This window comes from Colius striatus, chromosome 16 (genome assembly GCF_028858725.1).
Source record: "Colius striatus isolate bColStr4 chromosome 16, bColStr4.1.hap1, whole genome shotgun sequence".
In the NCBI taxonomy this organism is placed as follows: Eukaryota; Metazoa; Chordata; class Aves; order Coliiformes; family Coliidae; genus Colius; species Colius striatus.
In genome coordinates, this window is record NC_084774.1 from 1,897,079 (window position 1) to 2,015,000 (window position 117,922).

Genomic DNA, 117,922 nt, shown 5'->3' on the forward strand with positions numbered 1-117,922 from the left:
ACGGACGACTGTAGGGTCACAGTCACAGATCAGAGTCTCAAGGGCTGGAAGGGACCTGCAAAGCTCATCCAGTGCAACCCCCCTGCCAGAGCAGCAGCACCTAGAGCAGGGCACACAGGAACTCATCCAGCTGGGGCTGAATGTGTCCAGAGAAGGAGCCTCCACAGCCCATCTGGGCAGCCCCTGCCAGTGCTCCCTCAGCTCAACAGGGAAGGAATTCTTCCTTGTGTCTCTTTGGAACCTCTTCTGTTGCAGCTTGTGCCCGTTGCCCCTTGTCCTGTCCCTGGCCATCCCTGAGCACAGCCTGGCTCCAGCCTCCTCACACCCACCCTTGATGGATTTGTGACATGAATGAGGTCACCCCTCAGTCTCCTCCAAGCTGCAGAGCCCCAGCTCCCTCAGCCTTTCATCACAAGGGAGCTGCTCCACTCCCTTCAGCATCTCGGTGTCCCTGTGAACTCTCTCCAGCAGCTCCCTGTGCTTCTGGAACTGAGGGGCCCAGAACTGGAGGCAATATCCCAGATGTGGCCTCACGAGGGCAATGGTGGGAGTGGGCAGGGCCCCGCAGAGCTGCTCCAGCCCAACCCCCTGCTCCAGCAGCTTCCCCTCGCTCAGGGGCACAGGAACGTGTCCAGGCGGGGCTGGAAACCCGCCGAGAAGGAACCTCGACACGCTCCCCGGGCAGCCTGGGCCAGGGCTCCCTCGCCTCACAGTAAGGAAGCTTCTCCTCGTGTTTCAGCGGGCCGTTTGGTGTGTTTCAGCGGGAGGTTTGGTGTGTTTCAGCGGGCCGTTTGGTGTGTTTCAGCGGGAGGTTTGGTGTGTTTCAGCGGGAGGTTTGGTGTGTTTCAGCGGGAGGTTTGGTGTGTTTCAGCGGGAGGTTTGGTGTGTTTCAGCGGGAGGTTTGGTGTGTTTCAGCGGGAGGTTTGGTGTGTTTCAGCGGGAGGTTTGGTGTGTTTCAGCGGGCCGTTTGGTGTGTTTCAGCGGGAGGTTTGGTGTGTGTTTCAGCGGGAGGTTTGGTGTGTTTCAGCGGGAGGTTTGGTGTGTTTCAGCGGGAGGTTTGGTGTGTTTCAGCGGGCCGTTTGGTGTGTTTCAGCGGGAGGTTTGGTGTGTTTCAGCGGGCCGTTTGGTGTGTTTCAGCGGGCCGTTTGGTGTGTTTCAGCGGGCCGTTCCGTGCCCAGCCCGTGTCCGTGGCGCGGGGCCGCGCTCTGGGGCTGTGCCGCGAGGCTGAGGCGGCTCCGCGCGCTCCCCTCGCAGCGCCCCGCCCCCGGCTTCCGGCGCAAGCCCCGCCCCCTCACGCGATTGGCTGACTGCGCTAGCCCCGCCCCCGGCTCGCCCGGAAGTGAGTTCAGCCGGTGGACGTGCCCTACCCACTCCATGCGCAGGGGGCAGCCATTTTGTTTCACCCACCATTTTATGGCAGGGGGCAGCCATTTTGTTAAACGTCACACCGGCCGGTGATTGGCCTCCCAGCACCGCGTGACGCCGCCGCGCCCACGTGGTCCCGCGCAGCGCCGCGATTGGCTGTGCCGCCGCCCACGGGGACGGGGGGTCCCGGGACATGGCGGCGGGTGCCCGGGGCGCAGCAGCGGGTGACCAGGGAATGGCGGCGAGCGCCCAGGGGAATGGCGTGTGCAGCTGTGCACGGACACAGGGATCCCACACACGCACCCCTGCCCTTGCACAGACCGTCAGCCACGGTGGGGGCCCGCCCGCGGCTCCCCTGCCCCACCGCACAGCCCGCGCTGCTGAGCGCACGGCAGAGCTGTAACTCGGCAGCTTCGGTCGGGTTGTGACGTGGTTTTACCTAAGCCAGCCAGCTATCCTTGCTGCTAAGTTCTCCTCCAAGGTGGGAGTGCACACCCAGCCCCGTCCCTGCCTGCCCTGGTGCCCACCGCGGCCGCCACACACACTCTGCTCCCTCTGTCCGGGTGACAGCCTGCAGCGCAGCCCGGGGTGACCCGCCCGGGGTGACCTCAGGCCTGGGGACTGAGGAGCCTTGGACAGCTCAGTGAGAGGAGCTGCTGCCAAGAGAATGCCAAACCCAGAAACAAAGCAGCTTCCGAGACCCGCTGCGCAGCAGCAGCCTCAACCGCCTTCCCCGAGAGTAAATAAACCCCCCAGCCATACACACCCCAAACCCCCCAAAGCCTTTCCCTGGTGCTGCCCATTTCAGTGCTAGAGAGCTCTAAAATACTTACAGTCCTCCCCCAAAACCTGTCAGAGCAACCCCACACATCAGCATCTCTACCCACAACCATCAATGCTGGATTCACATGAAACTACAGTCAAGCTTGGCTGGGAACTCATTTCCACATTCAGGAAACTTCTGCCCACCTGCCATACATTCTGGGAGCACCCACGTACAGACACCACCAGACAGCACACAATGGCCACTCAGACAGCTTTCAGGATTTCACTTTTATTTATTTTTTTGCTTCTGGATCACCAACACCCTTGCTGAAACTTCTCTGGGATTCTGCTCCCACCCCCGTGGCAGTGGCACACAGTCCCCCATGGAAGGGACACACAACCCCCCATGGCAGTGGCACACAACCCCCATGGAAGGGACACACAACCCCCCATGGCAATGGCATACAACCCCCATGGAAGGGACACACAACCCCCATGGAAGGGACACACAACCCCCCATGGCAGTGGCACACACCCCCCATGGAAGGGACACACAACCCCCCATGGCAGTGGCACACAACCCCCATGGAAGGGACACACAACCCCCCATGGCAATGGCATACAACCCCCATGGAAGGGACACACAACCCCCATGGAAGGGACACACAACCCCCCATGGCAGTGGCACACACCCCCCATGGAAGGGACACACAACCCCCATGGAAGGGACACACAACCCCCCATGGCAGTGGCACACAACCCCCATGGAAGGGGCACACAACCCCCCATGGCAATGGCATACAACCCCCATGGAAGGGACACACAACCCCCATGGAAGGGACACACAACCCCCCATGGCAGTGGCACACACCCCCCATGGAAGGGACACACAACCCCCATGACAGTGGCACACAACCCCCATGGAAGGGACACACAACCCCCATGGAAGGGACACACAACCCCCCATGGCAGTGGCACACAGTCCCCCATGGAAGGGACACACAACCCCCCATGGCAGTGGCACACAACCCCCATGGAAGGGGCACACAACCCCCATGGAAGGGACATACAACCCCCATGGCAGTGGCACACAACCCCCATGGAAGGGACACACAACCCCCATGGCAGTGACACACAACCCCCATGGAAGGGACACACAACTCCCATGGAAGGGGCACACAACTCCCATGGAAGGGACACACAACCCCCCATGGAAGGGACACACAACCCCCATGGAAGGGGCACACAAACCCCCATGGCAGTGGCACACAATCCCCATGGAAGGGACACACAACCCCCCATGGCAGTGGCACACAACCCCCATGGCAGTGGCACACAGTCCCCCATGGAAGGGACACACAACCCCCATGGCAGTGGCACACAACCCCCATGGAAGGGACACACAACCCCCCATGGCAGTGGCACACAACCCCCATGGAAAGGACACACAACCCCCATGGAAGGGGCACACAACCCCCATGGCAGTGGCACACAACCCCCATGGAAGGGACACACAACCCCCCATGGCAGTGGCACACAGTCCCCCATGGAAGGGACACACAACCCCCCATGGCAGTGGCACACAACCCCCATGGAAGGGACACACAACCCCCCATGGCAGTGGCACACAACCCCCATGGAAAGGACACACAACCCCCATGGAAGGGACACACAACTCCCATGGAAGGGACATACAACCCCCATGGAAGGGACACACAACCCCCCATGGCAGTGGCACACAACCCCCATGGAAAGGACACACAACCCCCATGGAAGGGGCACACAACTCCCATGGAAGGGACACACAACCCCCATGGAAGGGGCACACAACTCCCATGGAAGGGACACACAACCCCCATGGAAGGGGCACACAACCCCCATGGAAGGGACACACAACTCCCATGGAAGGGGCACACAACCCCCCATGGAAAGGGCACACAACCCCCATGGCAGTGGCACACAACCCCCATGGAAGGGACACACAACCCCCATGGCAGTGGCACACAACCCCCATGGAAGGGACACACAACCCCCATGGAAGGGGCACACAACTCCCATGGAAGGGGCACACAACCCCCATGGCAGTGACACACAACCCCCATGGAAGGGACACACAACCCCCATGGCAGTGGCACACAACCCCCATGGAAGGGACACACAACCCCCATGGAAGGGGCACACAACTCCCATGGAAGGGGCACACAACCCCCATGGCAGTGACACACAACCCCCATGGAAGGGACACACAACTCCCATGGAAGGGACATACAACCCCCATGGAAGGGACACACAACTCCCATGGAAGGGGCACACAAACCCCCATGGAAGGGACACACAACTCCCATGGAAGGGGCACACAAACCCCCATGGAAGGGACACACAACTCCCATGGAAGGGGCACACAAACCCCCATGGAAGGGACACACAACCCCCATGGCAGTGGCACACAACCCCCCCATGGAAGGGACACACAACCCCCATGGAAGGGACACACAACTCCCATGGAAGGGACACACAACCCCCATGGAAGGGACACACAACCCCCCATGGAAAGGACACACAACCCCCATGGAAGGGACACACAACCCCCATGGCAGTGGCACACAACCCCCATGGAAGGGACACACAACCCCCCATGGCAGTGGCACACAACCCCCATGGAAGGGACACACAACCCCCATGGCAGTGGCACACAACCCCCATGGAAGGGACACAACCTCCCAACTTGTTCAAGCAAGTGAAGGACAAAAAAATTAAAACCCCCCAGCAAGATCACTCAGGATGGGACCAAATGCTGATTCTGAGGGGGTGACAGAGAGTTCTGGCTGCAAGAACCCAGACTGGAAAGGAGACCTATGAAGGGGAAAATGGGCTAAAAAATCCTTAAGCAGTCCTTCCTCTACCCAGAGAGCGGGGAGATAAGGAAAAAAAATAGTCATCTGGTTACACACAGGGTATATATTTTTACACACACTTTAACACACATCTAGATATAGTACATGTAAAAATATATGCTATACATCTGCCCATCCTCACCCAGGTGCCTCAGTGTGCCGGTGCACCGTGCGTAGGGGCGTGTACACGTGTGTGTGAACTCATGTACAGGTACTGCTAAGTGTATATGTGCATATGTACACATACATACAGGCAGGCAGCCCACGGCCGGCTGCCCCCGCCTTCCTCTTTGTACAAAATCCACTCCTCCCACCTGCAACACCATCAAGCTCTTCCCCAGCCCTCCCCCGCTTCCCCAGCCCGCTGTGAAACGGCTCCCCCAGGTCAGCAGCTGCTTTCTCAACAAGCAAACTCAAGGGAAAGTGTTTTGGAAAGGGAAGAGGAGAAAAAAACCCAAGTGAAGCGTGTGTGGATCATGCTGGTGGTTGTTCTGTGGTCCTTCAGCTCCCCTCCCGGCTCTGGAGCAGGGTCCTGCTCTCTCGGGGTCAGCCGAGCACCATCCCTTCCCCCTCCGCCAGCTAATTGCGTGTTTGCTGCTGGGCTGCATCTCAACAGCTCTGCATCACATCCCACAGACCCTGTCACCCCTCACTTCAGTAACACAGATACAAACCCACTGCCCTGCCCCTGCCGTCCTCCCCCCACCCCGATGACCCCCGCAAAAGGGAAACAAACCAGACCCCCCAAGGCAGGCTGTGCTGAGCTGTCTGCCGGAGCTCTGGGGGAGGGAGGGAGGTCGTTCCTGCCACGTGAACCAAGCCGTGCAAAGGGTGGGAGAACAGGAGCGGAAGGAGGAAACAAACCAAAGGATGAGAAGGGTGAACAGAACGGAGGGGCAGGAGGAGAAACAGCGTGGCAAGTGCTCGAGGCTTCATGTTTTCTTGTCCTCTTCTTGTAAACAAGCTAATAATCCTCATTAGATACAAGTGAAAAGACTGAAGTTCCAAGTTGAGGGGGCTGCAGCTTCCAGGAGTGTCTTTAGTCCGTTCGGCATCGCCACAGCTGGGACACAGCCGGGGACACAGCCAGGACACAGCCAGGACACAGCCAGGACACAGCCGGTCACACACAGCCGGGGCCAGGTTCTTTTCCTCCTTTTTTTGTTTTGTTTGTTTGTTTTTTTTAAAATCTTCATTACTTAAAGCTGAGAGAAAAAAGCCAACTCAGGAGCCCTTTTCAAGGATGGCTCATCGTCTCTAGACTGAATAAATCACACTAGTTTAGAGAGAACCTTTTGTGTTTTTTTATCCTTTTTTAATGAGTTATAAAAACCCCGCAGTGCTTCGCTCTGGGCTCACGGCCGGGTCTGTGCCTCGCTCCGCGCCGGGCTCACAGCCGGGTCTGTGCCTCGGGGACGTAGATCTCGATGCTGTCCGCGCTCTCGGTGGCCGAGTTCTGCCGGACGGAGGCCGCGCGCTTGGCCGCCATCAGCCGCTTCCGCGCCTCCTGCCGCTGCTTCTCCGAGTCCGACGCCTTGTCCCGGGTCAGTTGGGATTTGGACTTGGCTGGCTTCTTTGGCACTGGAGGGGGTGGTTTTTTCTCTTCCTTTAGGGAGACAGTAAGGAAAAACCCAAACATAAAATAAAAATGCACAATTGGAGGCCAGCGCTATGGGATGGGCTGAGGGAGGGCTGAGGGAGGGCACGGGGCGGGCTGAGGGAGGGCTGAGGGAGGGCTCAGGACGGACATGGGGCGGGCTGAGGGAGGGCTGAGGATGGGCACGGGGCGGGCTGAGGGAGGGCTGAGGGAGGGCACGGGGCGGGCTGAGGGAGGGCTGAGGATGGGCATGGGGTGGGCTGAGGGAGAGCATAGGGTGGGCTGAGGGAGGGCTGAGGGAGGGCACGGGGCGGGCTGAGGGAGGGCATAGAGCGGGCTGAGGGAGAGCACGGAGCGGGCTGAGGGAGGGCACGGGGCGGGCTGAGGGAGGGCATAGGGCGGGCTGAGGGAGAGCACGGAGCGGGCTGAGGGAGGGCATAGGGCGGGCTGAGGGAGGGCTGAGGGAGAGCACGGAGCGGGCTGAGGGAGGGCTGAGGGAGGGCACGGGGTGGGCTGAGGGAGGGCACGGGGCGGGCTGAGGGAGGGCACGGGGCGGGCTGAGGGAGAGCACGGAGCGGGCTGAGGGAGGGCTGAGGGAGGGCTGAGGGAGAGCACGGAGCGGGCTGAGGGAGGGCTGAGGGTGGGCTGAGGGAGGGCTGAGGGAGAGCACGGAGCGGGCTGAGGGAGGGCTGAGGGAGGGCACGGGGTGGGCTGAGGGAGGGCACGGGGCGGGCTGAGGGAGGGCACGGGGCGGGCTGAGGGAGGGCACGGAGCGGGCTGAGGGAGGGCATAGGGCGGGCTGAGGGAGGGCTGAGGGAGAGCACGGAGCGGGCTGAGGGAGGGCACGGAGCGGGCTGAGGGAGGGCTGAGCGAGGGCACGGGGTGGGCTGAGGGAGAGCACGGAGCGGGCTGAGGGAGGGCACGGGGCGGGCTGAGGGAGGGCACGGAGCGGGCTGAGGGAGGGCATAGGGCGGGCTGAGGGAGGGCTGAGGGAGAGCACGGAGCGGGCTGAGGGAGGGCACGGAGCGGGCTGAGGGAGGGCTGAGCGAGGGCACGGGGTGGGCTGAGGGAGAGCACGGAGCGGGCTGAGGGAGGGCACGGGGCGGGCTGAGGGAGGGCACGGAGCGGGCTGAGGGAGGGCACGGGGCGGGCTGAGGGAGGGCACGGAGCGGGCTGAGGGAGGGCTGAGGGAGAGCACAGAGCGGGCTGAGGGAGAGCACGGAGCGGGCTGAGGGAGGGCACGGGGCGGGCTGAGGGAGGGCACGGAGCGGGCTGAGGGAGGGCTGAGGGAGAGCACAGAGCGGGCTGAGGGAGGGCTGAGGGAGAGCACAGAGCGGGCTGAGGGAGAGCACGGAGCGGGCTGAGGGAGGGCACGGGGCGGGCTGAGGGAGGGCACGGGGCGGGCTGAGGGAGGGCACGGAGCGGGCTGAGGGAGGGCTGAGGGAGAGCACAGAGCGGGCTGAGGGAGAGCACGGAGCGGGCTGAGGGAGGGCATGGGGCGGGCTGAGGGAGGGCACGGAGCGGGCTGAGGGAGGGCACGGAGCGGGCTGAGGGAGAGCACGGAGCGGGCTGAGGGAGGGCTGAGGGAGAGCACGGAGCGGGCTGAGGGAGGGCACGGGGCGGGCTGAGGGAGGGCACGGAGCGGGCTGAGGGAGGGCTGAGGGAGAGCACAGAGCGGGCTGAGGGAGAGCACGGAGCGGGCTGAGGGAGGGCATGGGGCGGGCTGAGGGAGAGCACGGAGCGGGCTGAGGGAGGGCTGAGGGAGGACTGAGGGAGGGCCCGGGGCGGGCGGGACCCAGCAGCAACGAGGCCGAGCGCCGGGTGGGAGAAGCGAGAGCCGTTCTTGGGCAAGACACTGGTCAAAATTAGCTTCCCCAGTTTTGGGAAGTTCTTCTACGGAAGAACTTTCTCACCGAGAGGGTTGTTCAGCATTGGAACGGGCTGCCAGGGAGGTGGGCGAGTCCCCATCCCTGGGCATGTTTAAAAGCCACACAGCTGGGGTGCTGAGGGCCAGGGGCTGGCGGTGGGCTGGGCAGCGTGAGGGGAGGGCTGGGACTGCAGCAGTTTACAGGGCTTCTCCAACCGAAACAGTGCTGTGATTCTGTATTGTTTGGAATGTGTCCCTTTGCATGTCACGGTCGAGCTGTGGACTAGAGCTTGCAGACCACGCCTGGCCCAGCACAGGCAGCATGAACACTGAACTTGGTCTGGGATGGCAAAATTTTAATGTGCTGCCCTGCCCAGAGCCATGGTCCTTCCTTCCTTCTTCCTTCCTTCCTTCCTTCCTTCCTTCCTTCCTAGCCAGGCAGCCTGGCCCAGGGACACAGCCTGTGCTGCACTGTCAAAAGGTTCCAGTAGGTGTTTTTTATACTACTGATAGACCAGGAATAGTTAAAACCTATCCATGCAGTGCTTGTAACACTAGAGGCCTCTGTACCACTGTTTTAGGCCTACACCACCACACTGGCATCTCTCCGTCTCAAGGCTCCTTCCCCTTGTAGGAAATCACTATTACTCAGGAGTGCACTGCAAGACTGGGAGGTTACACTGCACAAATGCAAGGTGGTAAAAGCCCTACAGATCTCCTAGTGGCAGACAGAAATAGGCCTCAGCCGAAATGCCTGTGAGGTGTTCTGGCCACTCTCAACTGCCCCACACTCACCTTTCTCTCCGGTGTCTCTGCCAATTGCCAGCTATTAGCCTTCAGGTGGTACAGCTCATCAAACTTCATGCTGATGTCTTCAATGGACAGCTGCAGGAGATCCCAAAACCCAGCCAGGTCCTGGGCTGTGGGTCTGGGATTGGCATTAGGGTTCTAAGAAGGAAAAGCATAAACAAATCTTTCAGAAAGAATATACTCTCCTGACAACTGAAACACAGGAGACACCAGCCCTAAAAATGCAGACACAACCCTCATCATTTACAGACAAAGCTGTTTCTGCTAAGATCAGGAAGTAGAGATCCTGACTTCATTTCTCCTGCAAGAACCACTCTGAAAAAGGCACTTGCTCTCTGTAGCAGGAAGCAATGGCTCGTTCCATTTTCCCCAAAGCTTCCCCAGCCAGTGGTAACCACGCAGCAGAAACCTCCAGCTGAAAGTCCCCAGCACACAACTCAGAGCTGGAACTGTGGCTTCCTACCCAGAGATCCTGATTTTGGGGTGGGTAAGAATGGAAACGGACACAACGTGCTGCAAAGCACAGCTCTGACACCTGCAGAACTTGCAGGCCAGCCTACAGCCATCCCAAGAAGCCAACATAGCTTTCATGAGCAAAATTAGCTACGTCTTCCCCCTGCAACAACCTGCAAGTATCAATATTTGTCAAGCTGGGCTGAAAACCATTAAGCAGTTTAAGTATCTTCCAAGAACAGAATCGTCTCAGTTCTGAGCCATTTGAAGCACCATCTCAGGCCTGTTTTGTCTCAGGAAAGCATGGGCTCAGCATAAAGTCCCAGGGAGACCTCAGCACAAAGCTCTGGTGAAGGCCTGGCAGCTCGTGGTGCTGCTGCAAATGTCTCAGCTGCAGTGGCCCAAGATGAGCAGGCAGATGCTCAGCACTTTCCCCTCCTCCTCCTCCTCCCCAAATGTGTTCATTTTTTTTTTCTTTGCAAGTAAAAGGGCATTCACCCCTGAGGAAGTTTGCAAAATCCATACCATGAGAAAGCTGAGGGGACAAAAATCCCCCCCAGCTTCCCACCCATCCCCACGCGAGCCCTGTTCGGCTCCCAGCAAGGCCAAGGCCTCGCCTTATGTCTGAGTTCAAACCCTGCTTTGTGACCACCGAGGGACAGTTTCACCACCCACATCGTCTACACACCCAGGAAACACGCTTGGAGAAAAACAGCAGGCTTCTCAAAGGCCTTCCCTTGGGAAAGCATCAGTGGTGCACCCGATGAAGCCCTTCAGAAGGATGGGAAGAGGCAGTTTCCAGGCCCACAGCAGCAGGGGCAGCCGACTGCTCAGCCTCAGTGTAAGCAGCACGGCCCGGTCAGCAGCGCAGGGAAGCTCCCCTGTGCTAACTGAAGCACCAAAAGGAACTGTAAACACTTACCCCTGAGCAGAGCACAGCCCAAGAGCTGCCTATTCAGAAGGGAGGTTGAGGCCCTCGGCCTCGCACTGCTCTGCTGCACTCACCCATCACGGCACAGTGCTCAGGCTGGAGGCCACAGCTGCCCTGGCTTTGTTTTACACTGCCAGTAGCCCGTTAATGAATGCATCCCCTGCTCAAAACACAGGAGAAACAGCTCCAGACTCACCAAGTTCTGTTCACAGAGGCCGTGGAACTGCTGGAACTTCTGTGACATGAGCAGCTGTGCGCTGCCCACTGCACTCCGGACTTTTCCCAACACTGTGGGGGAGAAAAGGGAAAAAGCCCTCAGTTGAACAGACTGAGAAAAGCAGCAACAATCTCAAGTGTTTCTGGAGCAAGGAAATACTCCTGGTTCACTAGAAAAGGGAGTTTCAGAGACTGCAGAAACTAACTGCTCTCAGAGAAAGATGCAGTCAAAGCACGATCTCTGTTTGTCTTTGCCACCTCTTACTGCTCCTGCTAGAGCAGGTCAAAAGGCCAGACTGAGCATTACATCAGAGTACCCTGAGGTGCCTTCAGACAAGCCACCAGCACAATCTCAGTGAGCAGATCTCCTGGCATCTGCTTGCAGATCACAACCCACTGCTCTTCCACTCGTGCTCTTCCACTCCCTGCCCCTCACCCTGCCCAGCCCACCACTAACCCCTGGCCCTCAGCACCTCAGCCCCACGGCTTTGGGATCCCTCCAGGGCTGGGCACTGCCCCAGCTCCCTGGGCAGCCTGGCACAGGGCTGACACCCCTCTCAGGGAACAGTTGTGCCTCAGCCCCAGCCTCAACCTCCCCTGGGGCAACTTGAGGCCATTTCCTCTTGTCCTATCTTTTGGTACCTGGGAAAAGAGACTGACTCCCACCTCAACCAGCACCCTCATCCCTCAGCCCCTCCCCAGCACCCTTGTGCTCCAGCCCCTTCCCCAGCTCTGTGCCCGGCTCTGGCCACGCTGCAGCCCCTCAGTGTCCCTGTGGCAGTGAGTGAGGGGCCCAGCACTGAGCACAGCCCTGGAGCTGCAGCCAACTTCCAGTTACCAGAAGGGATTAACACACTGGCAGGTTAGGACTTTTAACTCCCAGGACTTTCTGCTGCTGTCAGTGGGTTTTCCAGGAAGCCTCTGGGCATGACAACATTCTTCTGCTCATTAAGGGAACAACCATCTAGGCTGTTCCCTTCCAAAGGCACCATGACAGACCTCCAGTGCATGTGACTGTCCTACAGATAGGGATGAACCGATCCTCCTTCACCTCTCCAGACTGCCACTGCACTTACTGAATGTTTATGGATGTTGGTGGGACACGTGTGAGCCAGGCTCCCCCCATACCCAGCACATTCTGGGTTACAGAACCTGCTAGCAGATTGCTCTTAGGAGACACAGACGTAATGCCACTCTGGTCTTGGTGTCTTTTCTTGCTAGAACACTTGCCACAGGCAGAACAAGGGCACCCTGAGGTTGGGAGAGCCCTGGCAGGGCCTGTGCAGCTCGGCAGCCAGCGCAGCAGGATTAGAGGTTTAGCTCCCCACGCCTCAGCTGTGACACTGAGCTACAAACGAGGCTCAACGTGACTTCACCTTTCTCAGGCATTAAGAAAAATCACCCAGGCTCAAAGCAGACATCCTGCCCTCTGCAGCCCAGTCACCCACTTGTGACTCTGCAGGCACCACAGGCCTGACTTGCACTGGAAGAAGCACAGGTTCTGCCAGGCCACTTGAAGACAATGGAATAAGCTGCACTGGGACAAGACCCAATGAAATCAGGTGGCCTTGTGTTCCCTGTGCATGTGCTTTTGGTGTACTGAGCACAAGTTCAGTGAAGCTTTCCTAGATGAAGAAACCTCTTTGTTGTGAAGACAAGTCCATCAGTCCTACAGATGAAGCCAGCTCAGAAGTTTACCGTACCCTCTCCACAGAAAACGGGTGCCTTGCCCCACACTCACCTTCTGTCTCTGGCAGCTAATGGCAGAGAGCTGATCCAGCACTCAGTTACAGCTCTGTCTGGTGTCTGACAGCACCTACCTTCTTCAGAGAGGTTGTTCTCTTTGGTCTCCTGGTCCATCTGGCGGCACCAGCCTTCCAACCGCTCTGTCTCTGCCTGCAGCAGCTTCAGGAACCAGTAGCCGTCCCGCCGGCAGGCCCCGGGCTGCGGGGCTTCCGACGGCGACGTGGACGACGTCTCGAGCCAGGGGTCAGGAGGAGGAAGGGAGGAAGGCTCCAGGGCTGGGTCATTGTTTTCTCCATAGGAGAGGTTTCTCTTAATCTGTGAGGGCTTGGCTGGTTGCCTGGTAGTGGTATCAACACCGACAGAGTTGTTATGTTGGGGGCACTCAGCAAGGCTTCTCTCAGATGACTTACAGCTAGAGTTATTGGGTTCCTGTGTGTCAGAGTCTGTGTCCTGTTTGGAGGACATGCTGTGAGAGTGGCTGTTTCTAGAGAGATGAGAAACAAACATGAGATGGCAGAACTCAACCTGTCTGTCCTCACACGCATTTGTTTAACCTGCCTGCAGATGAGCCTCCCCCTGCCTGCCCTGACCTCACACACACACACACACACACAGGGGATTGCAAGGCTGCCTGCTCACTGCAACAGGCTGTTGAGCTGAGAGGACTGACACACAGCTACAGCTACACCTTGTTCCTTTGCCTTTAACAGTGTCCAACTCCTGCTGATTTGGCTGTTTACAGAAGAAGGGCTTTTTGCAGGGTGTGTGCTGTGGAGGAAGAGCTCTCCACGGGCCCCATTCAACCACCCACAGCAGAACAAAGAGAGGGGAAGGACTAAGCCAAAGTGGGGCAGCACAGTTTAAGGAAAAGGCAACTGGAGAAGTTGGTGTCTCACTCACCGCCACTCGTCCTCTACCTGCACCCCAATGGACTGGAACTTGGTGGCTGGTGGAAGAGGCTCCTCTTTAGTCACTGGCTGAAGGCAGTCAACCTATGGAACGAAACACAGTGCCAAAAACAGACACAAGAAGTTGCTGCTGGAATGCAGGGGAGTAGAGGAGGTGTGCTGCAGACACACAGAGCACCCTGACAGCACACACCAGCGGGGGCAGAGCATGCTGCTGGGGCTGCCTGCAGGGCTGCTGCCACCAGCCCCTCTCAGAGCACTCTGCTCTGCCAGGCTCTGCTGCTCACGAGGCTGTGGCACGTGGGGCAGGGCTGGGGGTGCCTGAGGGAGCAGCTCTGTGTGTGGCACCCAGCAAGGGCCAGCTGATTGAAGAGAGGGCAGCGACCTGACTGGATAAGAGGTTTTCAGAAGGAAATCCAGGCCATGGGGCAGGTGGCTTGAGAACCAGCTCAGAAATGGAAGAGAGGAGGAAGGCAGTTGGCCTCTCCAGTGTGAGTCCTCTTGCCTTGCTGCCATTTTCAGCACGTTTTGCTCCACTAGCCCAGCAGAAAAGCTTTCCCTATTGTGTACCTACTTGGCCTTAGTGCCATCAGCACACACACACAGGGGCTCAGAGCTCAGCTCCTGCATTTGGACTTGCCCAAGTACTCGAGTTCCTGTCTGCAAGTAACAGCCTGCAGCACTGAACCAGCATTTGGTACAGAAAAGTGCTGGCAGCAGTGAGCTCTCTGGTCCTGGGAAATCTATCCACAGGAAGAGGGTACAACTGCAGATGACTCAGGTTTTGCTGCACAGAGCATGGGCTTATGCTACTCAGTGGGTTCTCAGTGGACTATATCATCAACAGCTCACTCCCATTGACTTCTACAGAGTGAAATGCTTCCAGCAAGAGAAGCAGCAACCTGCTGCAAGGAACTGGTTAGTGCTGGGCAGGGTGAGGTTCCTCAATCATCTTTTTGAACCAAAATGACTGTGTGACTCTAATGAACACAGTCCTCCCTCCTCCCTGCAGCCCTGGGATGGTTTTGCACTGCAGCAGTCCCTACTGCATGGATGTCAAGTGGAACAGCCCATGTCTCAGAAGAAAGTTGTCCCTAGGCCCATGAGGGACAAGGAGCAGACTGCTGGAAATTACACAGGACAGAGCACAGCCTTGGCACAGGCACACAAGCAGCAAAAGGCCTCTTTAGAGGGACTCACTCAGTTAACATGGACCCTCTGCTTTAGGAAACAATTTAATTTGGTACCAAAAAAGCTTAAGTCCTGTCTGTTCTGTTATGGAAAGCTTCTACTTAGTTCCAGAAGCACAGGGAGCTGCTGGAGAGAGTTCACAGGGACACAGAGCTGCTGAAGGGAGTGGAGCAGCTCCCTTGTGATGAAAGGCTGAGGGAGCTGGGGCTCTGCAGCTTGGAGGAGACTGAGGGGTGAGCTCATTCATGTCACAAATCCATCAAGGGTGGGTGTGAGGAGGCTGGAGCCAGGCTGTGCTCAGGGATGGCCAGTGACAGGACAAGGGGCAACAGGCACAAGCTGGGACAGAAGAGGTTCCAAAGAGACACAAGGAAGAATTCCTTCCCTGTTGAGGTGAGGGAGCCCTGGCAGGGGCTGCCCAGATGGGCTGTGGAGGCTCCTTCTCTGGAGACATTCCAACCCAGCTGGATGAGTTCCTGTGTGCCCTGCTCTAGGTGGTGCTGCCCTAGCAGGGGGGTTGCACTGGATGAGCCTTCCAGGTCCCTTCCAGCCCTCGTGATTGTGTGGTTCACCCCTGGGAACAGAGGACACTGGTGTCTCTTGCTGGTGTGAGTGAGCTCAGATGCACCTGGCCAGGCACAGGCACAAGCCAAGTGGACGGGTGGAGGACGCTGCTTAGGACAAGGGAGAACAAGTGTTCCCCACCTGTATCCCTATGGACGACAGCTTTCTTTTGGGGATATTCTCCACCTTTGGCTCTTCACTAGTCAGAGTCCCTTTGTCACTCTTCAGAGTAGCATTTTTCTGGGGCAGCTCGGGGGTGTCCCTGGCGGGCGCCGCGCCGCTGCCCCGCGTCACGCTGGGTGTCCTGGTGCTGTCCAAGCTGTCCGAGGAGTTGCTGAGCCCCGACTGGCTGGTGACCTCGCTCTTGGGGTCCTGGCTGTCCAGGTAGGTGTCCTGCGCCGATTCGGTGCTGCTCTGCACAGTGACAGAGATGAACGGCTTGGATGTGGTCCGGGGTGGGACGGGAGGTGGGGTCTTTTTATATGCCACTAGGCATGATGAACCTGCAGCGATGGAGGTGGGAAGAATGGAGAAGGCAAAAGACAGATTGGGGAGAGAGACAGAGAGATACAGTAAAAGAGAAAGAAAAAGCAGGTCAGTCACAACGTCCAAGAGGAGCCTCCAGGTAGAAGCTGGAGGCAGAAACGCAGAAACAGCCTACAGCCAGCAGCTCACACTGGGCACCCCGAACCAAAGCGAAGGGGAAGCGGAAGGCAGAGCCAGAGCTAGCTTGCAAAAGAAGTCAAAAGGAATACCATGACATGTGAAAGGCTGGAAATGGAGAAGAGGTACAGAAAAGCCTCCCAAGAGTGCTACAGGGCTTGGCAGGTGTAAGCCTCCACGTTTGGCTAAACCCTATGTTTTAGTGTCCTAGTACAGCCAAGTGTCTCAGCTCTTTGTCCCATCAGTTGACAAGTTTCAGTGTCTGGATCGGGGTGCTGTTTATTCCTATAAAAATGGAAAGAAGCCATAAAGTCTGTTAGATGCTGATGGTAAGAACAAGCATTTATGAAGTGCCTTAAAAACCTGGCTGCTGTGCCCCAGAGGAAGATGCATGGCAGGGAGGCTGCTGCTGTCGCTCCACGGCTGCAGACGTGTTCCCAGCAGGCACACGGAGCACACAGACCCACTACACGTCCAGACACAGGTGTGGTTGGCCACCCAGGGCACAGAACACCCATGTGAGCACAGGCAGCAGTGATGGCCTCATCCTGGCTCCACAGGATGGGAGTCCATTAGTGAAAATACACGTACAAAGTGGATCCTGCAGCAGCTGTGTTTCAGCACAGAGTCTGCTCAGTTCCTGGCCCCTGGACATGCAAAAGCCTCTGAGGCCAGTATTTACCATACTAATGGCTAAAGTTCCACTTCAAAGAAGGACCATAAATGGGGGAGTTACAGATAAGGTGACCTATGTTTCCACAAGCATTTATGTGCCCAAAGATGCCAAGCACTGAAACAGTGCTACTGCTACAGGACAGCTAAGGAGCCTGCCATGGAGCTGCCAACCAAGCTGCTCTTCAGCGTGAATCTGGACAGCAGCTCAGGAAGCACAAACCCCACTCCAGCTCCCCTGAGGCCCCTCAGGACACCAAGCCCAGCACAAATCGTGCAGTGTCCCGATGGCTGGAGAGCGGGACCTGTCCTGAGCGCTCAGCCCTGCCCACACAGCACCTGCTGACACACAGCCCACGGGGCTGCCAGAGGGACCTGCAGGAGAGAACCACAGAGCTGAGAAGTAACTGGGACAAGCTGCTGTATCTGGGGGCTGGGTGATTTTTCAGCTTGATCAGTTCCCCGCGCTGGCACAGGCCACATGAAGTGCTTCAGGCAGTCCACAGCTCCAGCCAAGGACAGGATCCCCCTCACCTGCCCCATGCAGAGGAGGAGCTCCTGCACTCAGGGCGGCAGCAGGACCTGCTGCACACGCTCCAGCAGCACCAGCTCAGAAGCGTTTTGCATCTCCAGGCGAGTCAGGCTCACCATTGGGAAGCCTCCTCAGAGATACCAGATCAGATGGCACAACTCACACAAGCACAGGCCAAACTGGACCCCAGAGCTGACTTTTGCTCACTGATGCTGCTTCACAGGGTCTGGTTCCCTGTGCAAATGCACCAGCTGCCGTTGCAGCAGGAGGCATGGAGGTGCTAAAGCAACAGTCACTGCACCCTCCTTCCCCATGTTCTCTGCTGGACACCCCCAAAGCCCCCTCAGGTGTAGTATTTATCTGTTCTACACAGGAGGAATGGCCTCTTGGGTATGAGCTGTGACAGTTCATCTGCCACCACCACCTGCTTGTGCAGGACTCCACTGCTGAAGATGGGAGAAGCAGTTCAGCCACAGACATGCCCCAAAAAGCTGAGAGCAGCCCAGGTCCTCGGCTGCTCAGGCACCCAGCACTGCCCTCTGGGGAGAAGCTGCCAGAGCCCCTCCAGCCATGAGCACTCCACACATGAGAAGAGCCCCCACAGTCACTGCCAGCACCAGCTGCCCAGAGAGCACCATCTTACACAGCTGCAGCACTCTCCAGGCCGAGTCTTAGTCCCTGTTTGTGCGGCCCATCGCAACAGAGCAGCGCAGGAGCAGCCTGCAGAGCCACGGCAGACGCAGCCCTCGCTGAGCCCTGGCTGCACCACTGAAACACAGGATGCTTCTGCTGTACCAGGGGCTACAGCCATTATCTAGGACAAGGAACAGCCACCCAAACTGGCTGTGCAGGACCTTGTCTACATGACCCTCCAGTTGAATTCCATCTCTGTGCTGCAGAGGGCTCTGCCTGGACACGCCGCAGCGAGCCTGTGACCCCAGCTGTGGCAGGGGTGTGCTGCTTTTCCTGACAGCAAAAAACAGCCAAACACAAAAAGCTTTGCATGTTTACCAGGAGCACAGCTCAAGTTACCCAGCTGCTGCCTACACCCACAGGGCTGGAATGTGATTGGGAAAAGTAAATCAATTGCTGATATCGAATGCTGCAGCCGGGCTAGACAAGGGGAGGGCAGCACATCAGCACAGGAAGGCAGCAGTTTCCTGAGGTCAGTGGTGTTGGGGTCAGTAAGATAGACCCAAATTCATCCTCCCACCTACTAACAGTATGAATACTGTCTGTGCTGCTCTTATACAGGGGGAAACTGCAGCATTCCCTTGTCGTCTTCTCGGGGATCTCCTCACACCACCAGATCAGCTGAAGAGCATCACAGATGCCCTTGTTTATGTGTATGTGGTCAAAGGCCACATTTATGGCTCTAAGAAACACGGCAAATGAACAACACAAAAAGATCAGGAGGCTTGAAGAACTGGGGATGCTTTGATTAGTGTAATTGCAAATTAACCCCCTTGAAGCCCTCAGCAAGCACAGAACAGCAGCAAAGCCAGAAATCACACCTGACCTAACACAGGTTCCGAAAGCAGAAGCTGGGAGTAAACCCATCCAGAACACTCTGCCTTTCTCCCTCAGAACAACTCTGAACTAAGCTTCAGTGTTTCTTGAATCTGTGAGCAGAGACAAGATCAGAGGCAGCCAAGAGCATCCCTGTGTTTCTGTTCCTGTGCCAAGCCAGAGGCATCACACCCTTGGGGCTCCGAGAGCAGCTCCGGCAGTTTGGAACGTTGCAGCTGCTGACTCACCCCTCCAAAGGGCTACAGCCCAACAGAGGATGGATCTGCTCTTACAGCTGCTGCAGGTCACAGCCCATTATATTCTAAACTCAGCTCGTGCCATAATGTGGAGCTACAACCCCCATGGGCTCTGGAGCACAGACACATCTGACTCTACAGCGCCATCAGCTGCATTTGCTTGTGAACATCAGCCACGCTCTAAAACAGTGCAGAAGAACAAGCAAATGTGGAAACTCCACTTAAGCTTCAAGGCTTTGCAGCACTAGGTTCCTCCTGCTCATAGGATCTTCAAAGCCTCATCTAAGCAAGCTGTTTGAATTCACAACTGGGCCATGGATGATTGATCTCTGGGGGAGGGATGTCTGTTTATAGTCTTCCTTGTGCCATTATTTTTAGAAAGCAGCATGTTTCTAAATGAGCATCTTCCACATGACGTTACCTGCTGCTCTCTGAGGCTTGAGCAACACCCACTGATGCAGCCCTGGGCAGAAGAGCCTTGGCCTGCAGAGCCCTCCTGACCCCCAGCCCAGCTGGGCACGCTGTGATCCCCCCCTCCCCATCCAGGGGAGCAGGTATTTGCTGCTTGAACGACCAGATGTAGGAGTCCTCACAGCCTATAAAATGCAGCAGTGCCTGAGGCCCCGTTCACACCCCACCAGGCTGCCCTTACCTGCTGGGGGCCTGGCAGCACTGCCAAGGTATCTGGGCTTTGGTTTAAACGCTGTAATCGCCCTCAAGAGTGCGTCTGGCACCAAGTGCCCAGCGATTTTGTTGCTGTTGCTGATTCAACACAGCCTGGTGGTATTTCTAATCATTCCAGTGACTTCAAGGACCTACTCAAGCCTTTCTTATTTTTGTTAAATTACATCTCAAAGGCTCCAAGCCCCAGACAGTTGTCAAGGCAAGTCAGATTGCCTCGAACACATCAGCAGGCTCAGGCCGCTCTCACTTTCCTGCTCCTTCCTCCACAGGATGAGCTGGAGAAATGAATTTCCTCATGCATAAAGCAACATGCTCTGAAATAATCTCTCCTGCTACAAGACAAGCTCATTTGCCTTTAAAATGAAACAACCCCATAATCCTGCAGCAAATGAGAAGCACCATCAGCTGCATTATCCCCTGGGAGACTTTGGTTGCATGTTTTCGGTCCCACGTCTTGTGTCTGCCACAGGGTCTCACAGATGGAAGGAGTTTGCATTTGGAGGCAGTTTTCAATAGCAAAGGGAACTGGAACAGCCACATTCCAAGCAGCCTGACCTCTGATTTTCATCAGCACTTCAAGGTTGAAACGATAATGAGCTGCAGGATGTTTTATATGTAGAGAGCCCAAGTAGAACGATCCCCAGTTACAGCTGCTACAGAAGGCAATGCAGACCTTTATTGATTCTACTGTTCACAGCAATCACTTCAGACCTGATTTTTCTGCTAAACCAAGATGTTTCCAGCATTTACAGCCATGGCCACAGCACACAGGCCTCCTCCAGTCTGTATCTGGCCTGTATAGAAATACTGGCTGTTCTACAGGTCAAGACACCTGCACCAGTTAGAGGCACAGATGAGAAACCTGCCCAAACTTCACCAGTCAACGGGAAAATATTCCCCTCTGGATGAGATAGGGAACCCATGTGAAGATGGCATCTCTTGCTCTAAAAGATGCTGTCTTTAGAGTGCTGGAGAAGTTTTAAAAGAAGCCTTACAGTGTATAAACAGAACCACACTCCTGGAAAGAAAAGTGAAGTGACTGAACTCATTTAAAGAGACTGTTTATGGAAGTGCTATAAATACCTTCTCCCTCAGTGATTTCCCTTTGTACATCTCACTGGTACTGATCTTGGAAGGAAGAAGAAACTTCACCTTGATACAACAGAGAGGCAAACAGGCACTTAGCAGGGAAACAGTTGCTGACCAAGACCAAGCAGTCAGGAATGGGCTGTGGACTCTCCTGCCCTGTCCTCACCCAGCAAGCTGCAGCCTAACCCCAGCAGCAGCATCCCCACCATAGGCCCAGACCTCTGAACGTGCCCAGAGACCTGCAGTGACCAGCCCAGCCGAGCCCTCCTGATGCTCTGATAATCATGGTGAGCCTTGTCAGCACTTCAGCAGCTCCCACAGCCCGCAGGGTGCTCAGGGAGCCCACGCGCCAGGGCTGTGCCTGCAGGTCACACACACCACGCTTCTCCCAGGGACAGGCACAGCCACCTCTGTGCCACAGCCCTGCCACACCACCCCGAGTGGTTCTGATGGAGCTCAGGGGAGAAAGTCAGTCTTATGTTGCCCTTGTTACTCATCCTGTGCTTGGCCAAGGCGCAGCTCAGCAGGCAGCACGGCCAGGCTGCAGCCTGCTCAGGCTCAGCTGGAGCACAGCTGGGAGAAGGGGAGCACTGCTCCCCTCTGCCTGCAGGCTGCTGCTTCCCCACCAGCTGAAGACAGGCACTTGTCTCCAGCATGGACAATGAGGCCTTGGGCTCTCTGCCCCCATCCCTCTCCACACCATCCCCCTGGACTCCCAGCCAGGAGCAAGGGCATCACAGCAAGCTCAGGGAGCATGCCAGAGCTCACATAGAGGGAAGGCGAGTCTGCAGCAGGGACTAAAGGAGCAGCAGGCTGCTCTCTCCCATTGAAGCAGCTTGGGGACATACTCTGAAACTCCCAAGCTGCAGCTCTTCCTACCAGCAGCTATGGAAGACAACCAGACCTCACTTGCAGCTTTACCCAGGTCACTTCTCCTGACCCAAACACGATGGGAAGTGGCTACTTCCACCTGAAGCGAACAGCATCAGCTCATCTGTGAGACAAGCAGAGAGGGGGGAGATGCCCTTTCTAAGGAGCCACATGCACACCCAACCTTGACCCCTACCCCAGCTCCCCGCTGGCACAGCCTGTACCAGCTCTGTACACTACAGTTCAGCTATTTGGCATTTGAAGAAAGAAAAGAAATCACTGATAGCTTCAAGAGAAACACCTGCTGGCCCAAAGCCCCACAGCATCCCACCAGAGACGCTGACACAGCCAGCTCCTCCTCACCGCTCAGCAGCACGGGCTTCCCTGTTTGCAAGGGCCACAGTAGCAAACAAACACCTGTGCAAATAGGTCTTCACTTCTCAGCTGGGAAAACACTTGCAAGTGCTGGTCAAACAAGCACAGAACTGCTAAAGGTTTCACCTGCTGCTCCAGTTCAGGTTCAGGACACACTTTGGCTACAGCAGGTCTCTAAGGCAGGAAAGTACTTGTCACCTGTGCATTCACCTGCTGCCTGGTGCTAAGGGACAAGGGACTGCCCTGCACTTGCTTGACCACTGTCAAGCACAGAAAGCTCCTGCATAGTATTGAAACAAAAGAGCTGGATATATCTGCAGGAAAAGGACCTCAAACACACAGCGGCATCTCTCACATGTTACAGCCATGCAAATACAGAAGCAAAGGGCTCTCCTTGAACACATCAGCTCTGTGTTTTCAGACTAACAGTACAGCTTTCATCCAGCAATATGCCACAACATACTCAGTGCAGCTATTTGTGTTCTCTGGTTGCCCCTGACTGAGATGCCTTGGGATGAGGTGCAGCAGTGGTCACTCAGTGACTGCGCAGGGCAGGCCAGAGGGCACGGGCAGCAGAGCCACTGCAGACCTGCTCCCTGCACTGTGGGGAGGCAGAAATGTTTAACCAGGGAAGGACAGGCTAAGAGGGCTGGGATCCCTTCACACCAGGGACTCGGCGTTTTTGTATGTGCCAGAGGTTTGAGCCTCCTGGAGATGATCTGATTTGGGATTCAGAGCAGTGCTGGAGCGCAGGACGGTAATGAGCATTTACACACTGACAAGTGTCACACTGGGGAGGCAAGGCAGCGTGGGCTTTTTACAAAGCCACTTGTAGAAGGTCTCATTTACAAGCAGCACAAAGGGTCAGGTGACAGCAGTTAAACACCTCTGCCCTTTGGTTTGGTCATCTGCCCCTTTCAGCAGGGACTGCTCAGCAGGGCCGGCCTAACCCTAAGGAGACAACAGATGCTACAGGGAACACCAGCCACAGCCACTCCCAAACCCATCTGGAGCAACTATTACTGGGGCTTCTATTTGTATTGGAAGACACTGTGTAATCTCTCCACAGTAACTTGCAGCGTAGGTTTTAAGGCGAGTGGGAGCAGTGACGGGCAGCTCCACCCTGCTCCACGGACACAGCCAGCCCCCTGTCCACTGTGGGGCTTGGGCAGAACTGCAATCCAGCCTGCACAGGGCACAGGCTCAGGCAGCCTTCTCTTCCTCTCACTGTCCACCACGTGAATTCATTAACAAGCACCAAGATCTCCAAAACCAACTCTCCTGCTTCCAAAAGTCCCGAGAAAAGCCGTGAGCATGGTCCCAGGAGAAGCAGAGCTGCAACTGACACGGGGGCTGCCCAGGGACGGGACCCCTGGCCTCCTGGCTCGCTGCCCATTTAGTGGTGGCACACACATTTTCCCACCATGGGGATGGAGTGCAGGGAATGGTCTGTCAGTTCAGTCTGTGTTTGCTCTGCACTGCGAGTCAGGTTGTGCTCAGCCCCTCAACACCCTCACTAATGAGTGCTAGTGCTTAATGACCTTAATACACCAAGAGATGGGAGACAGCACAGCTAAAGGGAATTCAAGCCCACAGGGTCCTGGGATTTCTGCTCCCCACTCACACTCTGTCAGTCTCCACCGAGACCCAGCTCTGAGGGCAGGAATTTGCTCATCAGGGCAGTGGCCTCAGCACACCCCAGGCAGCAGCACATGGACTCCCAGCACCTGTCCTGCCAGTCTCTCTTACACAGGGTGGGCAACAACACACACCCCAACCGATTCCTTCCATGCCAGACCCTGCCTTGGCCCCAGTAGACCCTACTGATGCATCTCACCAGCACAACCTGAGCTGCAGAGCCAGCAGACTGGCCTCTGGAGACAGGCCTGAAGGCAGAGCTGCCTGCTCCCCATGGCCAGACTCAGCCATTCCCCAGCCAAACCCCTGGCCACGTGGGGTTTGGCCACTGAGGAGGAACCAGTGAGGTGCCAGCACCATCCTAACCCCACGGCAGGTTTTCAACATGCATGGAAAGCTCCAGTGCCAGCAGCCCAGCTTGGCTTTAAAGCCACTCAGATACATGTCCTCCTGTTTGCCCGTGTCCAGGAGCTGCAGAAATAGCTCATGAGCAAATCCAGTGAGTATCCACAGTGCCAAGGAGCCCCATCCCAGGCTGGTACAAGCATCATCCAGTAGCCTGGTTACTCCATGGCCACAGACAGCTCCCACTGTCCCCTCCTCACCTCGGGATCCTCTCACACCAGGCAGCTCTGCAGCGAGTCCCTGGCTGTGGCACAGCGAGGATTCCCAGGAGAGGGGTCTGGGAGGAGACTGAAGCTTTGCTGTGCATACAGCAACAGTGGCAGGGAACCTGTGCTGCTGCTTTTCCTGCCCCTGGAGAAGGCAGGGAGCCCTGCCAATAGCCTGCCTGCACACCTGGGCCACGAAGCAGCTAGTCCTTTCCACAGGGTCATCAGGAAGAGGCTGAGCTATGAACCATCTGTGCCACAGGGACAGAGGATTCCTAGACAGCAGACACTTCCATCAGACCCTGCCACTGGGACAGGCCACATGAACCTCCCTGCAGCCAGTATCAGGTCCCACATCTGGTAAGAGAAACTGAGACTCAATGGACTGGAGCACACAACAGCTGGCAGAGTCCAGGCAGGGCACAGCAGAGCTGGCCTGCAGCTCAGCACACCCCCGCTGGCAAGGCTCCAGGAGACACAAGGACCACTTGGGTGGTACATGGACCACAGCTTATAGTGACCACACATCAGCCAAAAGCTCCTCAGACGGTGGGTGAGTGGTGCTGAAAGATGCTGCCACAAGAGGAGAGCAACAGCCCTTTCTGCTAAAGCATCACCCATTCCACCTCCTGCACAGAGCTGTGCTGCAGAAGCCTCTCCCAGTGGGGCAGAGGAAGGTCCTGGCAGCAGCAGCAGCCCCAGCACAAGGCATTGTCTACTGGGCTTTGGCCATGTGCTGGTGGGCAGCCCAGCAGCACAAACACACAGTGCTCAGGGTAGCTCCAACACCACCAGCCAGTAGATGAGAGAGACTCACCTGCCAGGAGAGAGAAAAAGCAACTACAGATATTTAGAGATGCACTTTCCAGAGAGTACTTTTCAGGAATAGCACTTACTGCAGGCTCCATTCCTCTTTGCTTTTAAATACATACTGTGGTGGTCTCCAGATGCTGGTTCCTTCACTGAGGGGCTGGGCAGTCTGACACTGCTCACTGCAGCCTTTTGTCCAGGCCAGTTCTGGCTCTGCAGCCCCATGTGTCTGTGTTGGAAAGGCCTTGTGAAGAAGAACTGTGCAGGACATCCAAGACCATGAATAATATGCAGAGAGGCAGTGAAGGGAGCACTGGTCTGAACTGGCTGCCAGGGTCACAGAACAGGGACCAGTCTCTGGACTCTCCCCATTCAATGCTGCTTTTCCTGCTAATTTTGCTTGGGATTACAGTAGCACAGACACGAGTTTAGACCATAAATGAAAATCAGATGAATTATCCAGTGTCACTAGGTCCTGTCCAGCCAGGGATGATAAGCTGCTGCTGCTCTGCAGAGGGGCAAACGGCACAGAGCAGGGGCAGGTGTTTGGAGGAGACACTGGGTAAGGATCGGCCGAGAATCCTCTGTTTATCCTCTCGAAGGGCAGGGAGGGTGTTGGTGTTAATCTTCAAAGTGTTCAGCAAAGCTAGTTTAAGTAGGCAGGCCTTACTAATTTCTCTCCAAGCTATCAGTTTCTAGAATACCCTGCAAAAGGAAGTTCCAGCAGCACAAGCCACATCCTCTGCACGTGCCGGTGCTTTGCTTTATGCGACACCGCATCACTCGCAGGACGGCAGATGGGGATGACTGTAACTCACCCCTCTGCCACTGCACAAGTCCAGGGAGCCTCAACACACCTCCTCAAAGCCACACCCAGTCAAAAAGCACATGGCCAGAAACCATGCAGCACCACTTGCTAAACGAAGGCTGTTCCTGTCTGTGTCAAAGCTCAACAGCTCCAAGTCAGTGTTTTAGGGTGGGCTGACCGCTAAAACACAAATTCAAGTCATTCCCAAGCACTTGCTCACGTGGCAAAGGAGATACATTGCAAGCTGTCCATGTACAGGCAGCAAGCTGCATCTGGAGCACAAAATAGGTGCAACAACCCTCTCAGAAAGGGGAATGTGTCTAGGAGCTCCAGTGTATCAGAACCACACCTACATCTTTTGGGCAACCCAAGCTGCTGACGTGGGTTTGGTCCGTGGTGTTCAGGGAGCAGCAGGAAGGCTCTGCAGAGGCAGCACAGTTGCTGAGGCAGTGTTGGCACCTTCCCACAACAGACAGTAGCCCTGGAAGCAGTGTGGCTGGGTTACCATTATTTGAAGTGTACCATTTAAACGCTGTTCACAGAAGATCTGGCCAAGAGGGTGCTGAAAACACTGATGGCAGCCAGCACCTTGTCAACACAGGCTGTGATAACAGGAGCAGGGCTGCACTGGTGTCTGCAACAGCTGAGCTACCCCTGGTACAAACAGGGCTCCTGGAGGGCTGCTTCACCCCAAAGAGCAGAGCAGTCAGCATTTTTCTAGCCCCACCTAGAAGATCTAGAAATCGCCACCACTGTTGCCACAAAAAAACCCCCTCAAGGCAAGAGAAGAATTAATTTCCCCATCACTTTATTCAGCACCACAGTTTTTGATTCCTCTATCTCCAATTCCACCCGACCCAGACAGGGAAGTGCTGGCATCTGCCATTCTCACTGGCTCCCAGGAGCAGCCCCCCGCTGTCTGAGGCCAGGGCAGTGGTGCCACCAGGAGCCGCAGAGGTGGTTTTGCCACTATGAAAAACCCTCCCCACGCCCAGATGACTAGAAATTCTTTGCAAGCTGAAAACAAACCACACCCTGTACCCACAGGGCCAGAGAAAGCACATGTGTCAGCAGATGAGCAGACAACAATGCAACGCAGCCTCTGCACGGGGGAGATGGGGAAGGCACCGTGCTGAACATCCACTGCCCGTGCTCAGGCGGCCTCTGAAGGGCTCCAACCCTTGCTCAAGACTGGCTTTGCACTTGGACATTGGCTGTGAGGCAGCCAGCACCCAAGATTTACATCTTCAAAGCCACAATCATCAAGAGGTTTTAATAGTGAGATGCAATTGGAGCTATTTCCTCCCTTAAGCATGTACAAAGCGAGATGTGGCAACGTTATGCTAATGCTGGAGAATCAAAGTCGAAATTGCTGGGAAACTTCTGTTGGCTGAGGCACAGGAGCTTTGCATGTTAGAGAAAGCTACTCTACATTCAAATTCACAACCCAACAGTGGCATCAGTTAGAAGGTTACAAAAATGTCCCAGGAACACATAGAGAAAGGGCTGGAGCAGGCTGCTCCCTGTCTGCATTAGCATCCCATTTGAGAGTGGTCAGCTGATGCACCAAGCAGAACAGGCAGTGCTGCAAAGGTCTGATTTGCAGGCAAGGTAAGTCCTTAGAGCCAGAGCAGGTAATTAAGCACATATTACATCCCTGTAATCCTTTTGGGCAGGGAACTAGGCAGCTTTTGAAGGTGCAGCTGTTACCACTGCTTGGACTGCTGAATGCTCCCAGCCACCGAGGCGCATGGCAAAGCCCAGCTGAGTTTCTTCCTTCTCTCTAAGCTGAGCAGAGAGGTAAATAGAGAAAGAGGAGCCCACATCCCCAGGGATGCTGCTAACCCCATTTTCCCAGGTGCCAAAGGTCTTCAGCTTTGGTTTCTCCGGAATTTAAAGTGTGCCAGGCACTCCCAGGACAATGGTCCCTTCTCCCATCCCCCCGGGAGGGGCATCTGGAACAAACCCATCACTTTCTGGAATATTGCCTTTTGAGAATCGAGCAGCCCACTGACAAAGAAGCCACTGTGCCAGCTCCAACTCTGAAATGAAAGAGCACAACAAATCCCAAGCATGAACCAAGTCTTCTCCAAGCTCATCTGAGGCTCTAATCTGTGACCTAAATAGCTTCAAGCCACCGACAAGTCTTCAGCTTCACAGCTCAGTTTCCTTTTGCTGGTGACTCCAAAGCCCTGAGCTCCCAGTCCTGAAGAATCCCTGAAATCTTTCAAGTTAAGAGCCCAGACCAGCACTTTCCAGCCACAAATCAGGAGGCCCAGATGCATGTGTGCAGTACCTGTTCACACACACCCACGTCTGTCTGGTCCTCAGCTTGCAGAACCTGCCACAAAGCCACTTTGTAGATCTAAGACTATTAACTAGGAAAGGGACCCAAGGGAGAGGCTAGGGAACAGCCCTACCACATCCATTCAACAGATTCAGTTTCTAGGCAACAAAACTAACTAAATGCAGTGCCTTAGTGGCACTGTTTCTCAAGCTATTTTCCTGCCACAGCACTTGGGGCCTTCTCCTCTCTGTCCCGCTGTCTGGAAGGTGGCATTTGAAGCCATGACTCCCTGGCCTTTCCAAGGAGGGTTGACAGTAAAGCCCAGTCTCCAGCACAGGTATTAAATGTGACTGGAGCATCCCCTGCTGCTTTCAGGAACCTGCTCAACTGCAGAACAAACTACTTCATGCCTTGAAAGCTGTGTGCCAGGAGACCTCTTGGCTTGATTTCCCTCCTTGCTCATATTTACTCCTGCTTCCAACTGAGCAGCCTCCTCTCTCTCCATGCCTTTCCACTTGCCAGCTGTACAGCTACACAACAAACACCATCCAAATCAAACTCAGAAATCCTAAGGTTCTTCTGCAGGATATTCCAAAAAGCTTCCTGCCAGGACTCCACCTGTAAACACTAAACCCCAACAAGGGAGTGAAGCAGAGCTTTCAGCACTGGCACTTCTGCTTTTCCTGATCTACTGCACCACACTAAATGAAGGAGGGGGAAGAAGGTAACAACTGCTCATTTAGACTGGTTTGAGGAAGGTGATGAGAATGATCTTGAGTCAGTCCAAGTTATTCCAGCAGGGGAGTTTAGCAGAGATGATTCTGGAAGAAGGCACTCCTTGCTGAAGCACTGCTATCTGACCTGCCTGGAAACCAGCACTCACTTCATCTCCCAGAGCTGGAAGGGCCTCCAGGACAGACTGCTGCAAGGCACACCACCACAGCTATTCCTTAGTGCAAAGAGTTGTAAACATGTGTCATGGACAGGCTTTCTGGGTGGCTTGTTTAGCAGCAGAGAGTGACCTTGAAGGAAGCCTGTCCACAACTCTGCCTTTCCTGTTATCTCCAGCTTCCCCTTCCAGCACACACAGCACCTTCCCAGGGCTGCCTCGGGCACCTGCACTCCCTGCAGGCAGCACAAAGACCACCCCTGCTCCCGACAAGCACAGAAGCCTTTTGTCAGTTAGAGTAACCTAAACAGCATCTGAAGTGGTGCTACGGAAAAAAATGCAAGATCTGTGGACTATCTGACAGAAACACCAGGCAAGTCCCAAGCCTAAGGTACAGCAGGATACAGCCCTGCCTCTCCTACCAGGGGCTCACCATGTCTAAAGTCCCCCCAAGGAAATTATGGGGCTTGTTGCTGGAAGTCTTCAGAGCCACAAGCCCACCAAACAGTTGTGCTGCCAGTCCTTTGGAGAATGTGGTCAGAGGTTGCAGCAAGGTGGTGTTGAGACTGTTGTTAACCACGTCCATACCCCTGTCTCTTCCTTCTCCCCCCTCAGCCCTTGCCCAAAGTCTGAGCATTCAGGCAGCTGCTACAGCACAGAGCTAAAGACAATTCTAAAGCACACAGGCCAAGAACTTACAAGCCAAGTTTGATAAGAAAACTGCTCCTTGTGTGAGACTTCCTCACACAGCCAAGGACAAAATGGTTTTGGAGAGAACCAGCTTGGAGTTTCCAGACGGCCCGTGGGAGCAAGGAGCCGGGCTGGCAGCGGCGTCTGCGGCAGCCTGACCTCGCGCCCTCACACTCTGAGGCAAACACTCTCGTCAGCTCTTAGAGAAAAATCCCACCTCTGTGTTTCTCTGGAAATCCCAGCCAAACCAGACACGTTGAAGACTGCCCAAGGCTGGAGTTATTTCTCCCCTTGGCCATCTCCCCACACTTGGCCAGGGAAAAATGTTAGGCTCGGAATGAATTAGTGCATGGGAGCAGCCACTCCTTGACAGCCAGCTGTCCAGCACCGACACTGGCTACAGGATGAGATTCACAGTAACAGCAGCTCACCCTTCCAGATGGAATCTCCCCACACAGCACTTCCTGGGGCAGCCACCCACCCTGGCTGTGTTTAGCTCAGAGGGGCTGCTGAGAAGGTACCGACACCATGTCACGGGGTTAGGCCAAGTGCTTTCAACTTAAGTGGCCTTTTGCAAAACAAGAACCACTGCACAAAGGTAATGAACTGCAGAGACAAACAGAGCAGCCTTTAGCTTGTGGGGGGCAGCGAGTCTGGACTCAAGGAGAGCTTAGGCAGCAGCAGGTTTGCAGCTATCTGCTCCAGGGGTTAATTTGCCAGAGGAGCCTCCATCAGTTTGAGGAGGAGCATGGCAAGATACACCAGGAAGCCTCCAAGAGTGGGATGTGGCTGGGAGAGAGGTTGCTCTGCCCTTGTCACCTCAGCCTGAAGTGCAGAACTGCACCCAGCCCAGACCCAGCACACACACACTGCAGTCCCAGCATCCCTGCTACAGGGACGGTGCACTCGAGTGGCTCAGAGACATTCCTGAGGCCTGGGAAACACTTTCCTAGAAAGCACTTCCAAGCAGACATTGGGGTTATGTACCAGAGACATTTTCAGAGGGAGAGACACCAACTCAAGTTTCTTGGATCTAGGCCATGCCAGAAGAGTTAAGGTAGACATACCAGATATTGACTGAAGATCCCTCACAATTATAGCAAGCAACTAAACACCACAAAGGTCCATGCCTCAGGAGAAGAAACGTGCTCTGAAGTCTCAGCCAAAGTTTAGATGGCTGGGGGAATGGGATGACTACCAGAGGTCTCTTCTGTATGGCTGCTGGGAGGAGAAACTGTGAACTTGCTGTCAGCAGGAGAATGATTCAGAAGGGAGAAGTGCTGTCAAGAGGCTGAAAAAAAAAGAGGAGGAGTGCTGGAACTGCTCCTGTTACAGCACAGGTTAATGGAGAGCCAGAGAGCATGATGCAGAAATTAACTGTCCTCCTCCATATACCTGAAGAATCGACTGTGCTCTCACCTCTGTCACTACACGACAGCAAAAGCCTCCTTTATCCCCCAACAGCTTTTCAAAGGCCAAAACCAACCAGAAGTGCTTTTGAAGAGAGATTAATAGTCCTGCAGCAAGTCGAGAGGTGGAACAATACCCAGTAAGTGCCTTCAGTTTTCAAGCAACTGATTTCTCTTGTATTCCAATCACACAGAGCTGGTGAGGAGCTGGAAGCTCTGCTGCTTGCTCCAGCTCTGACTCCGTGTTAACCCCCAGTCAGAGGGGGCTGCTGTGTTCTCAGAAACAAACAGGGCCCAAGTGGCTGCTGCCTTGGAGTTGCACACAGGGCTGCTGCTCCACCTCCAACAGGCATCTGAGCAGATGAGGGCCTGGCTGGAGGCAGCTGCACAGGGATCATCATCTCCCTGGCTGCCAGGGAGCCCAGCCAGCAGCGGCCAGCACAGCCCTTCCTGCACAAGCGGCCATTCCTCACATGCCAGGGCTGGAGGCTTCAGCAGCACCATCACACCCAGAAGGGACCCAATCTTCAGGAAGAGCTGTAAGGCTGCTCTGTTTCTATTACTGTCCCAGACACCCAGAAGACACGGGATGCCAACGAGATGACAGCAGACAAGCTTCATACCAACAAGCCAAAGTCCCGAGATGGCCAAAACCAACTTTGCCTGAAAGCAGTGACAGGGAAAAGGCCAACTCCCTTTCAGCAACAGATTCCAGTTCCTCTATTTGCCAGCTGTAACCAAGGCGCAGGACAGAGCCCAGGAAACAGAAAAGTGAGGTTACTTTGGATACTGACTCGTAAACAGATGTGTGGCCAGTTATCTAACCCTGAGAACATGAGCATGGGCAGGCTTTGGGAGGAAGCAGCAGAGCACCCGTAGGGTTATTCAGCTGCAAGCTTGCAGCAGCTTGCATCACCTCCATCAGTACATTCCCAAGGGTCTGCAACTCAGCTGCTCATGCCACAAGGCACCTGGATGTATCTGTGAAGTGCCATCTCCCTTGGGTACCACAGGACTGTCCCCTCCTACTCTAGCCACTAACAGCCACAACCATGAGGACAGTTAGAGGAGGTATTTCTACAGCTGATAATTACATTAATTGAGAAGAGATGTGACTCAACTGCTACAGAGCCTGATGCAAGCTGAGCCTCCTACTCCCCATAGCAGGGTTGCCTTATCCTTGGGGAAAGGGTGTAACAAGAGGAGTGAGTCACCTCACACACACAGCAGGCCAGCACTCAGGCTTAATTTATGCCAGGACAACCTACTGATTTCAGAATGGTCTGTCTACTCTGGCAGGCTTCCTACCAGGCAGCACTTTAAAAAGCCGCATGCAGCTCCGAAAGACAAGACATAGAAACAAGGAATCTGAGCAACATTAAAGGCAGGGTCTTCTGTGCAAGTTAATGTAGTGTGTACAAGGTCCATGGACAGAAGAACACGACTGACACCTGTGAGATCAAAGGCAACATTGACTATAGAAGCAGAGCATCAGATAATATTAACCCAGCCAAACTATGGGCATGCTCCCCATTGCAACGAGTGTTACACAGCAGCAGAGGCAAGGGACAGCAGCAGAGCTGGGAAGAGGCAGAGTAGGGCTACAGCAGCAGGCCAGCGAGCCAAAGCCCTGCTCCTGCCACCTTCACCTCACAGCAGTGCCCTGTGCCCCAAGCCATGGCAGCTGCAGGGACCTGGGGGGCTCAGGCCCACAGCTGCAGGATCTGAGGTTTAACACCCAACTATGAAGTAGAGAACAGAAGATCCAGATAACTTGTGGTTTCTTTAGGTCAGGAAACCAAGCATGTGGCAATTTGCAGTACAAATATTAGTACCCTGTTAAATTAAGGCCCACCTAAGAGCCAGGGTGGTATCAGAAACAGAGCAACCCCCCCACAACTGCTGTCTGACCAGACACTGTCTCTGGGACACTGTCCCTCTCCCCCCAGGACTATTCAGTTTGAGAGACAGTTTTAGAAGTGCTTCCAGTTCAAAATGAAGGGAGAGCCTTCATAGGCTATGGCAGTGCAGAAGGAAAAGCCTAGATACAGCCACTGCAGGTGCTTTGTAGGGGCTGGCAAATTCTTCCCAAGAGCGTGGCCACACTGCAGCTCTGCAGCCGCTCCGGCGTGGACGCTCACACACAATCTCAGGAAGCAGTCCATGCACTGGGAAGCTGAGTACCACCATGCAAACTAAAACCACCCTTCAATTTATTGGCTTAAATGACTGCAGCCCGATTGTTCTCTTCGCTTGCTTGGGCAGTGACCTTGAGGGAAATGTTAACACAGCACAAATTCCCACGAGCTCGGTAAGCCCCTGACCACATTGTTACTGGTTTAATCAGTAAGTTACATTTTAGGATGTTCTGTCCTTTGCCTGCCCAGCCAGATTGCAGCAGCAGCCCTCCTCATTACTACAGCTAGCAAAAGCACCAACGCATTCTGAGGTGGGTCCTGGCAAGCAGGTATGAATGCATTCACATGGGTCCTGGTAGGCAGGTATGAATGCATTCAGATGGGTCCTGGCAAGCAGGTATGAATGCATTCAGATGGGTCCTGGTAAGCAGATGATCTTACAGTTCCCATGTTCAGGATGTTACCAGAGAATGCTCTGACGAATCTAAGGAGAGAATTGTTTTATGGCTTAGCTCAGCAGCCCATGCCAGCACAAACCTGCCTTAAACTTTGGCTCCTGAACATCAGATGCAAGCAGTTTCAAAACATTAGTGTGACACCCTCCATGTGTACAGTGTGCAGCCTCTGTGCATGACTCTCAGAACAGTCACTAGTTTCTATGAGGTCAGTTTGTGTGAGAGCAATACACATTGCAAAGAGCAACAGCACGGAGTAACAATTGCTTCTGAAGCTCTGAAGCAATCAGCCTGGCTGTGGTGGGTGACAGGTCAGACTTCACACTGCCCTGTGCCACTGCCATCCTGCCTCCTGGCCTTTGGCAGAATGGGAAGTTGACCTGTCAGCTCTCTGAAGGTGCCAGGAATGATAAACTGAACCCAAGAGCGAAACAGACAGCACAACCCAAAGCCCTGGAGGGAGATTACACTTCAGAAACCCCACACCGCAGCTAAGCATAAGCTTTGCTACATTAAAACAACCTGTGTGTCCCCCTTCCCATCCCTGTTCCACTTACTGCTACTGAGTGCTGCAGAGGACTGTGCAGCCTCAGCCTAACGAGGTGAGCAACAAGCACCTGCAGCCTCTCAAGGCAATAAACACAACCTCAACACTCAGTTAAGCAACTGCATTCCAAGGAGGATGTGCAGAGCTGGAATCACAGCACTTGAAGTTAGTAATTTCAAGTGTATTAGAGAACAGTGGCCCAGGTTTTCATGCCCTGGTACCTAACAGGCTCCCAAGTACCAACTCAGATGTGTCATTAGGCATCCTGGCTTCTGGGAAGTATTTACCAGTACTGGAAAGGTCAGACCTCCTAATCAGAGACTCCTTATTAAGAACATTCACTTGCTTATTTTATCAATGAGACTGAACCATAAAGACCAGCCAAGAAATGTATTCACAACTCTCATCCACAAGAGGAAAAGGGAACTCCTTATCTTTAGACACTGGAACATGCAGAAACTGTGAAGAGAGAGCAGGGTTTTCCTGTGCACAAGTTCCAGCACAGAACATGCAAAGTTCTCCCTTCAGCAGATCCTGCAGGACTACTTCCTTCCTGCATTTATGTCAAAACCCTAGCTCTGATCTTTGCCACCAAGAGATGCAGGGAAACAGCAACTAAAGATCATCCCAGAGCTGAGAAGTTCAGTCAGTGCTTCCCAGCAAGACAGGCTCCCCTGGCAGCCTACTGACCCTGCTCACTGGACCTCGACACGTTACACAAGACAAACTCCAAGCCAGTGCAGCCAAAAGCAGACAATCAATCAAGAGCAGTGCTGAGTTTGGCATGAATCAGCTGTGGTACGGATGAACTGGCTCAGAGAACCTCAGTACAAGAGGCCAACAACAGCACCCACTGCCCCTTCAAATAAGAAAGGCTGTTAGCAACTCTAAGCTGGCTGTGTGGAGAGAGCAGAGGGCACATCTGACCCTCAGTTTGCCCAGGTCACAGCACAGCGTGCACAGGCATTTCCTGACCCAGCACAGAGCAGCCTCCTCCTGCAGACACCCACTGTCCAGGAAAACCTCAAAGGACTGGGGAAACCTGGGCAAGGGCTAAAGCACAAGCTGTGGCTTCTGGAGACCCTCACTGCAGCAGCTTACACTGTCTCTGGGGCCAGGGGGGCTGGTTTTCAAACTTACAAACACTGACAAGCTTCTTGCAATCCTGCAGACAGGACTAAGCACCAGCCAACCTTGATACCACTGAAGTTAAACAGCCAGTTCAGCTCTCAGCACCAGGAGTTCAGATCAAGAAACCCATCTGACAGCATTACCCACTCCTGCTCCTCTTCTGCCAAGCTTCTGACTGGTGCACAAACCGCAGCAAGTCTGCCTAAAACACACAGATACCACTGACACAGAAGTGATTTCACATCCTTGAAGTGTGTCACTACTGGCTAGACAAGGAGATCTTTAAGACCAAAAGCAGCCAAGTGCAACCCTTGTCCCGTTCGTGTCTGCCCTGCATGACACCACGTCAGTGAGCAGCGCTCAGCCTGAGCGTGAGGAGCAGCAGACCTTGGCTCATAAAGGTGTTTTCCTTCTGCTGAGGGGTTAGAAAAGAACAGGCAAGACTTTAAGAGCAAAGGCATTTTTCTTTAAAGCAGGGGAAGGGCTCTGTTGTCTTTTGCCACTCACAGAACAGCAGTTACTGAGAGGTGAAGAGACACTGAGAAAACGGTCCTGCTCTACCACTGTGACGCTTGGCAGCTTGGCTACATGGGAACCTGAGGCTTCCAGACAGGCTGAAGTAACTTTGCTTTTAATCATCTACTTAAGAGCACCTGCCAGCTCTGCATCATCCACCTGTCTCTGTAAATCTGCTCTGAGCATAAATCTGTTTTGTTAGATGTCTCTGACATTTGCAGGAGCTCCATTTACCTTTGCACAGGCACCCACGGCCACCGCTGCTACAGGATCAGGCAGCTCTGGTTTCAAAGTCTTTATCAGAGATCACACAAGACAACCTGCTTTTCATCCCCAGGTCATGCCTTGCAGCACACAATCTGAACAAGCACTTGGTGCCACAGCCCTGAACCAAGTGCTGTTGAGAGAATGCCTGAAACCTCAGTGCTGGAAAGATGCCCACACCAGCAGCAATGTATTTACGTGCTGATTTCCCAGGCAGGAGTCCCTCAGTAGCTCAGATGCTTTTCTTCAGAGTTATTCTGCAAAAGCTGTCAGTGTCCACTCTTCCCTGTGAAGTTTGGGTACTGCTCATTCTGTAGGTGAGCTGCTTCTACAACAGCTTTCTTTTGACAGCTTGTGTGAATGACAGGTATGTGCCTTGTGTCTGAACTTCAGAAGCTCAGAAGAGGAACACGTCAAGCTGCAGGACATTTGGGTTTCTGTTCCTGTCCCTGACTACTCAGCCTGCCTTGGCTGGCACCTCAGTTCTTCCTTCTCCAAGTGCCTCATTACAGATGTCAGCCAAGCCAGTCCCAGGGATTCAAGAAGCCTGCTAGTCCTGAGGGAAGGGTATGGCACGGGGGGAGAGAATATCACAGAGCACAGCTGCACTGAAGCCTAAGGTCAGTGGAAGCAGGTAAGAGGCTCTAGACCAGGAGGAAGGAAACCTGGTGCACTGGCATTTGGATAGCTGTGACAGAGGAAGGAGGTTCTGCCTCTCCTGCTGGCCTCTTGCTCCCCAAAGCAGCACAATCTGACCTAGACTGCCTTTGTAGCAGCAGCCATGGAAGAGCCAAGCGACACCCAGAGACTGGTCCCTCAGAGCTGCTCCTGTTCCACCCATTCCAGAGCTGAGTGACTCCATTTCTCACCAGCAAGAGCTACCTGCTAGGAGCAAAGGGGAAAGGAAAAGAGCTTCTTGACTCCCACCTGAGAGGACCATGAATTCAGTGAGGTTCTTCACGTCTCTGAAAGACAGGGTACAAAGGCAGCTTGTGCAGCAGCACCTTAGAAACTCACCATTCAGCACGGATTATTCAGAACCCAGCAGTGGAGATTACATGGTGGTCAGATTATCTGATGTGTGCTTGGCATTCAAGCCTGCCAGAAGTCATCACTGGCATAAGAACAGAGCAACTGAGAATACCAGCTGATGGACTCACCCACAGAATTAACCCCAGTTAACCCCCTGGGGCACAAACAGGGTGGGGGATGAGGGTCCTATTCTGACAGAATAAACCATTTCACAGCAACTTGCTAACGTAGCACAGGAATTTGTTGGGGTTGACTATTTAGGCAAGCCCATGAGTAAGGACAGAAGGACTAGGTGCCTTCTAGGAAGCAATCTGTTCATAGCCTTTAATGGAAATCTCCAAATACGTTGGAATTGGCTGTTTTGCTGTATTAAGGGAAACGTCACCTTACCATTCCCATAAGTGAGGTGGTTTTCTACATGCAGTGAGAGCTGAAAGCACACTAAAAACACAGCTTAAACTGACAAGCCATGCATCATCTGTAGATGAGCTTTTAACTCTTTTCCTCAGCAACATCTGTCTGCAAACTCTAGTCCTAAACCATTTCAGTCTTAGACCTTTATGCATTCATTTTCTCCTCTACACTAACTATAGTGCTAGAAGCCTTAGAGTCAAATAGCCCTGGTGTGGGTTGCTCCACTGCCCTTGTAGCAATCAGAATTGGCCTGACCAGCATCAGGAGAGAACCAAAACATTTCCTACCCTCCACAGAGTTTAAACAATATTGGTTAGAAAGAAGATTTTAGCATATTTGGCCAGACAGTTGGCTATTTTAAGATCATCAGCACTACAAATTAATATGATTCAAGTGCAACTGGTCTTTCAGTCACATTTTCCTCCTAAGCAGGACACTCAAGGCTTCCAAGGGAACCAACAAGGTGAAAAACAGTCTTCATCCTCTGAGCAGCTCCAGCCTTTCATCTTAAAACCCCAGCATTTCAGAAGACAAATCAGACAAAGAAGACGTGTCTGTCAGCAGAACTGCTGGAAAACAGTTTTGATGCTTTCAGGAAAACAGCCAGAAATGTCTCTCACACTGAAAAAGTCAACTTGCTTCAGCTTCCATATGACATGAAATGCTATCCTTTTGTCTGAATACAGGGCTGCTTAAAACAAGCAAAGCACGAGGGAGAAGATGTACCACGGTGCTTGCCAAGCAAGTGCCAGCCCCGAGAGATTACAGCTCAGCACAGCCCAAGCCAGGCCCTGCAAGGCAGTGCAGAGGGTCCCTGTAGCAGGCCCAGTGCCCAGCACTGTGAGCACACCCTGACCTCACCCCAGAGCTCCAAATACACCACCTACAGGGGGAATATCTGCATGCTCTCTCCCTAGGATGAGACTAACACAGACAGAGAAGTTACAGGTACAGCATGCTTCTGTGAGAGCTGCAACAAAGCCTTTCTGCCAGAAGTGACCAACAACTGGAATGCATCACCTACCTGCTTGCCAGGTCAGGCACTGCAGGCCATCCTGCCTCCCAATAACCAGGAGGTTAGTTAATGTCAGAGTAGGCTGCTACAGCTCAAGACATGGCATTGTGGTTACACTGTGCCACTGGTCTCAGCCAGAGCCCCGACAACAAAATGGATCAAGCAGAGGACAAGTGCCCCGAAGAGACAGCTCAGAGCAGCACTCACCCTCACACACAGACTCTGCAGGGGCAAGTCAGGGTGTCTCACAGAATCAGAGGAAAGTTCCCAGCAACTTGGCAAAGAGCAGAATGAAACAGCCCAGCTCTCCCCTCATCACCACTGAGCTCATACATGAGGTCACACAAGTCAAATCCTGTTGGCTTTCATGATCTCATCGCAGAGCAGCCCAGCTACCCCATTATGTGCTTAAGCATGACCACAGTGGAAAGAGCTGTTTCAGAAGTGTTGGAAAGGCAGGAGACCTCAAAAAGTTCCTCAGACTGTCACCCTGGTGATACATCAGCTTTTCTGACGATGTCAGAACTGGCCAGGCACGCTCAGCACACCCATTATCCAGCCACAAGCAGCACCAAGCCGCTCACACCTCCACTGCAGCGAGTACCTGGGTTTTCAGCATCACAAACGTCTGTTAAAAGGGCTCAAGTCAAGGAGCACTGCAACAGCTGGAGATTTTGGACATCCTGACATTTATTTACTTATTTAAAGTGAGCTCAACAATAGACGTGGCAACAAAGACAGTCCAGAGAAAGTGGTTATGTTACACCTCTTCTGCCATGGCTGCAACAGCCTTCAGCTGCACGCACAGCAGCTATAATTTGGTCTCATTTATAAGCTTTTTATCCTCCCTGAAACCCATTGAGCTGTTCTGCTTTCTCCTCCCACCTATTGATTACTGGGGGGTGAGGGGGGATGTTAACAACTGCCTCCCAGCCACCTCTCAGTGATGCTGCAGCTCCTGACATCACCAGTGTCTCCATGGTGACACAGCAACACAACTGAACCTGAACAGGAGGAGGCCAATTAGAACAAGAAAGCTCTTTAGTGGTTGGAACCACAGTAATTGACAGAAATAAGAGATGTTGTTATAGAAAGTAAATCACTCAGACAATAAAAAACTTGGTTTTAGTTTGCCAGGTGAACCTAAAACCCCAAAACCGTGGCTAAGTATAACAAAGCCCTTCTAGCCTGGAAACCCCATGATATCATTAGCTTCCTTCTCAGCTCTAAAGAACACTGAGCACAGCCTGCATCAGAGAGATCCTTTTTTCTCTCCCTTCATGTCAAGCTCTCCTTTCCATTGTAGCCTGCTCACATGCCCAGGAGGCTTCCCAGCCCCTCACTCATGCACAGCCTCCCAAGTGCCTTTCAACTTGCTACAACTAGCATGCATGGATGTGTGTGGGGGAACACACAACAGAAACCAACCCAAGGCTGCCAATCCACAGTGACTCACGGCTGCTGAGACTCCACCTCCAAGGATGAAGCACACTCAGGATTTGAAATAGAGGATATGAAGGCCCAGACCCTCTGGGTATCTACACCACATTGTTTTCAACCTCCAAATCAGTTAATAGACATACAGGGACAATCTCTGATAAATTGAATTGTTACTGGGGGCACATTAAGCCAAATCCAACCCCTCGACTGATCTCCACTCTCCACTGGATGCTCATCAGGAAGCACTTGCTGCAACCCCAGAGATAAGGCAACTGCTGTTCTGCTCCAGAGTGGCCAGGACCAACACAAAGCCAACAGAAAGGCCCCAGGGCAGAGCAGCTGCCTTAGGCACCTCTACTTTGTCTATAGATTCAGGCCTTTAAATACCGCCTAGACGAGGAGCACATTTACAGCATTTGTCTTTTCTCAAGCAAGCCTAAAAGCTGCAGCAGTCTGAATGAGCTTAAGGTACAGTTCCCAATACAGCAAGCCTGAAGGTGTAAGCCACAGCACAAAGTCTGCCCACCTGGAGCAGAGAGCTGCACCCAACACAGCAGTGCCAAACACGCTCATGGCTGGGGAAGAAACCCCTAAGGGTAACTTAACCCCTAAGGGTAACGTGGCTTCCCACAGACACAGCCACCAGACCCACCCAGCTCCTGCCCTGCGATTCCAGGGGAAGCAGAGGCAGGCAGCTCCTGGCAGGGGAGGCAGAGCACACAGGCCCCTCATACCAGCGAGCTCATGGCATGTGGAGGCTGGGGAGCAATCAGGTTAGCAGCTGGTTTGCGATGAGGGGGCACAGCTGGGTAATACTCCCACTGAGCCAGCTTACAAAAAGTGATGCTGAAAAGCATCACCCCGTAAGAATGACCATGAAACGAGATTTAACAGGTACCCTTGGCAACATCTGCAGCAGATGCAGTTCTGTGTCACAATCCATCCCTGCACACAACAGTTCCACCAGCTCCTGCTGCCTGCTGGCAAAGGTCCTGCACGCAACAGCGGGCCGTGAGCTGGGGTGCTGACAGTGAGCAGGGCTCCTGCCAGGATCCCCCGGCCATGAACAGCGAGCCACTCCCTGGCACAGCTGGGACCTCCTAAAGCCACTGTCACCCACGGTTCACACGGCTCTGGTTTTCACAGGATAGAGTTCCACCCCTCAATAAAGGTTGTGATTCACTCATTCCTTAGTTCATTCTGGCCTGAGTGTCCCTGGTACGTGAACTCTTTCACTCAGAACTGCAAACACATCCACCCACTGCCCGGACACAGCCCCCAGCTATACCCAGAGCACGTTTGTTACCAGAGCAGGGCAGAAAACGTGGCTTTCTGACCGAGCCAGGCCTTACGGCACTAGAAAGAGACGTTAGCTACAGAGAGGAAAGAAACCTGACAGAAGCAGAAATGATGGCTTTGGAAATAACCAGCCTCTGTGGTTATTTTTAGTGCTGCCTCCCAGCACCCGAGACGTTCAGAGCCCTCGGAAAAAAATAAATCAAAGGTAAGCGCACAAATAGCGGCGGCAGAGAGCAGCCACCGCTTCAGAGCCCCTGCAGCCACAGCAGCCGCGCCGAGACGGCTGCCCCCGCTCCGCCCTCTGACCCGAGGGGCTCCTCACCCCGGGCTCGGCCTCGCCCGGCACAGCGGGCTCCCGGGGCCGCACCACGCCGGGAACAGCGGGCCGGGCCCGGCGCTGCCGAGGGGGAACGGACGGCGCGGGCGGGCGGCAGCCGCGGGGCGGGCGCGCACTGCCACCTTCGCTTTGCGAAGCTCGCCTCATTTAACGCCCGGGACGAGGCTCAGGGAGCCGCCCCCGCCGCTCGGCCGGGCGAGAGCGGACACGGCAGCACCGGCTGCGGCCCGGGGCCGCGACACCCGGCAAGGGCCGGCGCTCGCCTCGCCCGACGGCCTGACGCAAAGCGCCGCAAAGCGCGACGGAGCGGCGCGGCCCCGATCCGCCCCGGGCAGCCGCCACAGAGCCGCCCCGGCCCGGCCCCGCTCGCAGCCGGCACCCCGGCGCACCGCCTGCTCTGCCTCGGAAGCTCGCAGGTTTCGCCAGTCCCCGTGTCACGCCGACACCGTCCCCTGACGCCCCGCGGGCAGGAGCGAAGCCGTGAGGAACGGGCCGACGGCGGTCGGGGACAGCCGCAGCGCGGTGGGGCGGGCGAGGGGAGACGGGGCCGTCGGCCAAGCACGGCCTGTGGCGGCAGCGTGCGCAGCCCGCACGACTGAGAACGGATATCCACGCAAGCTTTTTGTTTCTCTTCCCCCAAAGAGCCGGGTTCCCCCCATCGGCCCGATTCGATGTTTGACTCCTGCGAGAGAGCAGGGCCGTAAGAGCTGCTTTGGCAGCCTCTCCGTAGCAAGCCCGAGCGTTCTGCAGCACTCATCCCCAGCCAGCCCGTTAACAGCGTGCTGATAAAAGCTAATGCGTGATGTAATACGCCCATTAGCAGCCACAGCCTCCGGAGTGCCCTGAAGATTGCAGGGCGACAGCGAGCTGCAGACAACCCAGCCCCGTGCCAAGGGCAGAGGCCAACAGCAGCGGTACCGTGGCCAAGGCAACAGGCTGCTGGTGAGCAGATCTCTGCATCCCAGCATCTCCCTGCTGAAGGCCTTGCTCCTGGCACACTGTGAACCTGAGGGCCACTGAAACTCAGCAGCCACTTTGTCCAAACCCAGAGCTCAGGAGGTGCAAGCATTGTCCAACATCCTTCTCTTTCTAAGGTATTGCAATAAGCAGCTGTTCAGGCACTAGGTGAATTTCCCCAGCTTGATTCTGCTATTGCCCACCCCCCCCAAAAATCCACGTTTTCCCCTGGAACCTCCCCTGTCTGTGCTGTACAGGGCTGGGCATTACACCAGCTCCACACAGCCAGGGAGCTCACTTTGCTGAGAGCAGCAGTGCTGAGGCCAAAATTCCCAGCCTGTGGCTGCTGCTGGAGCGCAGGTCAGACAAGAAAGCACTGGCAGCCACACAACAGAGCGCACCAAAACCTGGAAGGGTTCCTGGGCAGAAAGGTCACAACTCAGGACCCCATGTCTGAGCCAAGCTGAGAGACTGAGAAAAGCCTCAGGGTTCAAAAACAAGAAAGAGAAGGCTTCCCAAGAACACAGTTACTCAAGTGACCTTCTGTGAGGCAAATCCAGCTCTGTGCTGGCTGGCACTGACCTGCCACACGCTGCTCTCCACAAGCACAGCACTGACTCAGCCAGCAGCTGAGGGGCCCTCAGAACCCGCTGGGGCACTTGCTCTAAGCTTCAGACACAGACAGTTGTCTTGGGTGTAAGGCCTAAGAGGGATGTAATAGCCACGCTCCAAGTTCCCAGCTGTAACTTCCAGTTCCGTGGGGCTGGACATGCCCACCCTGGGTAGGAAGTTTCAGGCTGGAGCACAGCAAACGCCCTTCTGGGGCTCTGGTCAGTCCAATCCCCAATCCCTCCCAGAACATAAAAAACATGACAAATAATTCTTAGAAGTTTGACTATTCTTGTGACAATTTGCAATAAAAATTCCCTTTTATCAGCTCTTAAATATGTTTCAGCTTTCATCCAGCACCATCTGGCCCCGTGACAGCGCATCAGTGCAAAGGCAGATGCAACTTCTAATCTTTAATCCCAGCTCTGACAGACTCGCACCACAAGAAAGAATTTACCTTTGAAACATTTGCCACTCGGCTGTCTTGGCCAGCTCCAAACTGGAGTGACAAGGCAGTAGCTTAAGCTTTGATCTCCTACAACTAGGTTCAGAACAAAGATTGCTGCAGTGAAGCCTGGATGTCTTAATGAAGAGCACTAAATAAGATACATGAGACTGACAGTCAGCATGTCCTTGATGTTCGTACTGGTGCTGAAGTGTAGCATTTACACACCTCCACACTGTCCCACTTCGAGCACTGCTGCCTGATGCAGCAAGCTACAGCCTTGCTTGGTGTAACTCCCAGAGCCAGTGCAGCAGAGCATAACCAGGTCCCTGTCTGTGCACAGCAGCACTCCTCTAGGTATTGGGCACCCTTCTCACACCCCAGGATGTAGATGTGCTCCTCTGGGCCTTTACAGGCAATGTCACAGTGCAAGACCAAGCCCACCATCAAGAACCCCCGGGGGGAAGGAGGAGATAATCACAGCTCAGTCTTCCTTCACATATTTAAATGCTGCAAGGCAGTTCAGGAAGAGGCCTGACAGCACACATCCCACAGCTCTGTCCAAGCATGGTCCTGGGGGGCTGTCATGTTCCTCCCCAGGATTGTTTGTCATTGCTTGGGGGTTGGATTAGACGATTTCCAAAGGTCCCTTCCAACTCCTGCCACTCTGTGATTCTGCAGTTCTATCTCCCAGAGCAGCCCACACTGCAGTATGCAGACACTGCTCCTGCCCTGCCTTATGCTGCCCATAAAATCAGAGCCCAGACTCACACAGGCAGATGTAGCTGAGTAGTTTCCTCACTGTTTGCAGGAGAAACTGCAAATGCCTTTGAAACGGTGCCTTTCAGATTTACAAGCTGCACCCTGGCAGACCAGAGAAGGGAAGCACAGGGTGAAGGCCCAAGTCAGGACTTCAGCCATGGGGCTGGTGTTCCTCTGGCCCTCCAAAGGAACAGCTCTCCAGGGTACCGAAGGCTGACTTAGTGCATCCATCTCCACCAAGGGCCAGCAGTTCATTAATTTTGCAAGACAAATTGAAGTGGGCAGAATTTCTACTCTGCTCATTACCAGCCCATCTGCAAACAGTTTAACTTCCACTTATGTAAGTGCAGCTTATGCCACACGCCCCGCTGTCATTCTGTCCCCTACTTCTCCCTCTCCCCAGGCTGGCACGGAGACCAGGAGAGAAGGGAAGGATAAGCTCACTCTTCCATGAGCTCTTCTGGAGGGACCCAAATTCCCCCAACTACAGCCTTCACAGAACTTTATCCAACAGCCTGAACTCCTCTAATCGCCTTTTGAAGCAAATAGCAATCATACTTAGTATTTCTCCCCTTTTAAATCTGCTCTGGTAGGAAGCACACTGACAACTTTTCACTGCAGAAATTAAAGTGGATTTTTCTTGAACAAGGCCACCCGCCTGCACAGCCTTAATCCCTCCAGCTCACATATGTTACTGTAACTTGCACTGCGCTGAATCCAATTATGCCTCCTCAATCCATTAAAAAATATTCCAGGCTGTTGTGCAGGTGGCACAGAGCAAAAAGTATCAGCTGAGGAGGCAAAGCCAAGGGCTGGTGCAGCCCTGCCCGTGCAGCAGCCACGGAGCACCTCAGGAGCAGAATGAAGTGGCACAGAGTGACTTTTACAGGGTCCACCGAGTGGCTCGCTCCAAACTGCTTGAGTCTGGACTCAAGCAACAGGAAAATCTATGCAGGAGACAAGAACTGACATATGTTATTTGTAAGTGCCTGGCAGTTATTAGTTATCCATTAAAAGCTTTTTAAATTCTATTGCTCTGGCAGCATGCACAGCTAAGAGTGAGCTCACAGAACAGCAGGTCTGCCCTTCGATACACATCAGGCTGGAGCAGCAGATGAATAACCTTGAGCTAAGTAGTCAGAAGTGTCCACAAACCTAAACTGCATGCACAGATTAAGCAACTGAGTGTCCAACTACTGACTCACACACAGCTGCGAAGCGAAATGCAAGCTCTCCCCAGCAGCTGACAATGTCTGCCCCGTCAGCGCCGGGGCTGGGACAGCAGCTCGGGCCGATTGAGTTCCACAGAGGTGTCTGAGCCTCCCAGCGCTCCCTGCTTCCCAAACCCCACTGTGTTCTCAGCGCTCCCTGCTTCCCAAATCCCACGGTGTTCTCAGCGCTCCCTGCTTCCCAAATCCCACGGTGTTCTCAGCGCTCCCTGCTTCCCAAACCCCACCGTGTTCTCAGCGCTCCCTGCTTCCCAAACCCCACCGTGTTCTCAGCGCTCCCTGCTTCCCAAACCCCACCGTGTTCTCAGCGCTCCCTGCTTCCCAAACCCCACGGTGTTCTCAGCGCTCCCTGCTTCCCAAACCCCACGGTGTTCTCAGCGCTCCCTGCTTCCCAAACCCCACCGTGTTCTCAGCGCTCTCCAGCCAGCCTGCTTAGTGCAGACAGCACCTTCCTCCCCACCACCTCTGTTGCCAAGGTCCTGGCAGGGGCTGCATGGGGCCTCTCTATCCTTTCAGGACTGACACACTCTACAGCAGTTACACCCCAGTGCTTCAGGAGCCATTACAGACCCTGGGGCCCTCTGCTGCACCACAAACTCGCACCCTGCCACTCCATTAGTGGAAGAGGAGTAGCAAGCTATAGGTGCAAAACTAGCATATGGCAGTTTAGCACTTGCACTTTAAAGATGGGCTTTTAGGCATTCCACAACTGTAACACATCAGGTGAGTTCCACAGATAACCTTATTCTGAGCATCTGGGTACCTCAGCAGAGTAACCACATGCAGATCTGAAAGAGGAGCAGCCCAGAGCTGATCACGAGCTAGGCTTACTTTCCTCCACACACTGAAGAATGTGTAACTTCATAGCACCAAATTCCTGTTGGAAGTGCAATTACCAGCTCAGTAACTTGGACCCTCTGGAGCCAAGTCTGCCAACTTACACGACTTGGCAATCTGGCTCGTTATCATCCCACATGATCGGGATTTATTTTTGGAGCCAATGCCACATGCTGTGGGTTTTTATTTCTTCTTCTCCTCCTCCTCCAAGTGGCAAGTTACAGCCCAGGATTCTGAGATCTTAATTCCACTCCTGTCTCAATCACACCTTTCCTGCACAACCTGGGGCCAAGGTCCGTACTGCTGCAGAGTAATATTAGTCTTATCAACAGCATCCTGGAAATAATCCATTTTGAACCTCCTAATGAAGGCTGGAGCAGGAATTAAGAGCTATGTTTACTTGCTGCTCAAAACTGATCACAACGTCCCCACCCTCCAGCTCAGCACACTGATACCCAAGCTACACCTGCAGTTAAATTCGGAGGCATTCAGCCCAAAGCCTGGGACGAGGCAGGGCAGGTCAACACTGGGTGCAACACCAGGTCACCTCAGCCAGGACGTGCTTTCACAGGCTAAAAAGACTACTTTCCAGAGCCTGCTCTGCCCAGGAGGTGCCAGCTTGCTGCGCTGCTCAATGCCAGCCTCCAGCAGCAGCGACGGGCGCTGAAGCTTCGTGCCTCACCCAGACAATACCCTTTTTTCTCGAGGGGAAGAAACAGCCAAAGAGCACCTTAAAAACCGGGTCTGTGCGCCCCGGGGGAGGCTACATTTCATTTCCTCCATGGCCGAGGGACTCCTCCAAGGCCCCGAGCCACCGTCCTGACCCGCCACGGCCCTGCTTCGCCCCAGGGGCGCGGGGGACGGGGAGAGCGGAGCTCGGCGCCGCTGCCGGGGCGGCGGACGGGAGCGGGGAGCGGCAGCCGCCGGCTCCGAGCCTCGGCTCGGCTCGCCGCCGCCCCGGGCGCGCAGGGCCCGGCTGTCCGCGCAGCGTGGGAGGATGGGGCACCCCCCTCCCGCAGCCCCCCGGGACGGCCGCGCGCGCGTGGGAAGCGGAAGCGCCACCTGCGGTCCGTGGGGGCGGCGGGCCCGGCAAGCAGCGGCGGCAGCAGCAGGCAGGCGGGCGCGGCAGCCCGCCGCGGAGCCATGCAGCGCCCGGCCCGGCCCCCCGCCCGCCCGCCGCGCCTCGGGCACTCACTCACATTGCTTCAGGAGCTCCAGACACAAAGCCATGGGAGACACAAAGGAGGGGCGGAGGGGACCGGAGCAAGACGGGGAGTGTGTGTGTGTGCGCGCGGGGCCGGGGCGCCGGCCGAGCCCGTATCCGCTGGAGGGGAGGAGCAGGCGGCGCCCGGCGGGAGGACGGGACGGGCCGAGGCTGCCGCTGCGGCCGCGGGCGAGAGGAGGGAGGAGACGCGCGGAACCGCCGCACTCACCGCGCCCGCGCGCCGTTCCGGCTGCGCGCCCCGGGCGGGGCCGCGCCTTAAACCCGCGTCCGGCGCGCCGCCCCGCCCCGCGCCCCGCCCCCGCGCCCCGCCCCGGCCCCGCGCCCCGCCCCGCGCCCCGCCCCGCGCCCCCGCCCCGGCCCCGCGCGCCCCCGCCCCGTTCCGCCCCGCCCTGCCCCGCCCCGCCCCGCGCACGCGCGGCCCCGCCCCGCCCCGCCCGGCCGCGGGAGCGACGGCGCCGGCTCCGCGCGCGGCCCCGCGGGACCGACACGGCGCTGCCCGACAAAGCGGGCGCCCACCCGCTCCCGCCCCCGCGCCGCAGCTCCGTCACCCCGTCACGGCCGCGGCAGCCGCGCTGACGCGTTCCCCAGCGCGGCCCCGTCTCTCGCCCACGCGGGTCCTGCTGCGGGGTCGCTCCCAGCCGAGCACGGTGTCAGCCAGAGCGGTGACAAACGGGTGTTAAAGCGGGGGGATGCTTCCCCGGGTGGGTGTTTCCTGCCGGTCACACAATTGCCGTCCGCGCCCAGCCGGGCAGGCACAGGGGAGAGAAGCGAGCTGCGCTGAGCTGAGCTGAGCTGCGCTGAGCTGAGCTGCGCTGAGCTGAGCTGTGCTGAGCTGCGCTGAGCCGAGCCGGCCACTCGTGTTTGTGCCTCTGTCGGGCAGCGATGACAGGGGGTGGATGTGTGGAGGGAGGGCAGTGCGGCTGGTACAGCCAGGGCTGCCGGGAGAGGCTGCCAGGGCACGGCCACGCCGGGTTTGGCACCCTGGGCACAGACCCACCAGGTGCCAGAGCGATGTCTGGCTCCAACCCGGAGCTGAGGGCAGAGAGCCCTGTGGGGCACAGAGCCCAGCGACCCGCAGCCACGGCACACACCCGACCATGGGCAGGGGCAGCCGGTGCCCACGCCCCAGCCTGGCGTGGATGCCACTGGCAAAGCTGCCCACGGTGGGCCAGCTCCTCGCTTGGTACCCTCAGTGCTTGGATGCTGTGATTTATTTCTGACTCGCTGGGTTGATGTGCTCAGCGAAGGGCTGGTCTGCAGCCAGCAGAGATCAAAGCACCTCGGGGAAACCTGCACCAAGCTCAGGCGCTGCCAGCCTCGGCCTTGGCTGCCCTCGGCCTGCGCTGATGGAATCGCTGTGGATGTGCTGCCCCAGCTCTCAGAAACAGCAGCAAAGTGGGGCTGAAGGAGGATCATAGATTCACAGAATCATTTGGTTGTTAAAGCCCCTGAAGCTGCGGCAGCCCCAGCCCTGCCCTCACCCTGCCCAGCCCAGCACTGACCCACAGCCCTCAGCACCTCAGCCCCACGGCTTTGGGATCCCTCCAGGGCTGGGCACTGCCCCAGCTCCCTGGGCAGCCTGGCACAGGGCTCACACCCCTCTCAGGGAACAGTTCTGCCTCAGCTCCAACCTCAACCTCCCCTGGGGCAACGTGAGGCTGTTTCCTCTTGTCCTGTCACCGTTACTGGGGAGCAGAGACTGACCCCAGCTCCCTGCAGCCTCCTGTTAGGGAGTGTCAGAGAGTGCTCCTGTCTCCCCTCAGCCTCCTCTTCTCCAGGCTCAACACCCACAGGACCTTCAGCTGGATCCCTCAGGACCTCTCCAGAGGTAGCCCCAAGACCTGGGACATGCAGCCCAGGGCTTCTCCTCTCCGCTGCCTCAAAACAAGGAAACTTGTTTTCAGTTCAGCTGCCTCTGGGCTGGGGAGCAGTGAGCAGCTCTGGGCTGGGAGCCGCTCTGCAAGGCCCTGAGCCCATCTCTTCCTGAATCCTCATGAATCCTTGTGCCTCAGCAGATGAAAAACGTAGTGGAAACGCATGAAGGAGAGGAAAAGCAACCCAGAACAAGGGAAACACACACAAAGATATCCCCAGTCACCCATGCTGTCTGGAACCCTGCCGTGCCAAGGCCTGGCTGCGTGGCCTCACCATGCTCCCCCAGCCCTGCTGCCCCGGCACACGTGTGTGCCTCAGCCAAGACCCCTGTGGGTCACTGCTGGGCTGTTCCAGCAGTGGCACGAGCCCCATGGCACAGCAGGGGATGCAGAGCGGTGCTGAGCACCAGCCCGTGGCACAGCAGGGGATGCAGAGTGGTGCTGAGCACCAGCCCCGTGGCACAGCAGGGGATGCAGAGCGGTGCTGAGCACCAGTCCATGGCACAGCAGGGGATGCAGAGCGGTGCTGAGCACCAGCCCATGGCACAGCAGGGGATGCAGAGCGGTGCTGAGCACCAGCCCTGTGGCACAGCGGGGGATGCAGAGCGGTGCTGAGCACCAGCCCGTGGCACAACAGGGGATGCAGAGCGGTGCTGAGCACCAGCCCATGGCACAGCAGGGGATGCAGAGCGGTGCTGAGCACCAGCCCATGGCACAGCAGGGGATGCAGAGCGGTGCTGAGCACCAGCCCTGTGGCACAGCGGGGGATGCAGAGCGGTGCTGAGCACCAGCCCCGTGGCATAGCAGGGGATGCAGAGTGGTGCTGAGCACCAGCCCGTGGCACAGCAGGGGATGCAGAGCGGTGCTGAGCACCAGCCCATGGCACAGCAGGGGATGCAGAGCGGTGCTGAGCACCAGCCCGTGGCACAGCAGGGGATGCAGAGCGGTGCTGAGCACCAGCCCGTGGCACAACAGGGGATGCAGAGCGGTGCTGAGCACCAGCCCATGGCACAGCAGGGGATGCAGAGTGGTGCTGAGCACCAGCCCCGTGGCACAGCAGGGGATGCAGAGCGGTGCTGAGCACCAGCCCCATGGCACAGCAGGGGATGCAGAGTGGTGCTGAGCACCAGCCCGTGGCACAGCAGGGGATGCAGAGCGGTGCTGAGCATGGCCAGCACAGCCACACAAGCAGCACTGGGGCTGCCTGGCACCTTCTCCCGCAGCAGGGCCAGTGCCAGGCCCCCAGCCCCAGGCCAGGTCTCCGCTGTGTGCTGCGCCCTCACACCGCCGTGCCCCGGCTCCCCGCTGCTGCTCTCCCAGAGGCACCCCTTGGTGCTTTGGTTTCTCCTTCTCTCCCTTGAGGACAGCACCGTGGACTCCCTTCCCTGCCATCAAGGCTGATAAAAGCAAGCAACAAGAAGGCCTTGGCTTTCTGACCACATCACCAAAGCATAATGCTGGCAGCTGCCTTTCTCTCCGTGCCTTTGTGGATGGGGAGGGCCGCCTGGGCCTGGCCCTGGCGCCGGGCCCACGTCCCAGCACTAAGTCAATGGCAGCTGCTTGCCCGTCCCCTGGGTGGGCACAGCATCGTGGTGGGCTGCAGCTCCCCCTTCCCGGGGGCCGGGCACGGGGCGTTTCATGGGGCTCAGCCCGCCGCAGCCGTTCTGGGGTGCTGGAGAGCCACGTGCTGGCAGAGCTGGGCAGCAAAGGGCACCGGGCGCAGCTTTGTGAGGCACGAGGGCCGAGCGTTTTGGCCACGGGCTTCCTGGTGTCTGGGCACAGGGCTGCTGTAATCACAGGGGAAAGATCAGAGGTGGGAACGACCCGGTAGGTATGGAGAGAAACAGCTGTCAGGAGTTGGTTTGTGTCCTACAGGCGCTTGAGTACATCACAGAAACACACAGCGGCCTTTTCCCTTCCGAACGCTGATGGAGGCGCAACAGAAACCTCTCCTTGGCACACAGACACACACACGCACACTCTAATCCCTTCCTGCTGGTGTGTCAGAGAGAGCTATTTCTGGAACGTGAAATCTAGGTCAAAAAGAAGGAGAAAATCTGAAGGGAATGATAACAGTGTCTGTCCTCAGAGGCCACCCGGGGTCACCTGGGCTGATAGGATTAGCAGAGGGGCCGCACCATGGGGGGCCCGGCCTGCTTTGCTTTGCCTTTGCTTTCTCACCAACACCTTTTCCCCACAAAGAGAAGACATGACAGCTGAGAGAGGAGAGGAGCAGCACTTGCCTTCCTACCCAAAGCCCAGGTGATCATGTCACACAGAGGGGCAGGAGGAGGGTGTCTGTACCGGCGCGCAGCAGCGAGTTGCCCAGGAGCCCCACATGCTGAGCCAGCCCTTGGGGGTTTGGTCAGCACAACGCTGCTTTGTGCAGGGATGTGTGCAGGCACTTTGTCCTCCCCCCACAAGAGCTGCAGTGCCAGGGCCTGGGCTGGGATCTGCCTCCTCTGGGGGCAGGCAGGGCTCCCCCACAGCAATGGTCCTGGGCGCCACCTCCCATCTAGTGATGAGAAGGAAGGGAGGAAGCCGGCTGGAGGCTGCAGGGCGGCTGTGCTGGTGGGTCTGCAGGGAGCATCTCCCCCAGGCAGCCTGCTCAGGCCCAGCCTGGGCTTGGCAAAGCTCTGGCACGCAGAGTGGCACAGCGTGTGTGCAGCCCTGGCAGTTGTTTATGGGAGGGCTGGTGGCTCTCAGTTATGAGCCTCATGCGTGGCTCTGGTTGGGGTGAAAGCTGGGCCAGCCTGAAGGGCTCCAGGAGCTGTGCTTCCTGTGCTGGGCTGGGGGCCTGCAGTGGAGCTGCCATCACAGGGTCAGCAGAAAGGGAGAACTGGAGAGCTGCTGCCCTCCAGAGCTCACACGCTCGGGGACACCTTAACCGTGGGTGAGAGGTCCACAGACAGCCCAGCTGTGGAGCAAGAGGCAGAGCTGGATGCCCTGGCCTCCCTGGCAGAGTTCTGGGCACCAGCTAAAGAGCTGAGCACCTGGACTTTGTGGGAACAGGCTGCCAAGTCCCAGGGCAGGATGCTCTGTGCAAGGGGGATGCTGCCAGACGGCACAGAGACCACTGGGAAGAACGAGTAGGAACTGCCTTGGTGTGAGCTTTCCCTGCTGACCCAGTGCATAGGGCAGGGGCTGAGCTCTCTGCACTGTGGATTCTCACCTCCTTTTGCTGTGCTTCGCTCCCCTCTGCTTTCCTGTTTCCCCTGGACATCAAACATTCAGCCCTGTCTTGCAAGCAGCCTATTAAGCAAGCAATTCCCAGTGTTGCCTCTAATAAGAAGGAGCTGGGGCTGGGGAGCCCTTTGTGCTGCGCAGGAGCTGGCGTGGCTGTGGCTGAGTGCCTGGCAATTAGATGAATAGGTTTCACTGGGGCTTTTGAGGCTGCAGCTTCCCAAGGCACAAAGCTTTGTTTAAGGTTGATCAAGGGCAGCTCATCATCTGTCTCACTGTCTGTCAAATGGGAGCTAATTGCCTCCTAATGCACCAGTGACACAGTGTTGAGGGGAAGAACTGGCTTGTCAGAGGTGTGAGAGCTGCCCTGGCTCTCCCATCCCTGGGCCCTGCTCCCCCCAGCCCCAGACCCACAGCCCTGCATGGCTCAGAGCTTGCTGCCCCTCCTCAGGCCCTCAGCTTAATGATCCAACCCCTGGGCTATCCTCAAAGAGGGGGAAGCCTGCCTCAGCCTCTGGCTTGCTGCTGCTGGTGTCTCTTTAGGATGTGTCCCTGCAGAGAAGAAACCCAAACCACCTCTGAGGGACCTGGCAGGTGATGGGAGCAGTTGCTGGGGGTGGTGTGGGGCTGCAGGTGCAGGGAGGTGTCCGTAGGGGAGGGAACAGGGGAGGGCTCTCACTTGTTTCACCCCAGAGCTCTGCATGGAGCAGAGACCGTGAATAGTAAACAACCATTAGACCTGCAGAGCATGTGCACCCACTTCTCTCCATAGGTGCAGCTGCCCTCATGCTGAGCTGTCTCAGTCTGCTGCTCGGGAGACCCCTCTCTCTCATATACTAAGTTAAAGCGATGCACGTTTGCAGGGGTAGCTGAGCCCAGCTGACTGATTAAAGGTGTGACTGCCCTCCAGACATGCCTCCTGCCTTCCCCATCACACCCCCCACCCCCTGCCATCAAAAGTGTTTCCCTCTAAGCCCCAGCAGCCAGTGCAAAGGGCTGGGGGATGTTGTGGAACATCAGAGAGAGATGGGTACCAGGCATTTTGAAAGCTCCTCTCTGTGCTGGGCCAGGTGCTGCTCCTTGGAGTCAGCTGGGTTTCAGCAGCACTGAGCTCAGCAGCACGCAGCTCTCCTCCAGTCCCTGCCTCATCCTGGGGCTTTGACTGCGGTGACGTGGGGGTGCAGCCCCCTGAAGGGGAGATGTGAGGGCACAGGCACACCTCTGGGCAGGAAGGCCTGGAGCTGGGCACAGGCTGCTGGGGCTCCCCTTCCTGCTCCCTCTCTGCTCTCTGCAGGGACAGGGCTCCCACCAACAGCCCACTCCTGCCTCTGGCAGCTTTGCCCATGGCAGACAGGTTGAGGCTGCTCTGAATCCCCTGTAGTGCCATGGCTGGGGCCAGAGCTGATGCCAGGGGCAGCCAGCCCCAGCGTGCCAGTGGGTGCCAGTGCTTTCCCTCTGCTCCATCTTGGTCCTGCCTGCTCAGGTGTGTGCTGGCACCGTGTCCAGGCACTGCTGTGCCAGCAGCACTAAGGCCTCATCTTTCCTAGCCAGTTCCCACAGCTGCTCCTGGGATGGGACCCCTCAGCTCCCCGTGCCCTGGGTTACAGCCAAGCCTCACCTTGAGCCAGCTGGGAGCCTGTGGGCAGAGGCTACCTTGAAGAAAACGATGCAAAAGTGGTGCAGATCAAGTGACTTGAAGCACTACAGAAAGGTACCAGGTTTCTTCCATGAGGCTCACCAAGGGCACGGGCAGATCCTGCCCCTGGGGAGGAACAACCCCATCACCAGGGCAAGCTGGGGGTAACCTGCTGGAGAGCAGCTCTGGGAGAGCGACCTGGGAGTAAACATGAGCAGCAACGTGCCCTCGTGGGCAAGAAGCCAATGGCAACCTGGGGGGCATGAAGAGTGAGTGGGCAGCAGGTCGAGGGAGGCTCTGCTCCCCCATAATGCTGAGAGGCCGCTGAGAAACACCAGCAGAACGGGGCTGCCTGCAGCCTCACCCCTACTGCAGGGGATGGAGTCAGTCCTGGCTGATGTCAGAGGGAGAGGCCAGCACGGTAATGACTGATCAAAGGAGCAGGGCCTGGGATGAATAATGCCCATGTCCAGCGCCAGGCAGGCATCTGGAGCGGGGTGTGATGCTGCCAATGCTCAGCGCACCGACACTGCAGGGTGCTGGGCTAAGGGCTGTGGGAGGGCTCGTGGTGCCTTCGAGCTGCTGAGGGCTGTGTGTTAGTGGTGGGCTCGGCAGGGGGAGGGGAGGGCTGGGACTCCAGCAGCTGAAAGGGCTTTTCCAGCCCAAATGATTCTGTGATTCTATGAAACTCAGAGCAAGAGCCATTTTTGCCCACGCTGGGGTGCTGGGGTCTCCAGGCTGGTTACCCCAATGCAGAGGGGCAGCAGGACCCGGTGTGTCAGACACCTACGTGGCTGCCACAGTTCTGTCTCTGGGACAGAAAGCAGTTAGAGCCAGTCCAGCCAAAGGATGAAATCCCAGCCCCTCACCCTCAGGAGACTTGGGCAGAGTAGTCTCCAGGCAGCAGCCCGAGGGCTGGGGGCACCAGGGTGACAGTGGGTGCTGTTGCCTCCCTGCCCTGCAGCGACTGTGAGCCCTGCTGGGCTGGCAGCTGCGTGCTACGGGAGCCCTGTGCCTGGCATGCCAGGGCCTGGGCAAGTGCTGCTCAGGTCTGGGCTGCCCAGGGTTGTGCTCTCCCTGGATGTGGCTCAGCCCCTTGGCTGGGCAGGATTGGACCCGCACAGGGCTCTGCTGGGCAAAGTCCCAAACCCTGTTGATCTGGAGGAGGTAAATTCACACCATTCTCCTTTTCCCTCAGATCAGATGCCCCAGACCTGTCTCCAAGAGCCCTGCCCTAAGTGGGAACCCTGAAGCCTTGTCACACCTCCATCGCTGAGGGATGGAGGCAGATGACTTCTGCCCTCCCTCCTCCTGTCAGCCCCGGTTTCTGCCTCTGGCTGAAGGGGCTGCAGAGGCCAGGACATGCCCAGACCCTGAGGGAGCTGGTGCAGAGTCCCCGACAGACACGTTTGTTCATGAGAATGTTCAGAGAGGTCAGACCTGGCAGCTGCAGCCTGCATTGGGGTAACAGGAGATGCAGAGAGGCAGATGGCAGCTATGGCAGGGCTGGCTGCCCACCACACCTGCAGCCCCACAGGACATCAGGCAGGGTGGGCAGGGGCCAGGGGGCGGCCCCTGGGGAGCTCCCGTCCGCAGCCCATGGGCCTGGCCTTAGCTCGGCTGAGTGAAGACCTCGAGCTCTCCTGGCCCTCCATGGGCCACGTCAGCCAGATCTCAGTGACCAGAGACACAGCAGCCCCAGCCCCAGCCAGATCTCAGTGACCAGAGACACAGCAGCCCCAGCCCCAGCCAGATCTCAGTGACCAGAGACACAGCAGCTCCAGCCCAGCCAGATCTCAGTGACCAGAGCCACGGCAGCCCAGCCTCAGCCAGATCTCAGTGACCAGAGCCACAGCAGCCCCAGCCCAGCCAGATCTCAGTGACCAGAGACACAGCAGCTCCAGCCCAGCCAGATCTCAGTGACCAGAGACACAGCAGCCCCAGCCCAGCCAGATCTCAGTGACCAGAGACACAGCAGCTCCAGCCCAGCCAGATCTCAGTGACCAGAGACACAGCAGCCCCAGCCCAGCCAGATCTCAGTGACCAGAGACACAGCAGCCCCAGCCCAGCCAGATCTCAGTGACCAAAGCCACAGCAGCCCCAGCCCCAGCCACATCTCAGTGACCAGAGCCACGGCAGCCCAGCCTCAGCCAGATCTCAGTGACCAGAGACACAGCAGCCCCAGCCCAGCCAGATCTCAGTGACCAGAGCCACGGCAGCCCAGCCTCAGCCAGATCTCAGTGACCAGAGACACAGCAGCCCCAGCCCAGCCAGATCTCAGTGACCAGAGCCACGGCAGCCCCAGCCTCAGCCACATCTCAGTGACCAGTGCCACAGCAGCCCCATCTCCAACCAGATCTCAGTGACCAGAGCCACAGCAGCCCCAGCCCCAGCCAGATCTCAGTGACCAGAGCCACAGCAGCCCCATCTCCAGCCAGATCACAGTGACCAGAGCCACAGCAGCCCCAGCCTCAGCCACATCTCAGTGACCAGAGCCACGGCAGCCCCAGCCTCAGCCACATCTCAGTGACCAGAGCCACGGCAGCCCCAGCCCCAGCCCCAGCCAGATCTCAGTGACCAGAGCCATGGCACCCCCATCTCCAATCAGATCTCAGTGACCAGAGACACAGCAGCCCCAGCCCCAGCCACATCTCAGTGACCAGAGTCATGGCACCCCTATCTCCAACCACATCTCAGTGACCAGAGCCACAGCAGCCTCAGCCTCAGCCAGATCTCAGTGACCAGAGCCACAGCAGCCTCAGCCTCAGCCACATCTCAGTGACCAGAGCCATGGCAGCCCCAGCCTCAGCCACATCTCAGTGACCAGAGCCATGGCAGCCCCAGCCCCAGCCAGATCTCAGTGACCAGAGCCATGGCAGCCCAGCCTCAGCCAGATCTCAGTGACCAGAGCCACGGCAGCCCCAGCCCAGCCACATCTCAGTGACCAGAGCCACGGCAGCCCCAGCCGGCCGGCGGCACAGGCAGCTGCTGCCCTCCCTCTGGCACATGGCAAAGCCCTCATAAGCCCACCAAGCTCTTGGCCACCCATGTCTATAGATGCAGGTGAGCCCAGCACCTCCCTCCCCCCGTGCCCCCAGCCCCCTGCCACGGCACTCACTGTTGGTGGGCAGTGTCCTGCTGCCGCTGAGGCTGCCCGACGGCGGCGGGGAGAGGGAGCGCACGGAGCCCGTGTCCTCCTCCTGGGAGCAGCCGGCCTGGATGGCGCGGAGGTAGCTGTGGCTGCGGGAGCGGAAGTAGCTGGGCAGAGGCAGGTCCAGCACCTCGGCGGCGGCCGACTCGGCCTCGCTGTAGGTAGAGTCGCAGACGGCCTCGTACTGCTCGCCCAGCTCCGGCTCTGGCGCCTGCACGGGAAGAGGGGCAGAGCCAGTCACCTCCTGCCCACGCAGCCCTTTCCTTCCTTCCCCTTCTGCCTGCTCACACTCCTGTGTGGGGACCAGGAGGCGCGGTGGTCAGTGCTGGGGCGTGCCCGGGCTCTCTGCTGAGAGACAGGGATGAGGAGATCCTCCTTAGAGGTGAGAGGGTCCCTGCGTGTGGAGTAGGAGAGACTTACCACCACGGTGCCTGCAACAGACCCCCAGTCTCTGATGGAGAGACCCAAGCAGGCACAAGAGGCCAAAGTCCCCGTCCAGGCTCTTACAGCTCCTACTGCCCCACCAGCACAGCTGGAGACCCCAGCCTCAGCCCCAGGACCTGGCCTGTGTGGACATCCTTGGCGTGGGGAGAGGGCCCTACAGCAGGGTGCAGCGCTGAGAGAGAAGGTGGGAGGTGTGGGCTGGAGGTGGCTTTTGTTCTTCACCAAGGACAGGCTGCCTGGACCAGTTCTGGGTGGCTCATCAGGAACCCGTCCTGGCCTCATCTGCAGTGGGGGCTCAGGAGCGGGCTGGGCAACGGGCTGTGGTGTGGTATGAACTGAGCAGGGGCAGCTTCACTCCCTGCTTCTCCTGCTGCCTCCACCTCCCTCCCACTCGTGCCCCCAGCCCTGCCCTGGCACTGGCTGGTCAAACTGGGACTCAGAAGAGGCTCACCCAGGTTAAACCAGAGCCAGCCCAAGGCAGAGGATTCTGAAATCAGACAGCAGTGGGCAGCAGGGCCGGTCATGGTATCTCTCATCTCTCCTGGCCCTTTCTTTGGCCTCAAGGACAGTGCTTCTGCCCAGCAACGGCATCTGAGCTTCACGAGGTCATATCAAAAACATCATCCACTTTCCCCCCAAAATGACAGTTCCTAAATCCCTGCCAGGGTCAGGGGAACTGAGGTCTGCAGCTGCCCTGCAGTGCCCGAGTTGGGAGCACTGCCAGCACTGCCTCCTCTGCCTCCTCCTCCTCCTCCTCCTGCGGGCCAGGGCTGAGCTGAGCCTGCAGCTGCCTCACACCCTGCGGCGTGTCTGGGCTGACCCGAGAGGGCTCCGTGAGGAAGGGAGAGGGAAACGCCAGTGGGACGGTACCTGCTCTCCATGGGTAAATATCTGAGGGATAAGTGAGGGGGGTCCAAAGATCTGGAAGAAAGAGTTGGAGAAGGTTAAAGGCCATGAACGGGGGAGCCCCTCACACAGACAGCCATGGCACAGGGACGGAGGACGAGGGCAGCCCGTGCCCCGGGGCCGCCGCTGCTGACACTGCAGACGGCAGAGCTCAGGCGATGCCAAGCGCGATGCCGCAGGGCCCCGCAGACAGCGGCACAGACACGGCACGGCAAAGCTCCACGGGACGTCCCCCACACCGAGAGAAGCTGCTGGTGCGTTCGGGCCGTGGTCTGTGCCCGCCACCAGTACACACACGGGCAGAGCTGGGACGCACAGTGCTGGCACAGCCCTTGGCACACGCCACCGAGGCTGCTGCCAGCAGCTCTGCAAAGCCCTGGGGCTGGGAACAGCCAGGAGCAGCGCTGGGCCCCCACAGAGCCAGGGGTGGGCAAGGAGTGCCCCGTGGCAGGGAGAGGGCCCCTCACTCTGCAGGTGCCGCCCCACCGCTGCCTCCAGGACGATGGCACACGGAAGCAGAGCTGCCCTCTCCCCACAGCAAAGCCACACTCGGTGCAAGGACAGGCACCCCATGGCCCCCACACTGCCCTGGGAAGAGGCCTCTCCTCCTCCCCATGCCTGCTCTGCACAGCACACCTCGTCAGCTCTGCCCATGATGACCCAGCCTGGGGAGAATCCAGGTGCAAAATGTACCCGAGGGAAGAGGTTTGGCTCTGGGGATTGAGCCCGGCCCTTCCACGTGGGTCACAGCTCAGAGTGTGGCTGAGCAGAGCTGGGGGGCACCGGTGGGCTCTGCCCAGCTGCTGTCCCCGTGCTGTGATGTGCTGGCGGTGGGGCTGCGCTTCCAGGGCTGCAGGTCCAATGGGACAAATCCAAGCAGAGTGGGCTTGTCTTTCCAAGCTGGGGATGCTCCTGTGTGGGAGGACATCAGGGTCTTGCTGCACACACAGGGAAGGTGTCAGAGGTCGCACAAAGGGGAGCAGGGGAGGAACGGCCTCTGGCACTGGATGAACGGGCGGGTCAGACCCACCGAAGGATGAGACCAGCACATGCTGGTGGCTGTATCAGCTCCAGCCTGGGTCAACAGGTACACAAGTCATGGGAGGCCTCGCAGTCCCCCCTCAGCTGCAGTTGCACCCTGTCTGATCAGGAGGGCAGCTTTAGACATGGAGAGGGCACAGACTCAGCCCATTCCTCATCTTCACACAGGACTCTGGCTTCAGACATGGATTGACATGCAAAGGACAAGAAGGCGACGGTCCTGAGCCCTTCTGTGTGCAGCCAGACACCAGCACACTGCTGCTACGCACGAGGAACGAGACTGAGCACAAGGAACACGCATGCCCGCGAGCAACGCCCCGTGCCCTTCCCCAGGGGCTCCAGCAGCTCCGTGACAGCAGGAGAGACCATCCACGGGGCTAAGGAGGCCGAGCTGGGCTGGAAGGAGGGCTCAGAGCCCCCCAGCACAGGAGGAGAGTGCCAGCACACTCCAGTAACTCGCCCCTGTGCTCTGCTTCAGATGCCCATCCTGCTGCTCAGGCCCTTCCTCACACTGCTGCCCCTGATGACTGTGCACAGGCAGCACGAGGGGCACAAGGGGCACATGTGTCACACAGACATGTGTGGACAGAGCTGGGACAGGACACAGGCCCAGGGGAACAGCAGAGTGGCTGAGTGGAGCTTGCGGAGCCATTGCCATCCCGGGGACCTCTGCCTGCACACAGAAAGGACAGGCCCTGTCCTGGGGCTGAGGTAAGCAAAGGCTTCACCCTACCATGGATGATTCCTGGGCTGGGGGGCAGCTGGCTTAGAGCTACCCAAGCCCTGAGCTCTCCAGAGCAATCCCAAGGGGAGGCACAGTGTGGGACAGGGAGTTTGCACCAACTGCATCCCAGAGGTCAATGTCAAGGTCAGTGGGTGGGTTTGTCAACCACCATCAGCTCCTCACTGCCATCCTTGGCCTTGCCCTTCCCAGGGGACAAGGAGTGCCCACAGGAACATCCCTGGCTGGCAGGGTAGTCTCCTAAATTATGGGCACCTCAGTCCTGAGTTCAGTCTGCTGCACGAGGGACAAACCTCTCAGAGCTAAGCAGTGTTACAGTCCCTCGTGCGCTGTGGTTGGGGCAGGCTGGGGGCTGCCTGTGGCAGGGGTGAGGCTGGCACAGGCTCTGTGCTCACCAGCAGGCTGGAGCAGCCTGGGGCAGGAGCGAGCAGCCTTGTGGGTCACTTGTGGGCACGGGCAGCCCTGGGCTCAGAGTGGCCCTGGGCTCAGCCGTGGCTGTGCAGCATTGCTCGGGGCTGTGGCAGTGGCTGCAGCTGCACCAGCAGCACCCAGAGGCAAAGCCAGAGGAGGGGAGCTGAGATGGATCCGAATGAAGGAGCTGGCCCTGATGCTTTGGTAAAGCTGCCAGAGCATACAGGTGTGACTCCTGGAGCACAGCCAGTGCTGGTCCTGAGGTGGGAAACAGGATCCCTCTGCTCTCCCTGAGCTGTTCTTGGTGCCCAGCGCTCCAGCACCTCACCTGGTTGATGCAGCTGGACTCGTTGACGCTGTCGGAGATCTGGTTGTATTCTTCCTCCCAGGTTGGGAACTTCGGAGGTAGGAGGATCTCGACAGAGTCCAGGCGGTCCAGGCTCCTGTCAGCAGAGAGAGGAGGGGCTGAAAATGGGCTGTTAAGGGGTATTTTGTAGAATTTGCAATTGCAAACAGCTGCAGGGGTTGGAATTGGCTTATTTTGGTGAAGGAACCCAAAAGATTTTCTGGAAGAATTTCAAGGGGAGCCAAGGTTGAGCCTGAGATCCTGTGTGAAGGATGTGGGCAGCCACGCCAGCCTGGCCAGCTGAGGGGACTCAGAGCAGCTCTGCAGAGAGAGACCTGGGAGTCCTGACTGATAATAAACTAACTGTGAGCAGCAACGTGCCCTCGTGGGCAAGAAGCCAATGGCAGTCTGGGGGCAGCAAGAAGAGTGGGGGCAGCAGGGCAAGGGAGGTTCTGCTCCCCCTCTGCTCTGCCAATATCTGCTGAGGCCTCATCTGGAGTCCTGTGTCCAGTTCTGGGCTCCCCAGCTCCAGAGGGACAGGGAACACCAACATGATCAAGGGTATAGAACATCTTTCATACAAGGAAAGGCTGCGGGACCTGGGGCTGTTCAGTCAGCAGGAGACTGAGGGGGGAGCTCATTAATGTTTTTAAGTATCTCACTGGTGGGTGTCAGGAGGTTGGGGCAGCACTTTTTTCAGCAACAGGACAAGGGGTGATGGGATGAAGCTGGAACACAAACAGTTCCAGTTGAACATAAGGAAAAGCTGTTTCCCTGTTTCAGTGAGGGAGCCCTGGCCCAGGCTGCCCAGGGAGGGTGTGGAGGCTCCTTCCTTGGAGGGCTTCAAGACCCACCTGGACACGTTCCTGTGTGACCTGATCTAGGTGGGAGCTGCTTCTGCAGGGGGTTGCACTGGATGAGCTCTACAGATCCCTTCCAATCCCCACCATGCTGTGATTGTGTGATTCTATGACTCCCTACAGATGACCCTCGGGGTGCCACTGCCCCCACATCCATCAGGGCTGTGGGTGCAGAGCTCTGTCCTCCACCAGCTGAGGAGAGAGCAAAGCTGAGTGCAGGCTGTGTCCCAGCTGGGCAGGAACCCCATGCAGTGTGTGGACCTCCTGGAAGGGCCTCAGCACCTCCCGAGTCTCCATCCTGTGGTGTGACGAGACAGAGGAGTCTCTTCTGTTGGGGTATGGAGAACACCCAGCTCCCAGGGGACCTGCTGCTGAGTGGCCAAGGACAACGTGGTGCCCCAGGCCCTGGGTTATCTGTTTATTGCCTCATTCCCCTCAGCCTGAGGGATCTCCGTGCACCCACAGTGTAGTTCAGCCATGTCCTGGGGCAGGCGGTGTCCCTGACAGCCTCACCCTGCTGGGCTGAGGTTCAGCCGAGTCATCGAGTGGGCAACAGCCAGGGCACAGATGCTCCTGGGGCTGGATCATGGCGCAGGGCTCTGTGCCCTGCCCTGGCTCCAGCTGCCCCTCTCCCCCTGCGTCCCCTCCTCTCCCAAACCACGGGGCGGGGCGGGGCCGTGCGGTGCGGTGGGACGGGGCTGTGTGCGGCTGTGCGGTGGCACAGGGCGGTGCGGGGCCGTGCGGGGCTGTGCGGGGCCGTGCAGTGGGATGGGGTGGTGCGGGGCTGTGCGATGGCACGGGGCGGTGCGGAGCCGTGCGGGGCTGTGCGGTGGCACGGGGCAGTGCGGGGCGGTGCGGGGCGGTGCGGTGGCACGGGGCGGTGCGGGGCCGTGCGGGGCCGTGCGGTGCTGTGCGGTGGCACGGGGCGGTGCGGGGCCGTGCGGGGCTGTGCGGGGCCGTGCAGTGGGATGGGGCGGTGCGGGGCTGTGCGATGGCACGGGGCGGTGCGGAGCCGTGCGGGGCTGTGCGGTGGCACGGGGCGGTGCGGGGCGGTGCGGGGCGGTGCGGTGGCACGGGGCGGTGCGGGGCTGTGCGGGGCTGTGCGGTGGCACGGGGCGGTGCGGTGGCACGGGGCGGTGCGGGGCTGTGCGTGGTTGTGCGGTGGCACGGGACGGTGCGGGGCTGTGCGGGGCTGTGCGGTGGCACAGGGCGGTGCGGGGCCGTGCGGGGCTGTGCGGGGCCGTGCAGTGGGATGGGGCGGTGCGGGGCTGTGCGATGGCACGGGGCGGTGCGGAGCCGTGCGGGGCTGTGCGGTGGCACGGGGCGGTGCGGGGCGGTGCGGGGCGGTGCGGTGGCACGGGGCGGTGCGGGGCTGTGCGGGGCTGTGCGGTGGCACGGGGCGGTGCGGTGGCACGGGGCGGTGCGGGGCTGTGCGTGGTTGTGCGGTGGCACGGGACGGTGCGGGGCTGTGCGGGGCTGTGCGGTGGCACAGGGCGGTGCGGGGCCGTGCGGGGCTGTGCGGGGCCGTGCAGTGGGATGGGGCGGTGCGGGGCTGTGCGATGGCACGGGGCGGTGCGGGGCGGTGCGGGGCTGTGCGGTGGCACGGGGCGGTGCGGGGCTGTGCGTGGTTGTGCGGTGGCACGGGGCGGTGCGGGGCTGTGCGTGGTTGTGCGGTGGCACGGGGCGGTGCGGGGCGGTGCGGGGCTGTGCGGTGGCACGGGACGGTGCGGGGCTGTGCGGGGCTGTGCGGTGGCACAGGGCGGTGCGGGGCTGTGCGGGGCTGTGCGGGGCCGTGCAGTGGGATGGGGCGGTGCGGGGCTGTGCGGTGGCACGGGGCGGTGCGGGGCGGTGCGGGGCTGTGCGGTGGCACGGGGCGGTGCGGGGCTGTGCGGTGGCACGGGGCGGTGCGGTGGCACGGGGCGGTGCGGGGCTGTGCGGGGCTGTGCGGTGGCACGGGGCGGTGCGGGGCTGTGCGGGGCTGTGCGGTGGCACGGGGCGGTGCGGTGGCACGGGGCGGTGCGGGGCTGTGCGGTGGCACGGGGCGGTGCGGTGGCACGGGGCGGTGCGGTGGCACGGGGCGGTGCGGGGCTGTGCGGGGCTGTGCGGTGGCACGGGGCGGTGCGGTGGCACGGGGCGGTGCGGGGCTGTGCGGGGCTGTGCGGTGGCACGGGGCGGTGCGGGGCGGTGCGGTGGCACGGGGCGGTGCGGGGCTGTGCGGTGGCACGGGGCGGTGCGGGGCTGTGCGGGGCTGTGCGGTGGCACGGGGCGGTGCGGGGCTGTGCGGTGGCACGGGGCGGTGCGGCGCTGTGCGGGCGGGCGGCAGGTGGCAGCCGCGGTCGGGCTCAGCCGCCGTCTGGGCGGGCGCTCGGTGCCGCACGGGCTGGGGAGGTTCCGCCCGGGCCGGGGCCGGGGGCCGTGTCCCCGCCGGTCCCCCCCGTCCCGGGCAGCTCCGTCTCTCGCCTCCGTCCGACGCGGCGCTCGCAGCACCGGCTGCGTCCCGCGCAGCGCTGCCCGGACACCGGCCCCGCAGCTCCCGCCGCCGCTCGGCCCTGCCGCTCCTGCCCGGGGCTCCGGCTGCACCCAGCAGCCCAGGCGAGGCCGCTCCCCGAGGGACACGACCTGAATGGACAATGAGCCCAGGAAGGGATGAACCTCAGTCTCTCATCGGGGGTATTTTGCACCCGAGACCATCTCTGCTCCCCTGAAGGGGCTGTGGTGGCCGGGCACAGGGATGGATCCAGAGCAGGCATTCCCAGGGCTCCCTGCAGTTAATCCTGCCACCGTCTCTCATCAGAAAGCAGCATCTGGTCTGCAATCTGAAGCCCCTGTGAGGGGTCTCCAGGCTGTCTGCTGCACCCTCACTTCCCTCTGGCTCTGTCCTGCCGCGCATCAGCGGTTCCTCGCTGCGTGTTCCAGCCTTCTCCTGTGCTGCTCACATCCTCCAGAGCTGCACCATCTGAAGCACATCTGCTCCAGCCCTATCTCGGGGGTGCAGCAGCTGCTGAAGGCACTGCACAGTGTCATCTCCAGTCAGGGGGTCTGCACAGACCCCATCCCACACGGCCCAGCCTCTTCCTCAGCAAGCTTTTGCTGTGGTCCCCTTGCTCTGCTCTGTGCAGCTCAAACCACCGTGGCTCACTCTTCTGGCCTCAATACCTGGTCCCAGACCTCTCAGCTCAGGCTGTTGCCCACTGTGCCAACAGGCTGGTCCCAGAGTCGCTGGGACGCTCGTACAACAAAGCAGATGGCACAGTCCCAGCAGCCTGTGGGCTGTGTGCCGAGTGCCCTCAGTCACGCTGAGCATCTTCCCTGGACCAACAGCGTCGTGGGGCTGGGGTCTCTGTGCCTCCTCGGAGAAGCAGAATCCACACAGCTTCCCCAAAGGAGTGCCCTCCCCATCACCCAGGGCACAGCCTCCAGGACCCTTCGGAGTCACTAGGATGGAAAGCTCTCTCTGTTCCTCTGCCACGTCCTCCCCTGTCTGGGTGTCAGAGGCAGGGTGCTGGAGCCCTTTGGGGCTCAGACCCCCCCGGGCTGCTGCCCAGGGCTGTGTCCGGAGCGGCGCGGGGACCTGCGCAGAGCTCCCGAAGGAGCTCCACACTTACCTTTGTGTGGTGCTCTGCTCACTCAGGGACTGTTGGGTGGCCTTGAGGTAACTCTGCCTCCGAGCTGCAGTTTTTGGGGATGGTTTGGGGCTGGTTTCTGAGTCTTCACTATCATCATCCCCCATGGCTTTGATGTAGCTCCCGCTCCGCATGCGCCGGCACGGGATCTCACTGTCTTTGTCCCGAGACAGTGTGTTGTTCCACTCCCCCTGAGGCACCTGCAAGAGTAAGGGGAGCGTGAGCAGATGTGAGGGATGGCACCTCTGGGACCAGCAGGATCACAGGGACGTGGGGGATTGGTGCAAGGCCAGCTGTGAGACCCTCAGCTGGGCTGCAGTGTGAATGGGCAACGCGCTTCCCTGCCGACCCTCCCGCATCAGTTCATGCCAGGCGGCCCCACATTTCATCACCGACGTTTCAGCACATCTCCCCACAGCCATTCAGCCCCTGCTGCAGACCACCTCCACACTGGACCATGCTCACACAGCTGATGGAAGCTGCACAGTGACACACAGAATGGGGAGAGAAGAGTCTCATGGATTTGTGCTGGGCACTGGGACGGGAGCGGCACACGGTTGTCAAGGCAAAGCCCACGCTCACAACGCAAAGTGCACGTACTGTCCAGCCAAGCTGCCGCAGACCAGCACCTGGGGATCAGAGCCCAGACCTTCCCCCAGTCCAACACCTTTCCTGAGTTTCTGTTTTGAACGTGGCACAGTGGCTGAGATTCATTTCTGAAGCCAAGTCGGGCCCTCACAAATCCCTCCAGAGCAGCTGGGGCACACAGAGCTCAGCCTCTGCACAGGGGCGAGTGGAACGTTGCACAACAAAAGCACTTGTGGCTTCACTGAGATGACACCTCTGCAATTAATACAGGCAGACATGGTCTGTTCTCCCTTATTAGTGTTGAGTTGATGCTTCCAGTAGAGGCCTGAAGTACCCAGCACTACTGCAGCCTGTCCTGCGAGGGGTTTGAGTAGGTGATGGTTGGCATGGCTGTGGCACTCACCCAGCAGCATGGCCAGATGTTGGGACTCATCCAGACAAGAGCCACAGGCACTGTGGGACAGGCCAGGAGAAATGGAACAACCTGGGTTGCTAGGAGCAAGCTTTGGTATTGTGGCTAACTTGGTTTGTGGCTGGCCTTTGACCTGCCCTTGAGCTGAGGAGATGTGGTGAAGGAGAGGCAAGGGAAGATGTGAGGAACATGGCACATGTGGGCTCTGTGGTGGGAAGGGTCTGCTCTGGGAGCAGCTCAGGCCCTGTGCTCTGTGGTGGGAAGGGTCTGCTCTGGGAGCAGCTCAGGCCCTGTGCTCTGTGGTGGGAAGGGTCTGCTCTGGGAGCAGCTCAGGCCCTGTGCTCGGTGCAGCTTGAGCTGCTGAGAGCATCGCTGTCGGCTCTGCTGGACAGACCTGCCCAGCTCTGCCCAGGCTCTGTGGCATTTCCTGCAGTTGGTGCTTTGGGGATGTGAGAGCCTCGTTGCAGCTGACTGATGAGGCAGAGCCGATGGGTGCCGTGGGGCTCCTTGTCCTCAGCTGGCACGTTCTGCAGGAGCCAGAGCTGGCTGGTGGGTGCTGCTGCTGGGGGAACATCTTCAGGTGGGCTTCAGGTCTGCAGATAGTGGCTTCTTGTTCTTCTGAGAGCCTGGGCTGTGTCAGATCCCATCCATGTGCAACACCGTGACTCACTTCTAGGGCTTTCTCCTGCCCCACAGAGCCAGGGCTCCAGCCTGTGTCCTGCCAGGCTGCTGCCACGTGTGTCTGGAGGAAGGCAAAGGGTGACTCCGGTGCCATGTGGAGCAGAACCCAAACATCCTGGGGACCACACAGCCATCCCCTCTGCAGAGGTAAATGCTGTATTTTGTGGGGCAGTGAGAGGTGTTGGGCTCAGCCCCGTGAGCCCGAGGATGGGGCCATGAGGACCTCAGGCTTTTGCAGCTACCCCACGGCTGTCGCTTGCAGGTCTGTGTGTGGCTCAGCTCTGCCTCGGGCACTCTCACTCTGGGCAAAGCAGCACAAAGACAGTGTTTGCAGCACATCTGGTGGTGCAGGAGCACGAGCTGAGCACCCACAGCACCGGCTGCCCCACACCAGCCCCAGCCCTAAGGGACAGCCTGCACCCCCACTCTCCCCCGTTGCACTGTGGCAGCACGCTGCTCCTGAGCTGCATTCCTGCTCCTTCCTCTGCCTCTCCCCTACCCTGCACCTTGGCAAAGCAGCAAGAAACAAAGCTGCTCTCAAGGTGCTCCACATTGCCCTTGTGCAGTGCCAAGGGGAAGGACAGCACTCTGCAGGACACTTTCTGCATGCGGTGCCCCAGTTTGGAGTGTGTCCCTGCCTCTGCCTGCACACGGGACTGCCACAGCTCCTCGGTGCAGGATCAGTGCTTTAAAGTGCCACATCCAGAAAGACAAGTCAGTGCCCTTGGAGATCTTTGCAAGCTGTGCAAAGGTATTGAGGGCCTGTTCAGGATCCTCCGATGTGCCTCCCTACAGCCTCAGGCACCTGAGGACGTGGAGAGTCTGTCCACAGTCTCTGAAGCTCTGTGAAGGGGACGAAGAGCCCAGAGCACCTCTGGGTGTGAAGGGACAGTCCTCAACAGCAGCCAGTGCAGCACCTCGATGGCAGCACCTCCCTGGCAGCTGAGACCCTGGCTCTGGGCACAGCCCCTGTGCCACAGGGACAAGGTGGCACTGAGAGCAGCCTTGTGCTGCGCCCAGGCCTGGCACTGAGCAGCTCGGGGGGCTCCTCACAGCCTCTCTACTCTTCCTGCTGCCCTCCCAGATGTCAGCTTGGTTCTGCCCATGGTGGTCTGGCTGCTGTGAAGAGGGTGGGAGCAAGAGGATGAGCAGGCTGAGAGCCTTTGTATGTGGCTGCTGGCACAGAGGGCTTGGGGATCTCCCATGCCCAGGTGCTGCACGGGAGGGCAGAGCAGAGGCTTCATGGTGCAGATCCTCCTCTCTGCCTGATCTTGGTCCGTGTGGTCCTGGGTGGGATGAGGGGGGTGGGATCAGGAGAGTGTCCATCCCTGGGAGCTGAGCTCCACTGACACCATTCTGCTGCACTCTGGCATGTCGCAGTGTCAGTGCCTTCTGGTGCTCCTGCCCCCTGCCATGAGCTGGGTGTGAGGGGAAAAGGAGAGAAGAGGCCACACAGAGGTTTCCTCTCACCTTAATCCTATCTGGGGCATTCCCCAGTCACCTGGAGGTGAGAGGAAACCCCCCACCCTGGGTGCAGGAGCAAAAGCGCCGCTCAGCTCGCACTGCTTCGGTGAGGTCTGAGGACAGAGGCTGGCAGAGCACACAGGGTGTCTGTCTGCACGAGTGGCAGCCCTGCCATGCAGCCCAGCCCCGGCACACAGACATGCAGCACAGGGAGGCCCCGCGGTGCCCGCGCCGTGCAGCCAGCCTGCGGCAGCAGGAGCCCAGCCCGGCGTGGCTGCGGCGGCTCCCTCCGGGGCAGCGTGTGCTCTCGGGCATGGCCTCGGCAGGGAGCTGGAGCCTGGGCTGTGACGGCCCCGGCTGTGCTGCTGTGGCCCGTGGGAAGGGCCGTGCTGGGTCTGCCCTGGGAGCTGCGGGGCTGAGCGGTGAGCGGACCCGTGCCCGGGGAGGGGATGGCACTCCGGGTTATGCTCAGGACTCCGAGGGAAGCGTCGGAGCAGTGTGACTGTCAGCAGGGTTTGGGGCGGCCAGTGGTGCCTGTGGGATGTCCCTGTCCCCAGGAGCCCTGAAACCGCCTGTCCCTTTGGTCAGTATCCACAGCCACGGGTCGGAGACTGGGTCTGCAATAGCAATACTGCTCATCCCTGCCTGCTCCCGTTCGTCCCCTGCCTGGGGGCACCTCTCACTCCAAGGAGCTTCTCAAGGCCTCAGCCTCTTGCCGTGCACAGCGTATGGGCCCGTGGGGAGGGGACAGCATGGGGAGCGCAGCCCCCTCCCCAGGCACGGTGCTCTGGGGATGGTGCTGTGCTGGGGGACAGCTTCGGAGACACCCCCCACCCTGACAGGACAGGGCTGCGGCGGGAGGGGGGTGATCACCCACTCTCAGCCCCAACACCTGGCTCTGGGCCTGGAAACATCACATGGACCCCCAACAGTCCCCAGTGAGCCTCAAGACTCCCCAGAGCTTGCAGATATGGCAGAGGAGGTGAAGGGCCTTTGGGGCTCATCCTGGCCCGGAGGCCGGCGGCTGCCGGCCCTCTCCGGCGGCCCCAGAGGGTGAGGGCAGGGAGGGAGCTGGGCAAAAGCTTCACCCTCAAAACGAGATCCCTACCTGGGCGCTGCCTGCGTCGGTCGGCCCCGGGCTGAGGGGCTGGTCCCAGCTGCGCGGGGGCTGGCTGGGCTGCGGCGAGCCGGCAGCCGTGTCCTCCCAGCCGAGCGCTGCGGCCGCCCAGCTGCCCGCCGGGCCGGTGCCGCCCAGCTGCGCCCACAGCCCTCCGTCAGGCTGTCGAGAAACGGAGGCTCATTACATGGGTGGGAGTGAGGAGCAGGGCAGCCTCCTACCCCCAGCTGCGGCCAGAGCCCGGCAGGGCAGGGGCTGTGGGCTGACGCGGGCTGACATTGGGTGCTGGGGCTGCTGGGCCTGGCTCTGCCACCGCACAAGGGTGGAGGGCAATGGTGCCAGATGGTATTCTGTCTGCATCTCTTTAACCTCCTGATCTTCCCTGAAAGGAGGGGGGCAAAGAAAAAGAAACCAGGCCGAGAACTCTTTTTCTGATGATGTTCCTGATGCAATAAGTGCCCCTGTGATTTGATTTGCAGCTGTGGCCAGCAAGGTACTGGAAGCAGAGTGTGCTTCAGTAAGTCATTGCCCTTCAAAGCCCCCAAGCCCGCCGGCTGCAGCCAGGGGAGCCCGGCGAGGCCGGAGGTCTGCACACACAGACCAGTCCCCTCCTCCCCCCGTCCAGGCCTGGCTTATTTATCTTCATTCCTCTCTCTAGGGAACAACCAGGTTTGTGTTCTTCAAGCACCGCTTTTGGAAACCACCGCGGTGAGCTGGTGCTGGTGGTGATGGGGAGGTTCACACCAGCGTTAGCCATGCAGGCCTGTGCCATGCAAGCAGGCTGGCAGTGCCCTGCCGGGCCCGCGGCCCTGCCGGGTGCAGCCATGTCCTACCAGCGCTCCGGGGAAGCTCTGCAGCGCGGGGCTCACCGGGCACGCCGGCACGTCCTTCCGAGGCGTGGATATAAAGGGGGAAGCGTTAGTCGTGGCTGGTGACCTTCAGGCTGTGTGCAGGAGGGGGCTGTGTGCAGGTGGGACACAGCCACGGCCCCTCGGCACACCCGGCTGCCAGCACACAGTGGAAACAGCCGCCTGTGGGCAGCCCTGTGCCCGGCGGCCCCAGAGCCCGAGCTCACCCCACTGCAGCACCCACGGGGGCTGCGTGGGCAGGGAGGCCGGGCTGGGGTCCGGCACCGATGGCGACCGGGGCAGAGGGTGCTGAGGCTGTGGCACAGGCACGTCCCCTCCTCCCCATGCTGCCATGGCTGGGGCCCTGGGGCAGCACCAGTGTCCCCATGGGAGCTGTAGCCGCCTATTTAACCCCCATCCCTCTCCTGACAACGTCCCTTGGGGCAGCAGCCGGACCATTGGGAGCTGTGTGGTAAGAGCTGCCGGGCACTGGGGCACTGACCGGGAGCGTGTCCCCTCACTCCCTCCACTCTCCCTGCCTGAGCGAGCCGCGACCCCCCGCACCCACCTGCAGGTAGTGGTAGGCCAAGTCTTGATGGCAGGACTTGGATTTCAGCAAGGCCTTGTCGATGGTGGCAGAGGCCTTCTGGCACACTTCCCGGGCATGGCTGAGCGTCAGCGTGGACCAGGAGCCCCTCTTAATGTAGTTGGAGTCGTTGTTGATGGGGATATTGGTGCAAGGGGTGACCTTGAGGTCGTTATTGCTCTTGGAGGATTTCAGCATGTGCTCGCTGATGGTGTTGTAGGCGTGCATGAAGTACTTGGGCTGGCTGTGGTCTGGCTGCCGGCCCAGTGTCATCAGCCCCATGGGGTTGCGGTAGCTGCAGGTGTCGCTATCCAGGTTGTCGTCAGAGCTCCACCAGCCCGATATGTTGGATCTGGTCCTGCGCTTGGGCTCCGAGGTCTTGGCCCGGTCTTTGCTCTTGCTCCTCCGGTTTTGCTTGGGGTCGTCCATCCCCTTCTTGCCGTTCACGTTGCCTTTGGTGGGGCCCTCCAGAGACTGGGACTTGGCGAACAGCTTCTGAACGGAGTGGACGAGGTGCCGGATGCGGCCGGGGCTCTCGCTGCGGTGCTTTGCGTCGCTCCTCTGGAACTGGAGGGTGCTGAAGCCGTCTCTGTGGATGGGCAGCTGCTTCTCAAACTGGTCCAGGAGGTTTGCAGGCAGGCGATTGATTTTGGTGGCTTGGGCATGGCTGGGAAAAGGGTTGTCATCGGGGACCTCGAAGTGGGAGTTGTAGTGGATGCGGGGGAAGGTGCTGCTGTTGGAGATCTGGTTGTTGAGTGGGAGGAGACAGTCGCCATGGAGGGTGTTCTGGGCTGGGAATCGGGGGTCCATGGTGAAGGAGTCGGTGGGGCTGAGAAGATAAGGGTTCCTGTCCTGGGGGGCATAAAGAGAGTCTTGAGGGGAGTCCAGGTTATCGGAGAGGTGGCGGCTTCTGTTGTCTCCCAAGCCCTTCATGGTCCCAGCAGTTCCTAGCGCATGGCTCGGGGCCCTCGCAGCGGCGCCGACCCCACGGGACCCCCTGCACCTGCAAAGAGACAGAGGCTCAGAGCCCGCCAGAGCCTGCAGCCCCATCCTGCCCAGGGCGTCCTGCCGGGGCTGAGCCGGCGCTGGCAGCAACCACCACCCAGGGCCAGGCACAGAGAAGCAGGATGGGAGAGAGACAACACGGCAGGAGGGGAGGAGAAGGGGCTGGAGAGAACAGGGGACAGGAGAGGAGAAGGGGAAGGATTCATTCTTTCTAGCTGAAGTTTAAGTGCTCGTGTGTCCCAGTGCTCAGCCACAGGCTGCTCAAATAATGCTGCTGTTACTTTACTGGTCTCTGCACGTGTTTGTTTCAGATGAGGCCCTTTCCCAGCCGGTGTGACACTGGCTTTGTCAGTCTTAAACAGACTTTTAAACTCCAGATGGTCACGGATGGTCAAGCTCAACCCTGTCTGACACGGAGGGGACGCCCTGCAGGCGGCAGGGAGCTAAAACCCTCCTCAAATACCCTCCCAATCTGTCCAGGCTCAGCTCTGCCCACTGTGGCCTTCTCCTGCCTTCCTTCCACACACCAGCTCTGGTCCCAGCAAGGCCCTTTGCTGAGGCTCAGCTGCTCGAGGCCAGCCCAGCTCCACAGACACTGTGCTCCTCCCGTCACACCGCGCTGCAGGACTCACACAGCCCCTAAGGAGACAACACCGGGCTGATGGGATTGTAATAGAAGGTCTGTGGATATTGGGAGCAAATACATCTGTTCCTATAGAGGACAATCAATACCTAGAGTCCTACAAATCAATACCTGAAGCTGAAGTCTCCCAGACATTCCTGAGAGGGACTTCAGCCCCTGATTTGCCATAAAGCACATCAACATCACTGCTTCAGCGTTCACCGGGCTCCAGAAAAAGGTAACACTGCCTTTGGACTCCAAATAAACAGGGAAATGAAAGGAAATGAAATGCAAGGGAAGCCTGGCTTGCAAGGGAAGTGGGGCTGGGGCCAGCCTGGCTCAGGGTGGCTCGAGAGGCAGAGGAGGAGCAACTGAGGGGCTGAGGGGACAGGCAGCAAGGGAAGCCATGGAGCGCAGGAGAAGAAGGGCTGGGAAGGGAGGGAGCAGGAGAGGGCAGGGAGCTCCTCCTGTGCCAGGCTGGTGTGCTCTTGCCAAGGGTGGACACTCATTTCTGTATGGCAGATACTTTATCACTCCCTTTTCCTCCTGTGGGCACTTGCAGGGCTGCCCACAGGTCCTGATCCTCCTGCCCACCCTGACTGCCCTGGCATCCCCTCACTCAATGGCCAGCACAGAGAGGGCTGCCAGCCTCACTACTGGGCATGTGTGCATGAGGGCTGCTGGGGCAGGGGGGGACTCCCCAGCCCCTGGTGCCCACTGTGCTGTGTTTGCATCCTCTGGGAGCTGGTTTCCCTTTAAGATGGATTAAACTCTTTTTCATTACATTTCAATTACTCTCTGCAATCCTTGGCACTTCCTTCAGACGTGGGGTCAGGGAAGGGAAACACCCTTCAAGCCTCTTCCCCACCATCTTCTTAATTTGGAAGGATGGAAAAGCTTGATGCTAAATCTCCCAAATCCATGACCCTGTAGCTCACACGCTGGGGAAGGGCTGTCTCCCAGGACAGCTGCCCAGTGTCCCTGCAGCCCCCCAACCTCAAGGTGGGCACTGTGGCAAGGAGGTGGGTGGCAGGAGAAGACCCTGGCAAGCAGAAGGCCATAGCATGGGCTGCCAGGGCACGGAGAGGGTGCACCCTGAGTCCAAGGGAAGGGGCTGGTTTTGCTGCATGACTCCTTTACCATCCTCCCCCTCAGCCTGTGTTTTTTGGAGTCGCCCTTGCGCTTCCCAGTGCCTTTGCCAATGCTCAGAGGTCACTGAAGTGCACTTAGGGCAATTTTGTGTGTCCCAAAGCCCTCTGAAGCCCAGCTGAGTCAACTCCCTCTCAGGCACAGCTCACAACAGCAGCACTGGGGCTGTGGGTGTGCAGCACTGACCTCGCTGCAGCATCTGCCAGAACAGCCCTGCAGCTCCTGACGTGGAGCAGCGTGTGCAGTCCCACACAGCAGACCATGGTGCCCTGGCAGCAGCTCCCTGCCCAGGGGCCTCCCTCCTCTGCCCTGGGGCTTCCTCTGCCCTGGCCCTGTGCAGCAAGGACCCAGCGCTGCTGCTGCTGCTGCTGCTGCTGCGAGGAGGGGGCTGGTGCTGCCCAAGCTACTGGGAGATGGGTCACTCCACTTCAGGGACACTAAGTCACATCTTCATTGTGAGCTGTTGTTGTAAGAGATACTTCAATGGCTGCAAACATTTGCTTTTCTGTCTCTTTTTAGCAGCAAAGTGATCAGGCTGGCCCGGGCTGCGGGCAGAGCAGGAGGAGAGGGGAGAGCTGCAATGCAGTGCAGACACCAGCAAAGCAATGACTCCCCAGCTCTCTGTCCTCACTCCCATGTGCCTGCCCAGCTTAGGGCTGTCCATCTGTCCAGTCACTCAGCCAGGCAATGTTTGGTGAGTCCCTGAAGTTATGATTTGTAAACTCCTGGCAAAAAGTGTGAGCGAGAAGTCGATCGAGACATCACCCAGGGCAGGAGCAGGGCAGGAGTCCAGTGATCTGCCTGAGGGCATCAGTCTGTCTGTGCAGTCCTACAAAGCTCTGAAGCTTCTACCATCCATCTGGGATCTCTCTGGCTGGATCTGGCTCCAGCCTGTGATGTCTTGTCCTGTCCATCCTGCACATGGAGAGCAGATCTCCTTCGTCCTTTCCACGCTGGGGGTCTGGCGCCATGGCCCTTGGAGGTGCTCCAGCAGCCAGGCGCTGTGTCCTCAGGAGGAAGGCTGCCAGGAGACACTGGCTGTGGATCTGTCCCCATCTCCCTACAGGAACTGCTGTTGCTGTAACAGGGTGAGGGCAGCAGCTGAAGGACCAGAGCTCCACAGGAGCTGCTCCTTGCCTGTTCTGAACAGGCCTGAGAGCCAGGGCACAAAACAACAGCTCCTGGGAGGGCCTGTGCTTGTGGGAGGGCAGAGCAGCTCCTGCAAACCAGCCACATCAGGGGCCACTGGCTCTGCTCAGCCTCTGCCTGGGGCTCAGCTCTGCTTGGGCAGACCAAGTGCCCCTGCCCGCCCCCCTCCACGTCAGCTTCTGGGGCCTCCAGGACCCTTTCTGATGTCTCTGGTTTCCTGCAGGCCAAATCCCTGAATTCAGTTCTGCAGTTCCTTAAAACTGCTGCTGCTGGGGGGATGCAGAACACAGCCATACCCTCTGCCCTGCTCAGCGAGGGGGCTGGGCCTCCCCCCACCAGCCTCCCCCTGCCCCCTGTGCAGTTGTTTCCAGGAGCAGCAGCAGCAGCAGGTACCAGGGGTTTCCAGATGAGTCACCAGAGCTGGGTGCACGGTGAGCTCCAGGATTCTATATCTGCCATGCCCTTGGAGCACATCTTCCAGGCAAGAAGCCCACGTCCCCTGCCCTGGCTGTGCTCCTCTGCCAACAGCCACAGCTGACCTGATCCAGTGTCTTGATCCAGACAGGGGCACTTGAAGAGCTTTTCTTTCTCCACAGAATCATGGACAAAAGCATCATTCCCCACTTCCCTGCTTCCTTCTCCTCTCTGCCTCCCCCTCACAGCTGAGCCATAGATTTCCTGCTCTTCCCACCAGCAGAGCTTTCCAGTAGCTTCTAAATTTGCTCCCTGTGGAAACCAAACCTGCTGCCCTCATGCTGCCTGCCAGCCCAGGGCCTTTGGGAGGAGGAGTATATCACCTCTTGAGGAGGGCTCAGCTCTCTCATCCTGACCTCTGCCACGTCCCATCTAGAGAACATAACGCACCACAAAATCACTGTGCCTCTGCAAAACGCCAGGCACCAGCCACGCAGCCAGACACGGTCCAGGTGGTGCCAGCAAGAAGCCAGGACCCTCTCTCCAGGCTTCTTGGCTGGCATTTATACACCAATGAGACTTGTTTTAGTTCAAAGACATCTCCTGAGATCACAGCCTTTGAAGCAGAGTTGGCCTGAACAGGGCTGGCTGGGGAGGGACAGTTGCTACTGTGCAGGGCCAACCAGGAAGGGCCCCCGGGGCAGTTCAGGTGCAGCCCAGGAGAGGCGAGTAGAAGCATCAAGAGAAGCAGCAGCCTGTAAAACGAGACTGCCCAGGGCATGAGTCTTTCCTGAGGAAGAAGCCCCAGTCCTGCCAGGCTGCAGACACCCTCTGGAGTCAGCTAGTCCTGCCCTCTGATGATCAGCTCTTCCAGGGCTCTGTGTACCATCATCTCCCACGTAAACCTCAGCCCAGCCATCCGAGCTGCCTGCAAACACATGGGTGGCTTTTATATATAGAAACCTGGCAGCATGCTAATAACTATCTGGAGAAGGAGTAAATGATTCGCAACCTGCAGAAGAAAAATGACTCCCCTCACCCTGCTGCAAGCAGCTTAAAAAGCCGTCTCCTGCGGAGTGGGTGACGTGGGTCTGCCCACACGCACGAGCCCCAGCGCTCCCTGAATTAGCAGCAACACTTGATGTGGCGTTCGGTGAGGGGGGGCTTCAGGGCGTCACATTAATGATGATTCAAAGAGTTCAGAATCTAATCGTGGGGAATAAAAATAGCCAGCTGCTCCTCAAAACAATCCCTTACACAACAGCCCTTCCTCCAGCCGCCTCCCGCGCTCGCCTCCCGGGCAGCGCGGCACGAGGAGTGGGACCCCAGGGCTGCCCAGAGGAGCCTGGGCCAAGGGCTCCCCAGGAGCACCCGTGGGGTTGATGGCACCTGCACTTCCCCAGGGGAAGACAGCGCTTCCCACGTGCTGTCCCCACGTGGGACAGCATCCCCAGGACAGCCGAGGCACCTCCGCACTCTGCCCCTCACTCTGCAGCAGCAGGGTGTGACGGGGGCTTCCAGCGAGCTGTGGGGTCACTGCCCAGGACACCCCCTGCAGAAGTGGGTGAGGTGCTTCACAAGGACCAGTCTGCCCTTTGCCTGAAGGCCCCCATGGGACCCTGCAAATCCTCCTCCAGGTTCTGCTGGGCGAAGCCAGTCCCAGAGCAGGCTCCACGGGCACACGAGTCAGGCTGCAGCACCGGCCTCCCAACGCTGCCGAGCCCCACGTGCCTGGGGGAAGGATCTGTCCCATCTCACTTCACCTGAGATGGTGTTGGTGCCTTTTTCAGGTGGAACCTGCACCCAGGCCCTGAGGCCTCAGGGAAGCTGAGCAGTGCTGCAGCCCCAGGGGCCTCTGGCACGTGGCTGCTTGATCCTTGGGCAAAGGGACGTCCCTGCTGTGCCCGTGGCTGATGCAGAGGGGACAGGGTCTGACTGCACTCAGCCCAGAACAGGAAAAGAATAACTGCTTTTTGTGGTAGCAGCACAACCCAATGCTGTGAAAATCAATGGCTGCTGCAATATGACAAACATCTTTGACTTCAGGTGTTGACTAAGCCAGGGAAGCAGATGAACTCTGGAGAGACACAGAACTTATTTTCATGCAAATGTCACTGGTAATATAATCAGCTCTCAAGGGAACCCCAGAAACTTTGCAACCTATTTGTCTGTCCCTAAATAGAAGTTTCTCAAAGTTCTCCAGAAGATGGGATCTGCACTGAGGAGGGAAATGCAAAACATTAAGTAGGTCAAATGAGACAAATGAAGGCAAAATAAGAAAGGGAGAGTTCTCAGGAGGAAAGTGGGAGAGCTGATGAGATGGAGTGGAAGCACCAGGGCAGTGAGCAAGGGTCACTGTCTTTTGAGACCTACCCACAGTCTCTGCTCCCTTACAGGGTACTTGGTGCATAGAATCACAGCCTCATCGATGGTTTGGGTTGGAAGGGCCCTTAAAGCTCATCTTATCCTAAACATCATCTCATTCCACCCCCTCATTCCACATGTCCCACCAGCCCAGGCTGCTCCCAGCCCCGTCCAACCTGGCCTGGAACACTCCCAGGGATGGGGCAGCCACGGCCTCTCTGGGCAGCCTGTGCCAGGGCCTCACCACTCACAGGGAAGAACTTGCTTATATCTAATCTAAATCTCCCCTCCTTCAGTTCAAAGCTGCTTTTCCTTGTCTTGCCACTCCAGGCTCTTGTACAAAGTCCCTCCCCAGCTTTCTTGGTGGCCTCTTTTAGGGACTGGAGGCTGCTCCAAGGCCTCCCTGGAGCCTTCTCCAGGCTGAACACCCCCAACTCTCAGCCTGTCTCTGTGGCAGAGGGGCTCCAGCCCTTGGGTCATCTCTGTGGCCTCCTCTGAGCTGCCAGCACACATTGCTGGGTCGTATTCAGCACTTCATCCACCAAAAACACTTGTCTGGAAGAGCAGATGACAAGACTTGTTGGGATCAAAACTGTTTAGCTCTGGTCAGAGCTGTTGCAGAGGCCTGGAGGAGTCGGGGTGTGTTTGCCAAGGCCTCGTGCAGCGAGCAGCGGAGCCAAAGCACAACGCGGCTGCTCTCAACATCAGCCCAGGCATGAAGGTTATCCACACTTGCACTGGGCACTTGTGACAGAGAAAGGAGCACCGGGGACTGAGCAGATGAGGACTGGGACAGGCTCTCTGCCTTTGAGGTGTGTGGCACAGTGATACCAAGGGGCTCTGAAGGGCCACGGCTGCTGCTGCTGTGCCGCTGAGGCTCTGCAGCTTTTCGAGGATGATGTTTTGCTCCAGGGCAGATGTTCCCATTGCCCAAAGGTGCAGATGAAGCTGGATGTGTCCAGAGGAAGGTAGGCAGGGCTCTGCCTGCATTTGGGATGCAGGATGGAGATAGAATCCAGCCTTGGATATGCTCAGTGCCTGAGAGAAAGCCACTCACGTTGCCTGAGGGTCCTCTGCAAGGGGAAGCAGGTGGGGAATTCCTGAGGGTCCTGGGGAAGGGGAAGCAGGTGGAGGAAACCCAGCAGCTCCCTCTGCCATCCTTTCCAGAGGACAGAGCGAGCCTCTGCAGCCTCCTGTGAGCTCCAAGCTGCAGGAGCACTGCCTTTGTCTCCAAGTAGGTCAGTGTGGGGGCGTGACGTTGCCATGGCAATCGCTGGGAGATTTCATAACTTTATTTTAGTGATGGGTGTGTTGCAGGATCCACTACTGGATGGAGGGAGAGTTGTCATTGAAACACCCTCTGCAGCTCCCCTGCCCCAGCCTCCTCCCTCCTGCTCTGCTGCCCCTCGTACCACAAGCACACAGCTGTGTCCGTGCTGTCCCCCCACTGTGCTGCTTCTGAAAGAGCCCCAAAGTCATCCCTGGCCCAGACTGTACCTCTCACAGCTTGCTGGGCTGGGGGACTAGGCCAGATTCAGCATCTTGTGCACCTCGGGTCCCTCTGGGGTCCAGAGCTGTCCCTCATGAAGACCTGCCAGGCAGAGAGAGAAGGAAAAACATCCTCAGGTCACAAAGAGCAGAGCGGTATCTTCCTGCCAAAGAGCCTTGGGCCATAACCCCGATGCTACAATGGCACAACTCTGACTGACACACAGGCTGTCTCCATTAAATGCTATAAAGACATCACAACTCTGACACACAGGTTGTCTTCATTAAGTCCCAGCAAAGGCACAAGGCACGTGTGAGAAAGCATTCTGAGCCACAAAGCAGAGACAACAGCCATGGGAGAGGGGGAAGCTGCAGGATGGGGTCCCATGTGTTGCACATGGGCTGGAAGGATGGGCTGGAAATGAGGTAGTTGGGGAGAAGTGCAGCAAAATGCCCGAGGTCCTTGCTTGGCAGCACGAGGCTGGGACGAGCCCCTTTGTGGGAAAGTGCTTGTTGACTTTCCTTCCTTTCTTTGTCATGAAATAATTCCTCCAGCAAGCCCCTTGCTGCCCAAGGCTGACAACCCTGAGCAGGGCTGATGCTGTAACCCTCTGGGCCTCAGCTGCTGGGCTGCTCACTTTGCTCTGAGCCTGGTAGGGCAGGAAGGACCACCCTAGGGATAGACCCCCTGACTGGGGTGGCAGATGACAGCCAGGTCCCTTTGGTGTGCCCTCACTACACACCAGCCAAAATCTGCCTCTTACTCTCACCTACCAACGCTGCTCATTAAACTTTTGCTTGAGCAGCTCACACCGTAAATCTCTCCCATCTGGTCACTAGGTGCTACTGTACTGCAGCTAAAGCATTGCACTCCTTTCCTCATTGTCATTCACCATCAGCTACACCTCCAACAGCTCAAAAAATCGCTCCCTCTATGAAAAATGAAGTCCATAAATTTGGGGCCTGAAAAACCTGCACATGACAACAGAGAACACAGCCTGGCTTCTTCTATCAGTGAGATGAGCTATTAGGTGGGCTTTACATCAATTAATTTCCAAGGCAGGCTTGTAGTGTGCATGCACACTCTGTTCTGCACCGAGGAGATGCAGGCATGGTGCTGGGGCAAGCTGAGGAATCCAGCTTGAGAAGCAGAGGCTGAGAAGTGTGTGGTGACACAACGCGAGGACTCAGCCTTCCTATAGCAGGACCTTTGCCTTCCTGCTTGGACAGAGGAGGCCCTCTGGGTCCTTAGGAAGCTTGTCAAAGCTATGCATGCCCAGGGTATGACAGAGGCAGCCTGTTTCCTTCCACACGTGCTCAACAGCCCTCTCTGTAACCTGCCCTAAGGAAGCAAGGAATAGACACATGGACAGATACACCGCAGGCAGAGAATGAGAGGACTTGCTGTTCAAGAGGCATTCAGAGCCTCTCACAGTGGGTATCCCAACGGACAGAAGAAAGCTCTGCCCTCCTAAATCCAGGACAAACTCTCTTCCCACCAGCTCTGTGCCAACAATGGAGAGGAAGCGACTGAAGGAAAGGCTCGTGCCCTGGGACAGCCAAGGAGGAGACAGCTGCTGTTCAGACAGAGCAGTGGCATCTGACACAGCACTCACTGCACACACACAGCACCCACTGCACACACAGCACCCACTGCACACACAGCACCCACTGCACACACACAGCACCCACTGCACACACAGCACCCACTGCACACACACAGCACTCACTGCACACACAGCACCCACTGCACACACACAGCACCCACTGCACACACAGCACCCACTGCACACACAGAGCACCCACTGCACACACAGCACCCACTGCACACACACAGCACCCACTGCACACACAGCACCCACTGCACACACAGCACCCACTGCACACACACAGCACTCACTGCACACACAGCACTCCCTGCACACACAGAGCACCCACTGCACACACAGCACTCCCTGCACACACAGCACTCCCTGCACACACAGAGCACCCACTGCACACACAGCACTCCCTGCACACACACAGCACCCACTGCACACACAGCACTCCCTGCACACACACAGCACCCACTGCACACACAGCACCCACTGCACACACACAGCACCCACTGCACACACAGCACTCCCTGCACACACAGCACCCACTGCACACACAGCACTCACTGCACACACAGCTCCCACTGCACACACAGCACTCCCTGCACACACACAGCACCCACTGCACACACAGCACTCACTGCACACACAGCTCCCACTGCACACACAGCACTCCCTGCACACACACAGCACCCACTGCACACACAGCTCCCACTGCACACACAGCACTCCCTGCACACACACAGCACCCACTGCACACACAGCTCCCACTGCACACACAGCACCCCCTGCACACACACAGCACTCACTGCACACACAGCACTCCCTGCACACACACAGCACCCACTGCACACACAGCTCCCACTGCACACACAGCACCCCCTGCACACACAGCACCCACTGCACACACAGAGCACCCACTGCACACACAGCTCCCACAGCACCCACTGCACACACAGCTCCCACAGCACCCACTGCACACACAGCAGCCACTGCATGAACAGCACTCACTGCACACACAGCTCCCACTGCACACACAGCACTCACTGCACACACACAGCACCCACTGCACACACAGCAGCCACTGCACACACAGCACCCACTGCACACACAGAGCACCCACTGCACACACAGCACTCACTGCACACACACAGCACCCACTGCACACACACAGCACTCACTGCACACACAGAGCACTCACTGCACACACACAGCACCCCCTGCACACACACAGCACTCACTGCACACACAGCACTCACTGCACACACAGAGCACCCCCTGCACACACAGCACTCACTGCACACACACAGCACCCACTGCACACACAGAGCACCCACTGCACACACAGCACCCACTGCACACACACAGCACCCACTGCATACACAGCACCCACTGCACACACAGAGCACCCACTGCACACACAGCACTCACTGCACACACACAGCACCCACTGCACACACAGCACTCACTGCACACACAGAGCACCCACTGCACACACACAGCACCCACTGCACACACAGAGCACCCCCTGCACACACAGCACTCACTGCACACACACAGCACCCACTGCATACACAGCACCCACTGCACACACAGCACCCACTGCACACACACAGCACTCACTGCACACACAGAGCACCCACTGCACACACAGCACTCACTGCACACACACAGCACCCACTGCACACACAGCACTCACTGCACACACAGAGCACCCACTGCACACACACAGCACTCACTGCACACACAGCACCCACTGCACACACAGAGCACCCACTGCACACACAGCTCCCACAGCACCCACTGCACACACAGCAGCCACTGCATGAACAGCACTCACTGCACACACAGCACCCACTGCACACACAGCACCCACTGCACACACAGAGCACCCACTGCACACACAGCAGCCACTGCACACACAGCTCCCACTGCACACACAGCACTCACTGCACACACAGCACCCACTGCACACACAGCACCCACTGCACACACAGAGCACCCACTGCACACACAGCTCCCACAGCACCCACTGCACACACAGCTCCCACAGCACCCACTGCACACACAGCAGCCACTGCATGAACAGCACTCACTGCACACACAGCTCCCACTGCACACACAGCACTCACTGCACACACACAGCACCCACTGCACACACAGCAGCCACTGCACACACAGCACCCACTGCACACACAGAGCACCCACTGCACACACAGCACTCACTGCACACACAGCACCCACTGCACACACAGAGCACCCACTGCACACACAGCACTCACTGCACACACAGAGCACCCACTGCACACACACAGCACCCACTGCACACACAGCTCCCACAGCACCCACTGCACACACAGCAGCCACTGCATGAACAGCACTCACTGCACACACAGCACCCACTGCACACACAGAGCACCCACTGCACACACACAGCACCCACTGCACACACAGCACCCACTGCACACACAGAGCACCCACTGCACACACACAGCACCCACTGCACACACACAGCACTCACTGCACACACAGAGCACCCACTGCACACACAGCTCCCACAGCACCCACTGCACTCACAGCAGCCACTGCATGAACAGCACTCACTGCACACACAGCACCCACTGCACACACAGCACCCACTGCACACACAGAGCACCCACTGCACACACAGCAGCCACTGCACACACAGCTCCCACTGCACACACAGCACTCACTGCACACACAGCACCCACTGCACACACAGCACCCACTGCACACACAGAGCACCCACTGCACACACAGCTCCCACAGCACCCACTGCACACACAGCTCCCACAGCACCCACTGCACACACAGCAGCCACTGCATGAACAGCACTCACTGCACACACAGCTCCCACTGCACACACAGCACTCACTGCACACACACAGCACCCACTGCACACACAGCAGCCACTGCACACACAGCACCCACTGCACACACAGAGCACCCACTGCACACACAGCACTCACTGCACACACAGCACCCACTGCACACACAGAGCACCCACTGCACACACAGCACTCACTGCACACACAGAGCACCCACTGCACACACACAGCACCCACTGCACACACAGCTCCCACAGCACCCACTGCACACACAGCAGCCACTGCATGAACAGCACTCACTGCACACACAGCTCCCACTGCACACACACAGTACCCACTGCACACACAGCACCCAGCCCCATCACAGCCCTCCCCACGTGAAAAACGAATCCCAGCTACCAGTGAGTCAGGTCGGAGCCAGAAATCAGACACACAGCCGCTATCAGAGGCAGGAGCCACAGCTACTGCCACCTACAGCCACCCCTGGCAGCAGCACCCAGCTGCCAGCACCCAGCTCTCCTGCTCGGGTATGAAGGGCAACACTGCATATCACTAGAGCCACCAGTGTCCACCCTGAGAGTCCCAGCATCCGCTCTCCATGCCCTGGCACCGAGTGCACAAGTGCCCACCACTAGTGCCCAGCATCCTGTATCACCACCAGCAACTACTTGCATTGGAAGTATCTGCCCAGCACCAGCCTCACCCATCAGGTCTGTGTGTCACCAGCACCCTCAGGGTGTCCTGGAGCACAGGGTCCTGGGCCCCTGAGGGGTGGCAGGAGCTGTGCCCAGCTCAGGGCTTCCACCACCCAGCAGGTTTCTCAAAATAGAAGCTGCCATTGAAGCTCTGGAGGAAGACACATTTTTGTGTGTAAGACTGTTTTTGTCTTTGCATGCTGCTGTTGGCTGAGAAGGCAGGGCTATAATTACCTTTAATTAATATCACCATCAACGCCCCAAGCAAATGCAAATGAACAATTGTGCCACCAGCACAATTACATTACATTAACTACCAGCCCTCCCCCTCCAGCAGCCCCCTTCCTCCCTTCTCAGCAGCAGCTCGCTCATGTCACGGCTGCTGCGTGCGGGGGGAGCGCGGAAGAGGACGTGTGGAAAGACACACGCTGCTACAGGAGCTGCTGTCACCTCTGGCAAGGGGGCTGCAGCCCAGGGAGGGGAATGGTGGGGCGCCCTGAGCTTCCAGGCACTGAAGGCTCAGGATGCTGGGGGAGCAGCCCAGGGCGGTCTGCACGCTCAGGGCTGTCCTGCTGATGAACTGATGTCCCTTCCCTGTGTGATTCAAGACACTTTTGGTGAACCAAGGCCTCAGATGCTCTGCAGCCAAACCTCACTGGAGAAGCAGCTCATGCTTATTGTCCTTCTGAGCCTTGGTCTGAGAGAGGAGGGCCACAACCTGCCCTTCTGCAGCCCACGTGGTCCTGTTGGACTTGCAGCGTGGCTGGAGGAGACCTGGAACAGACTGATCTGGCGTTATCACCTCAGAGCTGGCTGCAGCTAAGTGACTCTGAGTAGAGGATGCTGTTTCCTGCTGGGGCCTCCTGACGAAGGTGCTGTGGGTTCCAGGTGTGACTGGGCAGTGGGAAGCAGCCTCTGCTCACACACAGCACAACCGTCCTTCCCTCCAGCAGCCACCGCAGGGGCCACGGCTGGGCAGGGCAGGGCAAGCAGAGCAGTCACAGTGGGCATCCCTGGGAAGGTGCAGGTGGTGCTGGCATTTCAGTTTAGTGGAAATGCCATCAAATGTCACAGGCTCAAGAAGCAGCATTTTGGGCTGGGTCTGTGTGTGGAAGGGAGCTCCTTCCCTGGCTGGTCCCTCTCCCCCCTCCCAGGGACCTACTGCTTCTCTGCCAAACTCGAGTGAGCCTCAGCAAACTGCCCATGTCTGCTTCTTGCTAAGCCTGAGAAGAAATGAAGTCCTCGTGTCAGGGAACCATCAGAATGACCTGCCTGGGCTTCTCCATCACAGCCAGCCCAGTGCTGGCTCCAGAGCTGTGGCACATGAGGAAGGGTCTGCAGGGATGGGGGAACGAGCAGGTCCAGCACAGGGGCAGGAAGGGGTGAAGAGCACAGGCAGCCTGTGAGGGCAAGCACACCACATTCCCCTGCTCCTGCCATCATCCCCAACTCAAGTTCCTTCTGATGCTTCGATTCCAGCCTGTAATTTAGGTGTAGTCACAAAAAGCCCCTGGCCTGCCCTCCTTTATGAAACAGACCAGAGCACCACTCTGTGCAAATCCAGCAACAGAAATAATGACCAGAAATGCATGTGTGCATTGTACCTCTAACCTCACAGCCATTTCTCAGGATAAAACAAACACATTTAGGTCCTTTGGGTCTCCCAGCAACAGCTGAAATGCGTAGGAAGGATGCTGGGGCCTGCTGTGAGGGTTATCGCTCTCCCACCTTCAAGAAAGGGGAAAAGGATGCTGTGGAGAGAGAGGGGAGCACAGATGAGATATGGTTGTTCATAAGTGAAGAGATCTGTGGGCAGTATTAAGATTGTTCTCAAGGAGTTGTGAATGGAAAAATGTGCAGAGAAAACAAAGCAAAGGTGGGAGCAGTGGCAAAGTTCTGCTGAACTGAGGGATGTGTCCTTCTCTCCTGCAGCCTCTCCTGCTGTAACACCACACAGGGCACCTGGCAGCACAAGAGTTCTGTTGGGGTCAGGGGAGGAGGGAAGCAAGGTTAGAGAACATATTGCATGTGCTCCTCCTCTCCCAACAGGAAGGTGCCCTGAACTCAAAGAGAAAGGCCTAAGATTTATGGAAGAGCAAGAGGCTGAGGCAGAAGATCCACCCATGGTGAGCACTGACTCCCGAGGGTGTGAGAGACTGACCCGAGCCCCATCCTGTTGCAAATCAAGGGGAACCTCAGAGACATGGTGGGGACCCCATAGCAGTGCTCCTGCTCTTCGGTGTTGGATGCAGGTGGAGCTGGTAGGACCTCCAGGACAAGCCTTGGGGCTTGTGAGTAAGTGCAGGAGAAGGACTTTGGAAAGAATGAGCTTGAGTGACTGAAACCTGTGTCATTCAAAAAAATGAACCCCTCTCCCTTCCAGTAAGGTGTTAGATTGCCTTTTGTTGCATTGGTTCACTAAATAAACACATGGACAAGCAGGGTCTGCTCTGCCTGACCAGAGACTGAGGCTTGGGCAGGTCACAGCAGCAGGGGGAAGGGCAGGAGACACAATTCCCTGGGGGTGGAGGGTTTTCAATTCCTGTCATGGGAATCTCATTCATGTCACAAATCCATCAAGGGTGGGTGTGAGGAGGCTGGAGCCAGGCTGTGCTCAGGGATGGCCAGGGACAGGACAAGGGGCAACGGGCACAAGCTGCAACAGAAGAGGTTCCAAAGAGACACAAGGAAGAATTCCTTCCCTGTTGAGGTGAGGGAGCCCTGGCAGGGGCTGCCCAGATGGGCTGTGGAGGCTCCTTCTCTGGAGACATTCCAACCCAGCTGGATGAGTCCCTGTGTGCCCTGCTCTAGGTGCTGCTGCTCTGTCAAGGGGGTTGCACTGGATGAGCTTTGCAGGTCCCTTCCAGCCCTTGAGACTCTGTGACTCTATGAATGGCAGAAAACAGCTCTGAGGTTTCTGGCAGAGGACTGGGAGGGAGAGCTGGAGCAGAGCTGAGCCTCTGGTCCATGCAGTGACACAGGCAGGGAAGATGGAGGCTCTCACTGAAGGGTCTCACAGAGCAGTGGGGTGGCACGTTCCCTCCCTGGAGCCCAGGCTGGTGGGGTCTGGTGTGGTGCAGGTCCATGGGATGCTGCTCACAATGGAGCAGCATCTCCCTGAGAGCATGGGGAGCAAGGAGGGTGTGGACCAAACTCTGTGGGATAGGAAATGATGAGAGAGAAGGGCAAGTAGGAGCACTGAGGAGCCTTCATTAGCGTCACATCATCATGGTGAGAATAAAATTGGCCCAGACCTGAAGAGGAGAAACTCTTTAATTGCCTTCTCAGTGCTAGCAGGAGCCTGGATTATGCACTCAGCTCATGCATGGACACGAACTCGACCTGGTTGTGCTCCCGAGATCTGCCGAGGAGCGTCAGGTAATTGGAGTGTTAAACCCAGCAGATGTTAAAATCAACACCTTTAGGGAGGAAAGAGGGAGGAAGGTCACAGCAGGCAAGGGCAGCTTGTCAAGTCAAAGCTGACAGACCTGTGTCCTGGCAGAGGAAGCAGAAGATGGAGAGTGGATGGGGCCTTCCACAGCCCGTGCTGCTGAGCCTGACAGCCTGCCCTGCCAGCACCTTTGCAGGAATATGTGCAAAATGTGTATGGAAAAGAGGTCTCCTTGCTATGAGGAATTTAACTGGAAAGCCTTGTGCTGAGAACTGTCTCCCAGCATGACCCAGATTAGACTTGAGGGACATGGTGTCTAAACAGCTGGACATCAGGCATCTGTACAAAATGATGGTTACACTGGGGCTCTGCCTCTGTCAGAGAAGGTCACTGCAGCAGAAGCAGGGCCTGTGAGCAGCATGGGCAGTACCTTCTGAGAGAGGAGGGTCCTTTCCTGGCAGCTGGGTGCCTGGGAGGCCGTGGGTCTGTTGGAGCAGAGGCTGGGGGCTGCTGGTGCTGTGAGCATGAGGAGCTCTGCAGGTGCCTGCCTTCAACATGATGACTAATCCTCTTCCTGTCCTTTAATCACTCACTTCTAATTAGTGTGCCAATTGGTTTTTCCTTAGCAAACAGCTCTTTCAAGAAGGGTTTTTGCTGCATCTGCTAGGTTGGGAAAACACTGTTCCCAGAAGGGGCTGTGTCTTAATTCTTCATCAGGATGTTTCTCCCATGTGGGATGGGGCTCATGCACAGAGCATGGCACAGGTCCTGCTCATCCCTGGCCCATGCCAGCGCTGAGCCCCCAGCAGAGGAGCCCCTTGCTGCTCTCAGCCTTTGGGTGGCTGTAAACCAGGAGTCACCACAGCCCCAGGTGAGTGCTCTCCAGACTCAGGCAGTGTGACCCATACCTGGCTGCTGCCTGCCAAAGCTGAGCAGTTCCTTGCACACTGAAATTGGAGCAGATGTGCCCTTCATCCATGGCTCCTGCCTGCCTGAGCAGTTCCCCTCTCGGGCTGCCTGAGCTCCAGTGTGAGAGCTCCAGTGCCCTGAGCCAGAGGCAGCTGAGCCCCATGATGCTGGAGGTGCCCCGTCCCAGTGGCATCCTGGGCATCGTATTTTCCAGAGGAGCCAAACACTGGCTTTCCCCTCCTGTGGGCAGAAACATTCTCCTTATCCACATCCCTTTCAGCCTTTCTTTTTTCTCTTTCCAGGCTTCCCTGAACTTCTGGTATCAAACAGCAGTGAGTTCCACAGGTGAGTTTTGCTTGTGGAAAAGGATCCCCCTGTGATCAATTTCCGTGATGCTTTGCCCTTGTGTTGGGGGGCAGAGTGACTAAAGCAGCAGTTCCTTGCTTCAGGGTATGCTCTGTTTCTGAGATCTCAGCGCCACGAGTCCCATGGGAATGTTTTAGGGCAGGACCAAGTGCTGCTGCTGTGTGTCCCGAGGCCATGCAGCTGCCCTGGGCAAGCTGGGCTGTGCAGGACCCTGCTGCAGGGCTCAGCTGGAGGAACTGCTGCCTCCAGCACCCATCCCTCTACCACCTCACACCCCTGAGTGTGAGGAAGAGCGATGGGAAGCCATCACCCCCCAGCCCCTTGCAAAGCCAGGGCCTCTCTCCTGGAAGTCACTAAACTCTCCAGTCCCCGAAGAGGCTGCGTGGCAGCCCCAGCCCTGGCCCTGGGAGCCGTGGGGCTGGCAAGGTGAGCTCAGATGGGGGGTCTGGCTCCACACAGCTGCTGTGTCAGGTGGAGGGGATGAATCACAAGCCTCCAGGTACTGCAGGGAGCCAGACCCCTGTGCTCAAACACGTCCCAGGCAGTGCCAGGTAGGCACTGTGAGGAACACAGAGGTGCAGGATCTGGCCTGCAGCAAGGGAGGCTACAAATGCCACCTTGTAAAGCCATGGGAAAACGAAATCGGGGTGAAACATGTTCCCTGAGGGGAAGAACACAAGAGTTTGTGGTCAGTGTGGCACCGCTGCTTGGCACAGGGTTTAAGGTAGGGAGGGCCAAATCTCGGCCTGTCAGAGTGTTGAGTCAGGAGCACAGTGACAAAGAGGCTTTGTCCCAGACCACGCTCCTTCCCCGTGCTCCAGGGGCCTGGCATCAGGCAGCTTTCGGGACGGGGCAGCAGCCAGCAGCAAACTGCTCTGGATGAGACTGTTTCCGTGATCCTGCACACGTGTCGTGGCACAACCAGCCCCTTCTCCTTGCACACCAAAACAGCCTTTTCAGGTTAGAAATGGAAATGTTCTGCCTAGCAGGCACCAAAACGGAAATGGAGGCTCCAAAAATCTTCCTCTTGTTCATGGGAGGTTCTGAGCCCCCAACCAGACCTCTGCCCAAAAGCTGCCGTGTCATGGTGTCTGGTCGCTCTCAGAGACACGAGGACCCTCAGCTGCAGAGCTCTGTCCACCCCACAGCTCAGGAGCACACCCTGGGCATGAGCTGTGTGCCTGGGCACTGCTGGTCATTCAGCCCTGGAGTCAGTGCAGACATCCAGCTGCTCCTTCCCCACCTCATCTCAAGCCGCTGAACGCCTCCCAGGGTGTCCCATCCACATCCAGCTACAGGGGCAGATGCTGCCAACCCTGAGCCCCGAGTTCTGCTTTGGTTTTCATTGAAACAACGCAGATGTGCAAACCTCAGCCCACGCTTCCTCCAGTGGGCTTCTCCCCTTCCCTTCACAGGACTGCTGTCTTTTCCCCCTCCCCTCCGGAGTGAGGGGAAGCTCTGTCTCTCCCAGAGGCCTCAGCCACTTTCCTTCTCCTGGCCCGGGGTGGGATGTCCAGGCTGGCCCAGCTCCCTGTGAGTCACCAGCAAACCTCAGCTTCCTTCTGCAGGGCCCTGGAACCAGAGCCCTAATTACAGGGCAAGCCTAGCGGAAACCAGCTTCTTATTTACAAGGCTAATGAAAATTAATCATGCCTCCCCCTCCCTTTCTTGTGGGAACACTCATCTCGAAGAAAGCAGATCATAAAAGCATTACAGGTGCTGGCTGTGCTGGTTTTTGGCAACAACCAGGAGACTGTGTGGGCTGTGGGCTTGTTCTGCAGGTCACCAGAAGCTCAAGGGTTAAAAGTGCCTAAAACTCACAGTGGCCTCCTTCTCCCCCTCCCCACACTGGCCTCCCCTCTGCTGCGGGCTGAGGCAGGGGCAGATGGAGCCTGCAGCCCACTGCTAAGCCAGACAGGCTCTGAAGCCCTTTGGTGCCTTTGCAGGCAGCTGCTGGTCCCCAAGCCTGGACCCCTCCTCACAGACATGGTGTGGAGAGTGGGGCTGGTCCCACGCTGGGCACTCCCAACCCCTCCAGCACAGGAATTCCCCAGCAGGGTGCAGTCAGCTGCAGGCAGGCCAAGGGCCTCAGAGCTGCAGCAGCTCCGTGCTGTGCCATGCATGGGATGGAGTGAGGTTGTGCACAAAGCCAGATGGAGGAAAACGGGACAAGGAGTAGCTCCTGTTGCACTGGGGTGGGAAAGCAGAGCATCCTGCACCAACCGAGGCCACTGGTTCTGGAGTGAATCCTGCTGGCCCCTGCAGCACAGAATCACACAATCACAGCATGGTGGGGTTGGAAGGGACCTGTAGAGCTCATCCAGTGCAACCCCCTGCAGAAGCAGCTCCCACCTAGATCAGGTCACACAGGAACGTGTCCAGGTGGGTCTTGAAGCCCTCCAAGGAAGGAGCCTCCACACCCTCCCTGGGCAGCCTGGGCCAGGGCTCCCTCACTCAAACACTGAAACAGTTTGTCCTTATGTTTAACTGGAACTGTTTGTGTTCCAGCTTCATCCCATCAGCCCTTGTCCTGTTGCTGGATGCAACAGAGAAACAGTGCTGCCCCAACCTCCTGACACCCACCAGTGAGATATTTGTAACTATTAATGAGCTCCCCCCTCAGTCTCCTGCTGACTGAGCAGCCCCAGGTCCCGCAGCCTTTCCTCAGAAGGAAAATTAGATGATGAGCCTCGTAAAGTGCAAAACCTGTCACCCTCAAACCAGCCCAGGGAAATGGAGACTCGTGGGCAGCAGGTCAGGGGACATTCTCCTCCACCTCTGTGTTCTGGTAAAGCCTCATCTGGAGCACTTGTAAGGGGCACTGGGAGACAGCCCATGCCACCCCCATCCAGTTCCAGGCTTGGATCAGCATCTGGGATGGAGGGAGATGGGGACCAGGCTCAGGAGCCAGGCTGAAGAGCCACTTTGTGCCAGCAGTGCCTGGGCTGCGCGCCCCAGGGCTTCTGCAGGGCCTGGCAGTGAGGAACTGCTGCTTTGGAGAAGGCAGGGAATGAGCAAGAGGTCAATTTTCCATTTCCCACAAGGGTATAACCAGTTTCTAGCAGGCAGCCTTAAAATAAGTCTCCGTCAGTCTAGTTACCACTTAGTTAACATCACCAGCTACAACATGTGTTCCTCAGCACAGAGACGCCGCAGCTCGTGTGCTGGGGATGTTCAATGAGCCAGGGCTGGGGCTGGGCCATGGCTGCTGGGGATTCTCTAGCCTGAAATTCCAGCCCTGCTGCCCCACATGCTGCACTCATGCTGTGCAGCTCTGCCTCACCTCCCCTGTATTGCTCCAGGACGGGGATACCCCCGAGCTGGCTGCTTTCGGGGCAGCTGGCACGGAGGAGTAGAAGAAATGTGGTCAAACAATAGGAGTTTGTTTCCCTTTTGCACAGTTTGCAGTAAGGAAGAAAAGGAGGCCCCTGTGGGTGAAACCTTTCCCTGCCTTTCCACTCTGCACAAGCAAATCTCATTCTTTCCATGAGAAAATCACACAGTTTTCCATCAGAAAGTGTGGTTTGGTAAGAGAGGAGCATCGGTTACTCCAGAGAGAGATTTTGCTATAAATAACAACAAGCATCTTGGAACTGTCACAGAAAACAGCCACAATGTCCACAGGCAGCTTTAACAAGACCCAGGCACTGCATCCCAGCCCCAGAGCCCCAGCAGAGCTGCTCCCCAGGGCCTCCCCTCTCCTGACACAAGGCAGATGCCACCCCAGTCACGGGGCAGCTTGTCCACAGTGACACCTGAGACGTGGCAAACGCCTTTCTGACCTCTATCAGCCCAGGAGGTTTCACTCCTGTATCCACAGTGCAGATGTCTCCACTGAGCTGGCTGGCAGCACATTTAGGAGCCAGGCTCCACATCAGGCACAGTGCTGCAGTCCCCCTTCCCACCCAGGCCACAGAGATCCCAGGCACATACTCAGGGTTATGGCACGCAGCTGCTTGCCCAGGCTCTGTGCAAGCTTTCTTCAGCTGGCCACCTTCTTTCTGCTGGTTCATTTAGTCCCCATTGGTGATTCCTGCTCACAGGCTATCTCCTCACCCTGCTTTGCAACGAGGGGTACCGCTACCCCAGCAGCTGACCCAGCCAAGGAAGAGCTGGGTGGCTGCTGCCATGAGCCCACGTGAAGAAAGGAAGGAGACAAGATGAACGAATCCATTTCTACTCCCATCATCATCCCACTTGGCACTTGTCTTCAAAGCACTGTACAAACATTAACTAATTAATCCTCCCAACACTCCTGAGAGCAAGAGATATATTAACATGACTCTTATTTTAGATGCCTGGATGGGCCAGGAGATGCCAGACAGGTCATGCCAGGGACTCCGTTCTTGCTGCTGAATGCTGCAGGGTTTGTGAATCAGTGGATGTGTCCCAGGCAAAGAGCCCATGCACCCAGCCTGGCAGGGTGGGCAGATGCAGAGGAGGTGGAGTGGAAGGCACAACAGGGAGTGTTGCAGAAATACCTGAGAGCCAAACTAGAGCAGGACGGGAGGAAGAAGATGAGCCCTGTTGACTGGACAGACAGATGTAAAGGTGAATGCTGCAGGATGAGGACCTCAGCAGCTGCCCTGCAAGACTGGGGGGTCAGACCTGGATCCAGCTGAGGCTGTTGAGGGAGCTGGTGGAAGTGCCTGCTGAGCCACTGTCCATGCTGAGCCACTCTCCGGCATCTCCCAGCAGTCCTGGCTCACTAGGGAGGTCCCAGTGGACTGGAGGATGGCAAATGTGACCCCCACCTACAAGAAGGGTTGGAAGGAGGATCCTGGGAACTCCAGGCCTGTCAGCCTGACATCAGTGCTGGGGAAGGTTACGGGGCAGATCACCCTGAGCACCATCCTGAGGCACATACAGCACAGCCAAGGGTTCAGGCCCAGTCAGCCTGGCTTTGTGAAGGGCAGGTCCTGCTTGACTGACCTGACCTCCTCCTATGACAAAGTGACCTGCTTAGTGAATGAGGGGAAGGCTGTGCCTGTGGCCTGGGCTTTGGCAAGGCCTTTGACACCGTCCTCCACAGCGTCCTCCTGGGGAAACTGCTGCTGGCTCCGGCGGGCGAACGCTTGGCTGGGTCAGAACCCGGCTGGGAAGAAATGGGCCCTGAGAGGGGAGATGGATGCAGTCAGGTCCTGTTGTTGGCTCGTCACCGGTGTGTTCCCCAGGGCTCAGTGCTGGGGCCTGTTCTGTTTAACAGCATTATCACTGATCTGGAGGAGGGGATCAAGTACACTCTCAGTTTGCAGAGGAGAGAGGTAAGAAGCCCCCTGGCATTACAGCTCTGCCTGCAGCTCCTCCCCACAGCGATGAGTTGTGCTTTTGTCTCCATTTCCAGCTTGAACACCTCCAAACATTGCACCATCCCTTGTGTCCTTTAGCTGACCTCTGTCTTTCTTCTCTGCTCCAGCAGAGAACGAGCATCAACAGCCGGCTGCTGCATCCCCTCGGCCGCTGTCCTCGGGATCTGCAGGCTGACGCTGCTCCCTCAGGGCTGGCCTTGCTGGGATCCTGCACTCAATGCTCTTCTACTCCATCCCTAAATGTTTCCTGAGGTCAGGGCATGCCGGGCCGCCAGCCCCTGGCCCCGTGGAGCGGGAGCTGCGTCCCGAGCTCCTGCAGACGGCCGTGGGGAAGGACGCTGGCTGCGGCGGCCCCTCGTGCCAGGCGCTGCGGATCCGTCTGTTGCGCCGGGGCTGCCGGGTGACTGGGCCACTCGCCAACGGCCAGTGCTGCTCACTGCTCACCCAGGCTCAGCCCTGGCCCCCTGGGCTCCTCCCAAGGCTGCAGGGGATCCCCAGGGCGCTGGCATCGCCGCACTCAAGCCAAGGTCCTGCTGTGTTCTTGAGAGATGAGTTCAGTTGGGCCAGTCCGGCTGCATCAGGGACAGACTCTCCTGCTGGGCCTCGAATTAGAGCTGCTAAATTTCTAAACACAGCAGCAGATGAAGGCCAAAAGCAGAGATCAGAGACTCTTCCCACTCGCCTGCCCACAGGTCTGGAAGGACACCATCATCCGTGTAAGACCTCATGGAGTTTTTCAGGAGGGGGCTGTGTCTAGTTCTGGGAGGCTCGATGCAAACAAGGCTGGACACAAGCTGCCACAGAGCAGGCTGTGCTTTTGGGGCAGACCTGGGCCCATCCCATGCACACACAGATGCACTTGGTACAGGAACATGTGTTTTTTCTGGTCCCGCTGCATACAGACACAGATTCCAGTGTAATTAGTTCCTGTTGCTTCAAGGGGCCCCACACTAATCAAGCACTAATTGAAGGTCTCAGGTCAGCTGCCACTAGCCCAGAGATAACTTCTCTTTCCTCTGCTGTCTTTCCTACAGCAGCCCAGGATGTGATTGCTTCCAGCTCTGGAAGTCACCTGTGAGGGGACTGTGCAAGAGGAGAGGAGCCCTGTGGGTGTCTGCTGAGCCAGGGACAGAGACCAGCTCCTTGCCACTCTGAGAGGCCAGAGCACAAGAAAGGGAGGGAAGCCACTGAATGTATGGGGTAGACTGTTCTCTGCAAGCTGAGCTGAATGTTCCCCCTGCTCCAGGCAGAGCTGACCCCAGGTTCAAGAACCAAAGTGAGCCTCAAGGACTCTGTTTGCCTGGGATGCACAGGGAACCCTGAAGAATTCTGAGGGGCCCTGGAAGCCACTTTTGGGGCTGGAAATCTCCAGATGGGAGAGTTGGACCAAATATGTTACTTGGGGATGACGCCAGAAGCCCTGACACAACTCCCCATGGTTTGGGTGCTTGTAAGTAAGGCAACAGAGAGGCCAAGTGCAAGCAGCAGCGAGGGGCTCTGTCCCGTGTGTGAGCTCTGAGCTCTGCAGAGGGACACAAAGCTCCCCATGCTTTATCTGGCCATGTCCACACCATTCCCGTGCTACAGCCCGACCCTGAAGCTTAGTCAGATGTCGTTGCCCAGCTCCCTGCTCCCAGAGAGGGGATGGGCCTCAGCTCAAGAGATGCACCCACCCGTGGGCACGGTGTGGCGGGGAGGCAGGGTTTTGGAGATGAGGGGGAACACCAAAAGGCTGAGCTTAGGCTGCAGCAGCAGTGTGCACTGGTCTGCATTCCACAGGTACAGGCACTGCTGACAAAGGGGAGGCACCAAGTGCAGAGCAAAGCAGCTTGAAATAGGCTGGCAGTAACAGCAGGAGCAGGGACAGAGGCAAGCCATGGAGACGTTCACTCTGTGACTCATCTGCAACCACAAACTGACAGGCCATGGGCTGAGGAGAACCAGCCCTGAAGGAACACGGTCAGAAGCATGTGGGGAGCTCCCAGGCACTGGGGCTGGGGCTGGCCTGGCTGCTGGGATGGCTGGTCTGTGGGCACTGCCTTCGCTTGCTGAGAGGCAGCTGCAGCAGTGCTCAGTGGGGCACCAGCCAGCGCACTGGGCGGTTTGGCCCTGGCGAGGCCGAGGGAAGGTGGACGGCAGGATGCGCTCAGAGGCAGCTTTGCCAGCACAGTGCCTGCTGGCCTGGGCAGGCTGGGCATGGGCACATCTAGGGGCAGCAGCCAGAGCCCCGCAGCCCTCTGGCCCATCCCAGCCCGGAGCCGGCCGGCAGCCGGCAGCCCCTGCGCTCCGGGGCTGTGCCAGGGCTGTGCCAGGGCTGTGCCAGGCCTCTCCTGCCCGGGGCCAGCACCCAGCTACAGAAACCGCCCTGCCACAGCCCAACCTACCTGGGGTCTGCCAATGCCTCCCGCTCCTCCTCCCCGGCTGCAGCCCTCCGCTCCCCTCCCGCTCCCCTCCGCGGCGCCGTGGTTGCTACGGAAGGACCGTTGCCAGGAGATGAGGCACCGGATCGGCTGGATCCCTGCGGCGAGCGTCCCATTGCGCCCGGCCCTGCCACAGAGGCTGGATCCCTGCAGCAGGCATCCCATGGATAGGCTGGATCCCTGACATGGGCATCCCACGGACAGGCTGGATCCCCACAGTGGGCATCCCATGGATAGACTGGATCCCTGACATGGGTATCCCATGGATAGGCTGGATCTCCACAGTGGGCATCCCATGGATAGGCTGGATCCCTGCAGCAGGCATCCCATGGATAGGCTGGATCCCCACAGCAGGCATCCCATGGATAGGCTGGATCCCTGCAGCAGGCATCCCATGGATAGGCTGGATCCCCACAGCGGGCATCCCATGGATAGGCTGGATCCCTGCAGTGGTATCCCATGGATAGGCTGGATCCCCACAGCAGGCATCCCATGGATAGGCTGGATCCCTGCAGCTGGGGCACCCAGCCCTGGCACGGCTGTGGCAGCGAGGGCTGCCCTGTTCTGTAGGTGCCAACGTGCACCCACAGTGCAGCACCCAGAAGGAGATGGAAATGGGGGTGAGCTGCAGCTGACCCTCAGCAGAACAGACAGGCAGCTCAGCAATGGGCAGGCAGAAGCAGAGCAGGGCTGAGGGCTGCCCCTTGCAGAGGCAGCCCCCTGCCATCTGCACACCTCTGTCAGCCCAGGAAGCCGGGAAGGCAGATCTTTGCTCTGCCCAGGCCCCACTTCTGGGTGGCACTGCTGCTCACCTGAGATGGGGCTGTCCTGACACCTTGCCCTTGTTGGACAGCCCTGGGAAAAACCCTCAAATAATGGGAGGAGCCCAAGGAGAGAAAGAAGAAAAGCTGACCCTGTTTGGTCTCCCAGGGGGCCAGTTTGGGACTCAGATTAGCAGAAAGTGCTGTTTTTCCCCTGTGAAGGTAGAGCTTAACTCTTTGGTGTGGTGCAGCACAGGAGTGCCCAGCGAGTGCTCAAGAGGGCAAAAGAGAAGGATAAAAAAGAGCAGGGGTGGCAGCACAGCCCTTTCCACAGGCAACTGGCTGCCAGGTGACAAACACTGTGCCCTAATCTCCTGTCAGCCTGAGAAGTTCCACACCAAAGAGATGAAACCTGAAATGCAGACCATTCCTAGAGAGAAACCCAAGCAGAAAGGACACCTGACAGTGCCTGCAAGCAAATGGGTTCCAGGCACCCACGGCCCTTTCAGGGAGCTGTGGGCTTTCCTTTCTCTCACTTCAGCAGCCTGTTCCCCTCCTTGCTCTTTCCTAACCCGAAGCACACACGTCTCTGATGGTGTCTGGGGTGTGCTGCAGCCAGGCTGCCCAGCCATCAGCCAGACTCACGAGCCCACTGCAGCCTGCCCAGAGCAGTGCTGGCGCTGCCCCTCTGCCCTCACACCAGCTGCCTCCCACCTGGAAGGGGATGCAGGAAAACTGGAGCCTTTCCCAGGGTGGCCTGTACTTCAGAGGTCTCCCTCAAGGACTCTGGTGGCTAAAATTCATCCATTTACTCTGCTCAGCTCAGGAACCTGCCCTAGGTGCCTGTCTGGCAGCAATGCCTTATGCAGACAGCTAAGAACACCCATCACAGAGGGGGGAAACAGGCCCAGCAGCACAGCCAGTGCTTTGCAGGGCTGCAACGACGTGCCCAACTTCCCAGCTCTCTCTCACTGCTGCTGTCTGGTTAATTCAACTGGCACTCCAGGAAGCCAGAAAACTCTGCTTCATACGGCGAGAAACAGGAAAAAACGAGTCTCCCAGGACACTGATGCCAATGTGCAGGTGTGAGGTCCAACAGCACTGGGTTCCTGAGCCCCCTCTTGACCCCCAGCAGGCCCTGCAGAGTTGTGCATGTCTGCAGTTCACAGCAGCAGAGAGGAGAGCAAATCTGGGGGAAAGCATGGGGTTCTGCAACAGAGAAGGATCTCAGAGGTACCGACAGCCTGGAGAGCAGCATGGAGAGGGGACACCAGCAGAGCTCTGCAGACTGGGCCCCTTTGTGCTTTGGGAACACCAAAAGCACCAGTGCCCAGTCCTGTCATGGCAGCCTCACGCTCTCAAGCTGTGGGATGCCCAGGTGACCCCAGCCTGGCCCCCAGCTCTGGTTTGGGAGGGGGCACAGCCACCCCCCTGGCACAGCCGGGGCAGCTCCCGGGGGAAACCGTGGCTCAGGCTGCTGATGTGGCTGACACCGCTGCCCTTCAGCTTGAACAGTCTCATTCTGGGTCAATTATTTCTTGTTTGTGAGACATAAAGCTGGACAGGACAGGCAGGCAGCTGTGCTGGGCTCGTGTGCCCCACAGACATCTGTGAGCAGGGCCAGTGCAGCTACCACCAGCTGATTCCCTGCATGAACCTAGAACAACAGAATCATTCCAACTGGAAAAGCCCTTGAAGCTGCTGCAGTCCCAGCCCTGCCCTCACCCTGCCCAGCCCAGCACTGACTCACAGCCCTCAGCACCTCAGCTCCAGGACTTTGGGATCCCTCCAGGGCTGGGCACTCCCCCAGCTCCCTGGGCAGCCTGGCACAGGGCTGACACCCCTCTCAGGGACACAGTTCTGCCTCAGCTCCAGCCTCAACCTCTCCTGGGGCTTTGCCACATTTGGCTTGAGGCATCCTCAAGCTCCCAGGGCACCGAGGCCTCAGGAGCTTGTTGTGGAGCCACCTCCTCCACTCAGGCAAATCTGTCCCTGGTGTCTGTTCCTCTACTGCAGAGCTCTTCTGATATCCCACTCCTTGAAAGCAAGACACCCGCTCCTGAGCACGCTGCTGCTGTGATCTGCACCCCTACAAACCTGACAGTGATCCTTCTGAGAGAGGAGAGTAGCCAGGTACTAAGGGAGGCCCTCACCCAGCCACAGGATAGCTTCACAAGCTGCAATGTTACTGGAGAACCACGGAGACAGACACTCAGTCCCCAAGAAATGCAGAGAACAAGCCAGAACAGGATTATTGGAAGCAGCTCTGCGCTCCCTACAAACAGGGCAGGGACAGCACACATTTGCTGGGACAAACCTGAGACATTCACCCCTGACAGGAGGAGATTGCCAACCACCAAGGCCCTTTTACACCAAATTCCTAGCAGCTGTGTCTCAAATGCCCCATCAGTGCCTGCAGAGGGGACTCACAGCTACAACCTGCGCTGCCACACGCCTGCTCTGGCCAGCCCTCCCTGGAGCCCTCCCCTCACCCCTGGCACTAAAGCACAGTCACAATCACAGAATCAGAGTCTCAAGGGCTGGAAGGACCTGCAAAGCTCATCCAGTGCAACCCCCCTGCCAGAGCAGCACCACCTAGAGCAGGGCACACAGGGACTCATCCAGCTGGGCACCTCATGTCCTTCCTTCAGCAAAGCAGGAGAGAAAAAACCCCAGCAGCAAAGACTGTTTTGTTTGCAGATGCTGGGGGTGAGGGGCAGGTTGCCCACGACCCTGCAGCTCTGGGGCCTTGAGGCCACTGCAGCCTGTCTGGGCTCCCACTTACTGTTGTGTCCCAGCACTGTGCAGCTGTTGTGCAGCAGCTGTGTGGGGCTGTTGTGCCCCAGCTGTGTGGGGCTGTTGTGCCTCAGCACTGTGGGGCTGTTGTGCCCCAGCAGTGTGGGGCTGTTGTGCCTCAGCACTGTGGGGCTGGTGTGCCTCAGCACTGTGGGGCTGTTGTGCTCCAGCACTGTGGGGCTGTTGTGCCTCAGCACTGTGGAGCTGTTGTACCCCAGCTGTGTGGGGCTGTTGTACAGCAGCGTGGGGCTGTTGTGCTCCAGCACTGTGACGCTGTTGTGCTGCACAGCCATTCCCAGATGAAGCTGCAGGACCCCTCTGGCTCTGCACAGCTCCCCTCCAGCCCTGTTGCAGCCAGGTTCCTCTGGGCCAGCCAAGGCTGCACCTTCCTGCCACCACTTTGTGCTTCTACAGGAAATTTCCTCCCTGGCTCAGGGCTCAGCAGCTGATGTGTTCCAGCACACCCAGAGCAGCTGGTTCCTTCAGGCACACACACAGGGGCAGGGAGCAGGGTGAGGCTCAGGCTGCAGCACCAGTGGCCGTGGCCTTAAGTGAGAGCCCAGCTTGCTGTCCTGTGTTTGAAGCAGCAGAGCTCTGGCCTCTGATTGCAGTTGCACAATGGCATGCCAAATGGTTTCCAAAATCAGAAAGAAGCAAATCAATCTCAGCAGGTGGTGTTTTCAAAGTCTCCAGTCTCCAGCTTTCTGCAAAGCCAAACGTGGCATCTGAGCATCCAACATTCATTGTGCTGCTCTCCCGTATCTGCAAACACGAGATGCTTCTAAAACCTCTTTGCCACCTCCCTGCAGCCCTCCCCAAGCCTTACAGAGCCCAGGAAAGCCAGGCCATGCACTGATCTGTGTGGGTGAGGATGGAGGAAGCCAGGGCTAACAAGGGGCCCATGTGACTGATCCCTGGGGGGGACACAAGCTCTCGGGTGTGCTGGGGGTGCTCAGGACCCCCACAATCTTTCCAGGTGTGCTTCTCACTACTGAAGATAGAAGGCACTACAGGGAAATTATGTGTGTCAGTCCTGATGGGGATATCCTCAGGGATGGAACCTGTTGGTACTGCCAGCCCCTGACTTTCACTCCAGCCAGCGGCAGGCACGGGCAGTACTTGCCATCAGCATCCCTCCTTCAGCCCACTCCCCAGACACACACCCCAGACACTCCTGCCCATGGTCCCCACAGCCTCTTCCAAAGCCCAGTCACCCCAGAGCAGTGCTGGTAAGACACTGTGCTGAGTTATCTCAGTTGCAGGACTGCCTCTCCCCTCCTGACTGTGCACTCCTGCCCCCCCAGACCAGTGCTCAGGGCTGGCACTGACAAACCCAGAGCCACCAAAAGTACCCGAGAGAAGGAGGAGCTCAGAGGAGGGAGACAAATCTTTTGAGAAGACCCCAGGAGTGCTCAGGTGATGGCAACAAGCTGGGGACAAACAGGATTATGGGGGCCCTGAAGGAAGAGATCCCTGGGATCTTCTAATTGCCTCTCATCTGCAGAGCTCTCCTTGCACGTGCCAACGGGCTCCAGAGGCTTCTGTGCGTGATGTGGGCTGCTCTTGAGACCCTCCCTCATGTCAGGAGGTCAGCTTCCTTTCTAACCTGGTCACAGCCTCATGCTGGTGTCCCTGGGGTGCTGCCTGCCGTCGGTGAGGCCCGTGGACCCCTCGGCAGAGCGGGATCCTGCCAGGGCCTTGTCCCCAGGGGCTGCCTGCAGCCCACCAGCCCCATGCAGCAAGGAGGAGCTGGGGCAGGCTGGATGTGGCTGGCAGCATGAATGCCCACAATGCTGCTGACACCTCCTGGCTTATGCCACCTGGTATTTTTGATGAGGTAGATGCTGAAAGGTCAGGCTTTCTTCCAGGGATGCTTCTGCCTTGGGCTCTGAGATAGTCCTCTCTGAATCCCTGTTAAGTCACTTAAACCTTCTGGTGCCTCAATTCCCCATCTGCAAAGCAAGGCTTATGATATTTCCTCTGTCTGTCTTACCAGGATAGCTCATAAGCCATTTGGGACTGGAAAAGCCTCTGAATATGAATTTGTGTCTGGCTGGCACACTGGGGCCCTGGGCTCATTAGGAACTAATGTGATCGCTTGTGCTGTGTCTAGTGAGGAGAAACATGATGCTGTGGGTCCTCATTGCCCTGCTCAGAGATGGGAGTTTGGCAGGGATGACACAGAAGCCATGCCATCCCAAACTGACCCCGTGGAAGGAGCGTGGTGGCCCCAGCTCAGGCACCCACAGACACCCGTTGATCCTGTGTTGATTTATCTTTGCTTTGCAGAGGGACTGGGACAGGTCACAGATCTCCAAACACAGGGCTTCTGTGGTTCACACATACTCGTGTCAGACAGAAGCTCAACACCTCAAATGAGAGCTGTGCTCACCTAAAGCTCTGATGAACGTCCTTCCTTTGCACCTCCCCTGCTGTGTCCCTGTGCCTGTCCTTCAGGGATGGCCGTGGAAAGATGGTGCAAATAAACAGAGGGAGCAGAGGAACCGAGGCAGTGCTGACCTCAGCCAACCCTCAGACACTCCTAAACCATCACAGCTGAGCATTCACCCCTTTGCTGCTGTGGCAACCCTCCCATGGGGATTCAGAGCAGAAACTGGAAACGGGGCTGCCTGGGGAATTGCTGGGGGGAGCTTGGGGAACGTGGGGATGGTTTGGAGAAGGGTCAACAGTGGAGAAAGGGAGGGATCCAAGTAGAACAGGAGTAAGAAGCACGCAGTCTGCCCTGCCTCCTCCTTATTTTGCTGTGTGCTGTGTCCTTGTGTGTGTGCATGTGATCCAGATCCATCAGTGAGCTTCAAGCCAGACCAGCCAGTGAGTGCAATGGGCAGTGCTGGAGTCAGATCCAGGAGAGACTTGAGGACATAGAGGACACCGAGGAGATGCACTAAGGGCTTTTTCCCTGAGCTGTGAGCCTCAGGAGTGGGATGAGGCTGTTTAGGTCCCCACCAAGGGCACTGCCCTCCTGCCTGTGCCCACGGGGTGTCTGCCCAGCAGGAGCCTGGCTCTGCCTTGCTGCTGGCACATCCTGACAACAGTGGGAGGAAGTGATTCCTTCTCTCAACCAACCCCTGGGGCCTTCAGTGCACAGGATTAAACTACCCTGAGCAGTCCTGGCCAAGGACAAGCTTAGAAATAGCATCTGGGGCAGGACAGACTGAGGATCCTATTAATTGCTGGGTTGCTCTGTGGGCTGTTTGCACCCTGCACCTGAACAAGCACAGTGCAAGAGTATCATTGTCAAAGTCACAGCTGGGAGGCAGGTCTGGCAGAAGGACCCTGAGAGCCTGCCAGGAAGCCTGCTTCTTGGCATCTGAGGCTATGTGTTAATACTGAGATGATAATATATTGAGCCCTACCTAGTCCTGCCTTCAAAACTATCACCAGGGCGTCTCGTGCTGCTGGCTGGGAAATGTAACGTCCTGCCAGGCAGGATGAGCTGACTTAACGTCACAAACACCTCCAGAGACGTGCTGGCATCAGGATGCCACAGAGCACCAGCCTAAAATGGTTCCCAACCAGCTCCCACCCGCCCCTCTGCACACAGGGCTGTCCTCGTGGGAGCTGAGGTGCCCATCCCGCTGCATGCTGCTCCTCTCTTGGCAGTTCCATGGGGCAGGGATGCTCTTCCTTTGCCTTGCACAGCGGTTTTTTTTGGCAGAGAGGCCATGTGTTCATCAGAGCTCCCTGGTGTCCTCTGCCTCAGAGGGGGATGGAGAGCAGAACCAGGCAGGGGAAGGAAAAGTGCTGGGCAGAGACAGGATGTGTGTGCTGTCAGCTGCCTTGGCTTCGTCTGTGTGTGATTAAGAACAGCTGCTAACACCGTGCACGGCCCTAAAAGGGATTTGGAAGCACAAGAAGGAGCATGGAAGAGTGCAAAGGGGATGCAAAGGGCAAAGACATGCTGTGGCTTGCTGCTCACTCTCCTCCTGCTGCCTCCCTGAGCCACAGCTGCAGCACATCCCTCAGCTCCCAGGGCTGCTGGAGATCCCCAGCCCTCAGGGCATTCCTGAAGATGCTGATGTTGGAAGGGGAGACAGTGAAGTCACAGGGCCAGGGAGGCTGAGCCCAGTGGAAGCCCATGAGCATCCTTCCCAGACAGGGAACTCTGCATCCCTCCAGGAGCTCAGCGGGTCCTGCTGCAGTGCTCAGCGTGGGCCAGGAGCCCCTGCAGCCACTGCTTGGGCTCCTCTCTGCTCCAGAGACACTGGTGCCAACTCTACCTTAGCAAGCTGGGACCTGGGCAAACAGCTTGCTCTGCTCTTGTCACCATGACCCAGGAGCCACTGGAGCCCCAGCTCATACATTAAGGCTGCCCGTGCTCTGAGGTGTCTCTGCAGGGTGCAGCAGCGAGGCAGCAGAACAGTCACTCTGTGTAAGCACCTGGACTCTGAGTCTGGTGCCTACCAAGCCTCTGCCATCATGGGAAGCTGAATGAGCTCAGCCTCCCTTGGCAAGTGCCTCGAGGCCTCTCCTGCAGCTGACCAACTGCCCAGGCCAGGAGCAGGGTTTGAATCTGCCAGTCTGTACCCTGGAAGACAGACGTGCAGGACAGGGCACGCAGAGTGAAGCTGCCTCTCGTGCCTGTGCCACATCAGAGGAGGCAGAAGCTGAATTCCCCAGGGATAGGAGAAATTTGGGTCCATGAGAGCAAACAGTCCCCTACAAATAACCACAAAGCCCTATGCCCCAAGAGCTCTGCTGATTTCCTACCTGCAGCAAACAGCCCCAAATGAAAGGCAGCACCCAGCCTAACCAGAGCTTGATTTGCTGTTGACAATGCAGATGGTAATTACATTCCCAGGTACCTGGCTTTTCATTAAGGCCCTGTGCAGATGTTACTGCTCTGGAGCTGCCATAAACGTGCTCATTTGTCTTCATCAGAGCAGCAGAGGCGCTCTCAGCCACCTCCACCGGCGCTGTGCCCGTCTGTGGCACCGTGTGCTGGCTGGCACACACAGCCCCTGCTCCCCACCAAAGGCACACAGACCCAGGAAACAGTTTCTCTGCAGTCACTGCCATCAGCCTTGTCCCTCTCATGGATTTAGCCCTGCCATCAGCCCCGTCCCTCTGTCAGCCCCAGCTCCGACACCAGCCCCTCCAGCACAGGCCAGGCCGGGCATTTCACTTCCTTGCAGACAAAGTCTGGCACCTCTGGGCTGCTTTAGTGGGTGAGTCAGGCAGCTTGGCTGAGGGTGAGGCCATGCTGCCTTCCCCAGCCTCAGTGACAGCCCGTGTCTGGTGCCCAGCCAGCTTCACACCACCATCCTCCCTGACAGGGCTGCAGACGTGGCACCACAGACCTGGGAGCCCGACCTGAACAGAGCCCCATGAGGACACAGCACCAGAATCTGCTGCACAGAATGACAGGATCTCAAGGGCTGGAAGGGACCTGGGAAGCTCATCCAGTGCAACCCCCTGCCCAAGCAGCAGCACCTAGAGCAGGGCACACAGGGACTCATCCAGATGGGGTTGGGATGGCTCCAGAGAAGAAGCCTCCACAGCCCATCTGGGCAGCCCCTGCCAGGGCTCCCTCACCTCAACAGGGAAGAAGTTTGTCCCTGTGTCTCTTTGGAACCTCTTCTGTCCCAGCTTGTGCCCGTTGCCCCTTGTCACTGGCCATCCCTGAGCACAGCCTGGCTCCAGCCTCCTCACACCCACCCTTGATGGATTTGTGACATGAATGAGCTCACCCCTCAGTCTCCTCCAAGCTGCAGAGCCCCAGCTCCCTCAGCCTTTCATCACAAGGGAGCTGCTCCACTCCCTTCAGCAGCTCTGTGTCCCTGTGCTGAACTCTCTCCAGCAGCTCCCTGTGCTTCTGGAACTGAGGGGCCCAGAACTGGAGGCAATATCCCAGACGTGGTCTCATGAGGGCAGAGTAGATGGGGAGGGGAACCTCTCTCAATGCTTCTACCTTTACAGCATGGGATCCTTTGGTCTGCTGAGGAGCAGGGAGGAGGAGCAGGATGGGAGCAGGCCAGCGTGACAGGGCTGGGGAAGACAGAAAGCCACAGACTGGGCACCATGCAGCCCCCCCAAGGTCACCTGTGTGATATTCATACAGAAACATATACAGCAAGGCTGTGGCTTTGCCAGTGCTAAATAACCCCTCACTCTTAATTTGCTTTAAAAAGTCACTTCTTCTAGACACTAATTTTCTGGCATTGAATGTTACTGGACCAGTGTTAAAGTGCCTGAACAAAAAGCAGTGCAGAGATAAGACTGGTGCCCAGGCTGACCTAAGGCAGCCAGGGAGAGCTCCCCATGGCTCTCCAGACCAGGGTGAGCAGCTCCTAGGTCAGGAGGAAAGCCAGGCCCTGGGTGACAGATCCCTGGCTGAGATGCACTGCCTGGTCCTGAGACCTCCCCCTCCTCATAACCTTCAGCTCTGGGTGTGATGGGTCCGCACCAGCAGTGCTCTGCTGGGGCTGCCTTCTGTCCTTTACTTCAAGACATCCAGTACCCAGTTCTCCTTTAACTTTTCACATGTTCTCCTGACCATTCCTGCTCACCTGTGGCTATTTTGTCACCATGTCTCCCATCAGCTGTGGCTCCCAGAATGGTTTCCCCAGACATTGTCCACTTGGGACCTTGGCTGGGAGGCATGAGGCTAAGTAAGTAAATAATGGCAAGAGCCATTCCTTCCAAAAGGAACAGAGCCAAAAGACAGAGAAAATAAAAAGAGAAAGAAACAAAACCCAAGACAGAGGAGCGATGCCCAGTGCAGTTGCTCCCCATTTACTGATCCAGGTCCCAACAACGATCCGTCCCTCCCCACCGACTGCCCTCACTGGGCATGACGTCCTGTGGCATGGAATAGCCCTGTGGCTAGTTGGGCTCAGCTGTTCTCTTGTGCTCCTTTTGCTCCTCCTCGCTGGCAGAGCACAGGAAACCAAGTCCTTCACTTCAGATAAGCTCTACTGAGCAACAACATCAGCATGTTAGCAACATGGTTCTCGCACTAAACTCAAAACACAGCCCTGAACCAGCCAAATTAACCCTGTCCCCAGCCAAAACTGGGACAGTCGTTCCTGAGTTACACCCTTCCTTCCAGGGAGCTTTATCTGGGACAGCAGCACTCCTTGAGCTCACAGCAGCAGCAACACGAGGGCTCACGCAGGGAAGAATCGCTGAGCCCGTGTTGTGTGAGCTGTGGGAAGGTCACACGGTACCTGAGCTCTCCTCTGGTACTGAGAGAGCTGCAGAAGACAGCAACACGCTCCTTTGCTTGCTGCAAGCCAGCTACAAATGGTTTCAGCTGCCTCATCAGCCCTGTCAGAGGAGCAGGCTCAGCAGGGGACTGGGACAGCCGTGTGTGGGAGCCTGGCAGGACCTGCTGGCCCGAGCTCTGCTGAGTGCTGCTGACCACACAGACCCCATGAGCACAGGGAACTCTCAAGGACTCTGAGCCTAAAAGCCATTGGCATATGATGGTGGTTCCCAGGGCCAGCCAAGGCCCTACAAGTGTGTGAGCTAGTGACACTGCTTTGTTACACAGCTTGCTCCTACTGACATCAGCCGCTGCATTGATAAAGGGTGTTCCAACAAGTGACCTCTGTCTGCTCCAGTCTGATCCCCACTGTAAGGACAGGGCAGCCACAGCTCTCAGCTGGACTCCTCTGTGCACAGCTGGCTGGTGGGAGTGGCAGTGCCAGCAGTGAGGGACTCAGCCCTCCAGCCCCTTGAGCAGAGCCTCATCCCACCCTGGGAGCAGGACAGCACACCAGGGCTACAGCAGCAACCCGCCCAAACACACAGCAGCAACTCTGCACACCTACACACAGCTCCTGCTCCTGGGCCATGGTGCACACCACAGCACCTCCTCCCGTGCCAGATCCACGCTGCTCACGGGGCCAGAGCAGCTGAGGAGGATCGGGGTGTAAGTCCCCAGCAAGTGAAGATGGAGCAGCTGAGCCAGAGGGCTCCCACAGGAGCTGCCCCTGCGAAGCTGCCCCACAAGCTGCTGCTGTTCAAGGTTCAGTAATGCTTATACCAACAGCAAAACACCCACGTGTCCCCAGACCAGCCTGTGAGTGCCATTTGCCTCTTCTGTTCAACCATCACCCTCCCTCCATCCTCTGGGATACAGCCAGAAGAGTGTGGGCAGCAGGGCAAGGGAGGTTCTGCTCCCCCTCTGCTCTGCCCTGCTGAGGCCTCAGCTGGAGTCCTGTGTCCAGTTCTGGGCTCCCCAGCTGCAGAGGGACAGGGAACTGCTGGAGAGAGGCCAGTGCAGGGCCACCAAGATGATCAGGGGACTGGAGCATCTTCCTTGTGAGGAAAGGCTGCGGGACCTGGGGCTGTTCAGTCTGGAGGAGACTGAGGAGGGAGCTCATTAATAGTGACAAATATCTCACTGGTGGGTGTCAGGAGCTTGGGGCAGCACTTTTTTTTTGATGGTCTCTGGCAACAGGACAAGGGGTGATGGGATGAAGCTGGAACAAACAGTTCCATTTAAACATGAGAAAAACCTCTTTCCCTGTTTGAGTGAGGGAGCCCTGGCCCAGGCTGCCCAGGGAGGTGTGGAGGCTCCTTCCTTGGAGGGCTTCAAGATCCACCTGGACACGTTCCTGTGTGACCTGATCTAGGTGGGAGCTGCTGCTGCAGGGGGTTGGACTGGATGAGCTCTACAGGTCCCTTCCAACCCCCCCCATGCTGTGATTCTTTGATCCCTTCTGCACAGCCTCAGGGTAAGAGACGCTGGAGCTCTGCTCAGTCTCTGGCCTGACCCTTCTCGTTAAGACCCCCAGCTAATGGCAGCTGGCCTTGTGCTCTTTGCAGTAACCCCCCAGGTGAGCTATGGGATGCCATTGTGTGGGAGACACACATCTCAAGCCTTGCCTTCTGCCAGCAGCAGAGCAGGAGCCAGTTGTCCCCAGGAGCTATCCCACAGCCCCAGGCCCAGGGCTGGGCAGGATGATGTGCTGGGTGCTGGGGCCAGGGGCTGTGTGCCCGTGGAGCTGCTGCACTCAGACTGCATCAGCTCCTGCTCCAGCAGCTCAGGAAATGCACTGCCTTTGCTTCGCTGTCTCTGGACAGGGATTTCATTCCAGCTGATTTCTCCCAGGGACTTTGCCTCCTCAGCTTTCCTACAAAAATCCACCTTGCAATCATGTCAGCAAGACACAGACATCGTTCTGGCCATCGATCCTTCAGCTAATGGCCCACTAAACCTTTGCCCTGGGCTTTGTATCCATCAGCCACAGCAAGGAATATAATAAGGAGAAAGGAGCCACTGTAGCTTGTACTTTCTCACAGTGTTTCACCCCAAAAGACAATGAAGGACAAGAACATCATCTGCAAGCTCTTGGGGAGACACACAACTAGTAAGCAGCAAAGGAAATGATGACAACCCTCACAAGGCCTCTTTCCTCAGCAGATTCTTGGCAATCTGGAGCTCATTCTTCCTTTTTGGGCACTGTAAAAAGCAAGTGCTAACTGAGAAGTGGGAGAAAGAGACATGGCAACACGGGCAAATTATTGCTCCCTAGCAAACACGTCAGTTTGGTTTCTCTGAGCACGCTGAGCATTGCCTGGCAGGAGCTTGTGAGTAACCGAGCTTGACTGCCTCACTGATCTGCCCCTGAACGAGAGCAAAGCAGCCTCCTGCACCTCCCCAGGTGCTCCTGGAGGCACCGACAGCCCAGGACTGCCCACACACTGCCCTGCACCGTGCTGGGGGCCTGAGCCTCGCGGCTGCTGCGTCTGGGCCTTCTCAGGGCAAGAAATGTTCCTTTGATAATCTCCACAGAGCTGTTGCAGCTGCTGGCAGAGGCCAGGAGACACGGGGAGGCACACAGCAAGGCACTGGGCCCCCTGCAGCAGCCTGATGGGGACTGAAATCTGTCAGGCAAAGGGGCAACAACCCAACCTCGGGTTTAAGGCTGCCTCTGCCATCACAGAGCTACTGCAGCTGCACACCTGCCTGGCCCAAGGCAGGAATTGGCTTATTTGGCATTGCCAAGCTCTCAGTTAGCAAGTTTTGCAGTTGGTTTGCTTCTGTGTGCAAGATGGATGTCTAAAGCACGCCTCCCATGATCTGTTTGCTTGTCCTAGTCCCTGGGAATTTAAACTCAGTCACCTGCAGACATTCCTTTCAGGGTTTCTACTTCTCTGTGTGTTTCCAGTAGAGCACAGATTGGTTCCTCCCACCTGAACCATAGGCTCATCAAGTGGTTTGGGTTGGAATGGCCCTTAAAGCTCATCTCATTCCAACCTCAGCCATGCCCACATGTCCCACCAGCCCAGGCTGCTCAGAGCCCCGTCCAACCTGGCCTGGAACACTCCCAGGGATGGGGCAGCCACGGCCTCTCTGGGCAGCCTGTGCCAGGGCCTCACCACTCACAGGGAAGAACTTCCTTATATCTAATCTAAATCTCCTCTCCTTCAGTTCAAAGCTGCTTTTCCTTGTCTTGCCACTCCAGGCTCTTGTACAAAGTCCCTCCCCAGCTTTCTTGGTGGCCTCTTTAGGGACTGGAGGCTGCTCTAAGGCCTCCCTGGAGCCTTCTCCAGGCTGAACATCCCCGACTCTCAGCCTGTCTCTGTGGCAGAGGGGCTCCAGCCCTTGGGTCATCTCTGTGGCCTCCTCCGCACTCACTCCAACAGCTCTGTGTCCTTCTGCTGTTGGTGCCCAGAGCTGGAGGCAGCACTGCAGGGGGATCTCACCAGAGCAGAGCAGAGGGGCAGAGCCGCCCCCCTCGCCCTGCTGCCCACGCTGCCTGTGGTGCAGCCCAGGGTGCTGTTGGCTTTGTGTCACACATTGCTGGCTCACAGGCAGCGTTTCATCCACCAGCACCCCCAGATGTTTAACATCTCTGTAGATTGTCTGTACAAGGCTACAGCCGCTCCTGAGCTGGGCAGGTCTATGGGCCTTTTAGCAGCTGGAGCAGGAAGAGCATCAACTGATGTGCCTACCATAAAGGTTACCACATCCATTGCTGTTTTGCTAAAAGCCTACAATGCAGAGGGTGGGCATGAGCTGAAAGATGGACACAGCCCTTGTATGAGCCCCTGCACTTTGCTCTGGAGTGAAGATGGAGGGAACAGTCACTTGGTCATTTCAGAGGTGTGTTTCCCATATCTGCAGCCTCAAACCACTGTGGTGCTTTGGAAGGCAGCAGGGCAGCCTGCAGTGCCTGGCATGGGCTGGGTGTCTGGGGGCTTTCTGGGGCTGCTGTTTGGTGAGTGCAGTGAGCAGACTGACTCTGGGAGCTGCTGAGTTCCCCAAACTCCCATCAGGTGAGTCTGTGAGGTCAGCAGCGTCTCAGCATGGGCAAGCATCTGGCACAGGGGGGGATCTGCAAATTAGCTGGTGGCCAGACACTCTTCACCATCCTCCTGTGCTCCCAGAGCACTGTCATGACTCATGATTCTATATATATTTATGTATATAAATTTGGAACCAAAGCCCCATCAAGTCATTAAAAACCTGCTCTTCCTGCACAGCCCCGGGTTTGCCGGTGCTCCTGCTGCTCTCACGTGTGCTGTGGGCAGCAGAAGCCTTCTCCCAGCCCTGCTTTGCCAGCACTGAGGAGGAGAGTGGGCTTTCCAGGAAGAACAGTAGACTTGTGAAAGCCTCTGCTAGTCTGGAGGGAAGTGTGGCACCCACAGCCCTTTGTGGGGGCTGCTGCAGGTGCCCTGGATGAGGCGAAAGGGAGGGTATGGAGGGCCCCTGCCCCGGTGCGGTCTGCACACCTTCCACCCCTCTGCTGCCCCTCGCTGTCACTCACAGGCCTGGGCCTCACAGAGGGGGCTGGGGGCGAGGGGGGCTGCCTGCCATCTCCCTCTGGCCTGAACAACCTGTTGCTTATGCTGCTGAGTCCACTGCAGTACTTACAAACTGTGTAGCTCAGTGCCACTGCAGGAGGAGAGTGCTCTGGGAGAAGCTCTGCCTGTCCCTCTGCTCTGCCTTGTGCCTGGGTTGTATTCCCAGGCTGTATTCCCAGGCTGTATTCATGTCCCAGGCTGTATTCCCAGGCTGTTATCCCCACACTGTCTGCAGCACCAGCGAGCCCAGGGCTTCCCGAGCAGCCGCTGTGCCTGCGGGGTAAACAGGCAGCTGCAGGAAGGCCTGAGAGCAGCCTGCAGGTCACAGCTCTGTCCTCCTTAGGCCAGACCAGGCTTTGCTCAACCTCTCTTCTACTCTGGTTGGCGCTCAATCTGCTAAGCACAGCCCAGGAGGTCCTGTGACCCCATCCAGCATCTTGCAGGATTGCTCTTGCAGAGGGGAAATGTTGCTCCTCTGCCTGGTACAAAATAAACCCATGTAGAAAAAGACCAACTTTTCCCTCTCGTAGCTGGGTCTCCGAGTTACAGCACTAGAAATGGCAGCAGCCTTTTTGTTCCCATAGGATCTCACAGGAACCCTTGGAGGTGACAGGTAAACTGTGTATAAAATGACCTCAGGTACATTTACTTCAGGTACCAAACCTTGTGTGCCCCCAGAAACATCCTCCTGACACAAAAGAAGGGCTGAGCACTTGTCTTTTTATTGGGTCAATATCCTGAGGATATCATCTGTGCCCACTGAAAGGAGCAACTTCTAGCCAACTTTATCACCCTTTCTCAAAGCTGAGATACTTTGGCCAAGTTTCCCCCATTTTACTCATTAACTGTATTCATTGGTGTGAATCCCTGGATAAATTCCCAACGAACAGCCCTGCAAGGGCCTTGGTCATCTTTGTGTGAAATCAGGTTTTCTGAACTGATAAACATGCAAGAGGAGGAAAAGGAAGACTTAAAAAGAAACAAGAAATCTACCAACAACAGGAAGCCTGTGTTCAAGTTACACACAATATATGCCCTGCCACATGTAACATGTCCTGACATACGCTGCTGGAGCATCTGGTGTGTGTATGAGATGGGGAAATGCAGAATCAGAGGAAGGCTGAGCTCCTGCAGGCTGCTGCTTCTGACAGGGCTGTTACTGCTTCATTTCTGTACCTGCAGCAGCACCTTGCAGGGACCCTCTCCCTCAGCACACTGCAGAGCTTCAGGGGCCACTCCTGCCCCAGCCTGGGCTGCAGCAGTGCAGCACACACACCCTGACTTGGGAAACAGCCCCCTTGAGCCCCAGCACACAGGACTCTAAGCACGACTTTTGCTTCAAACAGGTGCTGTTGTACTGGGATTTAAGCAGAGACTGAAAGTTATGCACGTGTTTAAGTGTTTTGCTGAAGACAACCTGCAGAAGGAAGGGACTAAACATGAAACAGTGGGTCCAGCAAGTGTAGGAGACATGTGGGACTGTGCTGGGGTCACCATGTGAGCCACCAGGCTGTCTATCCAAACAGAAATCCCAATTAAACTCCAAGAGCAAACCTCAGGAACTCAACTGCTGACACCCTGCAACATCATCAGCCAAATAAACTGAGCTGCTTCCGACTTGTGACACTGGTGCTTGGCAGACTCTGTCCTTGTGAATGCCTCCAGCAGATGAAACAGGGCTTAGTCTCTGTGGGATGACGCTGCATAAACACCCTCAGCTACCCACGCTGCTCCCCTGACAATGCCACTTCTATCCCCACTGCTGGTGTTTCAAGCTTTTCTCCCTTCACTTCATCGTTTGGCAGAGGCTCTTCACAAGCCCTCTGTAGCCCAGCTGCCTTTGCTGAGGTGGCCATGGAGGGTCTCCAGCACCTCCCCAGCCAGCACTCGGAGCGGGATGTTGCAGAGACAGACCTGGCAGTGCTGGGTGAGAATAAACTGACCATGAGCAGCAACGTGCCCTCGTGGGCAAGAAGCCAATGGCAGCCTGGGGGCAGCAAGAAGAGTGTGGGCAGCAGGTCAAGGGAGGTTCTGCTCCCCCTCTGCTCTGCCCTGCTGAGGCCTCATCTGGAGTCCTGTGTCCAGTTCTGGGCTCCCCAGCTGCAGAGGGACAGGGAACTGCTGGAGAGAGGCCAGTGCAGGGGCACCAAGATGATCAGGGGACTGGAGCATCTTCCTTGTGAGGAAAGGCTGCGGGACCTGGGGCTGTTCAGTCTGGAGAAGAGGAGACTGAGGGGGATCTCATCAATAGTTACAAATATCTCACTGGTGGGTGTCGGGAGGTTGGGGCAGCACTTTTTTTTGATGGTCTCTGGCAACAGGACAAGGGCTGATGGGATGAAGCTGGAACAAAAAGTTCCAGTTAAACATAAGGAAAAGCTGTTTCAGTGTTTGAGTGAGGGAGCCCTGGCCCAGGCTGCCCAGGGAGGTGTGGAGGCTCCTTCCTTGGAGGGCTTAAGGACCCACCTGGACACGTTCCTGTGTGACCTGATCTAGGCTGCTTCTGCAGTTGGATGATCTCTACAGGTCCCTTCCACCTTCCAGCCCCCACCATGCTGTGACTCTGTGGTTCTGTGTGGGGAGCACTGCTGTGGGTTCACAGGTGCAGCTCCTGACGCTGCTGCCTGGCAGCACGAGCCTCGTTTCCCAGCACAGTATTCACTGGCTTTGTTTTCCAGACAAGAGAAGCTTTGTAAACAATAATAAGAAAGGATGAATGGGATGGCATGGGATGATTAACCAGCAGCCTGGGTTGCCAGCAGCACAAGCACCTCACAGCAAGCTGCCTGTGCCAGGCGCCCGGCCCCACAGCCCGCCAGCGGATCAGTCCCCAGCCATCATCTCCATTATCCAACAGCACAATGTGCTTTCACAAACAGCCTTTCCTTTTCCTTCTTCTTGTTGTTGTCCTCAGGTTTTTCATTCTCTTTACAGTAGAAACTCCTTGATTCACTCCTGCTCCCTGAATGCACTGCCACAATGGCTGGGACGTGATGCTGTTACAGTCTTCCTGCACTAGCAGCCACGAGTCACGTCTCCCCACAGCATATGGTGTGTCCCCCCCCAACATCAGACACCACAACTTTCAATTAAGTTCCTGGCAGCGGCACTGAAACACACATGACTCATTTCAAAGTGCACTAACAAGTGAAACGATTCCATTTTTGTTGTGAGATCCCCGCTCCTCAGGAAACAAACAGTGTCTGATGTCTGTCTGTCTGTATCCACCGACGACACCCTGCCCCTGCCCCTGCCCCTGAACCTGGGCAGAAACCGTCCAGCTGAACACTGTAATATTTGATAATAGTCTTGCCAGCACGGAGCTGACTCACTTAATGTAACGTGCTGCTCCCTGAAGATTGCTTTTCAGCGCAGCAAACAATTAGCTAGTTCATTCATCCCAGCTTGAGAGTGGTAGATAGTTACAGGGCCATGGGTACTCTCCTAACAGGAGCTGATTTATCAACAGTCGTAGCTGTTGCTGCTGTAATTAATCTCATGCTATTTCCACACACACTACCCCCTGTGCTGACACTCTGCTCTCAGTTCCCAGACACTTTTTTTAATGCTCAGAATGGGACACAAATAATTTTGATATCCAGTCAGTGGCACAGAAATGATCAGGCAAGATCCAGCCTGTGAATGGGGGGCTGCTCTCCAGCACTCCTAAACACTGCCCTTCGCTCCCCTGGGGCAGAGCAGAGGTGACCCAACCACCAGCCTGGGCACACAGCCCTGCTGCCTCCCACACAGCCCCACACCAGCCCAGGCACACAGCCCTGCTGCCTCCCACACAGCCCCATAGCCCTGCTGCCTCCCACACAGCCCCACACCAGGCACACAGCCCTGCTGCCTCCCACACAGCCCCACACCAGGCACACAGCCCTGCTGCCTCACACACAGCCCTACACCAGCCCAGGCACACAGCCCTGCTGCCTCCCACACAGCCCCATAGCCCTGCTGCCTCCCACACAGCCCCACACCAGCCCAGGCACACAGCCCTGCTGCCTCCCACACAGCCCCACACCAGCCCAGCACACAGCCCTGCTGCCTCCCACACAGCCCCACACCAGCCCAGCACACAGCCCTGCTGCCTCCCACACAGCCCCACACCAGCCCAGGCACACAGCCCTGCTGCCTCACACACAGCCCCACACCAGCCCAGGCACACAGCCCTGCTGCCTCCCACACAGCCCCACACCAGCCCAGGCACACAGCCCTGCTGCCTCACACACAGCCCCACACCAGCCCAGCACACAGCCCTGCTGCCTCACACACAGCCCCACACCAGCCCAGCACACAGCCCTGCTGCCTCCCACACAGCCCCATAGCCCTGCTGCCTCACACACAGCCCTGCTGCCTCACACACAGCCCCACAACTCTGCTGCCTTCCACGCAGCCCCACACCAGAGCTGGAGGCAAACCGCTCTGGTGCATCTGCCCACTGCCCTGCCCCACTGACACATCTGCTCTGGCCCCGCTGGCCCCTCGCTGCCATTCTTTCTCTGGCTCAGCCATCCTGCAGCACCCAGGCTCACACAAGGCTCTCAGCAGCACAGGGCTGTTCCTCCCAGCCCTCAGCTCTGGGGCAGGCACAGCATCCCTCCTCTGCTTCCCAGCCATTTTTGGCAGGGTGAGCCCCTGGCTCACTCCAGCCCTGTTGTACCACCCCATCAGACTGCTCAGGAGCACATTACACACTTGTATTCTCCAGATCACAGGGAGAACATGGCAGATCCCTGGCAGTGAATGTTTCTTTAGCTCATATTCTTGCAAAGGAACAGCTCCTGCGACTTTTTTCCCCTCTAGACTTGGGCTTCCACTGGAGATTTATTTTATTGACCCTTCATTGCTATAATTGTTACAAGTGTGAGGACAATGACCTCAACATCCAGACAAATGAATACAGGAATGAGTTCATCATCCTTATAATTACTGCCCAGATACGTGCCATGGAAGCCAGGAAAGAGGGGAGATGCTCAGGGAGGGATGGGAGGGATCACCCCCAGTGCCCTCAGGCAGCAGGACCAAATGGGTCTGCTTGGCTACAAGATGCCCAGTCATGTTCCCCCTGCACTCAGCCTTCAGTTCCCTCCTCCCAGAGCCAACACAACCCTCAGGGAGCTGGATAATTGCAACCAGGACCCTCTGTCTGACCCACTGGCTGTGTCCCCCCTTCTCCAGCCCCCTCCTA

The 117,922-nt window shown here is 57.5% G+C and overlaps 1 protein-coding gene across 5 annotated transcripts; it reads right to left on the reverse strand.

Annotated features, from left to right (window-relative positions):
* Positions 1-6,304: 6,304 nt before the first annotated feature.
* DLGAP4 (DLG associated protein 4) lies at positions 6,305-72,598 on the reverse strand. 5 transcript variants are annotated; one of them, XM_062009266.1, is made up of 13 exons: positions 71,648-72,598; positions 71,065-71,118; positions 65,952-66,169; positions 61,469-61,583; positions 58,911-58,961; positions 57,564-57,807; positions 52,724-52,726; positions 15,449-15,810; positions 13,545-13,636; positions 12,719-13,128; positions 10,879-10,970; positions 9,284-9,436; positions 6,305-6,630 (listed from the first exon to the last, which is right to left on the reverse strand). In XM_062009266.1, the coding sequence occupies exons 1-13, from the start codon at positions 72,596-72,598 to the stop codon at positions 6,415-6,417; spliced, it is 2,961 nt and encodes a 986-aa protein (XP_061865250.1). In that variant the 3' UTR covers positions 6,305-6,414. The 5 variants fall into 5 exon arrangements, with proteins under 5 accessions (XP_061865250.1, XP_061865249.1, XP_061865251.1 ...); XM_062009265.1 differs by lacking the exons at positions 52,724-52,726; positions 71,065-71,118 and adding an exon at positions 70,223-70,393; XM_062009267.1 differs by lacking the exons at positions 52,724-52,726; positions 71,065-71,118 and adding an exon at positions 70,005-70,006 and having other exon boundaries at positions 65,952-66,160; positions 71,635-72,598.
* Positions 72,599-117,922: the final 45,324 nt, after the last annotated feature.

Coding starts and splice junctions, on each gene's coding strand:
- DLGAP4 (XM_062009265.1), bottom strand. CDS start 72,598: ATGAAGGGCTTGGGAGACAACAGAAGCCGCCACCTCTCCGATAACCTG. Junction 57,808..58,910: donor TATTTACCCATGGAGAGCAG/GTACCGTCCCAC, acceptor CTTCCCGTGCAG/GCGCCAGAGCCGGAGCTGGG. Junction 6,631..9,283: donor CAGAGACACCGGAGAGAAAG/GTGAGTGTGGGG, acceptor GTCTCCCTAAAG/GAAGAGAAAAAACCACCCCC.